The sequence below is a fragment of the Paramacrobiotus metropolitanus genome, unplaced genomic scaffold (assembly GCF_019649055.1).
Source record: "Paramacrobiotus metropolitanus isolate TYO unplaced genomic scaffold, Prichtersi_v1.0 Parri_scaffold0000014, whole genome shotgun sequence".
Classification (NCBI taxonomy): domain Eukaryota; kingdom Metazoa; phylum Tardigrada; class Eutardigrada; order Parachela; family Macrobiotidae; genus Paramacrobiotus; species Paramacrobiotus metropolitanus.
In genome coordinates this window covers 1,502,397-1,644,600 of record NW_026570234.1, presented here as the reverse complement: position 1 = coordinate 1,644,600, position 142,204 = coordinate 1,502,397, and the positions used below count along the sequence as shown (strand labels likewise).

At 43.9% G+C, this 142,204-nt stretch overlaps 11 protein-coding genes across 19 annotated transcripts; 4 read left to right on the top strand and 7 right to left on the bottom strand.

Annotated features, from left to right (window-relative positions):
• Window positions 1–9,467: 9,467 nt before the first annotated feature.
• LOC129584643 (uncharacterized) lies at window positions 9,468–15,204 on the bottom strand. Its single transcript, XM_055476891.1, has 7 exons — window positions 14,995–15,204; window positions 12,255–12,462; window positions 12,116–12,188; window positions 11,378–11,621; window positions 11,069–11,154; window positions 10,459–10,782; window positions 9,468–9,891 (listed from the first exon to the last, which is right to left on the bottom strand). Exons 1-7 carry the CDS (start codon window positions 15,044–15,046, stop codon window positions 9,763–9,765), a joined length of 1,116 nt encoding a protein of 371 aa, XP_055332866.1. The 5' UTR covers window positions 15,047–15,204; the 3' UTR covers window positions 9,468–9,762.
• Window positions 15,205–21,079: 5,875 nt separating this feature from the next.
• Window positions 21,080–51,744, bottom strand: LOC129584808 (intermembrane lipid transfer protein VPS13C-like). Of its 3 annotated transcripts, none has more exons than XM_055477128.1 (34): window positions 51,449–51,744; window positions 51,304–51,390; window positions 51,141–51,236; window positions 50,846–50,953; window positions 49,694–49,854; window positions 49,570–49,629; window positions 48,870–49,008; window positions 48,623–48,759; window positions 48,442–48,557; window positions 47,442–47,757; window positions 46,602–46,908; window positions 45,807–46,088; window positions 44,836–45,237; window positions 43,881–44,254; window positions 42,487–42,781; window positions 41,929–42,138; window positions 41,335–41,671; window positions 40,032–40,340; window positions 39,102–39,672; window positions 37,701–38,448; window positions 36,623–37,002; window positions 35,582–35,983; window positions 34,333–34,803; window positions 33,273–33,440; window positions 31,911–32,199; window positions 31,363–31,712; window positions 29,679–30,080; window positions 28,053–28,407; window positions 26,303–26,572; window positions 25,159–25,681; window positions 24,302–24,564; window positions 23,531–23,711; window positions 22,548–22,868; window positions 21,080–21,683 (listed from the first exon to the last, which is right to left on the bottom strand). In XM_055477128.1, exons 1-34 carry the CDS (start codon window positions 51,546–51,548, stop codon window positions 21,395–21,397), a joined length of 9,819 nt encoding a protein of 3,272 aa, XP_055333103.1. In that variant the 5' UTR covers window positions 51,549–51,744; the 3' UTR covers window positions 21,080–21,394. The 3 variants fall into 3 exon arrangements, with proteins under 3 accessions (XP_055333103.1, XP_055333100.1, XP_055333102.1); XM_055477125.1 differs by having other exon boundaries at window positions 37,701–38,476; window positions 39,106–39,672; XM_055477127.1 differs by having other exon boundaries at window positions 37,701–38,473; window positions 39,106–39,672.
• A 301-nt stretch (window positions 51,745–52,045) lies between these two features.
• Window positions 52,046–54,022, bottom strand: LOC129584626 (caspase-3-like). The gene is made up of 2 exons (XM_055476865.1): window positions 52,921–54,022; window positions 52,046–52,668 (listed from the first exon to the last, which is right to left on the bottom strand). Exons 1-2 carry the CDS (start codon window positions 53,476–53,478, stop codon window positions 52,279–52,281), a joined length of 948 nt encoding a protein of 315 aa, XP_055332840.1. The 5' UTR covers window positions 53,479–54,022; the 3' UTR covers window positions 52,046–52,278.
• Window positions 54,023–54,438: 416 nt separating this feature from the next.
• On the top strand, window positions 54,439–56,263 carry LOC129584627 (uncharacterized). Of its 2 annotated transcripts, XM_055476867.1 has the most exons (3): window positions 54,439–55,235; window positions 55,308–55,808; window positions 55,954–56,263. In XM_055476867.1, the coding sequence occupies exons 1-2, from the start codon at window positions 55,058–55,060 to the stop codon at window positions 55,769–55,771; spliced, it is 642 nt and encodes a 213-aa protein (XP_055332842.1). In that variant the 5' UTR covers window positions 54,439–55,057; the 3' UTR covers window positions 55,772–55,808; window positions 55,954–56,263. The 2 variants fall into 2 exon arrangements, with proteins under 2 accessions (XP_055332842.1, XP_055332841.1); XM_055476866.1 differs by having other exon boundaries at window positions 55,308–56,263.
• A 1,468-nt stretch (window positions 56,264–57,731) lies between these two features.
• On the top strand, window positions 57,732–58,852 carry LOC129584806 (uncharacterized). Its single transcript, XM_055477123.1, has 2 exons — window positions 57,732–58,255; window positions 58,360–58,852. The coding sequence occupies exons 1-2, from the start codon at window positions 58,078–58,080 to the stop codon at window positions 58,803–58,805; spliced, it is 624 nt and encodes a 207-aa protein (XP_055333098.1). The 5' UTR covers window positions 57,732–58,077; the 3' UTR covers window positions 58,806–58,852.
• A 3,088-nt stretch (window positions 58,853–61,940) lies between these two features.
• LOC129584797 (uncharacterized) lies at window positions 61,941–63,703 on the top strand. Of its 4 annotated transcripts, none has more exons than XM_055477116.1 (3): window positions 61,941–62,071; window positions 62,143–62,327; window positions 63,138–63,703. In XM_055477116.1, the coding sequence occupies exons 2-3, from the start codon at window positions 62,162–62,164 to the stop codon at window positions 63,563–63,565; spliced, it is 594 nt and encodes a 197-aa protein (XP_055333091.1). In that variant the 5' UTR covers window positions 61,941–62,071; window positions 62,143–62,161; the 3' UTR covers window positions 63,566–63,703. The 4 variants fall into 4 exon arrangements, with proteins under 4 accessions (XP_055333091.1, XP_055333092.1, XP_055333089.1 ...); XM_055477117.1 differs by having other exon boundaries at window positions 61,964–62,071; window positions 62,161–62,327; XM_055477115.1 differs by having other exon boundaries at window positions 61,982–62,071; window positions 62,150–62,327.
• Window positions 63,704–76,349: 12,646 nt separating this feature from the next.
• LOC129584757 (uncharacterized) lies at window positions 76,350–78,053 on the top strand. The gene is made up of 3 exons (XM_055477068.1): window positions 76,350–76,779; window positions 77,063–77,884; window positions 77,986–78,053. Exons 1-3 carry the CDS (start codon window positions 76,437–76,439, stop codon window positions 78,051–78,053), a joined length of 1,233 nt encoding a protein of 410 aa, XP_055333043.1. The 5' UTR covers window positions 76,350–76,436.
• Window positions 78,054–81,919: 3,866 nt separating this feature from the next.
• Window positions 81,920–83,775, bottom strand: LOC129584730 (uncharacterized). 3 transcript variants are annotated; one of them, XM_055477031.1, is made up of 2 exons: window positions 83,517–83,775; window positions 81,920–82,962 (listed from the first exon to the last, which is right to left on the bottom strand). In XM_055477031.1, the coding sequence occupies exons 1-2, from the start codon at window positions 83,577–83,579 to the stop codon at window positions 82,102–82,104; spliced, it is 924 nt and encodes a 307-aa protein (XP_055333006.1). In that variant the 5' UTR covers window positions 83,580–83,775; the 3' UTR covers window positions 81,920–82,101. The 3 variants fall into 3 exon arrangements, with proteins under 3 accessions (XP_055333006.1, XP_055333008.1, XP_055333007.1); XM_055477033.1 differs by lacking the exon at window positions 83,517–83,775 and adding an exon at window positions 83,116–83,224; XM_055477032.1 differs by lacking the exon at window positions 83,517–83,775 and adding an exon at window positions 83,056–83,214.
• A 35,285-nt stretch (window positions 83,776–119,060) lies between these two features.
• Window positions 119,061–121,185, bottom strand: LOC129584756 (complement C3-like). The gene is made up of 5 exons (XM_055477067.1): window positions 121,177–121,185; window positions 120,642–121,000; window positions 120,354–120,468; window positions 119,819–120,281; window positions 119,061–119,750 (listed from the first exon to the last, which is right to left on the bottom strand). Exons 1-4 carry the CDS (start codon window positions 121,183–121,185, stop codon window positions 119,832–119,834), a joined length of 933 nt encoding a protein of 310 aa, XP_055333042.1. The 3' UTR covers window positions 119,061–119,750; window positions 119,819–119,831.
• A 1,831-nt stretch (window positions 121,186–123,016) lies between these two features.
• LOC129584755 (lymphocyte antigen 75-like) lies at window positions 123,017–130,543 on the bottom strand. The gene is made up of 19 exons (XM_055477066.1): window positions 130,335–130,543; window positions 130,004–130,212; window positions 129,684–129,805; window positions 129,445–129,596; window positions 129,260–129,368; window positions 128,023–128,247; window positions 127,523–127,692; window positions 127,337–127,466; window positions 127,204–127,241; window positions 126,970–126,981; window positions 126,773–126,907; window positions 126,603–126,707; window positions 126,101–126,386; window positions 125,741–125,976; window positions 125,427–125,627; window positions 124,377–124,520; window positions 124,148–124,282; window positions 123,442–123,810; window positions 123,017–123,353 (listed from the first exon to the last, which is right to left on the bottom strand). Exons 1-18 carry the CDS (start codon window positions 130,378–130,380, stop codon window positions 123,542–123,544), a joined length of 2,724 nt encoding a protein of 907 aa, XP_055333041.1. The 5' UTR covers window positions 130,381–130,543; the 3' UTR covers window positions 123,017–123,353; window positions 123,442–123,541.
• Window positions 130,544–138,017: 7,474 nt separating this feature from the next.
• On the bottom strand, window positions 138,018–140,494 carry LOC129584753 (uncharacterized). Its single transcript, XM_055477064.1, has 5 exons — window positions 140,071–140,494; window positions 139,717–139,959; window positions 139,344–139,425; window positions 138,484–139,194; window positions 138,018–138,132 (listed from the first exon to the last, which is right to left on the bottom strand). Exons 1-5 carry the CDS (start codon window positions 140,492–140,494, stop codon window positions 138,018–138,020), a joined length of 1,575 nt encoding a protein of 524 aa, XP_055333039.1.
• Window positions 140,495–142,204: the final 1,710 nt, after the last annotated feature.

Here is a 142,204-nt window from a genome sequence, read left to right as displayed (position 1 = left end):
ACACTATCTAAACTCACACGGCACCGTATTAGTAATTCATAGTTCGCCTTCCTGGATCCTTGGACCTCCGCCCTGCCAAACCCGTGGACTTCCGGATGCCTCTTCGCCAAGGGTTTCACACACTAACTCTCTGGAATCGCGGCGTACAGTCACATTGGGCATCGGATGGACGCGTGGATTGTGCGGTGGATCGGGATCAGGATGGGTGGAAGTGCACAATCGCACTGGGATGTTGCGGGATGGATTGTTTACTTTGGCGCGGCCAAGCATCGTTCGTGGGGGTGACGTATGGGAGTAGGATCATACGCCGGAGTACGTACGGATGCTGACTGTCCGCCTTCCACCTGCAACATAACGGATAATCTAGTCAATCAATGCTGTGATTTGCTGTTCTCTTTTACTAGCGATGTATATGATGTCATAACGCAAAGTCTATATAAGTTCTGGTGATGCCTAATATCGGTATCAGTAGTCTGAGATTTACTTCTGAGACTGCTTCCTAATTACAATTTCCTAGCGTTGTGAACTGTGATGTGTATTGGATAAAGAGACAGCAATACTTGTTCCTACTGAAGTGCATAGTTGTTCCCGGATTATCGCTTAGTATACAGGTTTGCTCGTGACACAATCGTCCTAGCTCTTGCCGATCCACACAGGACTTACGACCGGAAGTTGTGGTTAGCTCGTTCCTGAGGGATTCCTGATCTTCGGTGTTCCTGATTCGTTCGTCTTATTTCCACCATAGTTCTTCTGTTACAGTTTGAGAGTACGAGTGCCTACCGATTGAGCATTACAGGCGTGGAAGAGTAAAGATTGTTCATGGAGCCTTAATCGGCGTGAACGCTTATACACGACACTTGTAACGATGAGATTAGCAATTATGGGATTGCGGCAGCCCGCCGAAGTCCACTGTTCACTCCATTTCGCGAACTAAAATGCTCGTCCGAAACTTGCATTTTTCTAGCGGGATGTTTCCATACTTCGAAAAATTTTAAATTCCGACTCCCTGCAGACCCTGCTACAGTCCTACCGAATAGACATGGATAAACAGACTTTAACGCACACATTCCTGTATATTCCGTATCAAGCAGTTTTAATAAGCAACACAATGCAAGCGCAGATTGTTGCTTAATAAATGATTGCTGAAAATTCTATAAATGAAAGCATTTAAACGCTTAAAATTTGAGTTTGACAGAAAGGTGATCTCTGACCAAGCAACAAGAAGAGCATTATGAAAGAGAAGCGCTGCGCATGCCCAGAGAAGATTTGTATCTGCACAGGTGCGAGATCAGGCAGGAATGAGAACAACACGTACATTGGTAGAAAATATGTAATCCCCGATAACCTAAATGCCTGTCATTCAATATATAAAGGCAGACCAAAGTAATAATAGCGTTAAGCCAGGATGCTTCTTGTAATAGACGCTGTCATTCGTCATCAGGAGCCTTCGGTGCGAGTGTTATCCAGGCCCTAATAATCTTTCTGATCCGCGGTGAAGCACTTCCCTGGCTTCATACTCGAAACACTTCGTTGATTCCGTATATGGCCAGTTTGCTCCATGTGGCTATATCCACAATCCGCAGATCGACATCCGCCCACACTTTTTGGCTACCGTCACAATGAAACCCGCTGAACCTACCAAATACAATGTGGAAGGTATTCCGAGGAGATTGTACTCTTATACGTAAATAAAAACAGCCTCACTAGGGAGGCGGAACCGGTGCGAGATACCAACTGCCGAAAAAGGCAAGGCCATTCTGAATCAAACCGCTTGAAGGATACAGCATAGTCTGCATTACTTTGCTAAAGGCAAAGACTACTATACCACTTACAGTCGGAGGTAGTTCCGAATGCACTGCCAATCCTCGGGATAGGCCAGGGTGCGCAGCCAGCGCGCATGGACAGCCGTGACCTTTGCCAGCATGTGCTCCGTGACCGGCGGGAAGTTGTCGTTCAAGGCGCACATCAAGCGACAGGTCATACGCAGCCTGCCTTCGCTGCAGGGCAGAAGGAGCTTCGGAATGGTGATCTGCAGTTTGTCGATAGCCAGTTCGTGCGACTCCTTTGTGAGAGGCAACATCCATTTCTCCTCGTGCGCTGGCAGGTAACGAGAGCTCACCTCCCTGTCGGAACCACCCCTAACGATAAGTTTATCCACAAAGACGTCGTACATATGTTGACGGAAAATGTCGGCAGCCTTCCAGTTGCGCAGCAAGATAAAGTTGCATGTATGCTTCAAGTTCGCTATGACTCCCGCTGCGCGGTGCTTTAAACGCGACTGCTTTTTCCAAAAAAGTTGACTTGGTTTCTCGTTAGTGTGGTCTTTGAGCACCAGGAAAGGCACTCTAATTTTCATGGATTTTAACAGAAAAACAAAACTCATAAAGTAGTCGGGCGGGAAGACAGTCAAGACGGTGAGACTGCGTGTCGTTGAGTTTATGGAGCGGCTGAGCAGGGAAACAGCTTTGAAGCAGTTATCGGTACACGTTTTCAGGACGCGGTGGTCGCCGTTGGCTTGGAGCTGCCAGCAGCTCTCGAAAGAGATGCTAACATGATCCGCCATTCGAGAATTACGTAGCAGCAACTGCCACAAAGCACACACACTATGAAAAAACAAACCCCATTAACGTCACTAAAAACAATCATTTCAATCTTGCTACCCTGTAAATTCTGTCTTGTTATTCTGCTAGCACGTGTTCAATATTTTAAAAAAATCCTGACATCCATAATTTCTTCTATCTATAGTGCGCACATTTTTTTACTCCGCAACATTTTAAATCAACCGGTCAAAATTTTCAGAACTTCCTGTCAATAGCGTAACTTTTGCAGAAAAACGCATATACCGGGTAGCCCAACAGACTGGCGGTCTCTGAGTGTCCCTCGCCAAACACTTGCTTGTTTTTATACCCCTTTTTAGAAAACCGTTCATAAAAACGCCGAAATTTGTTTGGTTTTTTGAAGTACAGTATGTAGTGTGTACAGTGGACGACAAAAAGAAGTTGATGAGGCGCGACCGCATACTGGCCGGTCTATTTCAACTTCTTACGGTCGTAAATTGTATCTCAGTATCTGTAGTACTAATACAATAATATAGATTTCAATAATACAATAAAAATGATCTAAACTGCAGCTAATGATCTAGACTGGATGCATAATAATGACAGTAAGACAGCAAGACGTAAGATCACGAAGATGTAAAACAGCAGTTGCTGAGGACATCAACGTACACGACATATTGTATGAACTTCGATCTTTCCAAGAAACTGATGTAATAACAATCCAGGATTGGACGGCCCCAGGGCAAGCCAGTAAATGAAACAGCCAGTTTATTGGACCACCCGGTAGAATTATAGATACAAAAACCGTCGCGGCACGAACCAGAATTTAGAAAATGTATGACCTTTAGAACGGGTCGTGACCCAATACTGTCACTTTTTTAATGAAAAAAAAATTTGTAAAGAAGACAAACTTGTAAAGAACTTCCATACCGTTTAGCTTTCATCTGTGAATGCAAGTCCAAATGCGACAAGATGTCACTTAGTAGGTAAGGCGTCAAATCACGGATGCGGGCACCAGTTAACGTTGATTCATTGAAGTCAGTGCCTACAGCAAAAATGGAATTAAAAATGGTTCCGTTGTAATCGGCATCAGCCAGTAAACATACCGGTTTACACTGATTAAAAATATCAAATTTTAAACACTGAGAAAACAACTAGAATCAGCGTCTTTCGTGCTTTCCAGGACGTGTGCTAAATGTACCCAAAACAGCCGCCGCATGCCCTCTGACTACCGCTACACTTGAATGTTGTCTTAAAAAGCTCGTAGGCCGAGGTTTTCCGGTAGCTGCGCGTATCTTACGGCCGACGAAACTGGCCAACTTGGCAAAGGACGTTCCAAAGGTTCCCAGTGTCTCGACTGCTAAAAGGTAGAAAACAAACGAAAAAAATTACAAATTCGTTAATCGCTACCGTACAATGATGGCATTGGCATACACTGGTTGCTACATTGCTAACTACCAACTGGCAAATATTTTGCGGTAGCGCATTCACCAGTTATAGAAATCTGTAACAGTGAGCAAGATATTTGCATAAGGTTACCTGTGTGCAAGAAAACCGTGATGACCTGCGTGTTTTCTTTAACATGGACTACTGGACTACTGTTCGTTTAGAAGAGTTCTTCGCGACCTTATGCTCATATGCTGCAGTCCGTGTTTGACTCCTTTCCGGAGTAGTACCGTTTGTCAGCAGTGCCTCCGCTGTACTGTCTAACAAGAGCTGACCGTCATGCAGCAACTCGAGGTCGAGACTCGAAACTGAGTCTCTATCGACTATCCGGAACACAGGGAGGGACAGTTGAAGTGTTGAAGTGGCTGCCGATCTGTGCTGTTGTATCTGTACCGGTACCACTCTGCAGAAGTACCTGGACACATGCTAATGTAAAACCTGCCTTTACATTTACATACACCTGGTAAACAAATACACCTGAAAAGTAAATACGCGGAAACTGGCGCGCCCCGTCGACTATAACACAGGGGGGGATCCTGTACAGTGAATATACCTGCAGAATAGGTTTACATACACTTTTATTCTTAACCGGATGCGAAATATCCATGTAGAAGCCTGATATATGGCTAATGTTAATTAATAATATGGCGTATCGCAGGGCACATTTTACATCGTGTCTGTATTTTAACATTGTAAGTGGAGTATCAAAAGTAACGGTGAAAATCCCAGAATTATTTCTGAACTTCCGTCGCAAAGTATCCCCTGTTCAGCGGCGACAGGACCGACAATGTTCGACATTCAACGACTTTGACACAAAATAAAGTTGTCCGAATCTGATGCGCAGCGTCTTAAGTTTTTAGGATAAGCGCTGTATTTTCAAGTTTCAACGTTACGAAAATTCCTGCCGGCATTTACACCACACAAAAAAACTCCACCGGAACTTTGACATTGGCCAGATATTTACTGGTCAATTAACCTGGTCAATTTACGGACCTTACGGGGACGGAACTAAAAAACTAGTGGAAATGGTTGGAAACGGTATAGCGACTTCCACTGGCTAGAAGCGGGCGAAAGAGTTTTTTAAGCAGCGAATTTCTATAAATACAACGGGGAAACGCGATTTGTGTAATGGGTACGATCCCCGATCAGGATAGCATAGAGGAAGTGTTTCTTTTGTAAATGCTGTTTTGTTCTGGTGCATACATAGTTTGTACTCGTACCATGATACTTATTAAAGGTCACCTGCTAAGTACGTCCTCTACAACAGATCAACGCCCTGACGGTTGTACAACCTTCGCCTGGAAAAGAGGAATGTGTCTGGCCTGGGATGTGACGTGCGTTGACACAATGGCCTTTTCCCATCTCTTATCGACGTCGGTTACGGCTGGAGCTGCTGCTGTACAAGCCGAAGATAAGAAGTCCCGACGGTATGCGTATCTGCTAGGGCGTTATATCTTTTCTCCCATCGGCTTTGAAACGATGGGCCCCTGGGGTCCGTCGGCTATCGCCATCGTGAAGGAGTTGGGCAAAAGACTTCAAGAGCACCCAGGAGAGCGTCGATCGCATGAGTTTTTACGACAACGAATATCGCTGGAGATTCAGCGTGGAAATGCAGCATCTATCCTTGGCACAATGGACGGAGTGGATAGTTTAAATGAAGTTTTGCTGTTGTGAATAAGATAGCTGTGTTGTGATTTTTCTTTCTTTCTGACCTGAACTGTGCGATTATTATTAATAAAGTATTGTACCCCGCTAAGTACTAACCGGTTTCGTAAGGGAAATTTTGGCTTGCGCGTGGTGCTTCATTATCGATGTACGGTAGACGACCGAGGCTAGTCAGATGCGCTTCCAGGATATTCGCCAACAATTCCGGCATCCGGTGTATCCGTTGCGTGTCCGTTACGAGATTGACGAATACAAACACGCAACTATCCTGGTGGATGCGCAAATGGAACCGGCAGGACTCATGCAAATCTTCTTGTTGGATGCGAAAATGGAACTGATGCATAAGCTTCAGTTTATGTCCGATAGCGTTATAAACATGCTTAATGATGCGAAACGTATCGGAGGGATCGGACAAAACGTCTGGGGCGTGGCCAAAAGGGATGAGATACTTGGTATAGAGCAAACCGCTACGGCGATCCAGCAAGGACGGACCGCAGGGTGGCAACGCACTGGTCACCTGGCATGCATGGACCACCTCAAAACCGGCTTGGTGTGCTGGAACGCTCGTTTGGATGCAGCACATTTGATAACCGGATGTACTACCATACAGCATTATCACCTTCCCGACTGGCCGGAAACGAAACGGTCCGTTATACTCGTCACGCAGTGCCACAAACGCTGACACATAGTCACGCTCCCAGGCCTCCTCATTCTTCCGGTGCCATGGCAGAGGCCAGACATCGCCCCTGTGCATCCAGCGCGCCGCGACTGTTGTGGAGTCGAAGTGGATGAAGGCGTGGTCGCCGAGAATATCCTGAATGTATCCCAACAGCCAAGTGTTGTCTGGCTGGCGAACGGCCACCGTGTTGTGATAGTTTATTTGATTAGTATCCGCCAGCAGCGCTTGAAACGGTGGGACCGCTTCCATCGCCTCCAGGTTAACCTAAAAAGTTTTAATGTACCGACGCTGGAATGTGGTTACACGGTTTCTCTAAGTTCGTTCGCAAAGCGATGCCTTTTACGCTGTACAGGTCGAGACATCCATCATTCATGACAATTTTTGGCTCGGTTAAGGATTTTTTGTAGGCACTTGTCTTGCAGCTCTTTTAGAAAATTGTAATATTGTGCCAGCAGAACTTGATGTGGTCAAAAGGCCAGTTGTTGACTGGATGGTGTTTGAACGATTGGAGCATGTCTGAGCGTTTACTAGATGATTACCTAATCTTTGGTTTCCATTTTCCAAGAAGCATGACATGCTTCTCCTTGCAAAATATACGAAAAAACTTTGTTTTTTCATATATTAATGAGAAAAGGATGAACTTTTACAGATATAGGTGATTAGTGATTACACCTGCGTTCTGACCATGGCCGCTCCCGTTAAACTCGCGAGCAGTGTTTGTCATTTAAGTTTCTTCTTACTTATAAGTACTTCGAATACTGCCTTATATGGGCTCCCCTTATATTACTCTCCCTTATCTGGGCTCCCGGCTAGTTTGCAATCCCCGTCAAATTAAATTTATCGGATTTGTAGCAGAACCTTTTGTGCTTTTTTCAATCGGATTTACCAGTGAGCACACCAAAGAATTCCGAAATTTCACATCCGAATTATATTTAAATATATCATTTATATATATTTTTCATTAATTTCAACCGGATTTGCCAATGAACAAACTGAAAAATGCTACAAAAGTACTGGCAAAATAAGTATTTTTCAAAATTTTCAGTCAGTCATAACACTGATAAAAACTGCGAAGGTGTGAGTAATAACGTAACCGTCCATGTAGAGGGTTGCTCAAATTGCTCGGGAGCCCAGATAAGGGAGAGTAAGTGGAGCCCATATAATGCAGCATTCGAAGTATGCTTGAAGTGAACATGATACAAAATTCTGCCGGCGTTTTGCTCACACAACAATTCGCCAGCACACAGTTCTCCCGGTGTTGCAACATTGGCCAATTACAGAGTACCTAAGCCTGCGCTGGCGTTTTTTCCAAAAAGGAGAAGCCGCCTCCGGTGGCGTGGCAGACTCACCGTATGGCGGAAAAAAACACAAATCTAAAAGCCGTTTTGTTTCTTTCTTTTTCCTAGGCGAATTAAACCCGAGAACCCAAAAGGCGTTGAACTAATCTGTAAGGGTGAACTGATCTTTCAGCGAAATCTGAAGGGCATCACGCCAGGCTGTATCATGTATAGGGTTGGCAGTAATGGCAGATACGCGTAACAATGATAAACTTTCGCGCGAAGCTGACGCACGTTTTTACTGCGTGAGTACTGTACTTATTAACACATTGTACTTATTAACACATTGTGTATTGTTAACACATTGTACTTACAGATATTAACACATTGTGTATTGCAGAACATGATGAACTCTTTGCCTATTTCGAGCGGGGATTTAATATTCATATATGAAAGTACAATAAAAGGAACTTTCGCGCGGAGCCGTCGATTTTACTGGAAACATCGCTCGAAATTCAACGAACATAGTAATTTATTCAGTTTCATGCAAAATTGGTTACAACTTTGAAAAGCAAACCCTTTACGTTTTGAAGTTCCCACTTTTGAAAATTTCCGGGGGAGGGACCCCCTCCTTAAATTCGCCACTGGTGTCTTTTGTACCAAAGTCCCCACTCCCCGGATTATACAGTGCGTCTTCCTGGCGGTTTCGCAAGACAATACGGTAATTTTGTGTGACACATATAAATTTTAAGCACCTTACTTTATAAAAGATTTTTAGTGGCGGTTAGATAAAGGGATAAATGACAAAATGCAAGTAGTTCACAAACCACTCACTATCAACGACCACAGAATTTTTATTCGACACCAGTCAGCTTACAGATCAGATGGGCTAGATGACAAAATTAATGATGATTTGAATGCTTCCATAACCTGTAACGTATTAAATTATTATTACTAAAAAAATTTTCTGCTGGTGCAGCACTTTCGTTTTGATTCGCTAATTAGTAATTTGTGCTGCTTGATTTCCCGAATGCTAACTATCCTGTATTTTTCAATTCCTCCATGCTGTTTCCGTGAATTACGTCTCATGGCTCCGCGCTACAGCTTTAATACGAGTACTACACATAATAAACATAACTGTACGCATACTAAACATTACGCAGTTATTATTATAATCCATAAGAACTTACCGCAGTGCGGGACGTCGGGAACTGGACTGACAATTTCTAACGTACTATATTGAGCAAAATTTCATCCGTCAGTAGGATTCGTTATAATAATCAGTTAATGAACGCTAAGAACGGTGTCTGCACTTGTACACGCTGATTACGAATTTACGAGTACACTCTTATGTTTTCATGGTGCCGTTCAAAATTTAATTAGCCAAAATTTACGTTGCACTCAAAGTTTTTAAGTAAAGCCGTTCTCGTGTGGACAAATTCCCAACCAATAACGTACCCTGCTCGAGACAGCGCACTCCGTAATTTCGTCCATGGTAAAAACTGATAAAATGCGATAAAAAAGAGACGGAGAAAGAGAGAGAGCAAACGCAGTTTTGTCCAACATTAAAAGCAGTCAGAAGTGAATCGAACTCGTTGAACGGTGGCAACTGGCGTCTTGACGAGAGAGTTTTTTCAGATTTTATTAAAATGGTCGCTGTTAAGTTGTTGACCAAACTTATCAGCAAAACGCGCGGTGAAAAAATCATGTAATACAACGGCATAATTTACCCTAGACCCCAATGGCCAATGGGAAACATTTCACTACCCTTCGTTGCATTTCTTCGTATACAAGTAATTAATGGCCGTAATTGTGTAGCGCATCTTTGATCATTTCTTCACTCCAATCAGTTTTCATTCATACGTGCACTGGAACTATATAACGAGCACATAACAGTGCTGAGTGTAACAAGGGAACTGCAAAAAATGAATTTTCAATCAGCTTACAAAAATAGCATCAGAACCAAGCAGACATCCAACACCACGACCCACTAAAAAGGTGAAAATTTTTTAAAAAATTGGCTAACAACAAAGTACATAGAATATTAAGAAACAGGCAATTAAAAAAAAACTGTGAGCAACAATTGCACTTTGATGCGTTACAGCAGGATTAGGAAGAATGTAGAAAAACGGCAAGGTCAGGAAGCGGTCGGTTGACCTTTGTACTGGGCTGTCCGCGGGATCAGCTCGTTGTCCACCATGGAGTAGGCCATGTCGAGGAGCGTCTTCTCCGGTGGATACGGCTGGATTTCCAGCACGTTCTTCATCTAAACATTAAAACTGGAACTAAATGGACAGTTCTTTACCTGTTATACAGATTTAATTTTAAAGTATTCAGGTAGTTCGTTTCTGCATTATATAAAGTTTGGTTTCGAATCAATTACGCGAATTAATCAGTAGGATTATTCTGTCTGCAATAAGCGGATATTTTTCCATGCAGTGAAGTTTAAACAATTGCTTCGCATGCTAAAAATTTTAATGTACATTTACGACTAAGAATGTGAGCCTTTATGAGGGATATTGTTGTGATCCGTATTTAAAACGCAGGCATGAGTTATCAGTAATTTAATTTAAAAAGAACCTTTTACGCTTGAATCTGTAAAATGAATAGTAACAATTAAGTTGATTTTATTTATTCGGTATATTTAGCTATAATACTGGTTTATTTTATGAAGAATATTTCTGAAAGTAAATAGTTCTATAATGTGGGACATAACTGCCTATGATTAAAAATAAATTTTCAATAATGCGGAAAGGAATTTATCATGCGGAAGAGAGCAACATCTAATTATTTCGGGAATTAACTTCAGTATAATGAAAGAAGGGCGTCTGACCTTGGAATTGTCAAAGTGCAGTTGCTGGCCCCAGCGCGGCATGACCATCTGCAGGGCCTTGTCGAACCAGGCCACGATGCTGGCGAGGAATTTGGGCGCCGACAACGTGGGCACCCGGTAGCCCTGCGGCCGGAACTCCCGGTCCAGCAGCGTGGCCATCTCCTTGAACCACATCCCGCCCGAGTTGATGATAAAACGCTGACCGGCCGCCGCCGGCAGCGTCATGGCGCGAATGTGCGCCTGCGCCACGTTGCGCACGTCGCATAACTCCAGGGAAATGTGCGGCAGCGCCGGCACTTCGTGCCGCATCAGCCGGCCCACCACCTACGCGTTAAAGATGGCGTGTACATAAATAAATCAGCAAAAACTTTAAATTGTAATGATAACTGTACAGTCTGCAGCTCTGCCTAAAACAATAATAATTTATTTTTACCAAATACTTACATTAATTAACTGATTATCAATTCCAATATTAACAAATAAATAAATATTAAGAATTTTTTTGGCAGCTGTAATAGCCTGTAAATATTGAAATTAATAATTCATTTTAAAAAATAAGTTTAAGTAATAACGTATTAATTAATAACAAGTAAACGGCGGAAGTGCCCACCTCTTGGCTGGTGCCGGTGGACCCGTGGATTACCGGGCCCATGACGTATGACGGATTGATCGTGGTCAGTTCGAAGCGCTTGTCCTCTGTCAAAAAATTATCAACAAAAAATTCAGAAAACGTGTAGAGAAAGCGCTCGCACATTAACCGCTACAAAAATTAACAAGTACGTCATCGATGCGATTACACAGTGCACATTAATTTAACATATGTACTCCTACATATAATAAAAAATAAATTCTAATTTGCTGCGCTGTGAAAAATTAAAAAGAGCCTATTCTTCATAAATACATAGCTGGCGTTCAGTACCGGGCAGTTTGTTAACGTAATCCCAGGCGGCCTTCTCGGCGAGCGTCTTGCTCTTCTGGTAGGCACCGACATCCTGCTGCAGATCGGTCCAGTCGGCCTCCGAGTAGGTCTTGTTGAAGTCCGGCGCGGTCTGGCCGACGACGGCCGCCACCGAGCTGGTCAGCACCACCCGCTTGACGCCGCCCACTTCCGCGCAGGCCCGCAGGACGTTCAGAGTGCCCTCTACCGCCGGCTTGATCAACACCTGCACCGCACAATCACCCGATTATCCTCCATTAACTGCGTACACCATACTTAAATTTATTTCGGGCACCGGTTTGTCCGAAATAATTCACTTGCACAATAAGCATAATAACAGTTTTTTTTTATTTTTAATAATGCATTATCAAATTTATTGTTTCTGTTACCATTTGAATGGAATCAGTTATTCAAATAATTATTATTTATTATTTACCAATATGCAATGAAATTTATTGTCGATCACATTTTTCTCTATACAACGGTATTTTCGTTGTATTCACACGAATATGACGGAGGGGACACTTAGCATGTAGGATCAATAGCATCAGTAAACTGTAATTTACGTAATTCAAGGCGCGAAAAATTCCCATGATCCGCCCGCAGGCACAGCACGCGTTTAAAAAAGTAAATAAATATCAGTTGAAAAAAATTCAACGAATGAATAAATTTATAAAAATATTAACACAAAAATGCGGCAAAAATCGAAAATTACCGCACCTGCTCGTCGGTTGGGATTTCGTTGGGAAATGGCGAGGCCACGTGCAGGACGTAGGTGCAGCCGGACACCGCTCTGCAAATGCCACACTATTGTCAGTACGAAGGAGATGAATTGCGCATTAGCCGGGTGGTGACGGACTCTTTCCAGTTGTCCAGCTGGTCGTCGAGGAGGTCGGCCTCCACCAGCTCCAGCTTGTGGCGGGCGCCGGGGCACATCTGGTACAGCGGGACGACTTTCTTGGCGTTGGCCAGACTGCGCACCGTCCCCCGCACCGCGTAACCGGCCGCCTGCATCTGCTGCACGCAGTGCGAGGCGATAAAGCCCGACGCGCCGGTCACCAGCACCCCTGCAAACAAGTGCCGGCGTAATCAATTTTTAATTATGAAATTAACAAGAGAAAAGTTGAAATTTTGGGAAATAAATATGCAGAGTGACCACTAATCAGATTTTTTCAGCGCTGTTACAACAAAAGATATATTTGATCACAATATTTTAGACTGGTGATTACTTAATCATGACGAATAGATCAAGAACAAAGAAATACGCGTAAAATTCCTACAATAATAAAAATACTACTCAAATATTAAGTATGTATGATAAAATTCTTACCCATAGTCAACCCAAATTAAATTATCGAAAAAATTTCCATACGCCTTAAAAATAACTGCACTATGAAAAAATACCCAAAATTTCGGTCTCCCCGCGGGTTACAAACATAAGAAACTAAAACGGTCAGTAATAAATTTAATTAAAGGAGCAAGCCGTACAAAACGAATAGCTAACAGCAAAACAAATACTCCTGAAAATAAAAAAAACAATTTTGAAAGTTCATAAATGAAGACTATCGTACAATATCGTGTCGCCAAAACGCATTTAAAACTGAAAAATAATCGTATCGTATTATATGTAAAACGCCCAAAACCGTTTATAGAGAAATCCCAAACGTTCCCAACAATTCCCTGGAAATCTGTGCAATCCTGCCAAAAGCAAGGCTACACATTCCCATAAAAATCCGATAAAAATAGTGGCAAATGCATACTTCCAACCGGCGCCGTCTGCACGATTCGGACTCGTTTCACCGGCTTAATCTTCCCGGCGGCACTGTCCCCACCCGCCTTGACATGCTCCCCATCCAGCAGTAAATGACTGGCGATAATGGCAGGACCCAACGGGTAGGTAACGACATTTTTCCCCTTCTCATCAAAATCATACCGACCCCGCCTCAGCAGCTTCTCCACCAGACCCTGCATCGCTCCGCATTATATTTACAATTTTGAAAACACTCCAGTCGGCCGCGCGCAATTAATTTAAAATTTAAAAAAAATATCCAAAAATTTCCCTCAACGTCACTTCGTCAACTTGTCAATCAGGATTGATTTCTCCCGACAAATAAACAACTAACCAGAGCAGCGCCGCGCTGCTGCTTTATTTATTCATGTATATGTCCGGCGTAACCGGTTGTCTAACGCGGCGCTGGCAATTTCAATGGGGGAATTAAACATGTAAGCAATGTGAGTGTCTCATATGCACTTCCGCCGACCACCCGTTGTACTGCACAACGGCAGGATTATGAAGGTCAACAAACAGCTCAAGACGGAGCAGACTGACGTTGTACACTGCCACCGACCAGTTTCCTCCACATTATAAACCAGCACATGCCCAACAACAATGCCCGCAGTTTGGCAGAGACCTACTTAACTGCAACGCAATAACAACATGTGGAAAAATGTATTGTTAGGCAGCAAATGCGTAAACAGAGTAAATTATTCTTTTCCATTAACTTTTTCTTTTTTTTGATACATTATTATAACGAAAGTGTTATTTTGTTTTGCACGTTGTATTACTGACAAATAAAAGCATTTTATTAAACAAACTGGTAAAATAAAATTATTTCTAATAAATCATAAATGAATTTTTTTACACAAATTGAAAAAGCCTGATTAGTTAAAAACGGATATTAAAATGCGTCAAATCAATTGACGTATATTTTTTAAGAAACTATTATTACATTTTATTTCAGTATCATTTTAAAAATTTAGCAAGAACAACAATGTGGGGTACGATGTACATCAAAATTAAATTTAGAAAATATCAAAAACATCTGGACTGCATAAACCTTAATTTCATAACAGACGAATTCAGCATTCCCATTTAATTTTTAGAAAACTAAAGTACCAATACGGCAATACTTGAAAAATAATGACTCGGGTACACTTTATTTTGCAGTTTCTTTTTCTAACGGCATAAAATACTGCTACTTTGCATTAATTTTTCCGGTACTCTATATTCTACAACAATTTAAATTTTTCCATTTAATCAAAATAAATGTAGCTTAATTAATTTGACCGAGCAGACAACTGTCGCAATAAATTTCGCCAAATTAGAATAAATCAATTCTATTGCATTTCTAGCAAAATACAAAAGAAAAAAATTAACGTTTTAATTGACGAACTAAGCAGGTATTTGTTAATTCTGAAATAAATTGCAATGCGCCAACATTGTTAAGAAGAAGTCAAACTGTGTACTCGTATATATGAAATATAAAGTTCGCGCTAGCACTTAAAAACACCTGGACAAGCCAAACGTTGTCATTGCGGATTACAAAATAAATACGCGAAGAATCATCAACAAGTTACAAGTTAAAAAGACTGAAAGAGGCTCAAAAGTTCGCGAGTTCGCCACTTGTTAGTGCGTCGGCTCGCCCATTTTACCACTATTAAACACATATCCAACACCGATCGGCCGTAGACAATATCAATTTAATGATGGCAGAAAAACAGACAGGCAATCCAAACAACGACGTGAAAGGGAAAACGACTTGTGCAGAACTGCATCCAGCTAATTACTAATACTCGTACTTAACGAGCTCATCACCTACGCTGATCATTTGAAGCATTTCCTGTAGACGGTGTGCTGCTGGCTTCCTCCATACTCGTCTTCGGTAACGACCAACTTGGATACAGAACTAATCAGCCCACCGGGAGACGGGAAAAGGGTAAAAACACGACCACTTGTAGTTGTAGGAAACGGTTAAAAACGACTGGTACTGTACACATCTGTGGTTTGCAGTTTGTGTTTGCATCAACAGCTGACAGACAGACATCGGTGGCGTTACTGGCGTAGAAGTACTGATGATCTGTGCCGCCATGCCGCCCCGTGGGCGGTTGAAAGCACAGTAATGTAATGGTAGAGAGATGCCTAGTTGCCTATTACGATATGCCACTGCATTAAATCAAAACTTTTTTAATTCACTACTGATAACAAAATCACAGCAAAGCTGCCAAGAAAAGCAACACCGGGCACTAATTATTTCCGACCAGCCAATCTAAATGCTAGAAAAACATCTTCGTTGTCTCTCATGTCATTAAAAGTTCCGATGACAGACACTGCACTTCCTCGTTGTATCTCAGTACTGATTCTCTAGCGCAAAAACTCCCGCTACATTCGCAAATCTTCCTCGATAACTCCTTAAAAACTTTATTTGTTAGCGGTCCAAAAGTTCCCGTAGCTTCAAAAGCCAGAGGTTGTACTACGTAGCGATCCGCGAGTCCATCGTACTTCCGTAGCTTATGATTTTCTCTTACTTGCGCTGCACTTCCTGGAACACTTGCCGTATGCTCTATGTGGTTTGGGCGAAGGTATCGGCAACTGCACTTGTTTTCGCATCTCTGCTGGGACCGCCGTGGTGCGTTTTACCCTACGTAAAGAATAGCGCGCAACTCCTGTGTTTTATGACAGTATTCGATTTCATCCAATCCGCTTATGTTGTAACTTAAAAAATGCAGAAAAAATACCTAAGAATGAAAATAATAAGTTTATAAGTACAAAGGTTTTAGGGAAAAAAGATATAACGATTACGATATCCAACCGGAACCGGGAACATGGCACGTAAGGATACATCTTGCTGAAATTTCAAGTCAGCGGATCACCTACTTCGGGAATGTCCAAAGCGTGTCGAGAACGCGAAGATGACCAGACATTGCAGACTTACAGTCCCCTGGCGCCCTTGGCGCCGCTCCCGCGCATTACCCGGTATCCCGCCCTGGGTGCAGACTGCACCCAGGGCGGGATTCAAGATGATGCGGGGGAGCGCATCGGATCACGCAGGGCGGGTAGACCCGTGGCGACAACGATGACCTCTATGTCCGGATGCTGGTTGCGGGGAGTCCGGCACAACGGCGTGAGGGTTGGTGTACCTGGTGTTAGAGGCGGTCACCTGGAAGGGGGGAAGTGCAGTCGCACCTTGCGTCGGCTACCTGACAAGTCGTCGCGAGACAGTTCGAGTCGCGGGAAATTTCTTCAGGGACACTTCGATAAGAGGACTTTTGGTCGGAAGGCAACTGGTTATAGGACATTTCGTGCTACAGAGTCACCGTACAGACATTTTGTTTTTATGACGTTTCGCTGGCGTGACAATTGGTAGCGAAACTGCTCGTTGCCGCACCGGGACATTTAGAATGGCCTTATCGGCGCGTGGATATCTCGGTGCGACCAGTTTTTTGGGGTTTTTTAATCGCAGTTACTGCAATGAGAATCAGGTTTACAAAAAAAGAAACTCTTTATAAAATTTGGCAGTTGATAAGTCCAACCAGCCGTGAAAAATTCGCGAAAAAACACAAATGGCTTTCTTAAAACTAAACATAAGCATAACACATAAGCATTCAGGTTTATCTGAACTGTCTAAAGTAGGTCAAATTATTCAAAACTGGGGTCAGTTGGACATCCTTCCGGAAGTAAACATCGTGTGATAATCGTGAATTGATAACTTCCCACATTCGGATAGTACTTAACCATGCTCCTCACACGGCTAAAAGTATATCGTACTAATGCCGAATTTATTATTATTGAAGATGAACAAAAGGCCACCAGTACTTATTAGGACGGTTAATTATATTTTGCAAAACGTCATTGGCTTGCAGGGATTAACGGCACCATGACGAGAGTCCCAACATACATTTTGTTCTTCTAATAGAAATATTCTGCGTTACTTAGGTAATTACATAAAATACTGACAGCTTGGAATACGCTTGACTTGTGGAAGAACTCAGTAGTTCAGTCTCTTTGCGCGTTAAGGGAAGCCCGCCGGGAAGCGACTAGGTACATTGCCACTGATAAAACCCTGCAGCACTACGTCTACCTCGTACAACATACACCACAGGGAAAAAGCTTAACTTTTATTTCATGACAGCTGCACTCCCGACAACTGTGCCGTCTCCACACAGTTGCATCAACTTATATACCACATCAATATGCATGCTCGCACAACACGCTCATATCGCATACAGCCACAAAGCTATAAAAACACACGCACCAATCTGACCACTGCACATCCGCTCCTGCAGGCCAGATTAGTCCTGCCTTCCTCTCATTCACACTTGACCATCGGTCACAAACACTCATGCATATAAATGCATAACACCATAAAGACATAAATGTCCCGCACAAATATGATCATAAATGATACAGCTCAGACTCGGCACAAACAAACCATAAAGATACATACAGCCATGCAATCCACGCTATCCAGTGTCCATGGTGGTAAACCTCCACGATCGTAACACCACTAAAGTAATTCGTGTACATTCATGGGAACTTCCGCCTTTTGCGCACTTCCAAACACTTTTTGGGATTTCTTTGTGAGATTGTGAAGCAGAATGGTTTGTATCCATTGTCGAGAACTCATTTTTTGCGCACAACATCCGGTTGGGGAGTTATTAGGGTAGCAAAATTCCAGAAACTTCCCTTAACCGCTTTGCTAACGGTATTGCAGTACAGTATTCTAGATCCTTGGACACCCTACCACAATATCGTTAGCAAAACGGCTTAGTGTATCAGGCCAGATGCGCCATTACGTACTTTTTTGATCCACCGACCGCAGATTGTACCGAATTATTGGAAATTTATATAAAAACCCATTTTTTCCTGTCCATCACAGTTTTTAAACGAAAGTTAACAAACGAAGTAAAACCTTTTCAGATAATTTTTTTCTGGAACCCGAAAAGCTGCTGGATGTACATATCGGCTAAGCGTTGCACTGCACCAGATTATGTGTAGAATAAAATCGATACACGATTCTGCGAACAGCAATAATTCTCATGTTTTCCGTCAGAGACAGGTGGCCAAAGCCGAAATACACAAGAATCTCACGTAGCTCACGACAACGAGCTGATACCGTGTCACTACTGATCGGGGGATATTTCAAGTACGAGCGAATATGTGAATGTGAACAACTGAAGCGTTCCGCGTGCTGCTTGTCTATCTGTGTGCTCACCTGGTGCCACCAGAAGAACTGCTGAAATGGAAGGAAATGGTGAAGTCTGGAGTTTTTGAAACAGAACATCTCTTTAGCAATTCAACGTGGTAATGCTGCTTCAGTAATGGGGACCGTCGAGAATGTTGTTTCGTTTAACCGTAATTAGATCTTGATATTGTTATCACGCTATTGAAATAAAGTACGGTAACACCTAATGGTGAAAGTATCAGCCACTTCATAACGCATAAACTGGGCTTTAATCCCTCACAAAACACACAGCAAAATATAGTTTCGCATTCTGTCTATAATACGCTTATTTTACCGTACAAGTGGAGTGCATAGCAGATCTGTACAGATTCAAAAAAGTCTCTGCTGGGTGTTTGAGGGAGAACATTATGACCGCACCAGTTTTATCTTGCATTACTAACTAAGTACAGTAAACCGGAATAACTAGATCTGGGTAGTATGCTGTGGAATGTCGTCTGAGCTTTAATGAGGCTGTTACGGTGCTCCTTTGCTTGAGTATTATATAAAGGTCATCGTGAACAGAACGCCTAGTTAGTGTCCTGTCAGTGGTAGTTAGTTTGTTAAAGGTCGTCTGTCACCAAAACCCAGCGGTAGCATTATGCTTCTGACAGTTCTTTCCGGTTCACCTTCAACAGAACGGCGCAGCATCGAATCACGTGACAGATACTTCGTGCTCGCCAGGGACAACATAATACTGTAGGGACCACTGTGTTCTTCTACTTCTAATTTTTATCTCCTTCTTATGGCATTGAGACACCGGCGGAAGTATGAAATGAAACGTACATGCAAAAATATAAAGTAGAAAAGTGAAATGAAAGAGAGATAATGCCATGTAAAGTAGAAAGTTAAATGCAACGTACATTTTTATTTGGCGGTATACAAAACTCACACTATTTTTCTATCATAATAAAGATGTACTTACTCCAGCCTCAACCGACAACAGAAACAGACGGTCTAATTGTACAGAACATCTCATCTAAATTAGCCGATGCTGGTGCTGTTCCCATGACGGAGGCCGCATTCCCGCGTTGAATTTCAACGCTGAACCGCTGGCGCAGATACTCAATCGCCCGTATCTCGCCCGTTTCTTCGCGTATCATCTGCCCGAGCTCGGTGACCATGCGAGAGGCGTCTGGTCCCAAAGGTCCGAGTGCTTCGACGCCTACTGCACGGAACAGGTACTTCTACTTCTTGTCCTGAAAATGCTACTGCGGTGGCGGCTCCAGCGCACTTGGCAGTCGCAACTCGCCAGGATGCGGAATCGCACATCATTCTCTGCTACGATTAAGGCAGTGCTACTTGCTTTTCCACCGGGATTCCGGTGCACTGCTGAATGTCATTCCACTCCAAAATTGGCGTACGTTTCTGCGGGAATAAGAGGCCAGAGTTGGCTTGACGACCGGGTAAAATGTGTGAAAGGTCAGCCACCGAATTCTCTACGAAGAACGTTTTTACACCGATCCACTGTTCTAGCATGTTTTGCAAATTTTAAAGTGATTTTCAAAAATTTTAAAATTCATTTTAAAATTTGAAACAAATCATGGAAGTCTGGATCGGTGTAAAAACGGTCTTCATGGCCATGTGCATTTACGTGCAAAATTTGAGGGAGATTCGTCCATAATGAGACTTTTGGTACACCTGAATGCATATGAACTTTTTGGAATTTGCTAACAGCCATAACTCCCGAAGCGGATGTTGCGCGCACAAACGGTTTTCACACCAGTGTAAACAACTCTTCTGGCTACAGAATCTCATAAAACAAGAGAAAAAGGGGAGTGCGCGAAAGTGAAACATTTCCTGCATCATGCATGTACACGACTTTGGTACATGGTCCCATGTACCAAAGTCGTGTATGTACATGATGTACATACTTCCCTTAAGCAGCGATGGCACACGCCCCACGGTATATAGCAGAACATCTCACATGCCTCGGTTGACGCCCAGATATTTCTTATGAGAAGCTGGTGAATACAAGTTGGGACAAGGTGTGTCGCCCTCTCTCCGACGGGAAGGAATACACGGGAACTCGGGAAGCAGTGAGACGTGCATTCTCTGATTATCCGTCTACATTTTGGCACACCGGGCGTCACACACCACTACCAACGCTGCACTAGAACCGAAGCGGTAGGCCGATTTTTCCAACTTTCAGGTCGCTTTATGGCCGATAATTAGCTGATTTACACTACGCGCTGACCGGCATATAATTGATCGAACGTTAGGAAAGTGACCCGGCACCACATTCGGGTCCTTGCACTGGACCTTGTCGCTCAAGCGTACCTACAGTGTAAACACCTATTTGTATCGTTTTATGACATTCTGAACCCAAATGATTTGTTTACAGTTTTACGCGAAAACCATAGTGCGCGCAACATCCATTTGGAAGTTCCGACTGTGAGAAATTCCAAACAGTTTAAATGAACGGAATCCGAATGCCGAGGTGTTTTTTTTAATCAAATTTCAAAGTATATTTCCAATATTGAGCATTAATTTAGACATCCATAAGAAAATTCGAAGAAAAAGCCTGGAATGTGAACGGCGTGCAACGTTTTCCTTGGTAAACTGCATTTTGTACAGTTGTACAACTTGTATTTGATGTTATTTTTTTATATATTTTATTTTGAGGTACTGCAATTTTGTTCCTGAAATTCGGGTCATCATGTTTTATCCGACATAAAGTCAATACATATAATATTTTAATCCATTTCCCGCTTTTCAGCGTCGCTCCGCTCGATCCTTCACAGACAACAAACAACACGATGCATAATAATATAAACCGACAATAAAAATTCCCCAATTAAAAATAATCATCCAGAAAACACCAACCGAGTATTTCCCACATATTCCTGTCAGCCGCAACAACAGATACAAAGCAAGGCCGTCAACAAATCTAACTTAATCTAATTACTGTCCCATTTATCCAACACCAATTGTTCTGACCAGACTCATCCCGAAAAAAATCCGGAAAAATTCCTCCGAATTTTTTCAATGTATTTGTATGTTATTTTCCGTGGCAGTCCTTCCAGAGACGTTGGACCTTGGTGCAGAACCACGCGCCCGAATCGCGGTCCTCAATGAAGACGCGTTTGCTCTTCTTGACCTTGGAGAAGAGGCCCCCCAGGGGCTTGCCCTCCGCCGAGTCGGTGACGTAGACACACAGACCTTTATCGTCCAGATTGGCCGGCTCGGGCATCTGCTCCAGCGTGAAGGCCCACTCCACGTTCCAGTCGTGGATCACGTCGCCGCGCTCCAGACAGATGACGCGCTTGGACGTCAGCATCAGAATGTACCTGCGCGACACACACGCCACCCGATTACTCGCCAGTCGCCACAGAATTTTCAACACATTTTCCTTGGCGAGATTTTATTGTATTTTTCACATGCAGTTTATTTTCTATTTTATGCAGTTCATTTATTCCCGTGACTCGTCACAAACTTCGTGCAAGTTCCTTTTTTTCTCCAGCTATTTTCTAACATTGCGAAATTTAATTTTGAATTATTTTGCTAAAAAAAATATAAATAAAATTATATAAAATTATATAATGATTGTACTAAATTTATATAATAATTGTACGATTAGAATAAATCGTTAGTGATTTTAGCAGGTTATTAAAAAAATGTATGTAATATCAAACGAAACAAATTAATTTTCCGCATAGGCGCACGGTCGGATTAGGGAAAACACGTGACCTGATATCTATCCTTCACACTACGATCTTCACATCGGCCAGTGTGCTGACAAACCAAACGGTTACAAATAATACCGACCACATTCCAGTATTATTAAATCATAATACGTTAATACAAAACTAAATGCTACTGCACATTGTTGCACACTATTCCATTATCGAGATGAAAATGCAATACTTTATAGAATAAATAAAATATTAAAATTACTTCAATACTTTATAGAATAAATAAAAATGATAGAAACGCGACGGTCAAGTACAAAATCGTCAAAAATTTATTAGAAAAATACCAGATATTTTTGGGCAATGTAATCTACAGTTAATCAAGTACCACCATGGAATAATCATTTAAATGTCCCCCACAAATTCCTAATCAATAAGAAATTCGTCGGAAACCCATTATAAAAATATATCAGCGGTTCCTGGAAAGTTATGTAAAATTTAATGACGAAAGTATTCACTGACCGGCGTTCGCGCGACGTGACGAGGTGCGTGATGTACTCGTCGGTCTTGGCGTAGTCGCCGTTCTTGATGTTCTTGAAGATGAGGCCGCCCTCGGCCTGGTGGAGGTTGTAGGGCCGGACGATGCCGTCGGAGGCGATGAAGCGCGGATTGCGCAGCCACTCCACCGTGTTGTCGCCTTTGACGGCGCGCCCGATGGTGTTCAAGGAGCCCGAGGCGAAGTCGATTAACCCGGTGGTGGGCCGGGCGATCAGCCCTAAAAAGCCCTTACCCAGACCCTTCACGAAACCCTCCACGCCCTCCTCCTTCGCGCCTTCCCACGGTCTACACGAAAAACATTTAATAACGGTCAAAAAAAATTATTAAAAATAAATCGAATTAAAATCAATCATATATCACTATTAAATTCTATCGACGGTTTTTATCACTACAAATATTCCTTAATACATAACTAACGTAGCACGCTGCATACCCTCCTCTTTCGTGACACACAATACACTGGACAATGGTAAGAAAAAAATTAACCTAAATAAATCCAATATTAAATCGCTATTAAATTCTGTTAATGTTTTCAAACAATAAAAATATTTCTCTACAGAGCTATGGAAAAAAATAACCGACACTGCCTTTATAAAAATTTTAGACAGCTTCAAATCGTCATTTAACTGCAGACAATAATTGGAAGAAAACCTCAGAACCACACTAATTTCAAACAACGATAAAAATAATCATAAAAAATTCATTTTCGCCACGATTCCATTAACACCGTAAATATGTAATTATTTTCCATTACTCTACCATGGAAGGAAGAAAACCCCGCCACTTATTCAGAGAAAATCACGACTTAATTTGACAGACAATAATTAAGAAGAATTCTGAATTAATTCCGTAATCCGCTGAAATTACCCCCAAAAAAATCTGTTTGCGCTATAAATTACATTAAGACGTTACTAAATAACTGTTGACCAATAATCCACGTGACCTACCGACGCACCACCCCCGTGACGCCCTCGACCACCCCGGACACCAGATGCCGGCCGCTGGAGGCCATTCCGCCGGCGAAATCGCCGCCGCTGCGATTCAGTTCCGCTTGTCGGCGCTCCTGGAACTCCTGATCGAAGCTCAACGCCGCCACGGCCCGTCCCAGTGTCCCGGTGACCCGGCCCACTACAAACACACCCGGTGCGGTTAATTAACCATTTTCACTATTATCCTTTTCACTCTTATTAACAGATATTATTTATTATTACTGTTATTCATGTTTTCCATCGTTAATACCGTTATCTTCAATGTTATTAGTTAATTTTATTTATTATTTTTATTTTCGTTCTTATTAGGCAGTATTCGGTCCAAGTAACCCAGCTGGTACGTGCAACAAACGTAGTGCATGGGCGCATGAGCCATTTAATATTAGAAGGTCACGCTGTGAGTAAACCGCAAAAAAACAAAATTCTTTCATGCACAAGATTCGTTCAAGGGAATTTTTATTGTGTAGATGTTTATTCAGATATTTTTGACATAATATTCATTATTTTAGTTTTCAGCATTTCACTATTATAACTGTCTTTGACTACTTCGACCGCTTAAGTCACAAGTTAACTGCAGGACAGCAACCGAGAATAATCAGAATAAATCACGTAAAAATAAAATTTATAAAACATGAAACAGCTAAAAATTAATCAATAGAAATGGAAAAAAATAACCATAAAATTAAAAACAGAAAATACTGGCACGACAAGACGGTGGCGATGACTCACCGGCGCCCATGGTACTGCCGACGGTGCTGCCGACGAAATTGCGCACGCCCGAGGTCAGTCCGACCATGAACTCCTCCGGACCCTCCACCGCACCGAGATACGGCTCGTAAAACAGATCCTTCACGCCGTCGCCGATGCCGCGTACCAGCCCGAAGGGATTGCCCAGGATGTCCAGTCCGAAGACCAGCATGTAGATCTGCTTGACCACCTGCGCGATGTAGTGCGACTGCACCTCGCCCACCAACTGCTTCTGACTGATGAATCTGTAGGGCAACAGTAGTTACAATTTCTCACACAACCATGCCATTCATCAGCAATCGCCCATAATATTCACATGTATTTATTGGCTCAGTTTATCCGCACAGACAATCATGCTACGGTTCCTGTCATATACCGGTTAGTGCAGAAAACGTAGTGTATGGGCACAAAATAGGCCAAAAAACGAGCCGTAATCGAGCGCAGCCACGCTAATAAATTCTTGCAAAAATCGAGTAAAACAACTCCAACGTGTTTTTTTTAATCATTCATATTCAATGCATTTTACGAATTAATTTTTAACCATTTGCACTTCGTTCCGTTTTTTTTTACATTTTAAAAATCAACCCAATTTTCGCCGTCCTGTAAATGTACTGACAATTTTGCAACGCTTTATAAAAACACGTTATTTCTGATAAAACCGATCGGCGCGGAAATTGCGTACAATTTCGAAATAATTTCTGATTTGTGATTTTCAATTCACAGTATTCAATCAATCTTCCAAATATTCTCAACTAATCTCTCAACAAAAAATAAATACACATAGATATAAAGAATGAGTAAAAAATCAATAAATCTCTCCAGTAATATTTTTCACGTACCGGAAATCGCGCTCAAACGTGCCCAGCTTCAGCACGACATCATTGGCCTCCGTGACCGTCACCCCGATGCTCTTAATAAACAGCGTGATAAACTCGGCCGGCATAGCCAATCCACTTCTTTTCTCCACATGTCCGCCGCTCAATGAAAAACTCAAATGAATTTTAATCGGCTGCAGCATTAATTTCTCGTAATACGCCTGCCGCTCCTCCCCGAAGCCCTTCGCCACCGTCTCCTGCAGGGAGCGCGGGATCTCCGCTAAATCGTATTTTCTAAAGCTGTCCAGCATTTTGGTGCGTTCGGCGAAGGCGTTGGTGGATTCGCCGCTGAACATGCCGACCAGGGCGTTAATGAACGCCTGGTCGATGCGCAATTCGAATTCCTGGATGAGTAGCGTTAATAATTTGTACTGTGTGACGGCGGATTTTTCCGCGTTGCGCAGGACCACGCTGATCTCCGTGAAGGGCTTGTAATCGGCGGTGGCCGGCAATGGCACCGGATACAGGACTACTTGATAGCGGGTACCTATGAAATTATTTATTTTCACAATTTTCCCTCATTAAAAATATTTATGTACAAATTTCTACGAACGCACAGACAGCTAAAAATATTTACAGTAAATATTGCCATTTATTTCGTATCGATCACGTTGTAACGGACAATTTTCTACAAGTCGCTAATAGAGCAATAGAGCCACTTTACTACGATTATCCACCAAAATGCACTGTACGACAAACCAGTTGTAATTTCAGTGTTTGTTTACTCTTTACAATAACGAAAAATTCCGTAATTCACACGGAATTTTTATTCAGTTTAATAACACGATTATTTGAGTATCTTCAATATTAATGGTTATTTTTCTGCTTGACAATTTCTAATTTACTTTTAATAATAAGCGAAAGACTATGATTCACTTGCAACTGTTATCCAATTTATTAATGCGATTTTTTGAGCATTTTCAACATTAATCATTGAATTTTTCTGCTCAAGTTTCTGATTTTTCTTTTAATAAGTAGAAATCTGAAAATCACATAGAATTGTTTTAATCCATTAATTCCTGTGATTATTCAACCGGTTTCAATATTAATCATTAATATATCGGCATTATTATTAGAATTCTGAGCGAATTAATCAGGTGTCGCGTACCGGCGATGATGGGGTTGTCCAGTTGGATTTTGTGCAGTTTGAGATGGAACTGCGTGTGATGGTCGCTGCTGCGCACGCGGCACCACATGCCGGGTTGGTAGGTGCGCTGGATCTCGCGCTTCTTCGGCTTGGTCATCAGCGCCGGGCCCTGCGCGTCGAACGTGATCTCCGTGTCGTCCACGGTGATGATGTTGGAGCGCGTCCGGGATTTGTCGCGCTCCCGCAGCATCTGCCACTGGTTGTACGCCACCTCCAACGGCTTCGTTTCCCCTACAATAAACAAACCCTCAATGTTCTGTTACAGTTTAGCGGGTTCCTTTCTCTTCAAATTTGTGTACTTAAGTGGCATTGATTTGACCAATAAAGTCCGTAATCCGTCAATTTGCGATTAATGACGACTTCGCGTGATTTTCCAAAAAAAAATTTTAAAGGAAGAAAAGTCTTTTTCTTAAAAATTTGTACCGATGAAGGGTCAATTTGTACCCTTAATAAACAGCGGTCATTTCCTGATTTGCGACTACTCCGTGTACTTTTTGAAAGAAAAATAAAATTTTGAAAAAATTTTAATAAAAATTTGTACCGACGAAACATAAAGCGTTCGTTTTCTGACTGCGAGTATTTTGCATGTTCTAAAAAAAAATTAAAAGGTTTTATTAAAAATTTGTACTCAACAAACACAAAGCGTTATCCGCAATTTGCAGGCAATTTCGGCGCTATTTTCTAAACGGGCACCTTTATCATCAACCTCTGCACCTGTGTGAGCCACATTTCTACGATTATCCCACGCGACAACACTCGTTTCCCGGGTGCTACAGCATATTTTCCACTGGCAATTTAAAATCAAGGGATTTACATTAATTAATTTAATTTACAATAACAATTCATCGAGGAAAAAACAACATTTTCTATAATTCACAGGAAAAACAAAAACAAGTATTATCACAATTTTGTAATTATTCATTTCAACACTTCAACGCTGTGACAACAGACAAGCTTTCTCTATGACGTTTTATTATTATAACAATAATCCAATGTTAAACACAACGTTACTAATAATTCTCACCACCACAGTATATTTTTAAAAATAATTTACCACAAAAGAAATTCAACCGGAATATGTCGCTCATCAAAAAATAATATTTTTACAACTTTGTAACCGATTTCTACACTACTGTATTTCTTTTTAAAACGGCCGGATTTTATTAATCGCGTTCTGACTGGGTTTGCAAGCCACGTTTCCACCATTATTCGCTGAGAGAACATAATGACAATCTTCGCCTGACAAGTGTAGCATATTTCCAATATTCAATTTCTTAAGTCGGGTTCATCAAAAATTGTAATTTTTATGAAAGTCAATTCGTACTTTAATAATGTACCTGGGAAAAAAACATTTTCAAAAATTCATAATTTACCACGTTGCTACATTTCGAGCGGGCAAATTCGGTTTTGTTCATTGTGATTCGAAGCCACAACACTACGATTATTCGACATAATCTTCTATGTATGCTGCCGGTTCTTAATGACAGAAAAATTTAATTTATTAATTTTAAAAACAAAAAAAAACGGATATCCAGCTAAGATTTTCCATACAAAATTCCTCGTAATAATGTTCTACTTAAATTCACGGGGTACAGGAAAATTACAAAAAAAACTACATAGAAAAAACATTTAGAAAATTCAAAATAACAGCAACGTTGTGTAACTACTAACTACCGCATATTTTCCAGCAAACCTTGTTAGTAAATCTCACCTAAATTCATGGGTTTGAATTTCTTGGCGCCGATCTTCCGGCCCATCCACACGGCGCCCGGACTGACGATCCCCAGATAGATAATCTCCCGTTTGGCGTTATTATCCACGAGGGACACGCCGATCCCGTCCAGCGCCACGTTCAACTCCACATTGCTCACTTCGTTGTCCAGCGAGCGACTGCACTGCTGCGCCACTTCCTTGCGGTCCGTGAACAGCAACACGCGCTGCACACCGTCCAGGAAGCTGACCCACACCAGACTGCTGCCGTCCGCCGCGTAATTCACGCCCACATCGTCGCGGTTCAGATCCACGGCGCGGTTGGCTTCGGATTCACCGCCCTCCTCCGTCCACACCTGCCGCACACAGATTCAGTACATTCTTAACTGGAAATTTAGAAAAACAGCCAAGTTCCGACGAAATACGTTTCAATGCATACCGGCATTTTTAAATGGCATAAAATTAATCACCTTTTGTGATTTAATAATACTTTTTATTTCAGTAAAAGGACAGCAAGCAGTCCTTCACACAATCTTTTCAGTACGAACTTCAGCAATATTTTCCGCCATATATTTGTAATAAACTCTCCTAATAAAAAAAACTTAAACCAACAGAAGAGTTATTATTCTTTTTATCCAGATAAATAGCTCAGATTATCGGCCTGCTTATGCATACCATTGCATAAAAGCCATCACACTACACCTGGCTACCAAAACTCCGAGCATTCTACTGCATCCGGTAAAGGTAAACAAAACTGCGCCGGTTTTATGCCAAAATATAACTATTTTCGTTCATCTAGTAAATTAATTTCAGTACAAAAAATGGGTACACAAGTCACTTACTTCGTAGTCGTATTAATAGTCGTACAGGATATCGAATTGCTACGGCACAGACAACATCGTTCTGCGATCTATTTGCCATCGTACTACAATTTGCCACCAGCACATCAAGTCCTTAACTATTATGCAGAGCAGAAAAAAGTTCGTCTATTACTGTGGTGCCAAGTGAATTCCGCACTTTTTCGTACAGCATGCTAGACAAGCGCTGTATGGACGGCTCTAGCGTTCAGTGGGTTCACTGTCTACAGGCTTATGAACTGCCTGAACTAGCAATTTGAAAAAATTCACATTCAGTAGTACGTGCGGGTACGACGAAGCATTTCGAGCCAGCAGCTAGACAATACGTAATACAGCTCGCATGTTTTGTAAACATAAATTTGTAAAAATATTTTTTTGATTAAATTCAAGTCTATAGGTCTTAAAGAGAGCCGTTTTGAAGCAGGAGCGATTTTTCAAGGGTGAGCAACGCTCAGCCCTTTACTACTGGCAGCCTGACGCTGTTCAGCGCGTTCGGCGAACGCTGAACCCCATATACAGCTCTAGCGTATCACGCTTTACGAAATGGTGCGGAATTCACTTGGCACCACAGTATTAAAACACTGATACATCAAACTATCTCAAAGACAATTAACCGGGCAAAAAACTACGGAAAAAACTTTCGAATACAAGTTTTAAATACTGGCATAAGTAAAATCTCCAGAAGACCACCAAATAAACGAGCAAAAATATTTACAAGAATAAATATATATATGTACGTTTAAACAACCGCTATTTTATCATAAACTTACCAACGCCTTGGCTTCACTGGGCAGCACCCACGTGAACAGCTGCTGACAATTCGCCGGCAACACGGCGTAATCCGGGTACGTCTCCTGTTTGAAGAGGATGGTCTTGTTGGTGTCGTTGATGAGCAGCGCGGCGGCCGTGCCCGGGGAATAAAGCGATAAGGAGCAGGTGACGTTGGATTCCGACACCTGCGTCTGCACGTAGATCCCCCCGTACGGATTCTTCAGCGCCAGTAAAACGCTCTGCAGGACGCCGTAACGGAAGGCCGACGTCAGTTCCTGCGTGCCTTCGATGCGCAGACACACCAGCGGCGAGAGATACTGCGGCCAGAAGGGCCGGCAGCTGTTCTTCGGCACCACGATCCACGCCGCGTCCGGGTTTTCCTCTCGCACGGCAATGTTCACCTACCCGTGATGAATGAACTCGGTAATTTTTATGAATTTTTTCTCGATTTTTCTTGATAATTTTTCTAGATTTTTCCTTATTTGTTTTCCTTGATTTCATTTCGTTTTCTGTAATTTAAGATTCAATCCTACTCTCGTTTTTTTCGGCTTCTTCCCGCACGGCAAAGTTCACCGACCGAAGAAATTGATTCCCTAGTTTTTCCAGAATATTTTTACAAACTGTTTATAAAGCATTTCGTTCATGTTCGCACTTGCTGTCGTGTCATATACCGGTATCCATAAAAAAACTTCCTAAACAAATTATTTCTTATTTTTAGAAATTCTTATTAATCTAAGCCAGCGCTGGTTTGTCTTACTTTTGTTTAATTCGGCAACACTGAATTCATATTACAATTCACAAGAGAATATTTCACAATTTAAGCTGCCTATAAATTGCTGAAATTTCTTGACGCGGAACAGCAGCAGCAGCACAGGCCGAACAGGGCAAGATCGAGAAATATCGCGATATCGGCCAAGAGTACTGGTTCCGTCCTCTGGGTTTTGAAACGCTCGGGCCGCCCGGACCGGAAGCTGCCCGCACGATAACGGAATTTGGACAGCTCATACAACAAGAAACTGGCGAAAAACGTGCCACGGAATACCTTCGCCAACGGATCAGCATTGAAATTCAACGAGGAAATGCGGCATCGATCATGGGGACAGCGCCATTGGGAGCAAATTTAGATCAAATTTTCAATTAGGCCGCCCTCTCGATTGATGCTTAATAAGAGGGATTGCCTTCTAAGTTACTGTAAATGCTTTGGTGAGGAAAAATAATAAACTATAACGTATGGTGAAAAAAAAACGCGGAACAAAGCCGTAACAAACACCATACAAGCGTAGAGCAGTGGTTTCTGAAACAGGCGCAATACAAAATTAGATGCAGCAGATAAAATAGATATTATTGACCTCTCAGTTCATCCGGTTGCTAGTTGGAAAAATAATATTTTTACTTTTACGACTCGTACAGTCATACCACCAGTTCACTGGAAATAAAATTAGAAACTGGAAAAGAAATTTTTTTTATTATTGCTAGTTAAATTTCAGTTGAATGCTGCAGCATTTAAAACAACCACGTATTTATCCTCTATCCACGAGGAAAAATTAGCCGATTTAAAAGAAGAAACATCAAACAAAATTGCACTTGCACCCAAAAAAATCGGAATAATTTTTTTTCACAGTTTTAATCACTTTACTTCGCAATTTAAATGATTACGTCACACAAAATCAACAGGCAACTTACGTCGGAATTATTCTGGAACATGTAGTAGGGCATAATGACCACCAAGCGCGTCAGCACCGCCGAGCTGGGCTTAATCGAAATCCCGAACTCGTACGCCAACGAGCCATCGGCCCGTTTACACGATAACACTCCACTGCTCCCGATGGTATCCAGACTGAACTTCTCCGACCACTCCGAATCGGCCGCCTTCAGCGCCACCCGCTTCTTCGAGTTCAGCGTTTTCGTGGTAAACAATATCGGCACCTCCCCCGAATCCGCTCGGTGCAGGATCAACGGCTCGCGGTAACTCAGTTCCAGCCCGGTCTTGTTCATAATCCACACCGGACAGTAGACGGACAGGAAATTCGTCCCTTTAATAAGGTTCAATGGTTTAACGTCCGAGGCAACAGACACTCACAACAATAACAATTCTCCAGAATACACGGTATTTCAGATCAAGCTTTAAACCAGAATACAGCAGTGTATTTAAACACCACAACTCAGTACTTTTTTCTGACCAAATCTCAGGTTCCAGAATTTTTTTTCCAGTTCCATGTCTTTAAACGTACCTTGTTCTTTGACGTTGCGGATGCCAAAGTTCATGATCTCCTCGCCGGATTTCATGGGGAGCAGGACCATCTCGTCGACTAATGCGATGAGGGGGAGACTGCCGGACCAGGTCTTGCCGGCGAAATCGTCTAAAGTGAAGATTAACTGGTTCTCCCCCACGCGGGCGTTGCAGATGGAGGTGGAGCCCCCGGGGGGCAGGGTCACGCCGGGTTCTAATGCGTTCTGGACGTGGACGCTTAAGGGGATGGGGAGGATGTTGGCCACAGAGTAGATCGGTTTCAGGACAAGCTAATAAAGAAAGTAAAAACATAATTATACTATATTCAGTCACGATCAGCACTGTGCAGAAATGCATATCCTAAAATACAAGAAATTAAAAGCATAATATTCGACCACGGAAAAATTCGGTTTCGTGCAGCACGAGCTAACGAATAGAATAAAAAAGAAATACAAATTTTAAAAAAGTTTATCCGGCCACGCAATACACCGGTTTAAAGCTAGCGATATGTAAAAAAAATATACCCTATTTTGACCTAAAATACAAGAAATTAAAAAATTATATATGGCCACGGAAATATTTCGGTCTCGTTCAGCACCAGCTAATGAATAAAAAATGAAAAGAGATTCAGTTAAAAAAGTTACGTTCGCTCATGAAATAAATCGGATTACAGCTTAATAAATAATAACATTTATCTTCACATAAAAGGAGCATCATAACCATATTTTTGACACGGAGTAAATCGGCTACGGGTTAAACGAATAAAAAAATACATGATAAAATAAAACAAATTTAAGAATTATAGCTGGTCAGGGAACAAATTAGCTTGAAGGCTGAAGCTAATAAAATGAAAAATTTATATCAAGCAAATTGAATTCAAAAATTATGTTATTTTGATAACGAAAAAAAAACGATTTAACCGCTTAGCACGAGGAAATGATTTGAAGAAGCTTTACACAAGCAGGGTAAATTTGCACGTCGTGTGATGCTGGCGTAGTAAAGTGGCATCTGCAAAAACCTGTCAGTCTTGTCAGTCTACAATTATCCCATTTGGATAGCAAAAACACCTTATTGAAAATTATTTCGATATATTCATTTAATAACAATTATTTTTGTTTTAATAAATTGTTATTTAAATAAAATATAATCACTGCCATACCCAACGGCTTCCTGTATTTTATTTTAGGGACATCTAACCAATGCAGTTTTATTTTCTAGAAATCCAAAAATAATTTTAATAATACCGTGTGCCAGCGAGAAACCGTGCAGTAATTGCCATTTGTGAGCATAACAAGATCAAACTGCCCAGAAATTTAACATGATTTTTTTCTAAATTTCCGGGTATTTTGCCTGTGGCTTTTACCTGATAGAAGCGGCTGTTGGGCGTGGTCGTGTGGGTATTGCCGTAGCGGACGATGACCAGCCGGGAGAAGGCGTTGAAGTAGAAATTGTCAATCTTATCCGCGGCGCTGGACTTCTGCGCGTTACACTGCATCAGCTTTTCCTCGCCCTTGTTGGCCATGTCGATCACCTGCCAACATACAACCCAGCGGTGTGAAAAAAAAGATTAACAACATCCTAACGACTCGTACAAGTAGGTGAAAAGATGTTCAAATCAAACTGGCACCATACGAGATATGAAGGCGACCGTTGAACTGCCACTACTCTACGAAATACTGTACCAGCTGCATTATGAAAAAAATGGTCTTATTACAGTGAGCGGAAAATCGGTTAACTAAACGCCGAGTAATGAATGAGCAATCACAAAAAGAGAAAAATTTAGGAAATAGCAAAAAACCAGTAAAAAACTGAATTTGTAACTTATATTACCGTTAACCGAAATGCAATTGTCAAATTAGTACGAAGCACAGCTGAGAAGTTCATGTTCTACCACCGAACGAAATAGCCAGCGTACTACGAAATCTTCACCCATGAAATAACGATTTACGAAGATCTTAAAATAAGAAAAAAACCCAAACAAAAATTGCAAGCATCTCTGTGGTGTAGGTTTCCTTAACAATACGACGTCCGAATGACGTTTATGACGACCGAATAAAATAATAAATGCATAAAATAAAATGCGATTAAAAAATAATAAATCACTAAACATGCAAAAAACATAATCGTATTTAAAAAACAAATCAGCAAAAAATAAATAGAAATAATCAAAATAATTTATAAATCGGCGAACAGCACTACTTTGAAATAACTGCACTAAATCAGTATAATTCAATTTCAAGCACTACTTTGAAATAACTGCACTAAATCAGTATAATTCCGTAAACATTAAACAGAAGTAATTAAAATAAACAAGCCAGAAAATATTAAATTTCTACATGTGTTTTTACAAATACATTATTACAAAAAATTAATGTTATTACATACAAATACGAAAAACTCCTCCACGGGCACCACACCCTCACCTTATCGAGTCCCAGCGCGGCACTCTGCTGCAGATAACTGTACTCCGTCGGCCGGCACGCCAGCCCCACCACCTCGTAATTCTGCACCGCCGGCACCGGCAAATTGCACTTCTCGCCGCCCGGCACCGTGCCCAGGCGCTCCATCTTCCCGCTGGTCCCGCAGAAGATCTCCACAGCGGTCGGGAGGAGATTCTCCACCTGCACCGTGGAGCGCAGCGTCACCTCCTTGTGCCCCATGTCCGAGCGGATCTCGGCCACCAGGCGCACCGGCTTCGACTGGTCCGCCACGTTCTCGATGAAATAAAAGCGGGTCTCGGCGCGCGAGACTAAGATGTCGGCGCTCTTCTCGCCGATCTTGACGCGGATGGTCGGCGGTTTCAGCCGGATGCTCTCCTGCATTTTTAGCACCGACGCCGTCAACTGCATCTCCGCGTCTTTCAGATAAAACTCCACTTTGTCGCCGTTGCGCACCTGACACCAAGAGGCACGTTTATTTACTTGCCGCTAAATCAGTGCATTTTATCTTGGTTTACTTCAGTTAAATAAATTGTTTTCTAAATGTCATGTGGAGTAATTAAACTAATCCAAGAAATCAGCCGCAAAAAAGGAAAACTGAAAGGAGAAATCAGAAAATAATTATGTGCTAGGCAGTGATAAAAAACAAACAAAAAAGGCGGCCAATTTTTCAGACTTTAGAGCGAATATTTTAACATTAAGAAAAGAAATCACTGCGAACAGTTCAATCAACTTCGACTACACTCAACGAATGCCCATTTAAATACATCCCACAAAAAAAACTACAATAAACGAAAAACTGAACAAAACAATTTCAAACTGACATTTTTTATTACGATTATGAAAGTAGCAATGACAGCAAAGGAAACCTAAAGCTTACGTTAATGCCACCGTACTACGAACTTTATACCCAAGCACAACAGCAACATCCACAAAATCAAAATGTGATAAAATTTCCAAACCCCTTTAGCTCAGTAGTCTATGGAGTCTACTAAACTGTTGAAATATTTCCGAATTTACACCATACAAATAATTCCGCCAGTAGAAATAACAAATTAGAAAATACCACTTTTTACGGATAAATTTACTCTTAAAAATAGCAAAATTTTAACTCAGACTTATAGAACAATTCAAAATAAATTATCCATAAAAATATTTCCAAAACCATGAAAATCTCAGTATTATTTCAATGCAAAGTTACTCAAGAGAAAACCGGCAAAAAATGCCCACGTACCAGCATCTCCGTCCGCACCGCTTCCCCGAAGACCAGCGTCCCGGTGGTGCCGATGACGACATCCAGGCCGGTATCGTTAATGACAATATACGGCGCGGTCTTCGAATAGACCATGATGGGTTCCTGGTTGGAGATGGCGGCCGTGAAGGATTCGGCCATCTTGGAGATGACGTCCAACGTCCGCCGACTGAGCGTCAACTGCAGCGGATCCATGGAGCTGACGGAGACGGTCATGGCGGCGGTGCGGCGCAGCGCTTCCGAGGCGTCGGACACGGAGGCCACGGAGGAGGAGATGGACATGGTGCTGTCCGAGTGCGGGATGGCCATCGGGAGCGGTTGGGCGGCGACGCGGGCCAGGGCCTGGATGTTCTCGTCCGCCGTGATGTTCTTCTTCACCTCCACCTGCGCAGTTAATTACGGGTAATTACAATTGGCTTTTACTGAATTTTATTTGTAATACTCCACAAGTTTATTAGAGTATTTTCCTTTACGGAATTTTCTACGCACCTATTCATTAAGTATGGTAATAAATTTAATCCGCTAGAACCACGGAATTATTTTAAAACGCGTATTTTCGCCAAATTTATTTGGCTTAATTATTAAAAATTCCAAGCCGGCGCAATTTCAAAATTCAGGTCTTCGTTGAAAATTTATTTTAATTTTTTTATTTAGAAACGGAAATTTATGCTTTTCAATTTAAAATTAAATTTACAGCTTCTTTCCCTACAAACTAAAAACAAAGTAACCGCAAAAATGAGCAGGAAGTTTATCCGAAAAACCCTGTAAAAATTACGTGGGTGTATAATTTAAAAGAAAATCATTTACAAATTTTCAGGAACCGCGAGAGAGCGCCTCTCAAGGAATCAAAAAAAAATACGGCCAATTCCGGAAAAGAAAATACGCCGAAAAAGGCTACTCATGCAGCTAAAATGATGCGGAAAAATAACTATGCAACCGAAAACAAATTTAGAGATACGATAAAAATAGCCACATAGAAAAACAAATGTGTCAATTAATTCTGTCGACCATTGCCGTCCGTACCTGCATCTGCCAGGGCCGGTAGTTCTTGGAGTCCTCCACCGGCTCCAGCAGCGGCTCCCACACATCGTACAGATCGTTGTAATACGCCACCTCCAACTGCAGCGTCCCGGTGCAGTGCATCTTTTTCGTAAAATCCTCGACGGCGCAGTTGAACTTGGCCTCCAGCAGCAGCATGGGGATGGTGCGCGGCCCGTAGCTGGTCTCCAGGACGATGACGACGGCCTCCGTGTTCAGCGTCAGCTGATCCCCCGCCGTGAACACGTCCTCCACGATGCCGTCGATGGCGCGGTCCACCTCCATGTCCACCCATTCCTCCTCGTTCTCAATGTCCGATAAAAACCACATCGACTCCCGTTCCACCGGTTTGGCCAGCCATAAACCTGGATTCAATAATTTTACTGCTTTCTGTGAGTATCTTATTTTGTTGAATATTTTATGCATCTATTTAACGCGCATTTAACGAATTAAGACAAATCCATTAACTAATTAATTTTTAGAAAAATCAGTTTTTTTAAATTTAATCTAATAATTAATGAACATGGCAGGAAAACGCACGAATTTTCCGAACAGAAAAAAACAATAAAAATATATACACAATCTTCAAGACATGCTGCATTTATTGTCCAATTATAACTTCAGTCTATCAGACACATGGGCTGCGCTGCCTAAACCATTCGAGCCACCACACTACCAAAATTCTCAATTCTTACCTAAGTCACCTCCATGCCGATATTAAACAAAATCGCTTAATTACTCGTACATTAATTTTGCTTAATTACATTAATTTAGCAAAATCAAAAAATAAATTTCCAGAATCAACGGCAAACAAATTTGAAAATTTCTGCAGATAAATTTTACAAATTGTGATTTCTTCCGCCATTTTTCAAAATCACCTTTTGATTACACAGTTTACACTAAACGAAAATAGTTTACACAAAATAAACTACAGAATAACTGATTTAAAAAACATTGCCCATTCATCGCCAAACAAATTCTGCAATTTCGAAAATAATCTTTTTATAATTCACAGAATAAAAGAAAAAATACCTGAGGCAAGAACACACAACGAAGCATTTACCTTCGTGATTCTGCTTATTCTGCATGACAACCTCCGTCCCGGCGGTCTGCCCTAGCCCGGCCACGACGCCCATAATCGTCTGCACCGCCACGGGGGAGATGGTCAAATTGACGTACCCCGCGGTCACCGCCAGCTTCTGCCGGCCCCCAAACGGCGTACTAGCGTGCACGCCCACCTCCACCGGCAGCAACACCGGCTTCAACCTCTCACTCCGCTCCTCGAACGTCGCTAAAAACATCTGCAGCTGGATACAGCTCAAATCCATCGTCGACACCTCCGGCGTCACCAACATCGTGAATTTCACATCCGTCTTCAACACCAGGACCCGCGAATCAGCTAATAAGGGGTTCTCGATCAGCAGCACCTCCGGGCGGTCGACTTTCACGTTGATCCGCATGGTATTAAGCGGGCGCTGCGGCGGCGCAGGTTTGGGGGCCTCCTTGACCGTGGTCTTGGTGGTGGGGGGTTTCCCGGGGCTGGGCGGGGGACGGGAGGGGGTCCCGTGGTCGTGGGTGGGTAAGGAGGTCCCGGTCTCGGAGATTTCGATGATTTTCTCCTCCGGGCCGCTGCTGGCGATGAACTCCAGCATCCCGAGGTAGAAGCTCATGACCAGGTTGGCCTGGATGGCCGCGACGACCACGTCCAGGTCCTTGTCGCCGTTGGGACGTTGTTGAATTACAACGCTCAGCATGTTGCCCTCCGTGTCCGGTTTGCGTTCCAGCATGCGCCGGTGCAGCTGGTCTTTCCGCTCCCTTAAAAACCCATCGGCTTGTCTACTAATTTTGAACCATTACACACCAGTATTCGGGAATAAATGGGTACACCTTTAACTTTAATTTGAAGTACGGTAAATTATTTCACAGAATTGGTTCCTGTCATATTTATAAGAAAACTTGTGAAAATTAAACTCAAATTAATCACCAACACGACGACTCTCATATTCACGAATCACGACCAAATTAATTTTCCACATGATTTTAGTGAGGTATATAAATTCGTGATTAAATACGCATAAATAAATCAGAAATAAATTCAGAATCACAAATTCGAAAATCATTTAAATTTAAAAAAAAACACTAACACAAAACTAAATTAACAATTAAATTCATGAGCAAAGTCTAAGTGCAAGAAAATGGTATAAGAAAATCCTGTACTATGTGTATAATCTCCCTTGTACTACACTTTTGTACATTAGCTCACGTTATAGTGCGCCCTACTTATCTTATACCGCAATAAATAACAATAAATTAAGCAAACTACGTATGAAGAAATTCACAAATAAGATTCAAAAGAAAAGATTCGAAATAAAAAAAATCAAAATAATTCAAAAATGTACAGCAATTCGAAAACAAAATTCAAAATTCATAGGAACAAAATTAATAAAAACAAAGATTTCGTGACTTGCCGTAAATCATCCAGAACAATATTCCCCAACGTCGCCGTGACGGTCATGGAATTATCACTGAACATCTCCACAAACGCCCGCATCTCGCTGATCGCCGCGCCGCACAACGCCTCCGTCACGCGCTCCTCCTTCACATCCGGCAGCTCCTTCAAATACAGCATGGCGGAGATATTCCCAATACTGAACGCCACCTTGATCTTCGTCAGTTTCGGCTGCGACGCTGATTGCCCCGTCGACGCCGGTTCGCGTTTGACCTGTGGGGATTTGGGCGGCGGGATGGACGACTCCGCCCCCGGGGCCAGCATCCCGGCGCGAATCGGCGGAGGGGGTGGAGGGGTGGGGCTGCCGGCTTCGGCAAAGTTCTCGGCCAGGATGGCCATGAGGACGGCGTAGTCGAATTTGCTTAAACGCAGCTCCAGGGATTTCAGCCCGCCCGTCACGGTGATGTCGGGGGCGCCGCTGAACCATAGACCGCTTAAATTGCGGACGATGGAGAGCTCCATGGGTTGTGGCTGGCTGAGTAAGCTGATTTCTTTTACTACGCGCTGCTGCTCACCGAACACCAAACTGCAATTTACAAAAATGTCTGGAAAAACTAATTTAAAATTTGTAAAAAATACCCTTAAAAATTAAAGATACTGGTTCGGAAAAATTCGGTATAAACTATACGCTGCTGCTCGCCACACTGCAATTTACAAAAAGGACTGCATATATGTAGTACAGGCTACAGAAGATGAACAAATGCAATTCAACTATTCAATGACAAATTAGGCAATTCTGCATAAAGTGTATTTTGCGGAGCGGATTACGTAACATGCAAAGCCACTACACTACGTCAGCAATACATTAATACCATTTAGAAAATGTGTAATTTGAACTACTCTAGTATTTAAAAACTGCAAAGACGATACAACATGCGCCCGTACCGGCTGAGTTTGACGGCGGAGAAGTCGATCTTCATATGGTCCATGATGGCCTTTTCCGGGGTCAGCTGGAAGGAGTTGGAGAGGAGCAGCGTGCCCAGATCGACGAGGATGGCGTTGCCGCTGCGCGAGTGCTGCGGCATGACGATGATGGGCGCTTTGATTTTAATATCCATTTTAATGCGGATGGCGTCCGTGTAGGCGGTCTGCACTGATTGCACCGCGGATTGCGTCGCCGCCGACGTCACTTCCACCAGCCTGGCTTGGGCCGTCTGGAAGCTGGACAGGAAGTCCAGGATTTCCGCCACAAACCTACATTAATATATCATATTTGATAAGTATCTAATTAATTATATTTTAACAATGAATATACACATTTGATCGAATTTCACATCGGCCGAAATTCACGATAATTTCGGTTTCGCAGAAAATCAGAGCAAATCTGGCTGATTCTGGTGTCGTGCAAAGTATTGAATAATCGTAGTAATGTGGCTTTCACAAAACATTCTGCTGGTGAAGCGTCCCGTTAAAAAGACGAAATTGTGAATTTGTGAAAAGATTTTTTTCGTCCCGCCGGTTAGTGAAATTCTTTTTATGGAATCATTTCTCGTAGAATGTTAGGATGTTATAAATTTATATCAAATCCCTGAACTGTTTTCCATAAAAAACGATTTTCCTAAATTAATAAACTGATTTTCCTAAATCAAAATTTACAAATTAATCGGGGAAGATAATCGGGACGCAAGTTAGCAGAAGTCGATTTTTGTAACTATTTTGTAGAGGAAAAAGCTGGAATAAATCGGAAAAGAAAAGCGACGCGAACCTGAGAACCGCTAGAACTAAAAACTACGAACCATACGTAAAATCAGTAAAAAACATCTATTAAATCAAAACTTAAACTATATAAATCTAATAGTAAATCTACGATAAGAACAAAAATCAGCAGGAAAATTAAAACAAAATACAGAAATTAAAAGAGTCAAAATCGCAAACCTTTCGGCAGGTCAACAATAAATCACCGATTAAATCCTGAAAAAAAAGTTGAGGAAGCAAAACACAAAAATACCCTAACAAAAATAAAGAAACTTGACATAAAAAAATAATTGAAACAGAAAAAATCACATACTATAAAAGAAAACAAATTTCAAAAAAATAACTTTACCGGTAAAAATTGCATTAACCTCGATGTAAAATGGAACTTGTCCCTTTAAAACAGAAATAAATATACCATTATTCCCCCTGCTGCGTAATTATAATTCACAAAGCAGAATGGGCAGTGCGGCTGTTTTTCTGTGATGTCACTTACTTATTGAGGAAAATAATCTGGATAGCGCCCAAACTGAGGTTGACGGCCATATCGTGGGAGTTGACGTCGGTCTTGATGGCGGGATTGCTGTAGCCGACGTAGTGCACGGACAGGACCTCGTCGGACAGGGTGTGGACCACGTGGGGGTACATGCCGCCCGGGAGGGGGTAGTCGATCTTGATGCGCTTCAGTTGCGCGTCCACCGTCATCTTCTCCTTGTCCTGCAGCACGTGCGCCGAGATCTCCTCCAGGGCGCAGTACGCCAGCTCCCGCCGACCGGTCAGCAGCGTCACGCTCAGCGTGTGCAGCCGGGCGTGGATGTCCATCATAATAATATCTGCATTTATTAAATATCAACAGATAAATGACAATTATTCTTTCTTTCCAGCACTTCCCACAATATTTTTTCCATTTTTTTCATGGGAAATGTTTTTTTTTTAAATTAGAAAATTTATAGTTCAGCAGTTTTCCTTTTCTAATATTTTATTGTACGCCTTCTTTCAATAAAAAGAAATTATTTTACAGTAAGAAAGTAAATCCTGTTAATTACAGAATTTCTAAAATCTCTTTAGAGATGCATGAGAAAATATTTACCGGAAGTTTTTGTGGAAATCATAATGGTATGATCCTCTTTCTGATCGGGCTGGTCGACGGCGGAGACCACTGGGCCTTCTTTGGCCGGCATCAGCGCCGCCAATTCCTCCTGCATCTCATTGGCAAACTGCTTAATCTCAATTAATCCCTCGCGGTCCATTATCACATCCAATCCCACAAAATCCGCGCCCAAACGCGTCAGCGTCTTTCCTGTAACGGAAAAAACAGCCATCAATGAGATTTGTTAGTTCTAAATAATTTTAAACCTTTTCTAAAAATAACCCCAATTCATTCCATTTTCTGGATAATTTTATTTCAGTTTTTTAAATTCCTTTAATTCCCAATAATTTCATTTCCTTCAAAAATAATCCTCAATTAATCCATTTTTTAGATAATTTTATCCAGTTTTTTAACTTTGAATAATTTCAATCCTTTTCTAAAATAATCCCACATTCATTCCATTTTTTTGATAATTTTATCCAGTTAATATTTGTACAAAATGTATGTTTCTAACCTTTTGCTAAATTTCATTAATAAATTATTGAGCTGCGAACGCACCGTATGTTTCTTCGAAATTCGGTGCATTGGATTTGGCACTGCGGTAGTCGAGGCGGAGCAGGACGCCCTTGGCGTTCTCGTCATCACCCTGATGCCGGCGCAGCATCTTGATGATCTCGCCGGTGGACTGCCGACAATAGTCGACGCTGACGTTGGCCAGCGCCAGCCCCAGCTCCATGTCGAAGGTGCGCACGAACACCTCGGTGATGATGGTGGACAACACGCACTTCAGCATCGGCACTTCGCTCTTCCCGCGGTGAATACTCAACGAAATCTCGTTCAACTCAAACCGAATCTACGGATAAAAATTAACATGACTTTAACTTTTAATAATTTAATTTTTAATTTAATAAATTCATCATTTCCAGTCTACCATCAACCTGAACTGCAGACAGTCAAATATTTTTATCTGTTATTTAATACCCAGTTAAAGGTCAAGTGCTAATTTCTTCAAGTTTCCTTATTACGCAGTTCTGATTTTCTTCAATCAGATTTAGCATTAATTGCAGTTCAGCTGAGAATTTCTTCGGTTTTTCTTACAAATTCTGATTTTATTCGATTGACTTCTTAACACCATAATCTTGTAATGAATAAGTGACTTATCATTAAATTTCAGTTCAGCTATTCTTTTCTTTAATTCTGCCAATTAATTCTGATTTTATTCGATTAAAAATAATGATAATAATTACAAAATCGTCAATTCCAATTTAACTTTTCATTTCTTCGACTGTCCTTACGAACTCTGATTGTATTCGATTAAAATTATAATACTACTATTAAAATTATATTACTAATAAATTATATTACTAGGAAAGTGCACGGCTGCTGGCTAGCACCGAAAGACCGAAGCGAAGCGGGAAATTAAATTAAATAAAAGTTTAGGAGCTGTATTTCTTTGCATTTTCTATTAAAAATTGGCTCAGAATTTCTCTGTTGCGGACGTTCTAACCAATTTCGCACCTATTTTCTTCGTGTTTTTATGTTCTATTCGAAAAATTATTTTCAAAAAAGTATCATAAAAATCAGATTAACAAACATGACCAAACGTATAATACATTATACAGCCATGGTATAGGGGAGGGAAACGGTCATACAAAGCCACAACACTACGTAACCGCACATCAGTCAATCAAAACTTAACCCACTGCGCAATGAGGCAAAACAATTTCCCACAATGCAAATTTTTTATATTTTACTGTTCGCATTCTGGCAGGTCTGTCCTTATCTCAGTTTAAAGAAAAAAAAACTTTCCAACTCAGCATAAATTCCCTGACGATTTTCCCATTTATTTAACTGCGAATACTTCTTTATCCTGATTACTACAATTCATTTCTTAATTTTCTACCGTTTTTCCCAGCTGCAGCCACCAAATTTCCGCTTAACGCGGAATTTACCTGCGTGGACGTGAAGTTGGCGTCGACGGCTTTAAAGCGCGTGCTGGTCTTGGTGGACCGCCGGCGTTTCCGCGGCGTCTCACTGTCCACCGCGTCGAAGAAGACCTCCTGGCTCTCCTCGTCCTCATCGGAGGCCGACGCGATGCCCTCATCGGGACTGTCATCATCGAACAGCTTCTGCGCCGCTTGTAAATCCTTATTGGAACGAGCCATACTGCGCGCTTCCCGCTGCAACTCTTTTTTAAATACTTCCTTATTGGTCACCGTCTCCTGCTCCACCGGCGCCGATTCCGGCAGGGGGATACTCAAGCCCAGCCGGCATAATTGCAGCAGCCGCTCGTCGGTTAAACTCACCGCGATGCTCGGCAATTCACCTAGAATATCGTAGAAAAAACTAAAACTCTGCTGCGTTAAATCAGCAATGTAGATTAAGATTTTTGTAGGATTTTCGTGTGCAGTTTAAAGCTGGAAGCGATTTCGTGGCAGCAAAAAAAGCATTCTGTAGTAGCTGTGTAGTACAACGGCATTGCCGAGTCCATTGTGGTTTAAGGAGCCTGTATTCAATTTCAATCAGCGCGTAGCGAATTAAAAGCAAAATTTTTTATACTGCAGTAAAAGAAGACCATAGAATGTTTTTACTGCAACACCACAATACACTGAAGTTCGATGCCGGAAGTAATTAAATGAAAATTCTGTGGAATTTCGCTCATTTAAAATTATTGTTTGCAAAAAATCAGTTATTACAGATTCCCGAGATTTACAGGTTATTACCGAGATTCTAACTGCAACTGCAGGTTTTCTGTACAATACAAAATTCAATATTAATTACGTTAATTTAGTATATTACTATTTTATTTATTTATGACGCTATTTTATGTTACTTCACGAACTATATGAAAATTTGTTTAACCTGTGTAAAACACGAATTTCTCGCATAAAATGGTTTTAATCGTACCGATGACGCGGAGCATGGGCCGGTTGGGATCGTTCTGCAGGATACACTGATGTAATTCCAATCCGCAGCTCAACGGCTGCAGTAAATGCATGGGCGTCTGCCTATCGGCCCGGCGCGCCGCCTGCCAGTTCTCGGCGCCCTGGGCGAAGATGATCTGGATGTTCTGCAGCGCCAGCGAGTACTTGTCGTACAGCGACTCCTCCAGCTTCATTAGATCCTCTTCTCCGCGCTTCAACACCCGATCCGGCACGTCGATGTTGCGCATGTGCATGTCACCAAAATCCACGATCAATTTGCACCCGTTCTCACTGTACACGCCCGTCTCCGGGACGATCAGGTACGACGCATTCAGGTGGATGTCCACGTCAATTTCTTTGTGCGTCTCCAGTGCGAAACGCAATCCTAAACACGCAAAAAATACTGTTTTTATTCGGCTTCGGCCAGCATACATAATAAATCGCCTGCGCAGGTTTACACTAATTAAAAGCATCAAATTTTTAAACATTAAAAAAACATCCAAAATCGCAAAAAATTGAAAGCAAAACTTTAAAATAAACCAAAATCGATTTCAATTTCGTCTAGACATTTTTTTTTATTTGTTCATCTGTTTTTTTACCGCTTAAGCCTGTAATTAGTTATTTCTGCCCAACGTATGAAATATAAATCATTAAAAATAAAACTAAATAAACAGAAAAATAATAAAATAAAGAAATCATTTATAACGATAAAGTAAAGAACATGTTTTTACGTCATTTCCTAAATGAAATACAACAACATAAACTTAAATAAAATAAGTAACTGTACAAAAAAATGTCCCCATTATTTCTACGATCCAATTTGCTTTGCAATTTATTTTGAGGTAAATTTAAAAAAAGCGACAATTACAACTACAGTACAACAACAAATTTTTAGAACCTTTTTGGTTGTTATTTTGTGTGTTGCAACTTGCAACAGGTTTTTCATATTCTGACCTGCGGTGGATGATTCACGCAGCTCCTGGAATTTGGCCGCCGCGGCCACCTGCAGCTGTTTCAGCTGCAGCGATTTGGGCGGTTTGAAGAAGTTGGCGACATGGTTGATGGTTTCCGCGTCGTAGATAACCCGTACGGGCGCCGCGGCCAGTTTGACGCGGTATTCCCGCTGCGAATCCTCCGGCTTGGTTTCGAATAGCACATCCAGCAGGTGCTCCTTGCCGCCTTCGTCCCGCCCAGCGGGTACCATGATCTCCGGCCGGGTACCGTCGCGCGGCACTCCTGAAAAGCGCAGTCATTTCATGAAAAAATATAAATAAAAACATCGCATTAATTTGTATGTTTCTATGACGAGTTTTGAAAATTTTTTAAAAATATCTTTCAACCGATTAATGTTTTTTAAACTTTCACACGTTAATTAAAACCTTTCACCACACTAATTCCTCCAAAATAAACGGCTATTTATTATCATAAATACCGCTAATGAATGGAATTCTGTAATTCTGATTATCTTGTTTACTCTGTTCATCTATTTTTTAATAAACGTTTAATTTTCTATTTATCTGTGAGTTAGTTAATTTATTCAGTAACTTTCACAGCACAAGTACCCGTTCATTCGCGTATAGGACAGATACTTGTGAATGCCACGCATTTAATCAACACATTTTATTTAACTAAGCACTATCTGTACAGATTTTTATTTCGTAAACATTTTCACTACATGCGGTGTCATATTTTTTTATGATTTTTATTTTTCCGCTGATGGTCGAAAAAGAAAGTACGAATTTCGCTTACCGAGCGCCGCCAGGTCCTGTATAACCGCTTTGACCTTTAATCCGCCGGCGGAGGGGCGCTGCTCGATGCGGCTGGCGACATTATTCAGCGCCAGCACCAGCAGCGAGTCCTTGGCGGGCCCCTTGCTGTCCTCGACGATGGAGACGGCCAGCGTGGCCAGTTTGACGTCGAAGCGGTTCTCCACGAAGGAGGCCGGGTACATCATGATGGGCGCGCCCTCCTTGTAGTCAATGGCCTCGTACAGCTTCTTCTTCTCCTCCGGCGTCATGATGTCCGCCAACTTCTTCTCCAGCTCCGTGTCGCTCAGCTGCAGTTCAAAAGGTATTTTTCAACACGGATAGTATTGTCCCACATCGATGCGATTTTAAGAGAAAACACACACGGTCACCTGCAGACTGCAGTGACGAAAACTGTGGCGAAAGCCAACCAGTGCAATGGCAACTCCAACGCAGAAAACAGCGGATTATCGAAAAAGAAAAATTTTTATACGGCAAATGACAAATCGATAGGATTATCACTCGGTTATCTAAAAAATTTGTTGATTATACGATAATATAAACTCGTAATATAAACTTATTGACATTATGTGAAATTTAATGGGATACATGGCTAAACTGGCTGTATGAGAACGCTTCCGGGGACTCACAATTGCCACTGCACTACGCAAACGCTCCGCTAACATATGACACTACTTCACAGTTCAAACATTCCATCAGTAATAGATCGTCTACGAGTGACAGGATGTAGTAACACGATTAATTAGCACTTACTACTTACAATACTATACTAGTAATAATAAAAGAAGAACAATTACGTTTTCCCCGCCTTCAAAGGACGTACCTGGGGTTGTTTGCCCTTGCCGGTCATCCAGCCCCACCAGCCGGTGTTCTGCTCCTGCTGCGCCGGCTTGAGCTTCTTGGCGTCCAGCTCGGCCTGCTGGCGCATGAGGACAATGTTGAAGATGGTCAGGTCGCGCTCCATGGCCTCGATGTCGCTCAGCAGCGCCGCCGCCGGTTTGGCCGTGATCAGTTTCTGCGTGTACAGTCGGCGGTACTTGCGCAGTTTGTCGCGGTGGTTCTTGATGTGCGCCCACACCCAGCCCTCCAGCCGCGGCTTCACGTCCGCCTCCAGTACGCACCGCTGCGCGTAATTCCACCTACACGCCGCCAAAAACAACGCCACAACGTTTAAAACACTTTTGATCAGCGAATAATATATAATTAATAAAAATACAAACAGAAATTTAAAATGTAAAAAAAACCACAAAACCTCGAATTTACTCGTCTTAATATAAAATAAGTTTCACTGACACTACGAAGAAAACTGATACAAAGCAAAAAATAGATAAAAATCGTTCAAATAATTATTGCTGTTACTGTAATTATTCATGAAAATTATTATTTTTCACAATTACATATAACATATTTAAGATGAAAGGAAATATGAATTTCCGGTTTTCTGATCGAGTATCAAAATTTTCTTGTAGACTCTACATAGAAAATTGTTACAAAGCGAAAATTTTTCAAACCCGCTTAAACAGTCAATGATAATTGTTATTTATTAAAAATTATCATTAAAAATCTGAAAATAAAATACAGCTATTTAAAATACTGTAAAATAAAAACAAAATTCGAAATTTTCCCACTCGAGATATAAACGCATTCGCATCAAAATTTCAAAATAAAATACGACAAAACTTAACGAAAATACAAACTGCTAAAATAAGCAATAAGGTGTTTTCGGAAAAAATTATTTTAAAGTAAAGCGATAAAATAAAATCACAAAAAAACCCAGTATGGTCGGAAAAAATCACGAAAAAAAAATAATCGAATCGACGCACCATTCACGAGCGTTCCGTTTGTAGACAATCGGATGCTCCGGCGGATCGTACTTCCGGTATTTGGATTTCAATGTCACGGTGTCCAGGGCATCCGCAAACAACACAATCCCCTCATACTGTACAAAACCGGTTTATAAAATTCAAAAAATCGCATAACAAATTTCCCGTTGTCCCACTCAACCTGTTTGCGCGTGAGCGTCAGCGCCAGCGATTCCAGCATGAGCTTCAAATCAATCTTGGGGATCTGGTAGTTGGTGCCGTCGTGTTCCGGTTTGGGGTTCAGTCGGAGGTTGCACGTCAGATGAATCGGCTCCAAAACTATGTCAACATGACGCTTTTTATCACATTTTACCAGGCAGTACCGATAATGCGTTGAAAAAGATAATTTTGGTATTTAAATTTCGTGGAAATAAGGAAAGCGGTGCTACCGTAAGCGAGGTTGGGCCGGTTGTCTTTGCCGGCGATGTTGGCGGTGAAGGCCGCTTCCCGGTTGGCGTCGTCCATGTCGTTGAGGGATTCGCGCATTTCCGGGCTCCAGTAAACTGACAGCGCTTCCAGATTAATAATCTACAAATTAATAATCTCCAAATTAATTAATAATACAATGTTGATTTACATATAATTAATAATCCACAAATAAATAGTAAACAATTAATCAATAATTTGCAAATTAATTAACAATTAACAAATAATAATTTGTAAAATTATTAATCTACAAATTAGAATTTGCCCTTGTGCAAAAAGGTACGTGACAGAAAAATGTTTAACTGGTTTTACTGCAATATTAATTAAACTACCATCCGTCAGACCACCGTAAATTCTGGCTTAGAGCCTTTGAGTAAAGCGGGACTGAAATGCCATCGTACTACGTAATCACTCATCATACTTTGCCAGCAGACAGCACATCATTACACGAAATTTAAAAAAAACGGTAACTGCTAAAACAACAAATATAATATTAAAAATTAATTTCAATGTAACACGTTAAATAAAAAAATGACAGAAAATTTGTTTACAAAAGAAAACCGGTTTTTATCTGTTTTCTCATTGGTTGTAAATCAGTCTAAAATCAAAACCAAACAGAACAAATTTCCGACAATTTGACATGATAAACGAACATGTCCTCACCTTGTAGACGAATTTGCTGGCATCAGCCACGGCTTCATCCAGCCAGTTTTCGTTCGTTGTCTGCATAATAAAGCGTTAAACAGTGGTGTCCAGAATTTCTGCCAATACTGGGATAAATTCTCACCAAAAAGCTGAGCTTTTTCAGCGTAATGCCAGCCGCAAACGGCGTGGACGGACTGGAGACTTTATCCTCAAAACGGATATGAATATCACTAATATCCACCTGCAAATTCTTAATAACCACCGTGGCCATCTTCTCCACGAAGGAGTCCTGCTGCGCCGGCGCTACACCAAAAAAATGAATATTAAATTCTAATAAGTTGGCGATTATTGTATGTGGTTTTATTTAATTTACAATTAATTTCCCAATAAATTCTTGCCAATGAATTTTCTAATTAGTTCCATTCGTATAAACTATTCTATAAATTCCCACCGCAATTATTATTATTCATTTTTTTTCACTGATTTATGAAAAATTTGCTATAATTTATTTTATAAATTACCAGCGCGATTATTATTATTATTATTTTTGACTATTGGTGTATGATTTATTATTTAGTTTTTGTTGTTATTTGTTTTATTGTTTTTACAAATTACCGCGGTAATTTTTTACTGCCTCCATAAGCGAAATGTAATTCAGGGTTGCGCCAATAATGCACTGCGCAAAAAAAGTAGACAGACAAAAAAATAAATAAATAATATTCCGATGATTCATGTCTCCACAACCGGGATGATTAATCAGTCGGAAAATTCAGCACAATGAGCAAATGCATAAATATCAGTCTGGCAGGTACAGGTGGGCCAGCTTATCAAATTACATTCTGACAGCTGCTTTTGTCCTCTGGCAAAATCGCCACTTAAAGCAGAAAAACACCCTGATGCTGAATTCCATTTGGCTATCGCAGCGGCATGTGCGGAATTTAGACTAATAATCAGCAATTTCCCTATCGCAACACTGTGCCCACCGGTAGGCGTATTATCTCATTAAATTAAGATACGCACGTATAAATTAATTTAACTTTTCCCTAAAAAACTAAAAACCAATATTGATAAATACCAATTAAAGTGCAATTCTAAAATCGTTTTATTTTAATTACATATTTTAAATATTAAACTGCAAAGTGCAAACAAATCCTAAAAACCCATCAAAACCGCACATTCGACGCGGAATCTTTTTATTCCCGTAGGAAAAATTCGTAAAACAATTTTATCGAACGCACTGAATTTTAAAAAATAAATACGAGAAATTAAAATAATAACTAAAATATTCGCTTACTTTCGCCCGCATTTTTGTGGAGTTTCTTCGCATCTTCCAACCGTCTCAATTCGCGTTGCTTCGCTTCAACGGCTTCCTTTTCCTCCTTCTCTTTATTGTACTTTAGTCCTACAAAAAAACAAATTTTCAATAAGGACCACGCAACTAGCGCACACTAAAGAAACCATCAACAACATCAAAAATAAAAATATGAATAAAAACATTAGTGCGATGCTCAGAGCTCCCAGTATCGCTTATGCGCACCGTGCTGCGGACATACAGACACCTGCGCACTCTGCGCATAGTTTTTTCTTACCAATATTGGGAATCGCCACCAAATGCAGCCCGCTGACAGTCACGACAACAGGCTGCTTGTACAAATTCTTCCAGGGGATTTTCAGCACCAGACTCCCTGAAAATAATCAGCCCATCAATTCCCATCCCAGCGCAAATGTCAAAAGAAAGACAGTGCGCCGTACGGAGGCGTCCGTGGGTGATTTTGAACGGCAGATCCAGATCATCGAGTGCGCCGGGTTTGATCTGCAGATTGTGGAGCTTGACATCCCCTGTAAGGCAAGATTATAATTCCCGGCTCACCGTCCCCCTTCCCGGATTATCCCTTACCGCCCCAAATGCCCAGGTTGAGCTGCTTCGGGTCGAGATTCTCCACATAATCCCCGATGTAGCGGTTGAGCAGTTCCGCTAACAGTCCCTCCAACACCATGATGCTGACGGGGGAGTACCGTGCATAACACGGTTGAGCAACAGGGAAGACACGCTGTGGATCAAGGGGAAAAAATTCCTGGATTAGCTGTGCGCACAGAACATCATTCAAAGTAGAAAAAATTCAAACACAACATTGACAACAAAACGATGCAGAAAAATGTGCGGGTTTGGAAAAATTGGTGGGCGCAGCAGACAGCAGCTGGTAATTGGATTACAACGATGGGCGGATAGGGAAACTGGATTTTGTGAGGCGTGCATCGTTGTAGATTATTGTATGACTTACGTCCGGCGGTGGTTGCCCATTTCACAGATCTGATTAATTTTCATGTCGAAATATGATTTTTATCAAATTCATGTCAAGTTTATTTTGGATGGAATACTGTATGAGCAGAAGTCACAGAATTGACACAAAATTGAGTACTTATCATAGAATTTCCATCTCTGATTGAATTTTAAATTACGAGCGAAAGAAACACAATTGTATGGCGATGGACGGCATCTGATTTCTGTATTGCATTCGCTGTGGACAGTGGGCAAATTATAAATCCACGCCCGGTGGTGGTTGCCCACAACGCAGTTTTTGAATTGTCACGTCGAAACATGATTGGTGTTAACCCTTTCATGGCTACAATAAGCGCAGTATGAGAAAAAATTAAATTAGTAAAGCAAAAAAAAACTGAATATTTATCACAGAATTTTTATCTTTCTTTGATGTCGAAATGTCGAAATCATGAGCGAAAGAAACACAAATCTTTGGTGAGCATGGACACCACACTGGGCATCTGTTTCTTGGCGTGCATCCGCGGATCATCGGGCGCATTGGACTGGTACTGGTAGGCCACGTCGTAGTTGACTCGGGTCAGCAGCTTCAGCAGGTCCATCTCCGCGTTGCGCTTGTGCGTTTGGATATTCTTCACAATGGCCTGGATGAACCAGGAGCCGTTCATGGCGTTGCGCCACGCGTAGTACCCCGGGACCGTGGAGTATGCGTAGAGAAAGTCGGCTTCCAGCGGGATACGCTGCACATGTTCGCCGTCGTCCGATTGGGTCAAGTCGCGGCCGTCATCGAACGTCTCACCGCGACATGCTTGAACAAGGAAGACTTTAGGCTTTCCCACCTAAATACATAAACTATCCGTTTGAAAAGCTAATTTTTTTATTGGGTTAAATTAAAATTATCAAATTTATGTTTATTTTGATTTGACTACATTTATTTTTACTAAATGCTAGTTTAGATATTATCGTTAATTGATGGCCAAATTAATTGAATTAAAGTAAAGTAAAGTAAAGTAAAGTAAAGTAAAGTAAAGTAAAGTAAAGTAAAGTAAAGTAAAGTAAAGTAAAGTAAAGTAAAGTAAAGTAAAACGTACCAGACTAGCGTGCATTTTCTTCTTAAACGGCTCCATCAGAGAATCAATGGAGATCTTCCCATCATACCCATACACAATCCCTCCATCCTTCCCATGGCTCAATATCGCACAAACAAAACAATCCATATCGGTGAAATCCGTCGTCGCGTAATGCTGCATCAGCTTCAACATATTCCGACACGACACGTCCGTGTAACAATGTATATTGGTGCTGATAAAACGCAGCGTCCGGAAGGCATCCTCCAGCGCCACCGCATCCACACTGGACCCCACCCGTTTCGATAAGTTCAACGATTTATCAAATGACTGATTGTTGATGATGACGGCGATCCCGCGGTTATCGTGATCCATGAAGTAGCGACGGGCGGCGTCGGGAGCGTTGTTAAGGAGGAGAGAGTCCCGCGGGAGGGGCCGCGGAGGCGGTTTAGGGGAGGAAGGGGGTGGGAGGATGCTGCTGCTGGAAGAGGTGCGGGAGCGGATCTCCCCGGAGAGACGGGCCATGGAGGAGAAGGTGGACGATAGTCCGGTACCAATGGCGTCGGCCGATTCGCTGGACATGGTACTGTCCGTGTATACACGGTTTCAACGAAAACCAGGAAGTAGTTAAGAGACTGAGGGTCCGGAACTTCAAATTAGAGCGTTGGTACAGTGTCTGTGTTTTAGGCTGCCGTGTACCGTTGTACAGTTGGCCTACTGAGTAGTTTTCACTGTTCAGACTTTAACAGTAATCACACTGATGCAGATAAGCGTTATCGCATGAATCGTGCGCGGTCCTGATTAAAGTGTCAACATTATTGGGAAAGTCGTTGACTTCTGTCGCAGGTTAGCATGTTCGTTTCTTATCACGTTTGTCCGTGAGTAACAGCCTGGGATTATCATATAAGTTATGCAGCACCGGCGAATTATTAGCTCATCGCACACAAATACTACTTATACTTGTAACACTGGATAGTGGATACTTTGCATTTTGCGCACCTCACAAAGGTTAGAATGTGCCGCACGTGCAGCACATTGCAATTCCTGGTTTTCAACACAGCGCTCTTTCCTGTCTTACCATAATAATTATTGTAATCTCCTTTACTAAACTTTCTAATCCGCCAATCGTTCGTTGTATTCGCCATAGACGTAAAACAGGGAAGCTCGTTGTTTTTGTATTTTCTGGACTCGGCGAAGGTCAGCTGTACGGTAGGGTGTGACGGGTATAACGGGATCTGTATGATGCACGGTGAGACTGCAACTTATGGTTGGATTTGGATAAGCAGACCGGCTACAAAATGACCCCGTCAGTTTTTACGAATTAGAAGAACAGTAGTGCGTAAAAAGAACATCCCAATTAACGTTGGAAATAAATGTTATAACTACACACTTCTGGTTGCACAGCAACGCGCTGTTCGTAGCCACCCATCACTGATCGAATCACGACTTGGTTTGAATTGGGAAGGCATTGCCTGATGCATATATAAGCATCGGCACTAAGAGCGGTGGCACTAAGAAACTTGCGGACAAGGTTGGAAGCTGCCTAATATCTGCCACTGGCCAGAAACGCGCCAAAGAGTTTTTTCGGCAGCGTTTGTCTATACAGATACAGCGCGGGAATGCGATATGCGTTATGGGCACGATTCCCGAGCAGGACAGTATAGAAGAGTTTTTCTTGTTGTGATTGGGGTGTATCTGCCGCGGATGATTGTTTCATGCTTGTTGATTTTTGAGGGTTACGGTGTTACCTTTGAATAGTAGAAATGAAGTAAGCTTGTATATAAGCATTCTGCTTCCAGGAAAAAAGGTCGTTCATCTCGCCGATACTATTCGACGAGTTATTAATATTACAGTAACTGTTAATATGAGGCGGAGTGGCGGTTTATCAGTATTACCAGTATGTCTTTCGCCAGCATTAGGCTGCAAGAAATTCCCATGGCCAGTACCTAATTATATCTAATTATTCCGCTCTTTTCGTATTCACTTCTTCAGCAGCGCATTAATTTTTACCACACAGGCTTACCATGGTTGCCAAAATGGCACGATGAGTTATCACGAATCCAGTACAGTAAGCAATCCAGCGGAGTGCCGTTCTATGATCTATCCCTGCGGGAACTGACACACGTTACTAGCTGTTCCTACTTCCTACTGGATTGTACAGATGTTGGTTAGAAACTTCCTGCAACTGCGATTTGCGGTGTTAATCGTCCGTATGCTCTTTGCGCATTCTTACTGGGTCGCTGCTTGTTCCATGCAATCCCCTGATCTGTACCCGTCCTGTGAGAATTCAGACCAGGAAGATGATCGATGGAACTGCGGGATAGAGCACGAGGCGGACGGTACGTACAGCAATACTTTATACTTATCGTATTTTCTCGTTTTTGGACAACAAATTCACCGGTATCATGCAGAAATTCCACATGAGGTGATATTGGAGCACGAGTCTATCACCCGCGCCTGTAAACCGCTGGAGACCCTCCAGGACCACGATAACGAATGGCCGTGGTATGTGCAGCCGGTGCTGGACAGTTCGCAGCGGTGGATTTACAAGCGTGCCCGCGGATATTACTGGACGAAGAACGGGCGTCATTTGCGCCGGCAATGCGAGCAAACTGACCTGTGCCGCATCGAGGCCGACGCGGTCCTCTTGATCAAAGACGCCAAGTCCGGGGACAACGGCTTGTATGCCTGCATTGCCACGGAAGACTGCCGCAACGCCTCGGAACATGGATCGTGCCGAATCCGATTAGGACCGGCGTTCCAGCTGGATGTCATGCCGGCATCAACCGCGACAAGGACTGCTTGGCGACTATCAATCGACAATTTAATTTTACCTTGTTTGGCCAGTTATGTATTTTCCCCTACAATGGATTAGTCGCTTTGTGTAGACTACCCACTTCATCACTTAACTAGTACGAATAATACAAACTCAGATGGCTAAAGTTGTCAAAGCTCCAGTGACAACTGGAGCTGTTTCGAAGAATCCGCTAGCTCCCGACCCATTCAGCATAATTAAGTTAGCACAGCTGCGCTTATTAAAACCGGGTTTATTTATAGAAGCACTTACCCTGATCAACCGGGTAATTCATATTACTATTCAATGCTTCTACAAAAGATGAGGTTTACGTCCAAAAACGGGTTTGCGTCCAATTTCGTCGGCGTAACGGTACGTACAATCATTAGTCGGTTACATAGGAATGCATTATATGTTTGGTCACCAAAGCTAATATTATGTTTCTTCGTCACCCCGGAAACCGCAAACAAAAAGCTGGAAATTTGCCTTGCCAGTTGGTAATTTTTCCACGACGTGGCTGCTAGAATCATCCGAACTAACATCGTGTCTGACTGTGTCAGTGTGACACACGTGCGTCACACGGTGATTATGTTACGTAAATGAAGTGAGCTAAAGCTCTGATGACATTTAACGGTACAGTACGTTTAGAATGTACATATATTGATTTGGAAGTGGAGGCCAGCTTGATTAAGGCAAACGTCAATTAACGGGTTCAGACGGGTTCAACATCATTAACGAACGAAACGAAAATCTGTGCAACAGGAAGGCCTGTTGCACAGATTTTCGTTTCGTTCGTTAATGATGTTGAACCCGTCTGAACCCGTTAATTGACGTTTGAACAAATTGAATGTTGAACCAATTGGTTTTTGCATTACGCCACACAGTATCCTTTCCCACTGGGACGGTCTAACGGGCCCCGATGCATCTCCACAACGGTCATTGACCGTTGCAAAAGTCCATCGGTACCCGTCGTGACCCTCGCTGGCAGCGCTGCGCCTTACTCTGGACCGCGAAACTCTCCTACATCATTCCGGCTTCCTGGATGCATGAATCCGGCATTGTCACTTCTGCCATGAAATCCCGACAACTGCTTTTCTATCAATACTATCCATATTCCATTCTACGTATTATATTCAGTCTTACGCAGATGGGCTCCCCGGTGTCCCGTGCCCACACAATTAGGTTATCGCGTAACTTGACGTTTTGGGACCACTGGACACCCGTTAGCCAGGCTTGTCCTGTCGTTATTATCGGTTGCGAGACATAAGTGTGTCACAAGGGTGGTGCTCCGCAGAGTCTCCGCGCTGTTTGTAATGAGCAGAAAGCGCGCAGAAATTGCGCGGCACATTCGGGTGATATCCGACGGATTCTGAGGTTGCGAGGCTAAAGGGACAATCTGACAGCGGAGCGCATAAAACAGTCCGATAAACGTAGTGAAGTTACCATCTTTTTAAACACGGCGATTCACCGATGAGATGGAGCGTAAAAATAATGTGCTACGTGAGAAATCAGGGCCAGGAATGGTGAACCGAGAGCAATGCTACTGCGAGCTGCCAGGCTGCGGAGAATAGCTCTAACTACCTAGCTCTTTGCGTCCATTGCAGTTGGCGCAGATTGCAGACTGTGAAAACTGCGTGTGCTTCCCAAATTTTTAATCGAGAAATGTGTGTAGCAGGACGGATGTTGAACGTCCAGATGGGTGCAATGCGTCGAAAAATATCCTTTCCCGCTGGGTCCGTTGATTAACGGCCGTAAGAGTGCATCGAAGCACTTGTGCACAAGTGCGGTGCACTTCCACAGCCGTTAATCAACAAGCCAAACTTCAATGTTCCGCCTCACTTCGCACCGTGAAACTCCTATAGTTCCATACACTTTGCATGAACCGGCATCCACGTGGCTGTCAATTTTTCGTAATAGTGAAATCGCTCACTTATTATGATAGCAGTTACGGAAAGAAATGGTTAACCGAGCGCAGTGCCAAGTTGCCCACTCCTAACTGCTAAAAATAGCGCTACGGACAACCATGGTATTATGTGTCACATTCGAACGTCGTCTTTGCTGGAATGCAGCCACAGTGCATTCCTAAAGCGGAGAACACTGCCAAGCAGCGGGGGCATTGTTCTTCGCTTGCATAGCAAAGCATAGCTGATGCAATGCTTTTTCGAAATGCCTGTTTATACCATGCTCTTCCATTTTCGACGGTCAGCAATACTTACGACAGTGCCACCGTGCACGATTCGAAATCGGTTTAATACGATTTGATGAGGTGATTACTGCTGCACATTACAGGATACTCTAGTTTTTGGATTGCATTCTGCATCTGCAGTCTCGGAAAACTCTTTGTATTTCCCATACTTTTCCCTTAGTTGTTGTTCTTATTCTGGCGAATGAACAAAACCATGAACTCGGACCGATCAACTGTGTACCAGCGTATAAGGGCGGTTTGGTGTGTGGCGGCTATTGCCGCCATCTTCTCTAACCCGTACACGAATGCATGTGCGCCCACATGCCCTGAAGACGCCAGTTTGACAAGTGGAAAATGCTTCAGTGAGAATGTCTCTTCCAGTGAGTAATGAGTGTATTGTATCTGTACTGCTTGACAACGTTTAGGGTAATTAATTCAGCGTTGGATGTTACTCGTATTACCGAAATGTATACAAATTCTGCAGAAATTTCGCAACTGATGGTATCGGAACACGAGTCAATCACCCGCACGTGCCAGCCTCTGGTGAGCCTCCATGAGTACGATAACGAATGGCCTTTGTACGTGCAGCCGGTGCTGGATAGTTTCCAGCGGTGGATGTACCAGCGCAACCACGGATATTACTGGACGAAGGACGGGAGCCGTCTGCGCCGGCAATGTGAGCGTGCCAGTTCCTGTCGCGTGGAGGTTGACGCGATCTTGTCCATCAAGGACGCCAGTTCCGCTGATGCCGGCTTGTACGTTTGCATCGCTACGGAGGACTGCCGTGATGAGTCTTACCAGGGCTCGTGCCGGATCCGACTCGGACCGCCGTTCCAGCTGCATGTCACGGCGACATCCACCGCGACAAGAATTGTTTGGAGAGCGCCAGTTGTTCATGTTTTGCTCAGTTACTTCTGTGTTCTTTGTTAGTTGCCTTTCTGCTTAGTTGGTAGTTGCTGGGTTAACCAGTGAAGAAGTCAAAAACCCTTGTTGCTGAATTGGCTTTTAAAAGAAGACTATGAAATCTAAAGCGTCCAGCACTGCGAAGATTCGTAGTCGCGGTCCGCGTGATTTTATTTTCTTACAAAATTTCGAATCATTACGAACTGCGAGCCAAGAAACGGAAAAGAAGTTTTCAATCGCTACATCAGATTAAAAGTAAAGCCGCACAAAAATATACCAACGGCTGATGAAGCTATCATATTCCGGTCACCAGCCACTCGACAGCGCTGAAATAATGCTCCACAAATGCCAGTCACACTAACGGCAAGACAGCGTTTTCACTAAACTGCAGCGCCGAGAAGAACACCGAAAATCGTTGATCAGTTTCATCATCGGAGCTGAGCTCGTCCACGTAGTCGAAAAGATACAGTAAATCAACGGTAGAGAGGCATAGCGGAAGATACGCTGCGACGGTTTGCGCACCGTTTCGTTGGTGGTTTCGATCAAATCAGCGGCACTCTGCCGGCCCGTTTCGAAGCCATAATGCAACAATCCCGTAACGACGATGTGCAGCGCGCCGAACTGCGGCGCGATCGCTAGCGACCAGCTAAAGGTCAACGGCAGTGTTGCACTCCGCGCGGTCAGTACGCACAGTCGCCCGGTGTAATACAGGAGACGCAATAGTGTTCCCTGAACTGCCGAGGAATAGTTGGCGGCGCAGGGTCCGGAAGAGGTAGATCTGGAGTAGCAGCGGCGGCATATGTAATGCGATTCATAATGTATCTGTAACTCTTGCCTTTAGCGATTCTGCTGAGCTAATTGTCCAGCTCTTCTACCTACATGCTAGTCGGTTGATATTCTATGTCTTGCTATATATGTCACAGTCTGTTACTGTGATTAACAGTCATCTGACCATGCATGAGTCATCCTAGTCATCTAACTAGTCGATCGACTAAACAATGTATCAGCACGGTCAGCCTTCTTAATAAAACCCTTCGTTACACATAGGCTAAGCTACTCGGAAGCACAAACAAAACTGCTAATACTCACCTGATTTCCGAGGTTGGACCTTCACTCGAGTAGGGTGGCCGAAATTAACAAGAACTGACCGCTTCGATGCGGCACTCGTCGTGCCTCCATCATGCGTGCAGAAATACACTCCGGAATCGGTACGTTTAACCGAACTGATCTGGAGCCGATCGTTTCGGGTCTGCACACGCGGGTCGTTGCGCTGTATGTCGTCCAGCACTTTGCTGTTTCGGGTCCAAATGTACGGATGGCCGTATTTGCGCCAGATACTGCTTAACAGTGCAACGGGCGAAGTATTCTTGTCAACGGCATTGTACCGGTACGTGGAGCTGCGGCGAAAGGGCACGCAGGGAAGGTCCAGGTTGCAGCCTTCGGATACTTCCAGTTCGCGCGTAATATCCCAAGAGAAGACTGCAACAATAGATTGATTAGAGTCATTGGACTACAGACTTTGTATTATTAAGAACTGCGTTTAATTACAGTTGTTTCTGAATGTTATGTTTACAATTCAGCTAATAACCAACTCATTGAACTCAATAAAAAATGACGACTTACAGATGTGGTTACACTAGTGTAACTGCTGTAAGCCTGTAACATAAGTACTCCGCTTTTCCTCATATTCCGGTCACTTTGAGTGTATGGTTTCATATTCCGGTCACCGATCATTGGTGCGACCACCACATGAATAGCTGCTCATCGCACTGCCTTTAGCCAGCCGTCAAATGTGCAGTTCGCTGAGCAAGCCCACCCCACCCCCACACTTTTCAAGGGTCCGTTAAATTTCATTTTAGAAGTTTATAGACGGAAAGGCCCGGTGTTTCTAAGGACACATGCAAACCAAGTGTACAATTTATTCTGTTGTCGGTACATGTAAGTCATATATTACATAACATGTGTAGTGCTAAAAGTTTTTTTGAGTTCACAAATATCGCAAGAATACGGAATCTTTGGCGGATGCACAACAACTACTCTAATGTACTCGACATGTACTTTTTCTCATATTCCGGTCACTCTGCGTGTATGGTTTCATATTCCTGTCACCAGATTGTTAAAGTTCCTGACAAAACAAAGTTCACAGAGATCATTAATTTTTATAAAAAACGACTTCTCTCATTAAATTTGAACGTAAACATCAGTAAATTTTTATGGAAAATAAAACAAACAACGGAAACTCTGAATCGGGTGAAACGCAAAATACTACCCGCCGCCTGTTCTCCCTTTTCAGCACTCCTAATTGCTCGCGATCGAATAAAGTGACCACAACCAGAGCGGAAATAATTAAGTAAATATTGTAAAAATTATTTTGTGTAATGAATTATATACCCCAGTGTGTACACAGAGGTTCAAAATTACACATATTTACGTGCAGCTATGTGCATGCACATGATCACATCTTACCGACATAAACCAGTTTAACAGTGATCGTAAAAATTACCTCCAGAATATTCTAGCAGATTGTTAATGCTGCATAAGATTTCAATCATTTTTCTGTAACACAGTGCACTTGTACTTACTGAAGGCAAAATTCTCTATGACGCATTTTCCACTTGTCAAGCTCGCCTCGCTAGGGCAAGCAGGGGTACACGCCTCCGTGTTCGGGACAGGAAAGATGGTCGCCAACGCCACCACGCACCAGAATGCCGCTGCATACACCCAATCCATCTTTTACGACCGGACCATGCACGCATTAACAGAAATAATTAGTGTAAACTATACGGAAACTGTAAACTACTTGTTCGTATTACGATCGCGAGCATAGGAGTGTTAAAAAGGGAGAGCAGACGGTGGGGTGGTGTTTCATAGGACACATACAAATCTACACATGTACTTGTACAATTTATTCTGTTTTCAACGCCTCAGTCAGATGAATTAAGTGCAAAAACGATAAAGTATTCGGTTAGTCGCGCGGGTCAGAAGTTTATCATCGTCAAAACCGTTAAATCGAATCCGCGCTGTCGTACTACTGCGTTACTTGACCGGTGAGTAAAGTGTCGAATGATCAACGAAGATGTCATGATTTGTCATCAGGCAGTTCGAAAAGATGGTTTCGTTAGCCAAGCAGTGCCAAGCTGCTGGGCATTGTTCACAGCGTCAGGAATGCATGGCATGCAGTCCAGGGAATACAACGTTCGAACTTGGCAACTAACGCTCCAGTAGCATTCTGTTCTCTGGTAAAGCGTTACTGTCCGTTATTTTCTACGCTTCATTGACGTTTAAATTTCCTTGTAAGTAAAACCGTGAATGTATGCAAATCTTCTCCATTTGACATGTTGCTTTACTGGTGTGTAATAATCAGCGTGCAGATTGTCGTCAGGATGCCGTGGAGCACTGCGTGCCCCGCAACGACAACATTTCCCGCTTGCAACTGGAATTTTTACGGAGGGATAATGACAAAGTGCCAAATAGTCAGCCGCGATGACAGTGCTGCCAACACCGTTGCGGGGCAGTTTACCAACTGCATGATCACGGAATTGACGAAAGGTGCGTAAATGCCATCGGGTGCACGTTAATTCCACAGACTATACATACACGGCAGTTGTGGTGCCATATTTTGTTGTGCTTCCTAAGGTTATGAATTACGGATAACAGGTTCTAAACAAACATGCGTCTTATCACTCTTGTGGTTCATGTATTGAGAAATTCTTTGTCTTGGCAGTTTCTTGCAATATTTTGTGCCGTACAGATAAGTAACCCGTGTATACATTTACTGATTTACTGTTTACAGACAATGTATGACAATAAAGTAGATGGTTCGTTTTTATGATAAATGCGCGGACAAGCGCTTTGGGGTTCAGAATCTTCAAATACTGGCGCATGGCGATCGTAGGGCACTAGATTTTTTCTTTTATAACACACTGTTTGTTGATTTATGCATTAAGGTTATTAACCGCAGAGCGAACGGCCTATTTCCCCTTTTTTTCCTACCTGCCTAGCCGTGGTTTAGAAGTGAATTAAAGTACATTTTCCAGTGAAAGTATGGTCTATGGTTGACCGTCTACCACAATGCGTAAATGCGCTCCGCAGTTAGATTGTCCCTTACTGCACCGACTGTTTTTCTAGCCACCTTCCTCCAGGCAATTACGATTATACTCATTAAATATATGGCGTGCACCAAGCCACCAGTGTAGTGGGCTAGTGGCCATCGTGCTTAGCGCAAACATCGCGCTTATTATGCGTTAGCTGTTCTCTATCGTGCTCTAACTCCGGACCGGCTTGTACGCGCTGGTTCCATGCAGTACTACCTTACTACGGTAATTCTACGTAATTAAATTATTGTTTTGGCATCCGCAGATCGTTTGGCGGTTCCGAAGCACCTAACCGTCGTCGAAGGTGACACCCTTCACCTGAGCTGTCGACCTTTCGAAGTGGTCCCACGCAGCATCGCCATGGAGACCAGCCCAGACGAGCCACGCCTGCTGCTAGTCTACTACTGGACGAAGGACGGACAACGCGTCTTCCAGCGTTCGGCCGACATCCCCGCCTTCACCGGCCACTGCAACAACAACGTGTTGGGTCTGCGCCACCTCCCCGACGACGAACTGTGGATTCATAGTGTGCAGCTGGCCGACGCTGGGACGTACGCCTGCTCGCATCTGGAGGAATGTGAAGGTCCTGCGGAGGGTGGCGCCACCTGGTGCCGGCTGTATGTCGGAGCGACGACGCATGTTAGTGTGGTACCTGAACGAATCGGGCAGCAAGCATGTCAACGCTGCACCTGAGAATATCGGACAGCGATTATAATTAATGACCTTATGCGTTTGTCCATATTTGTGCTAGTGAAATAAACGATTCAACCGTGTTCCGAATTGATCTATTCTGATAACAGTTGTTTTATGGAAGCTATGATTAAACGATCAATCTGACCAGTTGTGTAGCAAAAACTGAATAAATTATAAGCACTGACGGAACTGGAAATAAGTACCGGTATTCAACAGTCCAGTATAGAAAAATAGTACTGCAAACAAAACCACACATCTCCAAATCCGTCAAAATACGGCTTCGGGCGGATCATATGCACATTCTGCGGATAGCGCAGTGCCACCGCATTCATCACATTCGGGTCCTTGCCCGCGTTCAGCCCCCGCTCCAAATACCATGCCTGCATCGCATAGATATGCTCGATCCACCTCTCCCAGGGCGGTAAAATGTTCTCCTGTAGAGCTCACTGGACGAAGCGCCATTTCTGGTTTCAGATGAGGTACAGCTCGGACGTGGGGTAGGTCTCCGGATCGGCCTGCTTCACCCGTGTCGCAGTATAGAGTTCTCCTGTAAGTGCACCTGTGCTACATCTGTGCAGGTCGACGATGACTTTTATGTGTTACCTATGTGTCCCTATAACGATTAGACAACGCACCCGTAAGACAGTGACCTTTATTCAATATAACACTATGCCCACAATAGCAATACTAATGCTAGGTAAGCCATGTGTAGGTTGAGAGTCGACTGAGAGTCTGCTGGTAGACTACTGCAGCACTACTGACTGGTACGGTGTGGAGGGGTGCTTTATATACTGTAGAGTAACCCTGCACTTGACAGCTTTTTTTATAGCTCAGAGAGACGTACGCTGTACGAGCACATTCACCATTCATGTGTGCTGCCTGTGACTAGGCAGACAGCACATGTGAGTGCAGTGCAGTCGGCTCTGAGCCAACTGAACGTTTGCCAGTACTACGGTGCAGTATAGCTCCTGTCGTACAAAAAGGCTGTCAAGTATAGGGTTACTCTACAGTATAATGGTCCTGGTCCGGATGGGCTCCGCTGCCATGGGTGGGGCTAGTGACGGCGACAAACCAATGACAGAGTGCATGACGGCATGATGATGTAATATGCGGTCAGCGTGATGTCATATGACCGCACAGGAATGTGCAGGGCATATCGTCACACCCGCCGGCACCGGTCCAACTTGGCGTACTCGTGGGGTTCCTGCAGCGGCTGAATCACCAGCCGGGTGCGGTTGGGTTGGCGTGGGGCGTAAAGCCCGCAGTTCCGCGGCGGATGCGGCGTCGGTGAAGATGTTACAAGAAGCCCGGGATATGCGGGAGGAAGTTGCGCGTGAAGTGCAGGTACGCGGTCTTGTCCATTTTCGAGGGGATGTGATAGCAGGTCGTGACGACTGTGACCGGGGATGTCAGTGTGATGGCTGTGACATCGGGGTTGTTGGTGCTGCTTCCACTGATCGGGCCACTGACCAGCGTTTTGATGTGATGGTGTGGAAGTTGACCCAGTACAGCCACAGCACAGCCATCACAAGAAGCAGCAATCCAGCGAGCTTTTGTCCATGGAACCTGCGCGGTCTGTAGGAGCTGCTCCTGACGAAGTGTACTATGTGTTTGTTTTCAGGTTATTGAGTTGTACGGAATTATTTCTTTATCAAGGGCCGCAAAACTGCCCAAGATTTTTTGAACCCGTTTGAATCGATTTACTGCGGCGGGATGCCATCGTCAGGCTGATCGGCTGTTGTAAGAGGCGTGACGTAGAATGCGGATCAACATTTGTCCAGGTTCACCGGTTAATTATATAGTGGAAGCTAATCATTAACCACCTCTAATCTCTATTTCGTTACTTTCGGCTAGGGACAACGTTCTCGCGCAACAAACTACAACAGACCATAAAATTAAAAGACTACTTTATTTGATTATCCGATGCATTCAGTCCAGCAAGAAACCACGTCCACTACGGTGGATACAAACCAGCAAATGGCAAGCGTTGTCTGTAAACTGTTTACAGTATCGTGAGCTCGCTCGACAAGCAAAACAACAAGCGACGGTGACGCACTAGTTAATTAGCACACAATGTAGAGCTATCATATCAGCAATCTAAATGCGGTCTTATGGCAACCGGACAGCTAATATCGCCAGCAGAGGACCACTTGTTGGTTACCGAGCGGCACGCGACGTGGTTGGTCAGCAGCAGGAGCGACATGCCAGGGGAGGCGCGGGAGTCGGTGCAGGCGCCCCAAAGCTACACCCTGGGCACGTGTTGCAGATGGACAACCCCTTACACGGACCAGATCCAGGGGTACACACTGTCGCACACAGGTCCTGACCGGCCACCGGGCCAGAGGAGGCGGCCAGCAGCAGAATAGTCACGGTGAGAAGAACAAACATGATGAGCAGTGGGCGGAGAAATAAGCTACCGGAAGCGGTGCTGCTGTAGTTTCGAAGACAGAAGAGAGAAAACTGCAGATTTTAGTGCCCTCTACCCTTTCGGTTCTCGGCTTATATCTGTATAGTGGGTTTATTAAGGGCTAAAAGTTCACGCTGGCAGTTGCTGTTTACGTTCGGAAATCTCCCGATTTCCAGTTACTGTTTTTCTTGCAAAGTAATGATTTTTCTTATCATTTCAACAATCGCGGCGAACAAACCACTTAGCGCTCATTAGTATGCAAACGTTAATGCTTTGGTATGGAAAAGTTGCATCGCAACATGCATTAACGCCAATCAAGCTACCGTCAACGGCATTGGTAATTTGGCATCGCCGACCACGAGCGCCACTAAGGCTAATTCTGATTCCACTTTCGGACTGTGAACAAGTAACGAAACTGGTTTCCAATGGTTTCTCCATTTTTGGAAATATGTCACGACCAATCACAAGTCGCTTACTTCGTGAGTCATATCCACTAAATTTGTTTGTTTTGGCGCTAATTTACCGCGGGGTGGAGAAAGTTTAATGCATTACTATGCAGAGCCGTTAACCGCTCATGGAAAACGAGTTATTTTTACAGATGGAACGGAAACCAGCAGAAACCAGACATACCGTTCTTCCATAATAGTGATAACACACTCGCGGCATGTTGTTTTACTACTTAGTATCTGAAGCATTTGGGGCATGTTGCTGTGTATCGATGGAAATTAGGTTGTAACCGTCAACAGGAGTGTGAACTGTGTATAGTGTATAGCGTATAGTCAATAGGAGTGTAAACCCTCAAGAGGAGTGTGAACTTCTCTTCTGTGTATAGTAGCGAATTTACTGTAGTTAAATTTGTTAAACTCGTAGTTGCGCTACAGTAATTTTCATAGCTAAATATATAATACGCGTGCCATACGCGGCACCGCGACATTTCGCCGCGGACAACTAGTCGCAAGGCTTTGGTCTCAGACATTTCACCGCAAGGCCAACTAGCCTCGCTACGCTTCGCAGGACATTTCGTCGGTAGGACTTTACGCCGCGAGAGTTTCCGTTCGTGCCACGACTTAGTAGTTTACTGCAGCTCGACCCAACACACACTGATGGTCTCACACTGATGACCATACGCTAGCAACACGGTTGCTATACTACGCCACATCTCCCCCCAGTGGGGAACCCACTCACAAAAAATAGAAAACAATTACAGCATCAATAATATAATAGTAATAATAAAAATTTTTACGAATATTAAGCGTTTTCGGTTCCTCCACTGGCAGTCGAAAGTAGTGCTTATTTCCGTTTCTTGCGTTTCACTTTCTTACGCTTTCCAGTCACATCCGAAGTGATATCCGGTTCGGCCTCGGCGTCCGCAACAGACGCTGTCGCTTCGCACTGGCTCTGACTTGGTCGTGCACCACAGCTGACTGCGTCTCTGTACGCCGTATCGCTATTTCTCCGTTCATCGGTTCCGTCCGTCATGCGCCCGTAGGCGGTTGTTTCACCCACAAACAATACTTCTGCATGATTCATCTGTGAACGTTCGTTCGCGGAATCTTTGCCATCCCGCTGCTCCAGCGCACGGCATCGTTCCGCTAGTTCGTTCAGCTGCCTGCTTAAGGTATCTAACATACACCACACTGTATCCAACGAGTCGTCTGTGTTCTCCGGGGCGATGTTGATGCCCATGACATCAAACTCATCCTCTATGAGCATTGTTCGCCTCCCGCCTTGGTGCTGTTCCCGCTCTTTGGGCTCCGAGCGGCACATCCTGCCAATGTGGCCTCGTTTGCCACAGTTGCCACACCGGACATCTTTCGCCCAGCAGTCCGCCTTTCTGTGGTCCACATCGCCACAGGAATAACACCCTGCGCCTCCCCCGCGCAGTCGACCATTGTCAGCAGAATTGCTGCCGCGTTCGTCCGGGCTGCTCCCTTCATCTCGCCCACCGTCCCTCCTGCGGCTTCCGCCTGTGCCGTACCTTCTTCCTCCAGCTCGGCCTAGTTGACATTGACTGCGACCTTGGCCACGCCTTTCTGCTTTGGTGCGCACGATGGCTACGTCAGCCACTTCCGTGGACGCTTGGCCACGCTTGGTGGTCTTGGCCAGCTCGTATTGCTGCGCCTTCTCCAGGGCCTTTTCGAGCATCGTGAAATCTTTGGTCATGAGATGCTGACGCGTGGCATCGCTGGCCACACCGTTCAGGAACGTGGACGACATGTTCTTTTCCAACACGTCTCCGGGGAAGTTGCAGTTAATTGCTTTCCTCCGCAGCTTGTTGGAAAACTCCAACAACGTTTCCCCGGCCTCCTGACGCAGCTGGAAATACATTGCCCACTCTACAGTCGCGTTGGTCTTCCGGACGTATGCCTGCTCGAGTTTATCCACAATCTGAGCATTGGTGTAATCGTCCGGGTCACGCGGCAGACACATGGAGGTTGTATCACACGGCGCAGACAGACTGCTGCGTTCTTGCAGCATTTCCATCGCGTCCACGCCCAAGGCGTCCAGCAGGATAGCCTTCTGTTCATCTGTGTCCGTGACCTTCCTCAACTTGATATAGTTGCGGTATCGAAACTGCCATGACCTCCACGTCATGACCGCAGGTTCGAACCGCAGAAGGCCAGATCCACCATTCTCCTCAAGGGGCGCTGCGGGAGCCGTCACATTAGAAGCAGTCACATTACCCGTACTGGGCATTTCTGCTCGCGGAGTATCACACTAGCCGTACCTTCACGCCACTGTCACGACTTAGTAGTTTACTGCAGCTCGACCCAACACACACTGATGGTCTCACACTGATGACCATACGCTAGCAACATGGTTGCTATACTACGCCACAGTTCGCATAGCCGTTTCGAAGCAGGACAATTTCGCCGCAAGGATATCTCGACGAAGCGACATTTTGCCTATCAGATAAATTATTTGCTAAGCTAACTAAAAGAGTCAGAAAAGGGGAGAACTAAAAAAAAACAAACCCAAACGAACAACCTAAGAAACCTAAGAAGCCTAAGAAATTTAAGAATCCTAAGAAACATAAATAAAACCTAAGAAACCTGACAAATCCAAGCAACCTAAGAAAACCTAAGAAAACCAAACAAACCTGAGAAACCTAGTAGACCTAAAAAATCTAAAAAAGCATAAGAAGACCTAAGAAGGTCTAAGAAGGACCAAGAAAACCTAAGAAAAACTTAGAACAAAGCCTAAAAAATCTGAACAACTAGTGCGAATTAAGCGCGGCGAAATATATTGCGTCCATTAGTCGCATCGTTCGAAAAGTCCCAAGACGAATTGTCCGCGACCAGACGTCTTGCGTCGAATGTCGCAAAAGTAAAATGTCTCAAAGCACAAAATGTCCCAAACCGAAGTGTCCCAGCGTCTGAAAGTGCGGCGGCAAAATGTCTTCGCGGCGAAAAGTCGCGCGTCGAGTTTGAGTGCGGCGAAATGTCACTCACAATTGTTCGGGTGCGATAATGGGCAAAGAAATTCTGCCAGAAAATCCAACCTCATATCAGATAGGAAACTAATCAACACCTGCATGACCGGCACCGTCGTCGGACCCTAAGACTCCTCCGTCCTCTTCTGGATTAGCGCCACCGCCACACGACCGCGCCTCGTGGAAGCGTGTGCGGAAGCTATATATGTAGAAGTACACGGTACAGTATGTGCAAATCTGCGACAGTGTTTAAGCCTTAGCGTTCACCTGGTAGGTATGCGCGCCTGTCCTGAATTGCAGCTGCGAACCAGCACAACTCCGCCCGTGGCGACACCCTCAAGCGCTGCTTCCACCACTTCCACCACCGCTTCTACAACATCCACTACCGCTCCCACTACAACGTCCACCGCTGCTTCTATGCCTTCAACTGGTAAAGAGAAACATAAATAAACAGGCATAAATAATACCAGACAGCTACAGTATAATTTATCTCGAAACTACGTATAATCTTATAATTATGACGAATTTTGCGAATGAATTTTTATTTTTTTATGCGTTTATTTAGAATCAAACGGAATACTGACTAAGGCCGCATCGGCTGTCTTTGGACTGCCTAGTCCAATCCGCGCCACGAAATCCGAGTATGTCAATATTGACGAGCTCCGCGGGACCGGTGGAAATGTTACTCGGCTATCTATGGAGCGACGTCTGCCGCTTCTCAGCCCCGATACAATCAGCGGCAGGCACCGAGAAGATTATGTTTACGCGTTTGTTGAGAAAGCGGAGAAGACGTGGGAGGATCAGTTAGCGGAATGGGATAAGATCCGTAAAGCAAAGTATCCCGATGAATGCCCGGCGTGTGCACCGGCACGTGCCCGTGTCCCATCTTTAATTTAAGCGCAAACACAACAGTGTAGCGTAATCTGGACGTTCTGCAATAATTGGTACAAGCACAGCGCGCGGCGCATACGCGCCGCGCTGCAGTGCAAAGGCTGTTTCTGTCAGCCGCGTCTTTTAGCTAAATAATTCGAATTAAACAGGTTTTCTAAAATTTAGAGAAACCGGCAGGATGGTAGCCGGGGCCAGGTGTACACAGAAAGGCTTCAACTGCGTAAATAAAAAAGTAGATTCCGCAGATGTACCTTTAAGTTGCAAAGGCCTGAAAGGTTTCATCCGGCAGTGTCACCTTTCAGTTACAAAGCCTAAAAGGTTACATGCGGCACACCCACCTTTCAGTTACAAAGCGTAAAAGGTTTCATCCGGCACACTCAACTTTCAGTTACACAGTTTAGAGGGTTTCATCCGGCACACTCACCTTTCAGTTACAGTTTAGAGGGTTTCAACCGGCACACGCACCTTTCAGTTACAAAGCCTAAAAGGTTACATGCGGCACACCCACCTTTCAGTTACAAAGCGTAAAAGGTTTCATCCGGCACACTCAACTTTCAGTTACACAGTTTAGAGGGTTTCATCCGGCACACTCACCTTTCAGTTACAGTTTAGAGGGTTTCAACCGGCACACGCACCTTTCAGTTACAAAGCCTGAAAGGTTTCATCCGGCACACGCACCTTTCAGTTACAAAGTCAAAAAGGTTACATGCGGCAAACCCACCTTTCAGTCACAAAGCAAAAAAGGTTACCATGCGGCACACCCACCCTTCAGTCATAAAGCAAAAAAAGGTTATATGCGTCATACCTACCTTTCAGTTACAAAGCCTAAAAGGTTTCATCCGGCACACGCACCTTTTAGTTACAAAGCCACAAAGCCGAAAAGGTTTCACATATAGACTTAGTGTAAGCTTAGGCATACGAAGCTTCTGAAAGCTTAGTTTAATAGGCGTTCAGTGCTTACAGGGTCAGTAAACTTTCCAAAGCTCTGTAGTTTTAGAAATAACCATTCAGCTTGGTTTCGGACGCTTTGGTGATCTGGCAGTTGTAGCTTATTAACGTGGGTACCGCACGCGTCACCTTCCGTTACAAAAGGCCTGAATTGCCTTCGGCAACCAAAGGCAAATTAAGGCAGGTACCGCACGCGTGGTCTTCGGTGACCAAAAGATTAAAAGACTTTCAATGACCAATGACACTAAGGTACTAATGTTCAAAAGCTAAGTAAGGACCCAAGCCAAAAGGAGTATCTGGTTCATTGGTTGACGTCAAAAAGTCTAAATGGCTTTACAGCGCGCGGTAGTTCTTGCTGATTTGGCAGTTCTGGTTCATCTGGTTGTTCTGGTTGATCTGGTAGTTTCTGGCTGATACTGTAGTTTTGGCTTTTCTGGTAGTTCTGGTTGATCTGGTAGTTCTAGTTTAGCTGGCAGATCTGGTGGCTAATCAAGCTAAAGTTTGTACAGGCACTAAAGTTTCGACACCTTAGTAAGGCGAAGGCTGAAGGTAGGACAAGGACAGGTTGTTCTGGCTGATCAGGTAAATGTTCATACAGGCACTAAGGTTTCGAAAGCTTAGTAAGAGTTAAACGCTTGAAAGCCAAAAGGTTAGTTCTGGCCAATCGGAAACGTAAGGCTGGTTCTGGCCAATCAGATTTGGAGGCGGGATAACTTTCGCACAGAGAATTTGCTTTAATATACTGGACAAGCAGGACGCGCGGCGCTGACGCGGCTCACGGTTTCAAACGGCCTAAAAGTGTGGGTACCGCCCGCGCGGCTTTCGGTGACCAAAAGGTTAATAAGGCGGGTACCGCACGCCCGGCCTTCGGTGACCAAAGGCCTAAAAGGCCATCGGTGGCCAAAGGCCTAAAAGGCCTTCGGTGACTTAAAGGTTCAAAAAGGCCCTCGGTGACCAAAATGTCAATAAGGCGGTTACCGCACGCGTGGCATTCGGTGTCCAAAGGCCTAAAACGCCTTCGGTGACCAGACGCTTGGAAGGTCTTCGGAGGCTAAATGCGTAAAAGGCGTTCGGTTACCCAAAGGCTCGAAAGGGTTCATCCGGCACACGCACCTTCCGGTGCAAAAGGCTAAAAGAGTTCATTCGGCACACGCACCTTCCGTTTGCAAAAGGCTAAAACGGTTCATCCGGCACACGTACCTTCTGGTTGCAAAAGACTAAAAGGTTCATCCCGCACACGCACCTTCCGGTTGCAAAAGGTTAAAAGGGTGGATAACGCACACGCACCTTTGGTAGTTCTGACTGATCTGGTAGTTCAGGCTGATCCGGCAGATTTGGTAGTTCTGTTTGGGCTAATACAAAGAACATTCCAAAAGTTTCTTTCCCTATTTTGCCTTCGTGCCATTTCAAGTGATATGCAAACGATATGTTTTTTATTACGTAACATGTTCTCTTAGTAATCGAAGAAAACAAAACTTTTAACTGTCGATGAAGAAATGCCCAGGTGAAAAATCATTTAGCCGGTGGTACTTCTGGTAGCCTAACCACTGTCTTTCCAAAAATTCAGCTGTAATGGTGTCACTTCTCTCCTTCTCGATGGTTTTGAATCAAATTTATAATAGTGAAGGCTTACCATGTCCTTGTTATTATCACGACCATGAATCGCTTCCAAACTTTCACAAATTAAAATAATAAATTTGTTTCTACAGACATCCGTTTTTTTTGGTTTTCCGCTTTTCTGCTATTCCGACCTTCCAATTCTTTTCCACAATAAAAACTGTATCCTTTACCCACCCCAGCACATACTGGTTATGATTCAATTTATCGCTAGCCTGTTTGCAACAAATTGTTTTCCGGATTTTTTAATATTTTTGCCGTATGGAAACTGGCAAGCTTCGTGTTTTGACAACTGGTTCATTAACACTTCCAATTTTCTTCTAAAAGCAAAAAGGGCCGAATCTTTTCGATCTTGATTTACACTGCAAGAGGGAAGACTTAAAACATAAAAACGTTTTGTGCTTCTTGACGTTCGCACGGAGAGAATGTTAAAAATGTTACAATTTTGCGAGGAACCCAGAAGATAGGCTGCCAGACACGGCTGAAAGTCTTTTTGGCGAATTTTCCCCATCCTCTTTGAACAGGACCTAGTTTAAATTTTTTAATAATTAGCTAGTAAGTAGCATTAGTAAAAATATGGGTGAAAAGGGCTAAGTGAGTTTGTGGGGGAAGATAAAAAATAGCGAAAGAAACTTTTGGAATCGCCTTTGTAGTTCTGGCTGATGTGGTAATTCTGGCTGATCCTGTATTTCTGGCTGATCTGGTAGTTCTGGCTGATTTGGTAGTTTTGGGTGAATAAGTGAACGTTTGATACGGTACTAAGGTTCGAAGGGCTTAGTTGAAACGGAAGGCAAAGATAAAATCTAGCTGACCTGGCTAACCAGTCCGTAACCTTCGTACAGTACCTGAGGTACTGTAATAGTACCTGAGGTACTGAAATACATGTGTTTGGAAAGCTAAGCTTGGTAAAGACTTAGCTTTCCAAACAGGAGGTTTACAGGCAGGAGGCAGGTGTACTCAGAAAAGCTTCAACTGCGTAAGAACAAAAAAGTGGATTCCGCAAATGTTCCTTTAAGTTGCAAAAGCCGGAAAGGTTTCATCCGGTACACACAACTTTCAGCTACAAAGCCTCAAAAGGTTTCATCCGGCACGCGCATTCAGTTACAAAGCCTCTAAAGGTTACATCAGGGACACTCACCTTTCAGTTACAAAGCCAAAAAGTTTCATCCGGCAAATGCACCTTTCAATTACAAAGCCTGAACGACTACATCCGGCACACTCACCTTTCAGTTACAAAGCCAAAAAAGTTTCATCCAGCACACGCACATTTCAGTTACACAGTTTAGAGGGTGTCACCCGGCACACGCACTTTTCAGCTACAAAGCCTAAAAGGCTTCAGTCCCTACTCGTACCTTTCAGCTACACAGCTTTAAAGTATTAACAACATCCACCTTTCAGGTACAAAGCTGAAAAGGTTTCATCCGGCACACGCACCTTTCAGTTACACAGCCTGAAGCTATGAATCACACTCACCTTTCCGTTACAAAGCCGAAAAGGTTTCAACCTTCACATGCACCTCTAAGCTACAAAGTCTAAAAGGTTTCATCTGGCAGACGCACCTTTCAGTTACAAAGCCTAAAAGTATGAATCACATCCACCTTTCATTAACAAAGCCGAAAAGGTTTCATCAGGCTCACGCACTTTCAGTTACAATGCCAAAAGGGCTTCACCCTGCACACGCACCTTTCAGTTGCACAGCCTAAAAGTGTGGATCCCAAACACTAACCTTTCAGCTACAAAGCCGAAAAGGTTTTATCAGGCTCACGCACTTTCAGTTACAATGCCAAAAGGGCTTCACCCTGCACACGCACCTTTCAGTTGCACAGCCTAAAAGTGTGGATCCCAAACACTAACCTTTCAGCTACAAAGCCGAAAAGGTTTTATCAGGCTCACGCACTTTCAGTTACAATGCCAAAAAGGCTTCACCCTGCACACGCACCTTTCAGTTACACAGCCTAAAAGTGTGGATCCCCAACACTAACCTTTCAGCTACAAAACATTCACTGAGCAATGGCTTAAAAAGTCTTCGGTGACCACAGGCCTAAAAGGCCTTCGGCAACCAAAGGAGAATCAAGGCGGGCACCGCAGGCGTAACCTTCGGTGAACGAAGGCTCAATAAGGCGGCTACCGCACGCTTGGCCTTCAGTGACCAAAAGCTTAAAAGGCTTTCGGTCACTAAAGGCTTATTAATGCGGGTATCGCACGCGTGGCTTCCGGTGACCAAAGGCTTAAAATGCCTTCGGTTACCAAAGGTTAATTTAGGCGGGAACCGCACGCGTTGCCTTCGGTTACCAAAGACTTATTAGGGCGGGTACCGCACGCGTGTCCTTCCGGTTACAAAAGCCTAGTTGTACTAAGCTTTCCAAAGCTTAGCTTTACTGAGCATTGAAAGCTTTTTGTGTTTGGAAGCGTAACTTTTGTAAGAACTGGTAGTGCAGGCTGATCTGGCAGATTTGGCAGTTCTGTCTGATCTGGTAGTTCTGGTTTATCTGGCTGCTCTATTAGTTCTGGCTGATCTGATTGTTCTGTCTGAGCCGGTACTTCTGGCTGATCTGGTTGTTCTGGCTGATCCGGTAGCTCTGGCTGCTCTGGTAGCTCCGGCTACAGGCACTAAGGTTTCGAAACCTTAGTACGGTCGAAAGCAGAAGGTAGAACCGGTTGTTATGGCTTATCAGGTAAAAGTTCCTAGTAGGAACTTCCTACAGGCACTAAAGTTTAGAAAGCTTAGTTACGTTAAAAGCATGACTGTCGTAAGGCTGGTTTTGGCCAATCGGAAACCTAAGTCTTGTTCTGGCAATCAAAAAGGTAAGGCTGGTTCTGGCCAATCAGATTTGAAGGCGGGATCGGTTACGCACAGAGAGTCCTGCTTTAATATAATGGATACATATAATAACAGTCTATACTTCTGCTAATCGAATGCTAAGTAGGCTGATCGAATTTAAGTTTTTGTTGAGCGATTTCTTGATGATCTAACAGCATTGTGTGCCAGATTCGCTATACCCGCACCGTTTATGCCTTTAGAGCAAGTTTCGGTACTCTAAACTGTACGTAATTGCTTATCAATTTGACGGTCTGCATGCTCCTGGTCTTGCAAGGTTTCGGTTATATAACGCATTTATTATTGTACCAGGTTTTTCTGAGTTTGGCTAATCATGTCAAATATCGGAAGAATTTCGTTTATCACCTATGCACCTAATTTCGACTCTCGTCTGTAATGATTGTATTGGCAGAAATTATACATCCAGAGGTTAAGCAGTTGGTGTAAGCTTGTTTGATGATATACCAGTTGTCATAATTTCCAGCGGAGCCGCTTCGAGCAATTGCCTAAAACAATATATTATATCAAGACACAACAATAATTCTTGCTCTTGTATCCCCTGAAGGCAGACAGCCGAACAAACATCGAAGCAACCGGTATTTCAACTTTCGTTATCAATGTAAACCACTATGAGGAACTGACTTAAATTTTGACAAGCAATATCTGGAAACATGTCACTGCAAGGTGGAAGCCATAGGAATCCGATAAAGCGTGCGCAAACCGTTTTTTACATATATATACACTTACAGAGTATCACATGGATTTGGGGATTATTCATAGAGAAAATTTTGGCAGCAGTTGTGCGTACGATTATAAGAGCAATGTTGATTTTATTGCTAGAGGAGCGTTTGGGGTTATTTACCGAGCGACAATTACGGATCGCGGTAATTTTAAGGGAGAGCAGATTGTGGCAGTTAAAACTGTCCATTTAGATAAAGATGCGGAAATCTGGACCTGCTCGACAAAATGGGAGAAATGCCTGACTCGATTGAAGATGCTTTTAGCTATTGGCCACGAGAATCTAGTGGCTTACCATAAAATTACCATCACTAAAAATTTGGGAAGGTCTTCCGTTGAGCTGATGATGGACTATTATCCCGGTAACTGGAAAATTTTTTCAACCAGAGATGTTTTTGCTCTGATATGTGCATCAGTCATCATGCATCGTTTCCGCTCAAAAAAATAATTAGCAATTTCCTGAAATGATAAAATTATTTTTAAAATTTGGGCAAATTTCAGTAAGTCTGGGTTTCGTTCAGTTACGAACTTACGACCGTATATTTAAATTTCTTTTAAAGCGAACTTTAAACTTTAAAGCAAATCGGAATAAAATAGATCAGTTAATAATTATGTAACCCTGAATTTCTAATATATGTGTTTCAGATGGTGATCTTGCGGATCATCTAAAAAAATATTATGACAACAAGGAATTATCAAAATGGAGTGTAGCAGTTAGTTTTGCGACGGATATAGCGCATGGACTGCATTTCCTCCATAGCCACAACGTTATACACGGCGACCTCAAACCGGCCAACGTACTCGTCAAGGCTGGATCGGCATTTGGCATAAGTTATTCTCAGCATAGGTTATTAATTGGTGACCTGGACGATCTCGTGCAGATGAAGCGCAGTGTCACGTGCACGGATGACATCACACATCTGCGTGGCACAATACGCTTCATGTCGCCCGAGATGCTACGAAAATTCTCCCAGACATCACTCCCAGCGGAAAACCCCGGACGAAAAACCGACATGTGGAGTCTGGGTTGTATTATGCTGGAACTGGCTGGCTGCATCATCGGCACGGAGAGGAAATGGCTGCGGAAGAATAAATTCCAGAAACTCGAAGCCGGTGATAAGCTAACCGATCCGGCGTTTGCTAAACTGATCATCGACGGATACGTTCCGTTTGTTCCTAATTGTGAGGAGATATCAGGGCCGTTCGCAACATGTATCGAACGATGCTTGTGCATATCAAGTGAAAAACGGATACCTGCGGATGAATTACTGCAGAAACTGTTGGAGGAAAGTCCGTCTTACGTTGGCCCTACAGAAACAGTTTTCAAAAAACAAATGAGGGAGAATTTGAAGATCCCCGTCAAAGGTGGTCAGAAGACTCGAGATTATCGTCATCCCATTTCCAGTGTGGTGCCACAGCAGATCCTAGCGTCGTATGAGCTGCCGCATTCGTCTGTCTCTGTCACAAGTAAAATATTCGTACAATTTAAAACTAAACGGTCGCATACTCCCATACCTACTCCCCCGACCGTTTAGTTTTAAATTGTACGAATATTTTACTTGTGACAGAGACAGACGAATGCGGCAGCTCATACGACGCTAGGATCTGCTGTGGCACCACACTGGAAATGGGATGACGATAATCTCGAGTCTTCTGACCACCTTTGACGGGGATCTTCAAACAAGTTACAAATATTCAATTTATTGTATTTATTGTATTGTTGGTACTTGCAAATAAAGCTCGATCTGCTGCGACGATTAATTTTCACTTACGGTTAGTGATACCGTTAGTTTAAGGTTGTGTTCGCTCCGTTTTGTTTTGAAGCAAGTGACCGGTAGTCCTTCACTTTTTAATCAAAGACTGGGAGTGTAAAGAATTTGGCTGATTTATTCATTGTCAACGGATCTGGGGCCGGACCCGTGCTCCCCTTTTGGACAACCATGCCTGACAATGCCAGCGAGGATGATGGCTACGAGCCTTTCTCCATTGAGAAACTTGCCAAGCTATTCCCTGATGGAACGGCCAAGGATCAGTGGTCTTTTACCAAGCTTATCCCTTTGATACGACAGATGATCCCAGCCATAGCCAGCGATCTGGAATGCGTACAAAAGTACCCTGTATACCACGAGGATTTGAACGGCTTGATTACCAAGTGCTTCCAGGCCCAAGTCTCCCCGCTTATCACCCCGATCGTGGAAGAAAACAAGCGCCTTAATGCAGAGCTAACTACGGTGAAGGCCCAGATACGCGAACTACAAGAACGACAGAAAAGGTACGATGAGGCCTCTGCAACACTGCAGGCACTCCGGGACGAAGTTACAGCCTTGAAAGCAACCACTGTCAAATTACCTACGAATACCGTCGCAACTGGTGGATTAGTTCCTCAACCCTCCGGGTTTCGATCCACCACAACGACACCTGTCGACACACCAGTGAAAGGTTCCCCGTCCAATGAAGTTTCACAAGCGTCAACCCCTGACTGCAAGGTTTCCCCTCCTTGCTTCGATGAAACCCCTCTCAGTGGGCCCGCTACCAAAGAATCCTGGACAACCATCGTTAAAAAGGGAAAAGTGGTTCGCGGTACTCGCGAGAAGGCTTCTAACGCTTCAAATGACATCATCATGTCGACCCTACAGCTTAAGCGTGTCTCTAAAACCGACAAGGAAAGAGAGAAAAAGGATTTCTGTCTACACGGCATCCCCCCGCTGGAGCAGACTGAGCACCAGACCCCTGACGACTACAGTAGGGATTTGAAGGCAACCATCGAATCCATCGGGATCTCTGTCAGATTTGTCTCACTTTATTCTGCTAAAAAGGGTCGTAAGAATAGTTTGTTCGCACGTGTTGGTTCTTACGCCAGTGAGTCTGAAAAAATGTTCACGGCAGACAACTGGCCCCCTAACATCGGGGTGCGTGAATGGCAGTTCACCCCTAAGGAGCAGTAGTTGCCGCTGTCTCGTTTGCATACTTAATCAAACTTCTCTTTTCTAGTACTTAGTTCGTACTTTCACGTGATACTTATTAAAGGTCCAGTAAACCATACCCAGCATTCTGTACGCATTCTGTCGCGGTGCACTAGTACGACAACCGGATGCACCGCGCCGCATGCGTACTTCAGTACTGAATGTGAACGTATGAGTATGCGACCATTTCGTCTTACAAATCCTATTAGCATCTAAGAAACCCACTAAGAAAGCCTAAAAACCTAAAAAATCTAAACAAACCCAAGAAACGTAAGAACCGTAAACCGTTTCGAAACCGAAGAAAAACACTGTAAAAGTTAAGGAACCCAAAAGAACTCTAAGGACCTAAGATAATACCAAGCTAAGAAACCTAGGAAATGGGACCATTGCGACACGAAAGCTGATGATTAAGGAAATAGCTTTTGCAAGAAGTCGGGCAGCGAAATTGTAGGTCAGTAATCTGTATGTCAGCGAATTGTCGGTCAGTAATTTGTCGGTTGTAGCGGCAATATCTCAGTCAGCAAACTGCCGGGAAGCTAAGCAGAGGTCAGGCAACTGAAGCATGCATGCTACCACGGAATGGCAATGGAATACCTCCGGCTGCCATACTTTAAACTTATACGATTCCACAGGGATCTCTTATATGTTACCTATGCAATTTTGCAGAAGATGCCTGCCTCGGTACGGGACAGTACGGCTACGTGTACGAAGGATGGTTACAACCATCGCAGTCGCACACGGATCAACAGCGCCGGCGGGTGGCGGTAAAAATGTTAATAGACGAATCGCCGGACCAACAAGCGGCAAACGCTTTTTTGGTTGGAATGGCTTTATTAATTAAACTGGAAAGGAATGCAAATATAGTTAACCTGGAGGGCGTTGTTCTGCAACGTATGTACACCACGCTTATCTCTCACAGCACGTCACAATAATATTCTTAAGAAACTTCTCAAAGAACAGTTTTAGTTTAAACTGCATTCAACTGCATTTACTTGCTTGCAATTCTAATATGGCTGTAGCTGTAGCGTACTTGTTTGTCACCGTGTCGGAGACCCGGGGTCCCGGAGCCTTGGACAAATACGAAAAACGGGCCTCTGAATAAGCCGAAATACCAGTGTACGCGGTGACGAAGAGTTGAAGCTATAGGAAAGCCAAAGCTCATTAATGTCAATTTTCCCGGAGTCCCAGCCGAAACACAAGATCGGCACAAGTTGCTGTTCAGTCCGCCATGTCGTGGATGCCTACCGGCGGAGAACGCCCAGGAGAGACCGTGGTGCCCGTTTCTATCGACATGCTTCTGGCATCAGCTGTATCAGCAATTCCGCATCCTGCCGCTGTTTGACCGTTGGAAATAGTCGGAAGCAGTCTGGCTGTAGCAGAATTCGGAAAAGGACAGCTTGCCCAGCACAATCGAAGAGCTCTACCACATCCACGAACCATCCTACACTGGCGATAAAATCACAGCCTTACGCATCAGTTCAGAAAAATGCAATACAACCAATACACTTTAATTCCTTTCTTCGATCCAAGCAGTTACTCACTACTTTCAGCCATGAACGTCTTACGCTGGTCGATCGAGTTCTGCTCGTCCTCTTCTCCGTCTTCGTAAGTGGCGTTTGACCTTTACGCCCTATATGATCTGCTAATATTAATTTTTATATACAGCAAATATTTATTGACCGATATTTTACTGCATGCTTTGCTTTGGCGTGTTAATGTTTACGATAATTAAACAATTCATGTAAATTTTACAGTAACGAGTTTGTGGTTGTCGTAGGTTGCCTATACCAACGCCACCGACAAGGGCAAGGGAAAGGCCAAGGAAAAGGACTACATTGACAAGGAAGGCGAAGAATGCGATCCCGATGGGAAGAAGCATAAGAAGTCCTATGCCAAAGACGAGAACGACATCCAACTCCGGTGCACTAAGGAGCTAAACATAGTAATAATAAGCAGCAAGTACAGACTGTACAGTCAACGCATCCATCTGCGTGGGGAAGTTACAGCGATGGTACACCATACTGTAGCCGCCTGGGTTTGGCAGCCTTTTTGTGATGGTTAACCTTGATCGTGCCGGTGGTCGGGTAGTGTCGGCATTTTAAACGCACTATAATATAGTGCGTTACGTTTGGTACGGTATCCCGCTGATGGCTCACACGCTGCAATATTTACGGAGAGACTACAACTGGGCATCATGTGCTTGTGCAGTGTAACGGATTTATGAAAATGGACGCATATTATGATCGAAAATCGACGTAATGTACGCATGTGTGTAAAGCATTTTCAAAGGGAAGCGATAGGGTTAAAGTATACCAACATGCTTACAAAGTGTACGAGTAAGTACAGATACATCAGGTGCTTGCAGTTTTATTAGACAACAGTCGACACTTTTACCTAACGTAAAAATTATCTGTATAAGCAATCGAAATTTGCAAAACCATTTCGAAAAATTACCATTTTTACCATACTTTACTCGTTGCCGTAGGCAAATTATACCAACAGCAATGCAGATTTCGTCCGCGAAAGGTTGCAATAATCATCAGTTAATACTTTTTATAAGAGGAACCCATGTAAAATTACCCGGCCTGTTCATCAGTCAAGACAGTGTTCTCGATGCTAAAAACACGTGGCCAAGACAATAAGCAAACACACAGCGAGCCTGAGGCAGGAGAGTCGAGTCCACTAAATAAAATTAACGGATTTTGAAAGTGCACAGCGTTACTAGAGAGTGCACGTCGTCCCGCTAGATGTCACCGGATCCACTACCACCGTGGCCAGCGTTGGAACACCGTTCTCCATAGTGCCGACCCCTATCCCGTAGGAGGTTACTTGCACGTCCAGGGTGCAGGTGTCCTTCTGCGTCACGGTGGGTGTCACGGTGATGCTGTAGCAGGGATTGCCGTCGGACGACAGCGTCACCCCGCTGCCCAGTGCCGGCGTCTGGATGGTGATGATGTCGCACGGTGACGTTGCCACTGAACAATCCACTAGTGTCTCTACGTCCACCTTTCTGCGACGCCGGACAAGAGCATTCCTATCCCCAATCAGCCCTGGCTCGGAAAAAACCCCGCCTGGGACAGCGAATCCAGTCGGGGCATCTGTTGGGGGTGGCGTAGACACAGGTTGCTCGAGTAGTTCTGTTGTGTAGGTCGTCTGTATTGTACGGACACACATAGCCTCCACGATGGTCTGCGGTAACGCCGTGGCCAGGCTCAGGCAGGTGGGTGCGCAAACCTGGTCGGAGCATGTCGTCAGCGTTTCGGTGATCTTGCGCCAGAAGGTTCGGGCGTGACAAGTAGATGACGCTACGGTCGTGGAGCTGCTGGTGGGCGTGGGCTGGATGCATTGGCTGCAGTTGCTTTTCGGGGTGTAAACGTGCTGGCCTCGCCATGGTGCTGGTCCGTCACCCGATCCGGGAGCGACGTGGTAGGGCGCGGTTGCCGGAGTCCATTGGGGAACTTTGAGTGGGGTTTTTGCTGACTGATACGCGTACCGCGGGCGATGGTTCAGCGAGATTCCCGGCTGGATGGCATAATCTACTGCTGTGTCGCTGTAGCCGGCCATCCGACGTCCTTGTACGTTCTGCAATCAAGAAAATTCTTGCTACATACAAGCAAATATCTCTACAAGCAAGCAAGTAGTACAAGTGTCAAGTATCAAGCAAGTAATTTATACCAGTATTGTAGAGTACACGAAGCTTTTAATTTTCCACAAGTCAATCATTTTAGAAGCTACCGGTAAGTTTCCCTTTCGGAAATGCGATTATCTGTAAAAATACAGCAAGGCTGATATTCTTAACCTATAAACTTCAGCCTGTAATTTAAGGTACTTGCACTCGTTTCTTTCATAAACAAGTAAACCACGAATGCTGCTTCGCCGTGATGCGATTGTAATCGCTGCTGTGTTTATACAATTTATATTTTACGCGCAAGCCGCACGTGCACGCGGCGTGAATTGAACGTCGGCATATTGCTAATTTTTAGTCTATCAGATGATTCAGATCAGTTACATCATTCTTGTAGTCGTTGTGTAAACAAAATTCACACAAGCAACCCTAATGACAGTTAATACAGAGAAATAAATTTTTCACGGTGAACAGTTAAAAAATTAATAAGTATAGAGTGGGGAAACCTTACCGCCGAGGTTGTGGTAATAATATAGGCAAGGATAATATTAAATCCACGTGAAGTCGGCAACATTGTACCAGGTTGTTTGAAAGCGACAACAACATACAAAGAAACAGGATACAAATAACGACACGCAATAGCTGCGATTCCGGTGATTAGCGATATGCCGCTATTTTATGTCTAGTAACTTCGTTCAAGTTCGATAACTTCGTTTAGCCGACATTTCTAGCGTGGGTGCAGGTTCCAGTTTTTTTCTGGACACACAATGAAGAGTGGTACAATCGGCGCAAGAATCTTCCCAAGAATGGCTACGTGCAGGCGTTTCGTACTGCGGTGTTATATGTACATCGTTTCGTGGTAATCTTCAGACTGCCAGTACGGTATTTTCACAGGTTTCCGCCAGGGTCCGTGTGCGCTGACCACGCCCCAACCGTGTTTCTACCGGGTGGCGGAACAAAATGGCGGGCTCCGTTTTTAATTTGTCTCTCGCAAACCGCTTGTCCCACCGTAAACTTCTTGGACTCGTTAGATAGACAATTTTATTGGCTACTTAAAACAGCAAAACGTTTACAAAAAAATTTAGGGGTACTCGTTTCAAATGGGCCAACTAAAGTCATGTCGAATTATATTTTGGCCAGCTCCCAAAACTTAGAATCTCACGGCATTTCTTTCCCACAAGGACTATTCGAATATTTTCAACCATTTCGTCTAGAAAGATTTGTCTTCTTTCAGTAGTAAAAAGTTGTGGACAGGCTGCATGCGCTCGACGAGTTATTTCGCAGCGCACTTTTTGACATTTCTAAAAAATGCCGATTTTTAATTTGATTTGTATGGGCATTTCTTGTTACAATTTTTGGCGCACGAGAGGTTGCAGCAAAAAATGCCAGTTTAAATTTTATATGCAGCTAGCACATTGCCCTTGCAGGAATAGGACCGAACTAGATAAGCTCTTTAAACAGTGGCCAGCAATTAGCTTTCAAAAATCCTGCTTGCGAATTTCATGAGAGTTACTCGTGCGGACGCTCGGTTTTTCCTTGTATTGGCCAAACGCGGTTGCTGAAATTTTGCAGATCCCTACAGTAAAAAAACTACAAACAACCCCTCTATCCGAAATAGTAACGTGAGGTACGTGAATGTCCTTAACTGAACAGCAGCAATTTTTTGTTTGAAAATGGGTAAATTCGAATTTTCGTTTCCTGGCCAACCGCCAATCCTGCCTACTTTTTCGAAACAATTCATAAAAAAGTCAAACGTTCATATATTGCCAGTTTAATTTAACTTACATATGCTGAAAACATTGCTCTATTGAATGCAATAAAAACGATGTCAGTTAAGCATCCGACAGGCCCTGCGCGCTCTCGTAAAACAGACCGCCATTTTGTTCAGCCACCCGGTACAATGCAGGCAGGTACTACTGCATCATGACATTTTGGCATTGGATAATATTGTGATGCAGTCTCTTACACAACGCAAAGCAGGATCCGTTGACCGTAAAAACCGTACAGTGAAACCATGGAAGTTAGTAAACTTTATTTGCCAACTATCAAGCAACATCCATCGACCGTCAGTGTAAAAAAATGCAAACGAGATAACACTATTTCATAAAAAAAATGCACAAAGTATCAAATATCAAGCACAAAATGTAATAAGCACATTTACTCAGCAAGGTGAATTCTATTTTCATTTTACACACGCAGTCGGATAAAAGTGAACATTTTATAGTTACACTCCGGTATATTACAGTAATACGCGAAAAGTAATATTGCAATAACAATACGATGCTGAATTCTTCTCACACTTAAGTTTAACATACAGTGAAATACGTACGTATGTTAGCCAACGTAAAAATGTACACAAATACATACACTTTAACGATACAGTAGGTATCCATTATTGTGCGTGTCACGCTTGATTATACCATACAACCTGGGGGTACAGCGCATTCAGAGCCAGCAGCGCCAGTTTGGTTATCTTGGAAACATCTCCAGCTGCCGCAGATCCGCATTGTCCCAGTCTGCCGCCGATCCATCCGTCCGAAATTCAGTGTACCTACCGCGGAAGCAGACTGTTTTATAAAAACAAAAGTAACCCTTTCTAATTGTAATCCGAATAAATGTCCACATACAATTGTAAAATAATCTGGACAACATCCCAGTCTTTGTTAGCGGGGTACGCCAACTTCTGCAGCACCCGTGTATGATGAGCTTGAACCCGACGGATAAGCATCGGATCAGCAGCCGGCAATCCATCGTCCATTGCCAACAAAATAGCTCGGCTTAATTCCGCTGCGGAAGCGCAGTGCGGTACCATCACACAACGCGCTGCCGCTTTCAAAGTGCATCCGCGAGATACCGCACACAGCCGGCCTGGATATGAATTGTGGGCTATGTGATCCTGCAGCCGACATTCAAACTGGCACTCCAGAATAACCAGCTGCCGATACACGGGGCGGAGCGCTGCTAGACAGGGACAGGTGCAATCGTAGCGGGAATTCTTGGCGATGGTGAACGAAGTGTACACCAGCACTGTGGGACCGTCTTTAATGAGGAGCGCATCCAGTATGATTCCCTTAACGTTGAGCGTACGTACAATGATGCCTACCGTTGTAGTGTATGTAAGTGTCGTGGCATGCACGTTCTGGACCACTCTGTTAATACAGCTGAGGGTGCGTGTGTGGATCGTGATGGATTTGTCCAGTAACACGGCGAATTTATACGCATAACACTGCTCTTCTTGAGTTGGGATCGAATGTACGTTGACTTGGACGCATGGTGCATCCACGATGACATGTCGGTTGGCAGATGGATGGTTCAAAATCGAGTACCAGAACGAACAAACGCAATAATAAAAAAAGCATCACGGTTACTCAACAAACAGTTCGTTACTCATCGGTTGAGTAACATTTAATTTATAAGAGCAATCAAATCGCCGCAACAGCCATTAAAATTAATTACCAAAAGTGCAAGCGCATGCACACAAAGTGACCTTGTACCATCGTATCTGTACATGCTAAGTGCACAAAACAGTCTACTAATCTACCAATGAAACAGATCATACAACAAAGCTCCATGATATATTTTGGAAAATTCTTATTGATTTGACAAAGAATGAAATTTGGGGAAGGCCAAAATTCTAGTCTGCGCTAAACGATCCTTCGTTTCTTAGTATATTATGTAAATATACTGCTTCCATGTCGTATTAAACACTGCATGAGTAATATTCTGTAAAGCCATTTACTGTTTAACGCACAACTTGGCCGTAAATCGGGATATTAGGTCCAAAAGCCCGAGAATATCTTCTATAAGGGGGACTGGAAGCTCGTACATGGAACCTTTAGAAACACAAACGGTGTTAAGCTAGCGGTTCCATTTACCAGTGAAAACGATAACCAGTAGGAATGAAAATACTCGTACTAGCAGTAATATTCGTCTAGGCTAACTTTTACCTGTCTTGTACGGGACAGGTTCCTGGCTGACAGCCGGCATGCGTACAACGGTCTTCTGCCGGAGATGATTTCTGCCGAATCGATCCAGACCGTAACGCAGCCATGCCTCGCCTCGTCGGTTCTGGTGAATGCGCTCCTCACAAAAGATAAAGGTAACCGTGTCACCATCGGCCCGTATATACATCCCTTCGACTGAGCGTCGGTTCGGCAAATAACCGGGACACCCGACGGCAGCGCGCTCCGCACACGATTGCACTTTTTCAAGATCAGCTGTTTGAATCCACCCCGCTCGACTGAAGGGAACGACACGTTTGGTCCAGACGAGTTCAGTGTGCTCATCGTGGAACGACAGCTCGTGCGGCGATGGAAGATGGACGATCTGATGCCGGTAGACCACTTTGGGCAGGGTGTAAAACGTGGCAGTGGCACCTGCCAGTGGCGCTGCCAGTGGCATGGCAAGCGATAAAACCTGGAGACTCTGGCAGCTGGCAAGCTATAAAACTTGGCAGATGCCACATAAAATGTGGCACCTCGTAGAAGAAGCTGGTCCGAAATGGTTTGTCAACTCTACAGTTTTTGAAATGTTGCCAGAAAACAACTTATCATGTACAGCGTTTACAGCACTGGCCATTGCTCGAAGTGCGTAAGTCAGAACCGATATACAAATTTCAAAAGGTCACACTCTATTTCGACGTCGGCGCACAGCACCGCAATAAAAGGATTGCAAGGGATGTTAAAAAGACTTTCGGAACGTTTGCTACGAAAACCAATACGAAAGCGTTTGTAACTGGATTGACTATGAATAAATTCGAAAACAATTGTGAAATTTTTTTACTGTACCGCTTATTGTTCTAAACGTCCTGATAAAAAGGGGGTCTAACAAAAAATCTGCGACTAAATTGGCAGGATAAGACTAATCTTTAGTGCTCTTTACTCTCCATTTTTTCACCGTTAGCAAATAGACAGACGCCAACGTTCAGATCAGGCAAAATCATTCTAACCTTTGGTATTTGTACGTTACAACTTGGACTTATGCGGCGCGCCACGGCACACTATTTACGCTCTACAGGCATTTGGCATGAAATATCGATCTACATAAAGTAGAAACTGTCTATATACATTATAAATCTTTTACCTTCATCCTTTAGGTCTATGACTACTTTATATATTGAGAAGAGCAACTGCCATTGTCGACGCTGTGTAGTGTGCAGTGACAAAAATCAAAGGCCAACTTTCGCATTTAATGCAGAGTACGTGCTATCTGAACCTTTACGATGGAAATTACAGGACAACATTGTAGTACATCAAAGCGCTATTTAAAAGTAACTAACATACAGTAATACAATCCATAACATGAATTAGATTGACCGCGTGTTAACTTAAATAAAAACCAATCATTTAAATCGATATCAATAGAGTCGACTGATCCAGTATTGCCTATTGAATAGACAATACCGGATCAGTCTGGATGCATGTTTTCAAGTGCCAATCGAAAACTAACAACAAACTAACGCTAGCGATACTGCTGCAACAGTCATCTTGTCGACTTACTCATAATAATAATTAAGCGATGTAATAAAGCAATTAAGCTAACTAAACAGTCATACCTTGCAGCACTTCCTTCCATGCCGTATTATTGCCCATGCCAACAAACAGTTTCGGACCGGAAGGGAAACTAGTGCCACAATAATTTGTAAAAAACATTACGAGATCGATTTCTCCTGAAAAAAGGGCAGTTATTGAGTGAAAGCACGCTTTGAAGCACGATCTATTTTGACTACAGACAACAGCCCAGGTCCATCAGGGTGGCCAACGGTGTCATGTTTTAAATATTATTCTGCAGTGGTGCCGACGCCATTGTTCGCTATACATGTATGTGAACTTTGCTGTTATTTAGAAAAACCGGCGCCTTGTATGTGCACACCACTGCACAACACATTCACATTTACAGGGTAGCTTGATAAACGGCCAGCCTTATCTTCTTGTTTTGGTTTTGGTAGTTGTAGTTCTTGGGCACGTTATACTAGTATATTATATAACGGCAAAACGAGCCATGCGACACAAGCAGATGTATTGTAGTGGCGAGGAACTTAGTAGTTTTCTATTGGGCGGTGCGCGGTGCACGCTAAAATCAGCTACTTTGAAAAATTTTAATTTCTGGCTCTAAGTATGGAATTATATTTACAATACCAAACAATTCCGGCTCCTGCCGTTACCGTTGACGAAATATGGATCAATCAAGTTTGATAGGGCCATAGTAGGACTGCCTAGTGCCTTCATCAGGCTACATGGAGATGAATTCGTATTAGTCTGTGTATGCATTCTCAGTATTCGACTATTATGCCGATATACGTAAGTAATAATTAGCAGAATTTGTGTATGCACGTTTTCTGTCTTAATTATTATTAACACTTCATAATTTTCACCTTGGAGTTTTCGATATCTCTGTAACTACTTTGTGTATTTTTACTATACATATGACAGCATAAGTATAATAAATTTTTGTTGAATAACAGGTTACTTAACAGATTTTATAATCAATAAATTTTGAACAGAAACTTGGGAATTATATTTAGACAGTCAGCGTGATACGACTCGTATTTGCTTGTACTCGTACATTAACAGCGGGTCAGCGGCACATGCACTCACCAGAAAATTGACGTCATTATTACGTATTTTTAATTTTAATTTGGCTATGGTGTTTATGATTTTAGTCGCACCGCTTCAACTTTAAAGTCCCTAATTGAAGTACGAGTAACAACAATATAGAATTTAGGCAGACTGTAGGCAACTTCACTGTTTTACTGTGATCGCATTAATAAACCCGATGCTGCAATAAGCAGCGATATCTACATGCAGTTGCTTATTGCCGCATGTGCAGTACATGCTATGCGGCAATATGTCCGTCCAACTGAAAAGTGTATCAAAATTTAATAGCGAATTTGGGCAAGCGCCAAGCATTGGCAGTAGCATTAGCAATAGCAGTCTCTACGGCTATGGCCAAACGCACTGCAGCCCGGTTACTTGGCTGCCCAACTCCGGCGTTGGACAAAGCAATAGCAATACTCGTATCAATACTGTGCAGCAGCAGACTTGGCCCAATTTCGTATTTTCCACTTTCACCCTACCCCCACCTTCACAGTTTAATTCCCAGCCCACCTCCAGCTACTCAAATTTTCAGCCCATATCACCTTTTTCATCTCATCTTCATCCTTATTTTTTACAGTCTCAATGCCGCTAATTTTGCAAGGTTGCAAATGCAGACCCGTAGCGAGACCCCCGTTAAATTTTCAAAGAATTCCTGCCACGCTTTCCATCGGAAATTTTTTTTGAATACACCGTTGGGCGTTGGGTTCGCCGTAAAATTCTGAACAAAATGGTTGAAACAGATTTTGAGATTCAGTTTCCCCTTAAAATCAACTGCAACGGGCGGTCGCCCATACGATACCTGAGATTGTGGGGATTTCTCTCAAGTCACTCCAATTCCCCAGTGCTCAGGGGGCGATACCCCAAAATCTAGGGTGTCCTAGGTGCGACCGCCCGCGCAGATGATCTTGAAGGAAAGCGAATTTCATCTGTCTCAACCATTTTGTTTAGAATTTTATGGTAAATTCAACGGTGTATTCAGAAAAACCTTCTGATGGAAATTGTGGGAGGAGGTTTTTATAAAAATTTAATAGCTGATGTTGTGCACTCGCAGCCGTACTGCAAAGGAGGAAACTGCCCAGCGTCTATTTTGGAAGAAAGTCAACTAAAACAAAAAAAAAATCACAGCTTCAAAACTCTCTGGTCAAAAAATTGTGGAATTTGATTTTAGTTTTGGTGAATCTTTACTATTCATATTAGTCTGGAATTACAGTATTTTGTTTCTCTGTCCAACTTGATAAGGCATTCATCACAGCATTGTTCTGCAATTTTGCACCATGCCAACTGCCAAATTGGAGACCCGCGCAACTTCTACGTCAGACTGTCAGACAGGGTCTTTTATTGCTGGATAGTTAACAATAAAAACCCTTTCTTTGTGGAGAATAAAGGTGTAGTACGGACTGTAATCTTGCAGATCTGTGTTTAAGACCTGAAGTTTCTCAAATCACATAAAAACGGGTATTTTGAATTTTGAAATTCGTGCCAGATCGGAAGCGAGGCACGATGCGATTTTCACAGGGTGTTGGGTTGATGCGCTACAAATGAAAATTCCATGATCTTCTGGTGGTTCGTTTTAAAGTCATTTTAAAAATAGGAAACGATCATTGTTTATATTCTTGAACATTGCAGAAAAATCTGCATACTTTTCTAAACATTTCTGATTTTGGCTCCCCGTAGGTAGCTGCCCTCAGCTGCGAAGGCAGAGGGAGAAAGAGGATGACCGTAGTTTGTCTTTTCTACGGTCAATGCCAGCTGAGCACTGACCGTGCCGTAGCTTTGAAACCGTAGCAGATGACGATTCGGACCGACATTCGGTCCAAGACCAAAGGATACGGCTACTGCCAATGCTACGGTCGAAGCGTGCCCAAATTGTCTAATAGCTTTGATTTATCAAAAACATTCTTGTCTGCCTGCTTTTACTCTTCTTCGGGCTTATACAATTCTGGAAATGTAGCAGTTATAAGCGGAAACGGGGAAGCTGAAAAACAGGCAAATTCTAAAACCGTGGCCTTTTGCCCTATCCCCCATGACCCTCACGTTGACTTTTTGATTCTCAGTTGCAAAAAATTTTTCCCCTAGTGTTTCTGAAGGAAACTAATATGCGTCTTCTGCAACAATGCGTCTTTTCTGACTGCTCTTTGGTTTTATAGTTTTAGCCTAAAGCGGGGCACTTCCCTAGTAATAACGGGATAGCGACAGTTGGACGATTTGCTCGTGCATATACAGTAAGTAATTTAAAGCTGTGCTACGTGAATACCAAACAGCATCGGAAAATCCGTCTATAGCACTTTACGTATTTTTTAATTCAAGTCGTGTTATATTGCTGCTTTAACTTCCTAGCAATAAAACAACTCAATTTTTTTCAATTTAAGTCACAGCGTTATCGGCGTATTTCTAAACCTATACTCTATAGATCTTTGTAAGTGTACAACAGCGATAAAGCACCTCCGCAGCAGAATTACTACGTGACAAAAGTCAAGCCAACAACTCAAACAGCAAAATCTCACCAACCAAGGAATCTACTAGATTCTCAAGTCTGTTGCATCGTCTACGGTGAAAGTGCTGTACTCAACACTGCACCGCACTAATTAAAAAATTAAAGCACCATATTCAAAAACATATTCCAACGGTGCGCCTTTTGGAAGTGCGGCGAGCGTATTACGTTACGAGCCTTGTCATCCTTTTTTGCGGCGCTGTGCGCCGACGTCGAAATAGAGTGTGACCTTTTGAAATTTGTATATCGGCTCTTACTTACGCACTTCGAGCAATGGCCAGTGCTGTAAACGCAGTACATGATAAGTTGTTTTCTTGCAACATTTCAAAAACTGTAGAGTTGACAAACCATTTCGGACCAGCTTCTTCTACGAGGTGCCATATTTTATGTGGCATCTGCCAAGTTTTATAGCTTGCCAGCTGCCAGAGTCTCCAGGTTTTATCGCTTGCCATGCCACTGGCAGCGCCACTGGCAGGTGCCACTGCCACGTTTTACACCCTGCCGACCACTTTGCCGCATACTGTGCGAGTACAAGCTTGCCCGTTAATTTTAATCGTACAGTTACAAATAGCACCTATTTCGCCTCCGATCACTTCGGCCGCGTTACATTTCGGCCGCATGCGTTCATTTCGGCCGACGATCATTTCGGCCGAGGCTCACTTCGGCCAGCACTCATTTCGGCCGCCGCTCATTTCGGCAACAGGACAATTGGCCATCTTCAGTTTCCCAAATTTTCCTAATTTTCGCTATCTTGCTTCGATTTTCTCAGGTTTCTTAAGTTTTCCAGGTTACTATTTTAGGTTTCTTTGGTTTCTCAGGTTTCTCAGGTTTTCTTAGGTTTTCTTAGGTTTCTTAGGTTTCTTTGATTTCTTAGGTTTCTTAGGTTTCTTAGGTTATTCTTTGATTTCTTAGAATTCTTAGAATTCTTAGGTTTCTTAGGTTTCTTAGGTTTCTTAGGTTTTCTTCGGTTATTCTTCATTTATTCTTAAGTAGTAGTTAGGCTATTTTTAGGTTATTCGAAAAACTGTGGTACCATTTAATCGTAGACTCGTAGTTATATCAAAAGTAATGTTTCTTGCCCAAATTGGACCAAAATATGCGTCGGCCGAAATGAGCTGCGGCCGAAGTGAGCCTCGGCCGAAATGAACGGCGGCCGAAAACGTGTGGCCGAAATGAGAACGGCCGAAGTGATCGGTAGCCCACGTATTTAGCCGAAAGTTTGCAGTATGACAAAACTAAATATCCTCTCAAGCTATGACATCATCTCAAGATTTAAGCCTTTTTAAGGTTACTAGAAAGAAGAAACTTCAATACTTTATATTCATATCGATAGGTTATAATTTAGATCGATATTTGGCATGCATTAGCCATGCCAAATACCTGTAGAACATAATTAATTTTGCGTGGCGCGCCGTAGTATGAATTTCGGCGTAACTCGTGATTCGTACAGTGACTTACGCGCGCGATTAATACGACAGAAATTACGGGACGAGCTCGTACCAGAGGTATCGTGATTGTCCAGTGGAAAATAACAGTAATCGCAATGCGGTGACCACACCAGTTGGCCAGGACGGATCACGAAAGGTCCGTGTTCCCCCTGGCGCGTGGCAACCTGTGCCGGGGCAGAGTAGACGTCCGCAGCCCAGTTCGGCTTCGTTGAGGAACAAACGCTGTAAGGCCAAATAGAGCGGGAATGTATCCATTCCGCGGCCATCGTTGTTGACATGAAATCGATGAAGTATTCCTCGCCGTCAATGTCCTTACCGCCCTAACCACCAGTCGCCATTCGGCCGCTGACTAGAATCACCAAATTCATAAAACCCATTTCTCTAACCGGCGGAGTATATTGCGATGCGTGGGCGCCCATTTTGTTGACTGACGCAGAAAGCATTCAACGATAATGGTGTTGTTGGTTTGCAACGGTCAGCAACTAAACAATCAGCATAAAGTGTTTTGCGTTTAGGGTTTAATTTATAACTGTTATCTTGCAGTGAGAGAAGTTCGAAGCGCAGCCATAATCGAGCTGATGTTGAGGGAGACTGCACCTCTCTCTCGCCAAGCAAATATGTGGAATCCACCGCGAAACAGAAGCCTGTGCTCAGCATTTCTGCTTGGAAGCTGTTCCACTTTCTGCATAATACCGGTAAGAGTTTTACTCTGGCAGCCCTGCCTGAGGCCCGTCGTTTTCAACCGGCATGTCTTAGTTTCGTTGTTTGCATTTTGCGAAGATTCTAAGAGGGGGGTTCATGTGTGTTCGAAAAGATTTTCTCTGCTCATTGTGCCATTAGCAACTTAGCACCCGGAATCTGAACTCGGCGTCTCCTTGTTATTTTTCTAACGGCACTGGAACATAGGTAATTATGGGTCTTCCAGTCTGGTGGAATAAAAACCATGTACGCTTCCATTTCTTTGATCAATTTGAGAATGACCCCTTCACGCTTCAAGTATTCGATTTCCAATTACCGAAAGAATGCAATAAACCGATTTTTTTCGAGACCATGAAAAACTTGGATTTCGCAATTTTGATGTGCATATTTTGGCGCAGGACGGTTTCTTGCCCAGCGTTGTCTTGGCGAAAACGCTGGTTTGGAACAAACACTGTGGATCTTATAAAAAAACCGTGTAAAACTGTATAAAACCAGTATGCTTACGGTGTTCTAATAATTCGTCCACCATTTATTTTGTCCACCAATCACTTTGTCCACTAATTATTTACGCATTTAAACTACAGAGAACCGTTTAAACCGAAGAACACCATTAAAACAGAAGAGAATTACTACATAAGAAAGCTAGAATTACCTAAGAAGTCTAAGAAATGCCGGAATCCAGCAGAATCGTTTATTGCTGGATCCGGTAAATTTTCTGCCGGCCGCATCCATTGATCGTACAATGGGACGTGTACACCGCGATATTGATGCAGTACATACCTCTAAAACAAAGTGAATCAGAATCCGTTCACTCTAAATACCATAACCTTACAGCAAAACTATTAACTAAAATATTGATTTCATGTTTTTTTTCATCCGGTAACATCCGTTGATTTTCAGCATAGCAATACATACGATACATCAAAAGTCAAACAGTTTGGTACGGTTAATTAGTTTGCATAGGCAATCGGTTCAGTTTGCACACAGAAAAATAATTATTGCCGCCTCAGGCTCAAGGCGAACGGCCACGATCATCTGTTTGGCGAACGGCCATACTGATCTGGATCAACCTGATCTCATTTTACCAGTAAGGCACTGGTTTTTCCTCATCTGAAGCAAGGCGCACTCATCGGATTATCAACTCTAAAGGCAGCACTGACTAGAGAGTCTCCTGTAGGAGAACTCGTCGTGCACATCGATTCAGACGGCAGAAGGCTGCGGGCAAGAGCTCTCCTGTCGGAGAACTTGTACTGTTTCCTCTGCTAGGCAGCGAGTACCTCTTGTTGGGGTCAAGGCTGTCGGGCACAAGAGCCGAGAAGCCACGAGTTGGCAGCACCGAAGGAGGTGCCAAGAGTCAGTTTACGCGCTCCATCAAACTGGTTGTAGAGCGACCTGCTGGTAGGCCTGACAAGCCCAGCAGGAGGCAGATTAGGTCGGACAGGAAGGCGCCACAACCGTGCGGAATACGGCTGCGCGGGATCGGAGTTGGAGAAGATCATCTGGATCATCTCCATCATCTGGATCATCTTTTTGCGGGATCGTAACGGTAGACAGGTAAAATACGTTATTAATTATCGGATTGGTTAAAGCGTAAAAAGCGCAATTCTTATTGGCCGATACTGAGCTGAGCTAAACGTAGGCGTAGTTTTTGCACGCGGCGCGCAAGTCTGGCCGTTGATCTGTGACGTCAGGCAGGTCAGAAAATCTTAACGGGTACACGTGATTGGTCAGTTTAACGAATTCCGATTGGTCAAAATTTTTAACGGTAAAATCGATCTAAAACGATCTCATAACGATCTCTCATCAGCTAAAACGATCTCTTCTCATCGTAAACGATCTAATTTCAATCAAAGGAAGCTGATTTCAATCGAATTGAGTTGACCAAAAAGTGACCATCTCGGAGATCGATCATCTCGAGATCATCAGTGACCCTTGAGATCAGATCAGATCAGATAGTGACCTTTACAACTGAGCTGAGATCATCCATTTCAATCGGATACGAACTCTAAACGATCTTTCTAGCAGTTTTATCGATACTAACAGCTGAAGGAGATCATTTTTGAGGCAAACCTCTCGATCTTTTTGTCAAAAAGTGACCTTTTCAAACGAACTTGATCGAAGTAGATCAGCTAAGAAGCGATCTCAGGGACCTAAAACGATCTCTTAATACGTGTGTGTGAGCAAAACCAACAGGTGCGTCTCAGTTATCCGATCACCATGGACAAAGAAACCATCGAACCGACATCTAACAGCAGCCAAGGGAGCCGAGGCTCTCGAGGCTCAAAGCAAGGCGCACCCAATCCTTATGAGAAGGATTTTAACTCGTACACACGCCCAGTCGCACATGAACGGGCCACTCGAGCACCTAAAGCCTTTGAGAGGAAAGACTCTCGAGGCTCCGACATGACATATCAGAAGGCACTCGAAGCAGTGTCGGGTCATGAGAGCTCCAGCGACGATCTCAAACGATCTCCCGCGCCTGCGGCGGGAAATAGCGAGGTGAACCAGGAGGTCACCAAAGAAGGAATGAATTCGGAACGAGCTGCGGAGATGGATCTTACATCGCAAAGGGACATAACTGACCAGGATAAGAAGGAGAACCTGGTTAAAATTGATCTCACCGAGTAGCCTAAGATCACATCAGATGATCTCAATGAACTTAGGCTAGATGATCTCACACTTGGAGATGAAACAACAACCGAGGACATCTTCGAGAGCCCAATGGCATCTGATGAGATGATGTCTAACCGCGGAAATGAAGAATCATACTTCACTGAAGACGAGATGACATTGAATATGTCATTTAAAACCGCGATGAAGGAAGCGGATCGAGCTCAGGGATTGACACCTTTTGAGGAGATCCCCGAGAGTCTGATCGAAAGGAATCAGACGGGAAAGATCGTCAATGTACGATCTCCATCTCCGAACAGCCCAACTTCCAGCCTGAAACGACGAGTCAGAGAACTTGAGACTTCATTGGAAGAAAAGGAAGCTCAAGTCATTAAGAAGAAACAAGAATATCAGAATAAAGTGGGATCGCTACAGACGCGTATATACGAACTGGAACAGCAACAGGCTGTCCTTGAGAATACGGCGGAAGAGTGGAAAGTTCGATATCAACGCCAAGTACAGATCGCGGAAGAGTCGGTGAAGATAGCCGATGATAGGGAGATGGAAGGCTATATAGCCGTAAATGAACTTAACGAGAGCATGTCTGAAGAGACAGCTGAAAGGTCACGGCATATAGCCGAATTGAAGGATCAGTGTGATGAACTTCGCAAAAAGGCAGATGAAGCTAAAGCGAAGCGAGATGAGTATGTAAACAAATTAGCGGAAGCGACTAGACGATTGACAGCGGTGAACAAAGATATATTCAAGCTCAGGGATGACCTGAAGCTTAAAGATGAGAATATCGAAACACTCCAAAAAGAATCGGCAGATCATCAGAAACGAGCTGATGACGCCGTTAAAGTGGCACATGATCTGCGCGATCTCTTAGCTACCGAAGGGGAACGACTTAAAGATGAGATCAAGCACGTTACTGAGGAGAACGCACAGCTCAAAGAAGCTGGCGAGAAGGCGGCCGAATGGGGCCAAAGATGGGAAGATGAAGCACGACGACTAGACACGAAGGTGACAAAAGTCGAAGTGGAGAGCAAAGAACATCAGAAAAAGATCCGTGAGCTGACAGATGAGAACATAAAGCTCAATATGGAGCTGGTCGATATGACGCAGACGGTGATGACTCACCAAGATGAAGTCACCCAATCGAGAACTCAACTGAAATCGGCAGCTGATGCGTATACTCAACTGGAACAGCAAATGAATCAGCTAATTGACCAGATTAAAGCGAGAGAGACGGACGAAAAGGAGTTAAACGCGGAGACGATTCAGCGGCAGAATTTCGCCCATATGCTCAAGCAGGAGCGAGATCAGCTGCAAACGGAAAACGAGCAGCTTAACATCAGAATTAAACGTCTCGAAGATGAGAACAAGGGCCTAAAAGTGAAAAATAAACACAGGGAAGAGCTAATCCTGCAAGCAGGAAGTGCAAAGAGAGATGCTGCCGACACACCCCCGCCCAGCTATAGTAAGGCACAAGAAGCGGGCGGGAGCTTCCATTTCGAGATGCCACTGCGAACGGGCGGTGGCACAGGGGGACTGAAAACAGAAGGAGATGAAGAAACCAAGGATAACAGGAAGCCATCAAGTAGTCACCAGCCACATATGAACTTCGGTGACCCTTCACAATTCCAACAGCCTATCGAAACAGCCGCCAGAGATGATGCCAACCGAGATGCGCGTTCCCCTCAACATGAACATGATGGAAGATACTTCCACCAATATCAGAATGAACGTAACCAACGAGATGATCGGAATGAAAATCGAGGACAACGGGAATTCAACAGATCCATCAGAAACATGGGCCGCAAAACTGATCTTGCGACTTTCGATGGCAACCGCGATGCGGTAAGCGGATGGATCCGATTGGTAAGGGAAACACAACGGACATATGACATGACTGATGATCAAGTACTGATCGACATCGCCAGCGCCGTTAGAGGACCAGCTAAGATCTGGTTCGACGGCGAAAGGGATATAGAGGAAGCCGAAGAGGAAGTTTATACAGTAACGGAATGGTTAAACAAATTCAGAGACGAATTCGGAGATCGAAACGAGGAAGTCCTTGGCTTACGTGAAGCCATGAACAGGAAATTTAGACCAGGAAAAGAGACGCTTGAGCAGTTTTACCAAGCGATCATGAAATTCAAGGCCAAGAAAGCCATCACCGAATTGCAAGCAGTTGCATTCCTCATCGACGGATGCAGAGTCGATAACGATCTATATAAGGCGCTGAAAACGAAGGGGTTCAGAACGCCAACGGAGATCAAGGACTTCTTCCGATCATGGGCAGCTGGCGAAGACAAGTACAAGGTGGTCGAAGGTCAACGTAATCAACCGGATTACGTGACCATCCGCTCGGGACAGGTCGAGATGGCACAGAGGCAATATGCAGCCAAACCGTCTCCAGTGGACTATCAGACGAGATCGCCATCCCCAACTCGCAAGGAGATGACTTTCATCGATAGCCAAACAGGACAACCGATCGCCTATGCCATGGTCGCCGCGATACAAGCGCAGGCGCAGACAAGGCCAATGGCCCCGGCAAATATGATGCCGAGTCCCCTGAAGGGAGGGGTGCCCCAACAGCAAGGAAGGCCCAACTACGGAAATGAAAACGGAAATGGAAACTGGAATGGTGGCCAACGAAATGGCAACTTCAATCGAAATCAGGGGCAGGGCAACTATCAGCCCAATAACCGACAAGGAAACTATCAGCAGAACCGCGGCAACTATCAGCAGCCGCAAGGTTCCCGAACAGAATGGAAATTTGGTCAAATCGACGGATGGATCGCCCAGGGCGTGCAGCTGTGCCAAAATTGTGGCTTTGGAAACCACGATGCACAGAACTGCATGTTCGCTGGCATGCCACCAAACCGGAACCCGAACTTGTTCGCCACCCGAGAATGGGAACGGCTGCGAGCACAGGGCGGCTGGCGACAAGCAGTAGCGAACGGCTACGACCTGGTTGCGCGATGGGCCGCGTTCAAACAAGGGAACGGCGGCGGCGCCGGCCAGGGCAACGGAAATGGTGGCGGTGGCGGCTATAACGGCGGAGGAAGAGGTGGCTTCCGCGGAAAAGGTCGCGGCAATGGACGCGGCGGATATGGCAACCGGAACGGCGGCGGCAACGGACGCGCCGATAATAACGGCGGTGGCGGCGCGAACGGCGCTGACCAGAGGAACGAACAAGTCCAGCAACAGCAGGTGTTGGACCAGGGAAACGGCCAAGATCAGTAGGCGCCGGTGAGCCTGCTGATCTCCCCGAACCGAAACCACCGGATAAAGGAGGAACGCAGAATAGTACTGCGCGATCTCCGCAGAATGGTACTGCGAGAGACATGGCTTATAAGATGCCATTAAAACAGTCAAAGGACATGGCTTATAAGATGCCATTACAACAGTTGAAGGAGATGGCTCAAAAGATGCCACCACATCAACGAAACGACCTGGTTATCGGGAAACCAGCTCAAGTGGACAAAAGGCCACTTCCGCAGAATGGTACTGCGAAGTCACCACAGAATGGTACTGTGAGTGAGATGGCTCAAAAGATGCCATCACAGGTGAAGAAAGGACCACCTGCGCAGAATGGAACTGCGAAACCTCAGCAGAATGGTACTGCTGATGATGAGTTGACAAATAAAGGAAAATGTAGCGCCGAAAAGCTAAAAGAACGGCGCGCTCAACGTAACGAGATCATTCGAAAGCCGAACTTGAAGAAGAAACTGGAAGAAAAAGAGACGAATGATCAACATTCCAGATTCCGAGAATTCCTACTTAAGCAGAATGCGGAGATGAAAACGAAGTTTGGGAATTGTTCGGAGGATGAAGATGACACAGTACTAAAACAAAGGTGGTTAGAACAGAACGCCACGGTGGGCAGCAAAGATGAAAAACCACTTCCTACAAGGAAAGCACCAGTGAGAGATCGTGGAGCAAGTGCTAACGCTAAAAACGTTGCAACAGGTCAGGCAAAGGAACTGACGCTGCGAAAAGTGCAGCTTACAGAGAGCGAACGAGCACAACAGATCTCCGAGGACTCACTGTACGATGCAGTTACGCTACAGCGGAAGCAGATCTGGGAAAACCCTGTCCCAGTGTTCAACGATAGGGAGTATAAGAAGACACTTGCTGATCAGAACCGAAATGCTCCACCAGCCGATAAACCGCCGAATTACGGAGAAAAAGTTCCCTTACAAAAGTTGCCAAGTGACGGATTTGTTATTAAACCGACTGAAAGGTCACGGGACTTAACCGAAGCACTGCCAAAAGATCCCAATGACAAATCACCAGTTCGAACAGATGGGATGTCTTCACAGATTGATCCGACGAAAACGAATAATGAGGTATCTGCGAAGGTGATCGACTGGATGACCCAAAACGGATATGAGATGGTCACATATGAGAGATCACCAGATCAGCTGAAAGACAGCGAAGCAGATGAGCTAAAACGAGCCGACCAGATCACAGATGAGCTCATTGAGCATCTGCGCGACAAACCAGATGATGTGACATTACATCAGACCATCTCCGAGGTGATCAAAGATCGTATTGAAGTTGCGAAGGGGCAACTAAACGAAGTTCAAAAGATCAGTAACGATGTTAAAACTGCAAAGGAAAAGGGGTGTGAGATGATAAAAAGCTCAAAAGATGGAAAGAAGAGACAATTTTACGATATCCGAACTGATGTCCCACACAGGATCGATCATCTGAGTTCGATACTGAAGAGGAATAGCACCTTAGCGAACGGGCAGGTGTCTTCTTCAGCAGTTGATATGGATCCGGGACCTGTATCGCTTATTCCAGTTAAATGTACCGTTCGTACGCTCAAAGTACAAAATGGATCGAAGCATAACTTGCCGAAAAGGATCGAAGCGTACACACATGAGGAGAAAATCGGCGACATAAAGGTCTTGGCGATGTTGGATACCGGTGCGGAAACATCGCTGATCAGCCGACCGTTTTGCGAAAAGAACGGACTTCATGTCTTACCGCTGCCACCAGATCGATTGGTGCGAATTAACGGAATCAGCGGGACATCAGGCTTCAACGTGACGCATTATTGCGTGGCACCAGTGACATTGCGGAAACGGACCAGTCAACACTCCTTCTACGTAAAACCAAAAACAGATGATGTACAAGTATTATTGGGACATGATTTTCTGGCGACAAAGTTCGTCCTGATCGATAATCATGGGGAGGAGGAAGTTGAAGATGAGCCGAAATCAGCTGTCAATGTTCAAGTCGGAAAGGTCACCGGACTTGTAAAAGCAGCTAAAACAGATCAAGAGGCTATCCCAGTACCAGAGGCACTGGGAAAGCAGACGATGAACCAACGAAGGGGAGGTTCACCTGCTCAGCTGTCGATAATTGAACAGATGGCAGCCATCCAAAAGGAGATCTCGACCCGACTGGAGAGATCATCAGTGAAACCGAAGGAACGGGTAAACGTCGTTCTCCCAGTACCAGAGGCACAGGGAACGACGAAAGATGATCAAAAGGCAACTGATAAAGATGTTATCCCAGTACCAGAGGCACTGGGAACAAAAGATGGAACTCCGTTAACAAGGGAACAGATAGCAAAGTCTATCCCAGTACCAGAGGCACTGGGAATAAAAGTTGCCAAAGTATGGGACGATAAGAAGTTCGAAAAGGAACTAGACGCTCCGAAAAAGATGACGGAAGATGAACAGATCCTCCTAAGCGAGATACGAGATGGAGCGATCGAACGGTTGAGAGATCAACGAAATTAAAAACAACCGGAGATCTTCGAAATCTCATCTGACAAGGATAAAGGGACACCGAATCACGGTTTTTGAAATACGGAAATTGACGACAGCAACAACCCGTTCGCTTGCCTCGATAAAATGACACTGGAAGAACGTATTAGCAGTTGTCATCACGGTTATGATGAGAATCCGTGTCGAGTGCAACCTCAATGGAAATGTGAGGAATGCTGTCGAGATGCTGAACAAGATGATTGGTCCACCTGGCCAAGATGCAACGCAGCGATCGATGACATGAAAAATCATGTTCAGAAAGAAGTTAAAAGCATATGCCGGACGAACTCGATGTGGAATCAGCACATTGAACGCTACCATTGGCAGCAATATAAGGAATGGCTATCCTGCGTTCGGAACTTCATCATAACAAGGGGGAGATCATTACTCCATTGGGATAACAGCGTCGACAGCTTGATTGCGAACTTAGGGAGATCAGACCCGAAAGTCAAGCATCTCCGATCGAAACTCGATCGAGAAATAAATGAAGTATTTGATGAGGGAATCATGTGGGAAAACGCTAGAACCGATCTCTTCTGGGACTTTCGTGTTAATCACCTCTATAAGGGAGAAAGAACAACGATCATCTTCCCAACCGGACTCGGTAAACCAGTATATGAGCTGTTCGAAATGTTCTATAAGGCGCTGGAGAGAGAAAATGAAAAATCCTTTGAAAAGTATTGGACAAAGTTGGAAGCGGAATTCCCTCCACTGCCAGATACCGATATACTTGAACTGAAAGTATATCGGAAACGAAGATAAGTTGGATCAGCTGGTTACCCGGTCAAGAAAAAGGTGACCTTCGCATCAGTTCCAGATGGAGCTGAATACCCTCAACGAGGAGATGATAAATGGTGCATGTACGAGATGACTCCTAACAACGAACTCCTCGCCGAAGATCTATATGCAAACTGTGTCTTTATTGGGACTAAAAGGCCCATCGGATATGAGGAAGTTGGAGATGAGGAGATGATCGAAGTAGATGACGAAAGGTCACCAAGAGCTCATGAGATAGCACAGATGCTAACGAATCGAGGTGAAATATGGGAGAAGTTCAAAGAGGAGCTCGAGAAGATCTCGGCAGGGCAACAGAACCCAGTAACAGAAGCAAAAGAAGATGGAGACACACTCGATACTGGTGAGGAAGGTCCACCGGTCGAGAATAACAGATTGATGAGCTTGGAAGAGATCGATCAGCTCGAAGGAACAGTTCCAGATGATCGGAGATCGAACTCCGATGAACAAAGGTCATCACCGAAAGTGCGAGTAACGCGCAGTCATCCGAGAATCGCAGTGAAATATGGAATCAAAGCAAAAAAAACGGGCAAACCTCTGCTCAAAAATCCGAAAACGAAAAAACTTAGCGATTCTCAGGGCGACGAAGGTGACCTTTTATCTGAGGGAGATTAAGTTGATGAGCGGCCACTCGATAAAAGCGCTGCAGCTAACGATGAGAGCAGTGACTCAGATTCAGATTGGACAAGCTCGAGTGACAGCTCAACAACTTCCGAAGACTCAGGTGTAAACGATCTCTCAGAACAAGAGGATCTCCTCGATCTCGACGAAGATGACGAAGTTGATGAAGAAAAGGAACAGGACATTAAAGTGAGAAGAACGAAGGTGCAAAGGATGAAACTGAACAGAGAGACGATAAGAGTCTACAGTGATCAACGGATTCTTTTAAAACCATCTGTTTGTACCCGTGTAAAAGTTAGAATGGGGAAATTCGTACCAGCTAAAGAAAAGCTGATGTTCACACCCGTCTTCCAAGTGGAAACTGATGTTCAACCGTTAGCGGGAGTGACCGATCATAGAGGAAGGCACTTTGATCTGGTCATCGCTAACCACAGCACTAAACGGCAAGTTGTTAAGAAGGGTCAGTTCCTCGGTTATGTTGAGCCATACGATCATATGGAGAACTTCCAGATCAATAGTGGCACAGTAAAGAACGTGCTTTTTGATCCCGAAGTGGATGACACAACGAAAGCCGAGCTGACAAAGATCATCGGAAACTTGAAACTCGGACCTGATCTCACACAAGCTCAGAAAAACGATGTGTATAATGCATTCTGGGAGTTCTGGAAGGTGCTTCCCACATCGAAAAAACCGTATGGCGATGTAAAAGGGATCACCCATGTAATTGACACGGGAGATGCGAAACCAGTAAAATGCAATCCCGCCAGAACGAGCTGGACAGGTCGCGAGTTCATAACAAAGCACATCGAAGAGATGCTGGCGCAGGACGTCATCGAGCCATCAGATGCCGATTGGAGTTTCCCAGTCGTGCTGGCTGCAAAAAGAACGGTGACGGAACTATGGGCACAAGATTCTGCGTCAACTATATCATGCTGAACAAGTTAACAAAGAAAAATAACTATCCGTTACCGAACCCAGATGAGTTGCTAGATGCATGCGCAGGCAACAAGTACTACGGAAAGATGGATCTGCAAAGTGGATTCTGGCAGATATCGATGGATCCAGAATCAATTAATAAAACGACTTTCGTAACGCAAGATGGCATGTATAGATTTAAAAGGATGCCATTCGGAATATGTAATGGACCCGCGACATTTCAACTGTGCATGGACAAAGTCCTATCCAAGGCAAAGCGAAAGGGCTGCGTCTTTGGATACATCGATGATGTCATTTTTGCTGGAAAGACTTGGGAGATTTTCCTGCAGAACATGAGGAATGTCCTTCGAAGTTTAGTTGAAGCAGGCTTCACCATTAAACCGACAAAATGCGAGTTCGGAATGCGGGAGATGGGATTCCTGGGTCATATACTCAGCGAAGATGGAGTTCGCATGGATCCCGAAAAGATCACCGCAGTATCCGAGTTCAAACGACCTCAGACTGAACGGCAGTTGAGATCGTTTCTGGGACTTGCGAACTATTATCGAAAATTCATAGCTGGATATGCACAGCAGACCTGTCACTTATATGAGCTGCTGAGAAACGATAAACACGTGCGAAAAGATTGGACAGAAGTTCATACGAAGGAGTTCGACAATCTGAAAAAGCTGCTATGCGAAGGTCCAGTCTTAGCGAAGTTCGATCCCGCTAAGCCAACGGTAATCGAATGTGACGCGAGCAAAGAAGGAATTGGAGCAGTACTATCACAAGAAGGTCATCCAATTGCCTATGCGAGCCTTGTCCTACATGGAGCTGAACGGAACTACGGTGTAACCGAATGGGAGTGTCTGGCGGTCGTGTTCGCCGTCAGGAAGTTCAAATCATACATCGATTACTCCGAGTTCACCGTACGAACAGATCATCAAGCATTGACAAATTTGCTGAGATCGGAAACGAACAAAGTTGGCATGAATCCGCGACTTACGAGATGGGCGATGGCATTACAAGGTCATCAGTTCAAGATTGAGTACAAACCGGGAAAGTACTGCGATAACGCGGATGCATTATCGAGGGCACCAATCGAAGGCCCGACATGCCACGATGAAGAATTTGATGAGATTCCGAACTTTGAAGATATAAAGAAAGGGTATGACATAAAAGAACTGGCAGTTGAAGTGTGGCAGCTGTTCGTACAGATGGTCGACGAACGAGAGAAGCGGATAAAAGATGATCCGGCTACGGCGAATGAGCCGGCTGAATCAACGTTAACCGTGTACGAGCTCTAACTGAATGCCCGATCAAACTGCTGAGATTTCCTAAAAAGAAGGATAATCGATATAAAACGTTACCTAGATGCAAAGTTATCACGGACTGGAACGATCTCTGCACCGCAACGGTTCGCATCGTCAACTTGCAAGGAGATGAGGAAGAAGAAGATGACTCGAACTTGCAGCTCCGAAATAAGCAGCTAAAAGATCCTCACCTTGCAATGATTATCGATGAACTCGAACATTTAGCAGATGCCCAAACGAGATCGAAGTTCGAAGTACATTATCAGCTGTGGAACGGAATCTTGTACCGAATAAAAGACAACAAAGGGAGATTAGAAAGGTCATTCGTCGTACCACTGTCAATGAGACGAGCGATCATCCATGCGATGCATGATGAGAAAGCAGCAGGTCATCTTGGATATGAAAAGACGCTAGCAGCAATAAGACTGCGCTATTATTGGGACAGAATGAGTACGGACGTTAAGAATTATATACTCGCATGTCAGGGATGTCAGTTCTCTAAGACACCGAGGAAATGTCCACCAGGAAAGTTGCAAGAAATTAAAGTGGGACATCCTTTCTTTCGAGTATACGCCGATCTGAAAGGACCTTTATTACCGACAAAGAAACGAGGATACAAGTACATAGCGGTGTTCATCGACCAGCTGACGAAGTATGTGATAGCAGTACCGATGAAGACGGCAACAGCGAAGGAATTTGCCAAAGTCTTCGTAAAACATGTGATATTGGTACATGGAGCACCGCATATTTTACATACGGATCGTGGAAGACACTTCACAGCGGAAGTTCTATCGAAAGTCACCAACGTGTTTAAGATTAAACACACGTTCGGAACGGCATATCACCCTGAAGGCCAGGGCCAAGTCGAACGGCAGATGCAGATCATCGGAGATGGACTGGCACAGTATATGAAAGCGGGAAATGAGCGGAAATTCAACAAGTATCTCCCGTACGTGATCTCAGGGATGAATAGAGTGATACATGCCAAAACCGGTTATTCGGCATACTATATGTTACATGGAAGAGAGATGACTATGCCAGAGGATGTGGTGACGAAAACGAATTTACCAGATGATTATGGTACTCCAGACGAATGGGTGGAGACCATGAAAAAGAATCTGATATTCGCTGAGGAAGTTGCCAGATGCAATATAAAGGATGCATACGAGAAAAATGCTGAAATTTATAATAAGAAGAAATCGGAGCCGAACTTAAAAATCGGTGACTTCGTACTCATCCGACTTCCAAAAGATACAAAGCAAGGAAAAAAGGAAGTTCAATCTGGCTTTAAGAAAAAGTACGATAAAGTATGGAAAATCCTCAGCTTCCCACGACCGAACGAAGTTGAAGTCATCGAAATGAACCCGATAAAAGAAGCCGACCTGAAAGTCGTCTCTATCGATCGACTAAAACCGTGGCATCCACCGTTAACAGAAGAACGAGAAGATGTCATCGAAATCGAACAGAAGGATCAGGACGCAACGGTATTAGAGCGCGCTTCTCCCAAACCACCTCTGAGACATGGAGAAGATGATGAGGTAGCAGACCATCATCTGGAACAGAGTTCCAAACCACGCTCAATGCTACCTGAATCATCGGAAAACATAACGGAGACGAAGAAAAAGAGACGAGGAAGATCGAAGAAACAGGATAAGGATTTTGAAACAGCAGTGACCATCAAGTTGAATGAGCAAGCCGGAAACTTGGCAAAAATGAATGAATTGCGTTCTGGTGTAGCAGAGCATAATTTAAAAAACTCTTTTAAATCACGCACTGCTACCGATCAGCAGAAGGGTGCTGACACAACAGTTGATAGCGATAACGCTAGAGTAGCAGACCGCAATTTGAAAAGCTCTTTCAAACCACGCACTGCTACCGATCAGCAGAAGGGTGCTGACATGGCAGTTGATAACGATGAGGTAGCAGATCGCTTCAAACCACGCTCTGCTGCTGCTGATAGGCAACAGCAACTCGAAGCAGTGAGAGCAACAGCCGCACAGTTGGCAAGCGATATCGCCGCTGCTATCGAGCAAAGGAAGGTCAAAAAGACAAAGTCGAAACCCACTCCTACGGAATTCCTAACGCGACAAGGAGCTGATGAAGATGCCGCTGATACGGGACTCCTTGATCGGATAACTAAAGGGCGCAAAAACACAAAATAATACTAAAAAAGGGGCGTTATGATGCATGCACAGGAGTTGGGGAGGTGTAAAAGTTAACCGTTGTAAACTGGCTAACAGATATCGTTTCATGTTATAGCAGGTAATAAAAAGTTAATGGAAAGGCTGAAACGGCAAAATTCAGAGAATTCCGACTCGGAAAGTATTGGAAACCCATTAAAAGCATCGACGCCGATAAGAATGGAAGGCGATCGTAGTCAAAGCACTTTCTATGGAAATGAGTCCACATCGTCTGCAGGAATGACGCAGAACGAACCGGGACCGAGCGATCAACCACCTTATGCGGCCGGCGTCCAGGCATACTATCCGTACCAGGACCCTACGAATTATCAGAGTACACAGAATTGGTTGACCTACGACCATCCGGCCGGACCAACTCAATATCCGGTACAAAACGATCCATTTCAATTGTTTCCTGGAACACAGACTCCACCGATGTATGGATCTGTGCAAATGCCGATGGGACCACCGCCAGTACCCAGTTTTCCGACGGGACATGGTGGATTTGGCCGGATGTCATCCAAACCTGTCCGACATAGGGGACTTGGCGGAATGTCAGCGTCGCCCATTCGACATCACGGATTCGGAGGCGCAATGTCAGCACCAGTTCGACATAGCGGGGCAATTGGCGGATCGCCGCCAGGATCGGTGCGCGGCGGAAGGGCGCCAGCACCATCTTTCCCATCATTGTTTCCCGAACGGAGTGAGACACCGCCTATGAGGGCACACTATCCGTTTAACAGATTTGACAGACGATCCCCGAACAAAAGAGGCGGAAGATCGCGACATGGAAATCGCAGCTCACCTCGACCACGAGGAATGTTACCCCCATTAGGCCCACAGATGGAAACGATCACAATAAGTCTCCAGGTTCACCTTCCAGATATGTACCAAGATTGGCGGTGAACGTCAGTGAAGAAGACGATCGGCTCAACATGATTATAGGAGCGGAGGAAGAGCTCACTGCAGATGATCGGAGGGCTATTCACAACTTCAACCGTTTATGTCGGGATTTCTACCGGATGCACGAAAGAGTGAACGATGAGCAGCTCCTCTATGGATATATGATAGAGCAGATGGCCGTAACCGATTCGGGACACATAGTGCTTAAGGAACGGAAAGAGAAGGTTCAGGAAGCACGAAAAGACCTCGGAATTAGAGTTGCCACAATGAAGACATATCATCAGGCGTTAACAAACAGGCCGTGGCCAGAAATGATCGAACGCATTCTAAGATGGATTGACAAGTTTCCCGAAGAAGTTGCACAACCCGAAGCCATTGTAGCTGGCCCATCACAGATGCAACCACCGGTGAGCGGCACACCAAAATCTGACTCAACGATTGCAAAGCCAGTTGAAGAGATGACAGATGCCGACCTAAAAGAACAGAAGAGACGAATCGACAAAGCTATTGAGCAACGAGCGAGATCACGAGGAAGTTCAACGGCAGATTCATCTCGTGGTAGCGTTAAACGGAACAGATCGCTGACGACGAGTCCTAAATCCACGGAAAAGGGTCAGAAAGATGATCTTACCAGGGAGGAAGCGAACTTCGCTTATCTATATGATGTTCCTCCATGACTTAACCGGATCTCATTATAAAGTCGTACAATTGATACGCACCTATTCCAGAGCTGAAGCAGTATTCCTAAGACGTACATTCGATACGCACCTTATTCCTAAAAGCTGATGTGATGAAAGTCGCACGAGGATGCGCAAGAGATGCTCAAGCGGAGTGGAGTTGCTCAAGATGGAGCGGAATGGGCCAAAGAGATGCGGAAAAGCGGTGGACAGGATACCTGTGACCTATGCAAGTCGAGTGGAGGATCCTAGTCTACATGTTCATTTAACCACTTTTGTTGATCTGTTTTAACTGTTGATCTGTTTAAATGGAATAGTATTTTTATACAGATCTCTTTATTCACATTGTGCATTTGGAATCATGTGATAAGAAGGAATAAGAGAATTTGATGTTTTTTTTACGAGAGCGCGCACAGACCACCGATCGGAGCGGAATGGAATGGATCGAGCTTCGACGGAGCTCAGCCTCCCACCCAAAGGCATGTGAAACGATGGCTCCCTTGCGTCCACCTGCGTGACGCTACTGGCGCTACGGGAGTGCTTCGTTGCACTACTCCGTGGGGAATTGCCGTCTGTGACGCAGCGCTTCTCTGATTGGTCGGCTACTGCCGTTCACTGTGTTCACTGCTGCGCAGTGCATTAGAGTTGTCGAGAGCAGGTGGAATCTGGCTCTCTGAGTAGTCTGAACGTCAGTGTGTTTTGGTTCTCGATCGGAGACATTGATAAATTGTACAACGTAGTCTGGATATCGTGCGTTGCGCATTTCATCCCTTGTACGACACGTTCTACATTCTACGGAGTCCTGTCAGTCTGGGCTTCCGTCCTGGACTCTTTCACAGTCCACGGTGATACACATTAATGCTATACAGGATCTTCCTCACATTGAATACCCATACGTCAGGAAACTCGACTTTTTAATGTGCACACCTACGTCCAGTATTTCTTACGGCGATCGAATGTTAACGATGCAATTCATGTACATAATCAGTACATTGGTATTTTACGAATCTGAGTGGGACTCCATACATGGCAGCCAAAGCATACAGCGCCAGTTTCGTTAGTTTGGAGATATCCAGCAGCCGCAGTTCCACAGCCTCCCATTGTGCCGCTGACCCATGCGTCCGAAATTCGTTATACCTGCAATGCACACCGTTTTATACGCGCACGCTTCCAGGCATTTTGCCAGACTTGTTGCACATACACTTGTAAAATAATTTGCACCACCTCCCCGTCTTCCTCTTTGTTATCGGAGTACGCCAACTTCCGCAGCATGCATGTCTTAACAGCTTCCATCTGACTAGTGTCCATCGGATCAGCAGCAGGCAATCCAGCGTCCATTGCCGACAAAATAGCTCGGGTGAATTCCGCTTCGGAAGCGTCCTGCGGTACAGTCAAACAACGCACTGCCGTTGTCAAACCCAAGTCGAGAGCTCCCTCACGCAGCCTGCCGGTATACTGATTGCAGCCTTTTTTATCCTGCAGACGATACTCAAACGGGCGCTCCAGAACGACCAGCTGCCGGCACAGTGGGCGGAGCGCTGCTAGACTGGGACAGCTGCAGTTGTAACGGGAATTGTTGCCGATGACGAACGACGTGTACACCAGCACTGCAGGACCGCCTTTGATTAGAAGCGTATCGAGTATGATTCCCTTAACGCTGAGCAGACGTGCAATGAGGCCTGTTGTTGTAGTGAGTGGATATCTCGTAGCATTCACGTTCTTGCCTACTCTATTAATACAGGCGAGGGTGCGCGTGTGGATCGTAAAGGATTTCTCTAGCAACACCGCGAATTTGTACGCGTAACACTGCTCTTTCTGAGTTGGAACGGTGTGTACGTTGACTTCGACACATGGTGCATCCACGATGACATATCGATTGGCAGATGGATGGTTCAAAATCGAGTACCAGAAGGAACAAACGCTGCAAAGAAAAAAATGAAATTTACTCATCAAATAACCTCTCATTCACCGGCTGAATAAAATTTCTTTTCGTACAATCAGGTCGCCGCAATAGCCATTAAATTAGTAGTTACCAAAAGTGCAAGCGCAGGCACACTACAGTGCCCTAGTGCATCGTACACCATCGTCCATGTCTAATCAGAAAATGCACGGACCAACCTATCTAATTGCAAAGCACTAAAGCCGGCCAAACATCAAAACAACAAAGTACCACCGCAACAGGAACGTTTTGTAAAGCCCACTATAGTTAACGCACAACTTCGCCGTGAGTCGGGATAGTATATCCAGAAGCCCGAGAATATCTTCTATCATGGGGACTGGAAGATGGTAAATGGCACCTGTAGAAATACAAGTCGTGTTACGACAGCGGTTCATTTAGCAGCGAAAAAGGTAACCAGGACTGATGTCATATGAATAAAAACACTAGCAGTAAAAATCGTCAAGGCTAAATCTAACCTGTCTCGAACGGAAGAGGTTCCGGGCTGATAGCCGGCATGCGTATTACCGTAATCTGACTGAGATGATCCCTGCAGAATCGATCGAGGCCGTAACGCAGCCATGCCTCGCCTCGTTGGTCCTGGTGAATGCGCTCCTCACAAAAGATAAACGTAACCGTATCGCTGTCGGCCCGTATATACATCCCCTCGACTGAGCGTCGGCCAGGCAGATAACCGATACACCCGAGGGCCGCTCGCTCAGCACACGATTTTAGTTTGTGGAAATCAGCGGTTTGGATGCAGCCCGCTCTGCTGAAGGCAACGACACGTTTGGTCCAGACGAGCTTAGAGCGCTCATGATAGAACGACAGCTCGCTAGGCACCGGAAGACAGACGATCTGATGCCGGTGGACCACTGTCCAGGGAACTGTACCCGATGTATCGCTGTTGTCCGGAGGAAAGCTATAATAATAGCAGTGGGGTGACCACTCCAATTGGCCAGGACGGATCAGGAAAGGTCCGTATTCCCCCTGGCGCGTGGCAACCTGTGCCGGGGCAGAGGAGACATCCCCAGCTCCTTTCGGCATCGTTGAGGAACAGACGTTGTAAGGCCAAATATAGCGGGAATCTATCCAGCACGCCGCCACCGTAGTTGACAGGAAATCGATGAAGTATTTTTCGCCCTCAATGTCCTTGATCCGCCCTAACCACCAGTCGCCATTCGGCCGTTGAAGAATCACGAAATTCATAAAACCCATTTCTCGGACCGGCGGCGTATACTGTGAAACGTGGGCGTACATTTTGACGATAATGCAATAAAAATAAAAGATAATGGTAATGGTGCTGTCTGTTTTAAACGGTCAGCGACTCAGCAATCCGCATAAAGGATTCAAGTGATTCGCGTTAGGCGTTTAATTTTGAACCCTTATTTTGCAGCTTACGTAAATGGAACTGCGAAGCGCAGCTATAATCGAACTGATGTTCAGAGTTGAGACTCCGACTACACTACTCTCATTGACTTCTTTCTCTCTCGCCTTGCAAATATATGAAATCCTCCGCGAAACGGCTGCCCAGGCTGACAATCAGCATTTCTCCTTTGAAGCTGTTCCACTTTCTGCATAATACCAGTACGGGTAAAGTCTGGCGTGCAACATTCTCTAAAGCTGTGTAGAGATTTTGAATGGCGTGCCACACTCTCTGGCAACCCTTCCTGATGTCTATCGTCTTGAGCCAGCATGGCCTAGTTTCGCTGTCTGTATTTTGCAAAGAGTCTGATGCTACGTCCACACTTCAAGTGCGAAGACGAAAAGTTCTGTTAAGTGTGAGCGCAAAATGTTCTAAAGGAGCCCTCGCATCGAACAAAAAGTGCGACCGGCTTTCGCACTTTTCTTAAAATGTGTGCGAAGAGCGTCGTTTACAGCATTTTTGCTGGGAAGGGACATTTTTTTTCTCCTTCGCACTTTGCAGTGCGAAGGATTGACCAATACCATGCAACCGGATGTGATTGCAGGCACGGGCTAAAGGGATGAAATTGCAAGTAAATGATATCTTTTACCAAATTACTAAGAAAAATTCTCCGTTTGTGATCAATGCAGTATGAATATGCCGCATGTAAATTTTTGGCAAAAAGTTTTATCCTGGGAGTTGGAAATGTTCTAGCGGAGCTTATTTAAATTTTCATTAGAACGTTTAATCAGATTTGGGTCGCCTTTGATAATTTAGAGAGAAAGGTTGGTGTTCTTTCAAGAAAGGTTGATGACCTTCGAACAATCGCGTTGCTGAGGATAATTTATTTAATAACAAGCAAGAAAACCCACAATATCAGCCGACTGCATCAACTATCCAGCGTATACGAGATGCCAAACACGTAAAACTCATTAAAGTTTATTTTATCCATAATCGAATTAAGCGGTGCAGATATACACAGCGAATTACGATTACTAACTGCTGTCACAAATCAACGCATAACGCTTAGTACAAAACAGTTATACGGACGTGCAAGAAGTTGATCTATCAGTGGAAAGTTTAGTAATATTCATTTAACCATGGCCTTGATTGTGAAGGATCAATGGTAATTTAACCATGCAGTCTGCTAATCATTGTTTGTCCTGTACGAGCCAATTTCTTTATAAAGAAGAGCCAGAACGCGGATGGCCTGTTTGGCTAGTTGGGACACATCTAGCTGCCCAAAATCCACATTGTCCCACTTTATCATTGATCCCTCCGCGCGAAATTCATTGTACCTACAAAACGCATGGTCTTATGGTGATGAGATTTTTCTCACAATATTCTGGCGCTGCTTACACTTGTAAAATAATCTGGAGAAAACCCCAGTCCGTGCGGGGATGCGCCAAGGTCCGCAGGATCCGTGGATGCGTAGCGCGGACTGAACTGGTAAATGCGGGGTCCAGTGATGGAGATGCATTCTCCATAGCACGTAAAATCGTTCCGATTAACTGCGCTTCGGAAACGTTACCCGGTACCGCTAAACAGCGTACTGCCGTCCTCATAAACCATTTGAGGACTGTGCTATTCCAAGCCAGTTTACGACACAGAGCGTCCCGCTTATATTCCTCAAAGCATTTTTGATCATGCATTTCACACCCAAACTTTCGCTTCAGCACGACCAGCTGACGACACACTGGCAGAAGCGCCGCTAGACTGGGACATGTGCAGCTGTACGTGGAGTTGACTCCGACGTCGAACGAAATGTGAACCACCACGTTAGGACCACCTTTAATCAGCAATATGTCCAGTACGATTCCCTTCAGGTTGAGCACTTGTGCGACAATTTCGGCCACGGTACTGTGTGTGAGTGTCGACACTGTCATGATACTCCCGTTATTGTCCTCTTCATTGATGCAGCTGATGGTGCGCGTGAAGATCGTGATGGATTTCTCCAGCAGCACTGCGAATTTATAGGAGTTACGCTGATTTGCCTGTTCCGTTACCAGATCCGGCGGTGAGGTTGCACGCGGTACATCCACTGGGACATTTGACGCTTCCACAATAACGTGCCGGTTAACAACTGGACGATCAAAGATCGAGTGCCAGAATGAGCACACACTGAAAATTAACCCAAAAGGTCACTAGGGCAAATTGGTTTGCAGATGCTGGTTTTAAACAGCTGTATATGTTTGCATTTTGTCATTTTATCCCCATCATTAAATAAAGACTGGGAAAAACTAAACCGGCAACACGGCTTCCTGTAATTATGATGTCAGCCAGCTGAAGTGTGATATTGCGGCAATACATATGGTTAAATCTGGCGCCGTACATAAACGCCATGTTGAGTTACAACCTTACACTCCAGCTGGCAGCAGCAGTACTGTACAGGGGAACCGTTTTACCGATTTGGTTCTCCTTCTTCTGTCCTGAGCAATGACAGCCTGTCGCAGCCACATGAAAAGATGGCCAATAACTAAATAATTCTTTTCTGTGGTCAATCTCCGAATGACATACGCATGAACTAACTCAAGTACAGTAACTTTACCTATTTTGTGTTAAAGGAAAGCATAATCAACTAGCCTGTTTGAAAAACTTTTATTTCAGAACCATTTCCCTGGTAGCTTATGTTACCACTACTTACGCCCAAGAACAATACGAAATCGAGTATCGGAAACTAGTGTACGTTTGACCTTTGCATTCAGGAAGTAAGCAAATGACGCTTTACAAAACAAACAGGTTACTTTAACGTACCTTTTTGCAGCAAATCGGGAAATTATGTCCAGACTTTCGAGAATAACTTGTAGAAGGGGCACTGGAAGATCGTTTATGGATCCTTCAAAACATACATTATCCGTTTTGCTTAGTATAAACTAATTCATCAATATCATTAATAAAATTTTCTATCGAGAAGCTTTGTCGCAAACAGGGATAAAGGTGTATGCACTACTTCTGGGTCTATCGCATTCCGGACATTTCACAATATGTTTTAGTGTATCGAACACCAGAGGCACAGCATCCTCCGCGTTCTTCCAGATGGCAAAATCTTCCGTGATAATTGTTGTTTTTAAACAAGTTGGTACACGAGATTTACAAAAATTATCAAATTTCTAATGTAAGAGCAGTCCTATCTCAGGTGTCCGGTACGGGAATCCGTGTCGTAAAAGTGTCCGGAATGTAATCATTCCGACCAAGGCGGAATGGCAAAAACCTTCGTCGGACGTTTTGGAGCTTAGACCAACCACAACGTCCAGGTGCCATCAAGACGTTCGCCGTTAATTTTATCCTCTCAGCTTTACATGCATTTTCGGAAAAAAGTGCATGTCAGAGTGCGCTTTCCTGTCGCGGCATAAATTTATGACCGCAATTCTGCCGAATTTCAAGCTGTTCAAGGCTGCTCAGAATGGCTCAGAATGTTTCTACCGGAGTACAAATTCGTATGCGGACGCTTCTTTCGGAAGTGATAAATGCGTAACCTGATATTTAAGTCCGAGTGCAAAATCTTGGTTGCTAATTTAGTAACTTAATCATCTGGTTACGGATCCGACCAAAACGCCCGTGTAGTAATTTAGGCGCCGGCGTCAGATCGAAAACATAGAATGCTGCCTGGACAAAACTGACGACGGACGTTTTAGCTGACCCCGGATGTTTTGGACATTTTACAGGCAAAACGTCCGACGATAAACTTATGCTGTAAACTCACACAAAGTTGCATCTATGATCTTACTTGTCTCGAATAGAACGGGCGGTGGGCTCGCAGCTTGCAAGCGTACTATGGTAGGCTGATCGAGATGAGTTTTAGCGAACCGTTCAAGGCCGTCGTGCAACCATGCATCGCTTAGTAACTTCCCATGATTGTACCGCTCGCAAAAGATGAAAGTCACCGTGTTGGTATCGGCTCGTATAAAAATCCGCTGGATTGCAGTTGTGTCCGCAAAGCTGCCAAAACCCTGAAAACAGTACTTAACGCTGTACTCCATACAAGTCTTCAGTTTGGGCAGGTCGGCTGTCTGAACCCAGCCCGCTCTATTAAAAGGAACGACATGTTTGGTCCAGACAAATCCATTGCCTTTCTCGTAGAAGGACAGTTCGCTCTGCGATGGAGGATGGATTAGCTGACAGTCAAGCACCACTTTGCCCTGAGCCGCACCGGATGTGTCGAGGTGATCATCCAGTGGGAAATAATAATAGCAACCGGGTACACGAATCAGTTGACCGGAACGGATCACGTACGGACCATGCTCGGTGTCGCGCATGGCGACGTTAAATACTGGTGGGGCATCATGCACACCCGATCCCGTTTTCTGTTGCCGGGTTGTGAAGGAGGCATTACGGTACGGCCAAATATGGCGGGAATGTATCCAGCACGCGGCAGCCGTGGTTGACATGAAATCGATGTAATATTCCTCGCCGTCAATGTCCTTGATGCGGCCCAGCCACCAATCACCATTTTCCCGCTGGACGATTACAAAATTCAGAAAACCCATTTCTCGGCTCGGCAGAGTGCAGTGTGATGTTTGGGCACCCATTTTCACACGATAATTAAATAAAAGACCTAATTCTAGACTTCAACAATTTTGCGACAATCACTAAACTGATTGTCAATTTCAAATTGTCTAAAGTTGTGTGTTAATGGCAGCGATGAGGGTGAGCGCTTTTCGCTAACGTGTTATTGCAGGCAGAATTCAGTGAGAGAAACTCTGGAATGCCGCCGTATTGGAGTTGAATTGATGCTCAACTCGATTGAGGTTCAACTCTATACGGCTGAGCTCTAATTAATGCAGGTCACTGAACAATAGCATGCTCTCTGACCTTTTGCTCCTCTCTATATCGCAATTTAACGCGGAATCCACCGCAAATCGCCTGCCTCTTCTCAGCATATTGAGCTTGAGAGTGAGACTGTTCCATTTCTAGCTTACAGACAGATGTTGGCCTGCCGTACTTTCTCACAGTCGTTTCAGGTATATGTGCCACTGCCTTCACGCCTGTCTGATTCAGCGCAGAGCCAGCCTAGTTTTGTTTGATTATGCGATAGAACAACGAGACTGAGATGTTTGTGCAATGCGGAATCTGTAGTTTTGTGCACTACAACGGTGCGTAATAATTGCTCGCTTGAAGTCGCTTCCAATAGAAGTACGAGTGAGTCGTACACATTTTGACAATTTTTTATAACAAATTATTCACTCACCCCATGCAGTTAGCAGCAGCTCCCTGTGTAACTGACAACTTGGATACTGCTGTTCCCCATGTATTTTAGGCCCTCTGTGTGCTTGACCCAAGTGACATGATCCCCGGGAAGATAAAGATTTTGGTTGTTTTTTAATGTTTAAATTTTAATTGCGACGTAGTGTGCCCGACGTAGTGTGCTATAGTAGTATAGTACCCTTAATAAGCTAATGGATTATCATTCCTTAATTAACTAATCCACGAATTCAGTGTTAAGCGAAACAGTCTATTTTAAAGTGCTAGTAGTACAGTAATTTCTTCTTATATTTTCTTTTTTTTGTCGGACTGTTACTATTGATTACAATTACAAATTACAACAAAGTACGACTAATTATTTAGTTCACTTTACACGTCTCGTTCAAGTTAACGAGGCTTGGCAAGTATTGTAGCAAGGTTAATGTATTTATTTATTTTATTGTATGCTAAGTCTATATTTCGTTAGGTCGCAGTTAACAAAAAAAAAACGACAAAGCGGCGCTGCGCACAGGGTAACAAGAAGCAACCATGGGGATTACCAGAAAAATGGGCTTTTACGACGGACGGCAGAACAGATCATTTAAAGAATTCACGGTCAAAACGAGAAAACTTGAAAAACGGCACATACAGAATATGTCCTAAGCAGAACCGTGTGCTGACGAATTTATACTAAATTGTCGGCCCATAGAATATGGTTGTATGCTCTTCAGGATTGCGGTAGTGGTAGACGGAAACGGTTTGTTGCTTCGGATTGTCCACTGTATAGATGCGGTACATAGTTACAGCGAAACAGTTGGCATTCGGTGCAGTCTATAAAATAAACCAGGAACAATAATCGCAGATTCGCAAAAGCAATGGCAAGGACTACTGTGTAATTACAACGTCTCCCGGAATGGTGGATTCAGTAAAGCGTAGCGAAATAATTGCTTTGCTTTATCATCTAACAAGATGTTTTTTGTGCAACAGTTACTAGTAAAAAAACGGATTATTAAGTAATCATTGAAAACCAGGTTGACACTGCTGTTCTTGTTGTCCAAGTAGCCCTTCAGCAGTGAAGCCACCGTGCGCGGAAGGAGACGAGTTTCTTCCGGATTAAACTGGTAACCAGACAGCCGCATTGATCTCCATAACAGCCATTTTACTTGCACCTTTTTCCAGATAACTGCAATATTTGAAAAATACCCGTCAAGATTATTTTACAATGCTACACGGTAACGGACATCCAGTCACCTTGTGCAGACGCTTAGGCGGGTTTCTTTAGCAGAAACAATGCTGCAGGAAACATTAACATCAAACGCCGCAGTCTGTGTTGGGACATACTCGCATCATCCGATGACTGTGATCCGGGAATGTCGTTAGTTTTACTCGGATAAATGAATTCCGATTTTACCGGCAACACTTTCTCAGTTCTGTGCAATGCCAATTCGCACTCAGCTGTGACTTCCAAGCTTAGGTCACCGGTTTGTTCCGACAGGACGGCAAAAACTGTTGCGGAAGGTTGGTTCGGTGTGCAGAACACTGTTCGAATGTCCGTTTCCGTTGTGTTATCAGGATGACAAAGTTTCAGCGTAACCGTAACGTTCTGTTGTTGGGACATGTAATTGAAGACGATGACTTTGACGGTGAGGATCTCGTTGCAAATAATGCCAAATGGCAGGTTTGCGGCGACGAAGAACTGGCTGGATGCTTTCAGCTACAGGGAGAGACTTTTGTAGGACAATTACAACAATACTTTTTAGATTTTTTAGCAAACCAACTGATGTACCTTAACCAGCTTAGAAGCCGCTAAACCGCTGGTGTTGCTCAGGCTAAAAGCTTGGATGAACCATGTTGTAGCCGTATCGGGTAATTTGCGGTGCAACACGACATTTCCGTCGGCGCTGTAAAATTTTACTGTTGATCTATCACAGAACCTAATCGATCGATATGCACATTTAGAAAAGCGAAATGTTCTTTCCGTAACAAAAAGTTTTGGGTTTCACCGATATTAGAGGAGTTTTGATAAATTTGGGTAGCTCATGCTTTAGCAGAACGAATGTCCAGCTCCACTTACTCCGCAAAAGCGGTTTCGATCAAGAAACTCCGCTGGACGTTGCCGCTCCAATGACCAGTTTGCTGTTTTTCCACATCACGGTTTCCACTTTTGGCAGCAGTATTATAGTGCCACGATGCGAATGTAGACGTCCCATAAGCCCTACCGACATCGCCATCATCCTCATCGTACAAGCGCGGGAAGGAGGGATAATAAGTCAAATAAGTGGAACAGTCCGTTGTATGCTCAGCATAGCGGCTGGAGCACAAACGCCTTTCGGACGCTCGAGCGTATGACTTGTAGGCATTGGTCACAAAGGAAGAAGAATCGTTGACATTCGTCGTGATAAAATGCTGCACCGGGCCGGCGCTAACTAATGCCTACAAGTAGCCGGGTTAATACTATCACTTTACGCGAAGGACCGATCATTTAGCCCTTTTAACCAGGTAGATTAAGGCTCTGTTTGTTAAGATTGTAAAGTTTTTCCCCATCGGCGCATAATATAAGGATTTTGGAAGAAGGGTTCATATTTTTCCTGCAACCGTATGCAAGTGACAATAGTCATTGTTCACAGCCAATGAAATTCGGTAATAAACATACATCATCCGAAGATATTTTGTCGCTGGGTAAAGATCGCGCATCCACTGCGACGAATGCTACCATAGCTGAAGGACTGGTGTGGGTCTGTATAATGATTTCTTCGCCTGGCCCATGCAACACGCTACTTTTGATGGATGCCGGTCGACTAATCTGTTCCGCAAAGATTTCTATGACAATACTAATGCGCAATAAATCTGTAACTGCAGTACTGGCAGTACTGTAATTGCAGTACTGGCCGTAGTGGAATGACTGACTGCTATGTCGCTGAGAAAAACAATAAAGTATACAGCTTTAAAATCTGTAACTAGCTTACAATCAATGGGATTGTGGAGTCCATCTCCACCAAAAGCGAAATGGAATTTCCGACAAGTGCACCATCATCATTCTCGTAAATAATACGCATTGAGACGTCCGGTCAACCCCATCGCTTTTCCAATGGGAACGTTGACCTTTAAGTACTGGCCTTTACCCGTGATGGTATCGCTCCATAAGAAGCTCGCATTCCAGCTGGATAGAACCTGAAGTATTTCAGTACACGATTTGGGAAATAGCTGCATTTGTGTATAACGTACCACAATATGAACAGATTCGTTGGTTCTTGACGTGGTACTGAAGCCAAACTCAGCCACTGTACCCTTATGCAATTCTGCGGAAATTCGGCTGATATCAAGAAAACTGCCGCTGGGTGATGCTTCGGCGTAGACAGGGAAATATTTTGTCCACCACGGATTGTTTTTATACAAAACTCTAACACTCATCACGTAGGCGCTCTTCGGAGGTGTCACGTCGAGTTGCATTCTCCCGTCGGATTCCACATTAACTGGCGCTCTGCTGCTGACACGCTGACACAATCACGATTGGTTAGTTGTTCCCTCCGAGACGGGCCGTAACCTCCTTGTCGCTTATATCTGCGCAGGAAACGACTGGGATGACCGCAGCTTTCAATATCGAAAGAGTATAGCCATTTCCGTAACTGCATTCGTCGTCGCAGAAGACGCCCCCTGGGCAAATTACAGTAGCGTTTGGAGGAGAATCTCCCGCGAATGATCTCCCTCCTTGTAGTGGCTATAGTAGCATACCACGACATCAGCGTTCCTGCTGCTGGATGGTGGTGGACGACCGTATGCGTCAAGGACACGAGCGGCGTGCAATGTGTACGGCTATCCCGGCTTGAACGTCCTGCCGCTGCCTTTGAATCCCATTTTCAGCCGTTCAGCCAAACATGGAAAATAGGGAAGAGAATTGCCAGAGCCGGTTCCGAAGTCAACCATTTCATGTACGATGTGCGGCTTTGTAATCAATCTTTTGCACTCCGTATGATTGCTGTTTGTGCTGTTTCACACACCAAGATTGGAGTTGGCAAAGCGTTGAATTTAAACGATTCCCTGCTGTACGTACGCTGTACGTGAACGTGTGATGCACGTGTAAAATCGAGCGTTTACTTCAAATCTATCATTAGAGTATAGTATGTAACCCCGGAAAAGCCGCATCGTAAAAGTTCAAGTTTATCGGTAGCGGAAGCTCCGAATCTTAACACTCGTACAGTATGTGTAGCTAATAACTGCTACCTAACTACCTTTATTTATACTCAACAGTACTGTAGCTTAATCATACATTCACACGCACCATCAACCCTACCGGTATAGATACCTCAGAATTAATAATTATAGAGCAGGACAATAATACAACGTCGAAGTCCATACATCTACAGACTTGTAGAAGAAGCGAGAACTGCAACTCTGGCGATAAGCTTTATTCTAATACTTTAATCTTAACAAAAACTAGAATTAATGCAGCCACAAAAGTGTATGATCTATACCTGTATAGCGCATATGGCGCGCAACAACTGAAATCAAACTTAGGAAGAAATAAGGTACGCAACTGCGGGTGCAGTGTGCACCAGTACAGTTCAACGATTCGCGTGCTGTCGGCGTTTAAAAGAATATTTTGAATTCCACCCGCGCTTGTACTTTGCTGTTACAAATGAATAAATTGTGAAAGACAACATTCGTCACACTAATCAGACCATAAAACGTGTTAAACACTCGCCACAAGGTCGATAAGGCTTGTAAACTATAACGGACGTTCGCAGATGTAGGATCTCTTTTCGTGACAAGAATATGCCGCGAAACCCTACGAAATTTCAATTAATTTTTTGGATATCTATCTATTACTATTGGAAATTTGAGATCGCGGAAAGCGCAGAATTGTGTTATTTTACCGTTGAGGTGAGCGCGACGCAGTTGGCGTCGTTGATTGCACCTCCGATAACTCCTCCGGATACTGGTGTGGAATCCCAAGGCGTATAAGTGACGGGCTTTTCACTGCTCCAAACGAAAACCCGGGGCCCAATCCCATTCCGAGCTTGACGTCTGTGGGCCAGGATCAGCTATGGCATTCAGGCCAGTCCATGCACCGACTCCCAAGTGGCTGGTGAAAACCAGTTCCATATGGTTACGGACAGTGACCAGGTGACCTCCACTAACACGACAATCTTCTTTCGCAGCCAGCCAATCTCGCGGACCAGGTACAAAACGGACGCAGCGACCGTTGTAGTCCAGCCAGCCTGATGGGCAGCTTTGGCCTTGACCTTTAGAGACACAATTAGCGTTGCGGTAATTTTCGATGTTTTTGAATTATTTAAAATACAATCATGATCAGTAGTGGAAATCTGAGCAGTGGCACTGACTGGCGTTGCCGAATAAACCGGCGCAAGTTATGGTTACTCTTGTCAAAAAATAAGTACAAATTTTACAAAGCACTAGTGGAAGTAAAAAAGTGGTCACTGGTCATTCGATCCGTCGTTCAAAAATAAAAATAAAAACCCACAAGCAGTTTACAACATGGACAATCAGTGCGCGTAAATCGCCAGCAGCGAGAGCGTTAAGGATGGCGACTAAGCGTGGAAAGTACTGTACTGTACGTACCGTTTTGGAGCGTCTTTTTGCAGACGAACCGAAGACGTTCGTCGTTGCACGCCGTTGCGTACCATCCGCTGTACCTCCATGCCTCCATGTACGTGCATCTGGGACCTTCCCCGTGAGCGATTTCCCTTGGTTCACCTGTCAAGACCGATTGAAGAAACCTTCACACGCTAACCTGTGCGAGTATCGATGAGATCATGAGAGCCAAAAATAAGGGACTACCAGTAAATACCGTAAGCGAAGTTCGTCACTGCCAGTGGAATATGTCTGGTGTTATTAGAATCTCTGGGCGGCCAGTGCCACTGATTCGCTTCGTCAGCGTACAGTCCAAGCCAGTACTTGTGACCCGAGAACGGCCATCGATTTGCCAGAAAATCTGTGAATCCCGAAACTTTTCTCAATCAGAAGATTACGGACAGTAGGTTTACAGTAACCATGATGCAGTATGCCCGCGCGTGCAATAACTTATACTATTCCATATTCTATAACTGTATAACAGTCAGGCTATTTTATAACAGTATTACAATTCATGATCACTTAGTGAACGTCCCGTAATTTCTTAATGTAAAGGTGCAGAGAGCACATATTTCGCGCAAAGTTTGCGCGGCGAACGATTGACACTTCACCACGCCTATCGCATCCTATCAGTAGTTAAGGTAGTTGTAGAGGACAAAAGTTATTCATCATAATTTATCATTTATCGATATTTATATATTATTAATACTATATAATATTCTGTATATATTAATATATACTATGTTCGTATAATATTCTTTAAAATTATGCGCCCAATGCAGATAGAGCTTAAACAGCGTGGCGAGGCGCGGCGTAGTATGTAGTTTGGCGTAACCTGTGAACTGTGTTTGCCACTGTGTTTGAAATTACGGTACAAGCTGGTACATACTGCCAAGTGACAACATACGCCTACGTGGAAAGGATGGGTTATCTGTTTTTCCCCCTGGCAGTCGAAACCTTTGGCACATTTGGTTCGGATTTCATGGAGCTCATCCGTTTCGCTGGCAGAAAGATTCGCGACGTGACAGGAGAATCTCGTTCTACTGCATTTTTGAAGCAGAGATTTAGTCTGGCTGTAGTGAAAGGAAACGCTGCTGCTGTTTTGGGCACCTTGAATATGCGTCCTGGAAGTTTTGACGGCGATAACGATTTTGGTTGTTTTTTTAACGTTTAAATTTCTATCATTTTAAGTAGTATTACGCGAATGCACTTTTTGTTACATTGATGGCCTTTGCCCAATAAAACATCGGCAGTGACAACTGCTAACCGGAAATAAACTGTAGTTCTGCTTTAGTGGTGATGTGCAGCAGGTCAGCGTTGAAAGCCAGGTTCTGACACGTCTGCTTGGCCAGGTGCCATCGTTGGTTATTGAGGTTAATATGATAGCAGTTATCGCCCTCACGCACCCATCCAGCCCCACAAAAAGGGTCCGAATGGTCCGTCTCGAGGTCGGGATTTTCAATGGGCGCTGTTGGAAATAAGAAGGACTTCTTAACGTTTGCGAAAGAACTATTCACTATTCAGTGTTATACAGTACAGTGACTGCAGTAGTTACTAGCGAGAAGATTTAGTCAGACTTACTTCCGCGATGATAGCACATGAATTGCCGCTGTTCGGTGCATGCAGCATAATACCATTCTCCTAGAAAAGGAACACCAGACCCGGGATGCGGGGAAACCTGGTGATTTTCACCAGCCATGACGATACACGGCTTCTTGTCGTCGCGGGAAGATGCATAGTAAAAGTTTTCAAAATCCCCTGGTCGCATCTGAAAAAGATCAGCCAGCAGGAGATACCACAAAAAGTTTGCAAGCGATCACTTAAAAAAACGATGTGCTACGAGCAATCTGAAGCAGTTTTACTATCGAATTTATAACTTCTAGCATAAATAATTGACAAGCAAACTTTATTATTAGCATTTTCCTACATATTCTCCATCACTGTAGCGATGTTCCTGGTAGCTTCCCGTAGAACCTTCTCACCGAATTCCCAGCCAAATATCCTCGATAATTTGTTCTAAAGTTTTCATTAATTTTATAGCTTAGCATGTGCTTTTGCGATGCTTTACTTTTCATCCACACGTTCTCGCTAAAAGTATTTGGGTAAGCCAACACTGACGAGTGCTCTAGACAGTGGCGCTGCGCATCATCACGGTTCTTCTGCTCCTTGACCAGCAAATAACAGCCGTCTTGGTAGCGGAAGAACGGTGCCTCGCAAGTGGTCGCAGCTGAAAATATGACCCGCGTCCATCGCATCCACAGTTTAAACAATAACAAAGAATAAGCGTTGCGATATAAAAGACTACGTAATCATGTATTATGAATTACTTCCTTTATTATATGTTGTAACGTATTACATAATAAAAAGAGGTCGTATTTATTTTATTTATTATAAGCAACACGATATTTATCAGAGGAAATGTGGAACAATAAAAAAAGCGTACGGTGGACGACCGGCTCATCCGGGATGCTGGCGGATGTCGGCGTTTTGCAGATGTAACCTTTCAGTTGCGAGCACGCCGCAACTGCCCACTTTCCTGTCTCACTAGCTAAAAATGATAGCCAAACTTTATGAGGCTGTCAAAATACAAAACAGCAACTGTAGGTTTTGTACAAACAAATCCAGCGCGTTGCGCATAGCCACAGACAAAGCCGGTGATAAAGCTGAGCTCCGACGGTATCAACGTCTCATTCCAAGCGTGGTAATTCAAACTGGATTCATCAATCCAGCTGTAGCGTCCATTTACACCTGTAAACAAATAATTTTTAATTATGTTTCAAAGAACCTTTTTGTTTTTTAGAATTCATCACATTCTGCGCCTTCTTTTGCCGAGACTCTGAGCTATTGCTGTCAGGCCCGTCGCGGGACCCCCGTGAGTTTTTCAAAATGCTACTCCTCCCGCGGTTTTCATCGCGCATTCTTTTCTGAATGTACCGCTAGAATCGCCGTGAAATTCTGAACTGTAAAGCATTTTGTCTGTAAAGGAAGTCGTGACTAGTACTAGCCTCGTAACCCAATCCACAAGTCCTCTTGGATATTTTTACTTCCGATCACAGCTTGAATAAAGTCTTGCACGACGCCACTAACACAACAGTGATGAATTACAGTATGTACTCAACTAAGCATCATTAGGAGAAAATCTTCCCCATTGAACTTTTTTATTAAGCTTCGGCCAACCTTTTGATCGTTACCAAGTCACCCTTCAGCTTGTGGCAGTTTTCTCGCGCCTTTTGGAAGCTTTCGGGTGTGTCTTGGACAAACTTGTAGCAGTCATCCTCAAATTCATACCAACCATATGGACATGGACCTGAAAACCTGAAGATGTCAAGTCGTTAATATTTCAATCCAAATCATGACACTTACCGCGTGGTGCTTCACAGATAAACGGCAGCTGCTGATCACAGTCAGAAGAAAACGACCACTGATGGATTTCGGGTTCGCTGGGGTCCTCGCCCGAGTTATAATAATAATCGTTCCACACGCTGTCTTTCGTATGAAGTAAACCGCAGTATGGTTTTCCATTCGGTAAAGATCTAAAACGCGTAAATAAACCTGCTTCGACATTGTTCAACGAACAAAACAGTTTCGCTGTACGAACTGAGGCGCAAGTCAGCTCGCTCATTGCATGTAAGGTACAGAGTAGATGCAGCCAGGGGATTCATATACGTAAATCATTCGGTTCGTTGAAAACGTCGAAATATTAAAATTTCTTTAATATTATGACTGAATTTGATACCATACTGAAACACATTGGTACAGCTTTCCATTTACTCTCACTTTTCTGTATACGCACTACGTACATAAAAACATTTCTTACGTTTGGCTTTGCATGAACTTGAACACTGACTACCCATACTGCTTACTCGATAATATGGGTAAGGTTGGATTCCACCCAGTGATTAACCGGAGTGTCCATAATGGGTGTTCCATCCAGCCATCGCACATCGCTAACGGTGGTGTTGGCCGTCTTGGACGGTATGGTGATGCCAATCCAGCTTCTTTCTTCTTCCACATAATCTCGTAACCAGTCTTGCATGCGCCGATCGTCCGAATCGCTCCGTACGACGGCTATATTTCCGTTCTCAGTCCTGCAATTTCTTGCTGCTCACACGATATATCTTATATTTCGATTTTTCTCATATTTCGGTCACTTTAATATACGGTTTCCTATTTTGGCCACCGGTCAATTACCTACGTGGTGTAAGTGACCGGTGGCGTGCCCCAAGTGACGCGCGACCTGAATAGCTGCTGGTCGCACAACGTGCTGTTTGATTCGTTTTTCACTGGTCTTGTGTCACCACTAGTGACATAATTGGGATTATGTTGTATGACTTTACTGTGCGTTTGTACGTGTGTTCCCTGTTGTACTAGCGATGACGTAGTATATCCCTGTACTTATCGGAAGCCTCCGATCGGAAGCTGCGCTTCGTCGTCGGCTAGCATCTGCCAGTTGGAGTTGAGTCAGTGTGTGACTTGTGTTGAGTGAACATCAATAAGATTAAAGTGAGTAACATCATTGTGATCCTGTTGGTGTTTGTGTTGTGAGTGACCTTCGTTTAGGGAAAGCAGTAGTGTGTACCTAGGCGGAAGTTACTGTGTTGGTATTCCTGTAGTGTGGTACTGAGTGTGGTGAGAGTGTGTTTTTGGCACTGTTATCTACGGCAGTAGGCAACAGGAACAACACCAATCTCCAGAGTTCCTTCTCTGCTGACTGCGGTCAGGTTGGTAGTATAGTACACGCGGTGCGTGTATTATGTCACTAGTCATCAAAACAAGCTTAAAAATGCTAGAATGTAAAAATTTAAAGTTTGCAAACTTGAAAGAGCGGCTCTGGCACCCGGTCCAATTCCCGCTCTTGGTTTAGGTTTTATGGGAGTTTTTTTAGTTTATGCTTCAATTCATGATTGATGTAAAAGTACTATGAAAAGTGCTTTTAAGTACCAAGTACTATGAAAACTATGTTTTACTGTGAAAACCTCATTTCTGATATTTTTGTTCCTGATAAAATTTTAACACCGGGTGACCAAAATATGAAAACGTAGAAGCACTTGAGGTGACCGAAATATGCGATTTTGACCAGATGCTCGACTTCAACCTTACTCGCACGTTTCGGTAGCAGTGGCAAAGCTTGCACCGTGGGGATAAAATTTAAGGCATTTCCCACCGTAGTACACCCAACCGTTGTCCAATCTGCACCACGGTCGGGAACCTGCCAGGAGCGGGCACAGTGTACCTGAAGTTGCTACATGCTCCAATTTACTTTTGATATTATTATGAAGTCTTACTATAGGTCCCTTTGCAAATATAGCAGTTAGTCCACTCTCCCGCTCGTGAGCGGAATACGATTTCTTTGGAGGAGGCGTCGTACGTAAGAGCCCCACGATACTGTTTTCTCCGCTCTACATCCTCGACATCTGGATCCGTTGGGCGAGGCATTCTGCAATTCGTCACACGCGAGTGCTTTATAAACTTTTTGAATATACATTGATTTGCAATGCAGATGCGATGATCATGTACGGCTTACAGTCCGATATCGTCGTATGGCTTTGTAATGTTGCCATTGGTCCAGCTCCATGTTAACGTTTCAAAGGTCAGTCCGATCCAGAAATTCGCGTTTTTAGTGGTAATTTTGGATTCGATCCATTCCTGTAAAAGATTAAATTAACGTGACAAAGCTTGCGTATTGGCTCGGAAATTCGGTATGCAGTTAACATAGAAATTATTAAACTAAATGGAAAAGTTTAAATCGTAGAAGCCGAAAATCATATTATTGCTTCAAGTTGAACTGCAAAATGCCGCTCAAAATGACACTGCCGACTGCGCGGATGGAGTCCTTTTCTGTACCAGTTCATCATGCGTGTTGAAGGTTGCAATTTGGCCTCCTCGCATCTGACATTCCTGCACCGTCTCGTGAAATTTCAGTGTGCCGACACGAGGCCCAGTAAACGCTTCCTGTCCTGTTGTTTTGGGGTTAAAAATATAATAACAGTCTCTGGTGCCTTTGCGATAGTGCCAGTCCTGTCCTGGACACTGTGGTCCCAGTACAGAAGATCCTGTTGAGTTAAAAATAGTGCAGTTTAGGAGAACGTATCCGCAAACTGACCGAAATATGAGAAACTTCGAAACACAACGGTATGCCAACCACCTGAACTGCTGAACACAAACATGGAGTTACCGGTAAGTAAAACAAAGGCCGACAGCAATACGAAGAGTGTCGGCATGATGATTGAAAGACTACTGAATTGTCTATTTGAAAGTCGTTAATACGCCATGCTTGATGATTATAAAATGGAGTTCCTACAAAAACAATACGTGGTTTCGCACTTTCGCGCATTCAGCTGAGTTTTATGACCGTATGAAACTTAGAATAGCGTGAAACGGAGGTCTAGACGTGCGAATGAGGGGGCTGCAATTCGGAATTTTTGACGAGTTCAGTTTGCTATGATATGAGTGCAATGCTGTGCATTATAAAGAAAACAAAGAAATGTAATCTAAGGAAAGTGCTATGAGACATATGGCTGTCATGAAAACCCAGCCACTGTTCCCGATTGTCTTCTCGTCTTAACAGCAGTGCAAACGCTGTGATACCATTTGATTTGCTATCTGCACTAATTCACGAAAATAATGGCTGTTGTAAGGCATGCATACTGAAGTTCATTTCGAGTTTAGACAATGCCAAGCATTATAGAATGGAAACGCTGACTAAGCGGTGCTGTTAAAAACCGTATGGCAGCTTGACTTAGATAAGCGTGTTAGCGTCAAAATAATAATTTGCCTTTCTCTTCGCTTTATTTTCATATTTTTACACCCACCGCTTGCGAATGTAGCTAAAAATAAGCTGTTAGTAAAATTACTTTTGCAACGGCTCTGCGATTCTGCGATTCAGATTCTGCGATTTTGCGATTCAAAATCCGGATAACCTGTATCGCTGTCAAATACAGAATTTTACTACATACTGTCACCCGACTCACATGTATACAACTATAAAACTTTCTGCCCGAATAAATGTCTCGATATTACGTGGAATTTCGATTCAAGTTGTGGCAAGTTTAATTTAAAAGTACCGTAATACGAGTAGATTATCCGCGCTCATGTATCTGTTATTCGATAAACAGGCTCACAAACTGATCATAAAGGTTTGTGCTGGCTAAAAATATAGTGTACTTCATTTATCCGTAGCGCCGAAGAATTGTGCCTGCACATGCCCGAGAATTTTCGCCCATTTTGAAAAACGTTTTTACAAACGCACCGGTGTACGTAATCACGAGGTGGATGCGCACGGTTAAGTGTTTAGGAGGTACAGATACGTGTACGCATCGCAGAGGTTATGCCATATAGAGCCCCCTTGTACTTTCGTCTACGGAGCGCTTCGGTGCAAATTTTTTCGTAATTAATTCAGAGGTGTAGGTAACGTAGAAGTGTACGTAACAGAAGGTTTTACTATATTCAAAAACGTGAATGGGAGCGCGCAGAAGCGAGAGTCCCCGTGAATGTAACAGGAGTTTTGTGCTATGCACCGGCAAATTTTCCTTATCGCTATTGTTCCAACGTTTTTATTACTGCTCTTGTTACAAAACTCCTCCTGCTTGTTCGTACTTCGTACCGTATTTTTTTATTTATCCGGCATTGTTTTCAAGTACAGGTTATCAACCCAGCATTAGCTGCACAGCCTTGTAGCAGCTGTTTCGAACATGTATGTGGCGGTTGCTATGGAGATGTTCCCGCGGTGTCGAATCACGCGTCTAACTCAAGAATCCCAGATAATGCATTTATGTCAGCACCCAGAGTACTGTGATCATTTTTGTATAGTAATACCATTCTTGCTGTATTAGTTTTTATTGGATGCATATCTTTTATTAATACGCCAGAGGCCTCACGTATACTGAGGCATAAAATTCATGGCAGTGTGTAAGACTGGACACGTTATCGCATTGACAGTCTTAGATGCGAGTAACAGTCTTCAATCTTCCGTTAAAATATTGATCGCAAGATTCGTAACTACCATCGATTATAAGCGGGAGCTTTGGAGGAGTCCCGTTATCCTTCGATCCGATGTGGCTGTGCAGTTGGAGAACTGGATGGAACCGGTGGCAGTAGTTCCCGACAGCAAGCTTATATATAATAATTATATGTGCCAACTTTCAAAGTACCTGGATTTCCATTGATGCTGTATATACTTTATAACCAGCAAAAAAGTTTAACGGATTTCCTGCGCTCAGTTCTTTAGTGGTTTCGAAAGCTCCAGGCAAGGTTGACGGCTGCTATCAAACTGACGCCTTGAGTTGGGTTCACTTCACAAAGCGCGATCTCAAAAAAGATGAATACAGCGTGCTGGAATTATTTAAGCGTTGTGTGGTTTCCAGAATTCGCCTTAGTATAGCACGCGCACTCAGTGACGGTCTAAGTCTTGAGGTTCTGCATTTTGCAATTTCAACGGACACGATGCGGTGGTTTCAACGGCCGAATCTGTTGAAGACAAGGAAAGCTACTGGGATGGAATTTTTAGATAGTTAACTGACCGTTCAAAAATCATAGTGGGCATGTACATCCATCCTCTTCGTTCAAATAGTTCATTTAGCGTCGATGCTTCGTGCACAGGAAATTGCAACCGGTTTTCTCTGTGCGCTCGCCTAAATTTTTTCATGCGCTTAAAAGTTTTTAAACAACATTTCGAAAGCCGATTTTTGGGGCGGGATATGACGACGGAAACAAATTTATTATAACAGAATAATTTAATGTTATTTACTCCCTGTTTTCAGCTAATAATAATTATAACTTCATTCAGATAGCAGGATAGTACAATAATGTCGTGGATTGAACTAAGCACATTACTCTTTCCAGCCGACAACAGGACGACTCGGCAAATCAGCCAACCGAGAGCAAGATAGTACCGCGTTTCCTCTTGCACGTCAGCCAGCTCATTCACTGGCTTCCTTTCAGGCCGTTTAGTGCACCGAGTGGTTTTATCAGTTTGTAAGACTTCTGCCAATCAACCCCTTTGAGCCGCGGCTGTTTGAATACGGTGTTCACGGGCGATACTCCACAGATCGGTTCTGCAGTTTTCAGGGCTAAATGACCTACCTCCTAAACGAAAGATTTGTCTCTTGTCTGGCTTAAACGATTCAATAAGCAAAACACACTGGTCGTCGTTCCGTAAACTTTGCTGGTTTTCGGCTATCATTGTCGCCCTCTGGCCAGTCTTTCGCTTTCTTTCCGTGGAGGTTTGTATGCAGTGCCAGCCAAGCCATCCTACGCTGGTATCCTGTCGGACCATTCACTTTCACACTTCCGACTGATCGCGGTTTTGTTCTTGTTTCTCGAAGCGTTGGGACGAACGTCGAAATATTTGATTGACTGGAGGAATGGTAAAAATTAGAACTGAATGGATGAAGGCTTGCTGGTTCAGATGAATTCAAACTGTATTCCATCCTTTAATCAGTTTATTGAGTACAAACTCTTTGAGAAAATAAGGCGATAAAACCGTGATCATTTTGCCGCATCCGGGCGGATCGTGAACGAATACTTGTTGAGATGTCATTTACGACTGGGTGAAAGCTGTTCGTTAAACGTTTTGTGTTGGCCCTTCTTCGCGATTGCACACAGTGAATCCGGACTTTCCGGTTTTGTCATAAGAGACTAGGCCGGCAAAAGTGACCAGCGACGTTGGCAATCCTGTGAAATCAGCGCTTTCGCTCTCAGGTGGGGGGGGGGTTGGAGATAGTGGTCCAACAAATTTCTGATGTCTTCCGTAACGTTTTTAGGTAACGTTTTGATGTTACGCCCTGCTTAGATGTGTTCTGAGTGATTGTTGTAATGGAGAAAATTGCTGGCTCCACGTAAAATCGCCCGGCAAATTTTTCACGCAAATAGCGGAGTGCACGACACATTTGGTGTGTCGTGCGCATTTTGATGGTTTGTACAAAACATTAGTCACACAAAGCTTTGGACCACATGAGCAAATCTTCGTTAAATGCGTCAACCAATCGCATGATCTACCAACAACCACACCAGGAGCCCAACCAGGCTGCCATACTCCCTAGCGGGGGCACCACCGTCAGCTGGAATCGGTTGTGATTCAGGCAAACCGTTTCACATGGCAACACAGGCACGACGCTCGGTAAGCATCCCACATAGGTTCGAGCAGGACAAGCGGTGGGGCAGCAATCGACACTTGTTGCTGTAAGTTGATGGGAAGGAGTGGTTGGGCTGGGCGTTCAGCGGGAAAGCGGAGTGGAAGCCCTACACGCATGCGCGCAACTCGAGCGGTACAGACATGTTGTTAAAATATTCGTACGCACCTTAGAAAAGCCAGAATTACGTATCCACAATTTCGTTAACCACTGTAAGATTTCAATTGCTTGAAAAAATGTCCATGGTGAATAACTGTGGAGTATGACGAGGTCAATACCGTTGCCATACAGGATTTCCAAACAGGTCCAGGTGCGTCAGATGCTGGAGTTTCATTAGCGGGGTTTCATCATGGATGCTGGAGTTTCATTTCATTTCATTTATTAGTGGAAAACACTCTCCTCTCCGAACCAGTGGTCCGCCAGCGAGAGTTTTTCCAGGTTTGGGCACATTTCGACAAACGGGATAGTCAGTCGTGCACTCGTGCATGTGAGGGTTGTTGTCATTAAGAGCCAGGGTGCGCAAATTCGGTAGTAAAGGTAGGGCGCTTAAGTTGTGTTGGTCACAGTTTCGCATGCTGAGGGCTTTCAACTTTGATAACCACGGCTGTGTGTCAATTTCTCGGTGCTTCGATACGTCGCCCTTCTAGGTTAATAGCTGTCGCGGTTAAGGGTACAGTACACAAGGGCTCGTATGCCTTCTCACATATTTTCATGCGACTACGCTTACTTTTCGGACTTGGCTGTCAAGAAAACCTAACAGGAAAATCGAAGGGAACGAAATTCTAGTTCGCTTTCTCACAGAAGAATTCAGCTTAAAATGCCGTCCTTCACTGCTCATGCTACGCGCTGAATCCATCGGGCACCGCAGCACTTCCTGACATATTCATAGGCGACATAATTCGTAACCGAACCCAACGAAGACAACGACTGCATGTTATACGACACCTTGGACACCTAGATTCTAGAAGCACTTGGCTGTGGTATTTCCGCTTCCACATGTCCCATTCCATACTTTCGGGATCAAACGGTATTAATTGTAGAAGCTACTGTCCGATGCCTGGGGCGACTATTGTCGCGGTGGTCCGCTGCTGCTGTGGCTGACGCTTCAGCGTGCGTTGCTGACATACTCCGACCAGTCGACTTGACGGAGAAGTATGACACCCAACTTAAAGGACGCCTCTTTGTGGATCTCGCTGTCGTACCGTTCGCGAGCCGTCACATACCTTGCGCAGCATCGTCGCGCTTGCGCTGAACCTCATCGATGAGTTCTGTTCTGACGTGTCCCACTCGTCGCAGCGGTGCCACGCTAATGCTCGTAATCTTCTGATCCGATCCGTAAATGGGGTCAGTCGACGGAGGCGGTAAGGTGCAGACGACGATTTTTCCGCTTACGACGATGGAATCCACAGATCCTGCGATGTCACAGGTAGTACTTAAAAGAAACTACTGTGATGATGGTATAATTTGTTGGCATCGAACGCTTTATTGAACGGTCTGATGGCGCCATACCCACGATCGCACTTCGACGACCTCTTTTGATGAGCAGTAAGTGTTAAGCACAATTACTATAATCTATAATTTTAGAATAATCTTTATAGTTACGGGTAAATAATTGCACAATAATCCGCGCAATTAAGGTTCCAGTCCATAACACGCCCAGATCTGTCGCGTAATGCTAATTTTTCGAAGTGCTGTAGTTTGGCATTAACTCCTGATCCTATAGTCTGTGCCCTTTGGATCGGCAGCCAAAATCGAAGCATGGGGAAGCAGGAGAGTTGTCACCGTAACGAATTTGGCAGATCCGTTCGAGAATTGTTGAGCTTAATATTTTCTTTATTTGAAACATAAGGAAACACGGATAAAATACGCCTGTGCTTCATCCAGAAAACCATGTCCTGTGCACGATAAGTTTCGTATCCAACGGCTTCCCATATTCTTCCGGTCTCCCCCGTTCGTCCTTCACATAACAACCGTTCAGAGTTTCTCAGTACTGTATCTGTACATCACGCCACTGTCGTGTGTCTAAACTCCAGCTTTCTTGTTTTCCTTTCATTTCACACATTACGTGTTAATAGGCTTGACAACTAAAGGTGTGTGTTGTTGTTGAAGTGAAAAGAAAAAATTGGTTCGAAAAATAGAAAAAACGTTTGCTGCAATACTGTAGGTATATGTTTACCTTTACTCGTCGACCTCACCGACTGACTAAATACAGGAAGGTTATTAGGATTTGCAATATTGCTTACAGCGGAAAATGTATTTACCGCATCTGACATGATATCGTACCTTACGATCGGAATTCCAATCTCCAGTCTAGCGTCAGTTATTTCATTGTAAATAAATGTATGTATCATACGCATCATATTTTCCTGGGCCAGTCCCGTTTCTGACCGCGGTGTTGACGATCAAAGTGTCGCCTTATCGACGGTCTTTAACGGGAAAGGTCAGTCTGTATGTTGCGTTTCAGTTATTTACTCTGCTATTCAACGAAGTGCAGGCAGTTAAAATGCTTATGATTTATGGGAATAGTAAAAATTAGCGAATGGTAATAGCATGTCGCTTTTTGTACAGCAGGCGCATAGAAAATGTGGGTAACGGTTGGTTTTAAAAAGCAAATTGCGATTTACACAGTGTTGAAAAGGCAAGATACACAAGCATTATTCAGCAGCTTTAGTGAATTTTGTTTGACTACAAACTGCGTCCTGTAGGGCCGTAGGCACAGCGACAAACTTCAGCAGGTATTCGTATTGCAATACAAAAGAGGATAAATTTACCGTAATAGATAGTTTAACAGTGTTACTTTGTCTACGCAGCAAGAGGGCGCACGGGGTGTAAACTGTAAATGTAGGCTTATGTCTTACGCACGATCGGAGTTAACTCCCCAAATTTTGGGGCGCCCTATCATTTTGGCCACCATTCATTTTGGCCACCATTCATTTCGGCCACCATTCATTTTGGCCACCACTGATTTTAATTACCGCGTTCGATTTTCAGCTTATACCGGGTACATGCATTCACTACGCTAATGCAAGTTTGCGAGCCTGTGATCCAGCAATGTTTCTTAATTAGTAAAACACACTAAAAATAAACATAAGAGAACATAAGAAAAAACAAGTAAATCTAATAACCTAGAACAGTAAACACATCAGAAAACCTAGGGTAAGAAAACCTAAGAAACCTAAGAAAACCTAAGAATAACCTAAGAATAACCTAAGAAAAGTATCACAAAGTAAGTAAATATTAGCTGAAAATCGAACGCGGTAACCAAATCAGTGGTGGCCGAAATGAATGGTGGCCAAAACGAATGGTGGCCAAAATGAATGGTGGCCAAAATGAATGGACACGAATTTTGGCAATGCCCCAGCTACGTCCAATATTAAACAGCTACACCACGATCCAATGGAACTTATACGTATTACCATTTAGCGGTGTAGCGTATTCGGTTTTTAACGACGACGCTTTATTCCTAAAGAAATTTATTTGAATTCGATAGCGAAACAAAAAAAAAACATCTGAACAGTACAGCCAGCCAGTACGGCCTACTTCCAAATTGCCCACTTCTGTGTTACCGTAGTAAATGATTTACCAGTGCATTACCTGCTTTCACGTAACAAATACTAGCATACATATAAAAATTATGTAATCATATACATATAAAAAGTGGTGCCTTTGTGAACGGTTGAATCTAAAAGTTATTAATCATGGAATTCGGAAACTGTAATTACTGCAGATCAATATGGAATGAGAGCATGAATTGTCAGTTTGGTGAAACTGGAAACCTTCAGTTCCCGCGGATCAACACCGCTCCACTTGTCAGCTGACCCATCCGGCTGAAATTCGTTGTACCTGCAGAATGGCACGGGGTTTTATGCACATATTATAGTAATTAATACTTTTTACGAACTAGTTAATTAAAGTACTTAACAAAACAAAATAATACAATACAAACACTTATGATTTATTCGCACAGGATATTATTTACTGATTTACTATTCAATTTTTAAATCGCAGACCGACTGGACGATTTCCGAATTTTTAACTCTGCATTACCCATCATATCAACGATAAGTAATTTTAGCAATTGCTACAACTTGGTGCAAAATTAGTAGTATTAATGTCCATTAGCGTTAAGTACTTTTATTGTTAAGTAGTTAATAAGTATTTGTTAAGTAGTTAATAATTACTATCTTCACGTACACTTGCAAAATGATCCGGACAAAATCCCAGTCTTTGGGATATTTCAAAACCCGCACCATTCGTGCATAAGTAGCTGTGAATTTGTCCACAACTGTCTGTTTAGCCGGCAAACAAGCATTCTCCATTGCTAGCAAAATAGTTTGAACCAGCTGTCCTCCCGAAACGCCACATGATACGGTCAAATTGTGCAATGGCCAACTCAGATGGCTTGTATGACGTGAATAATAGCGAATGCCCATTTTTTCATAGAGTGAATCGAGAAAACTCCGATTCGGTGATTGCTTGTCCTGTAGTATACATTCGAACTTCAGGTCGACCACGATCAGCTGCCGACACACCGGGAGGTACTTCGCTAAAATGGGACATGTACACTCGTAACTTGTCGGTGTTCCCGTGGTAAACGAAATGTACAGCGGCACCATATCGCCGCCTTTAATGACCAGCACGTCCACTACAATTTCCTTAAGGCGCAGCATGTGTACGATGATTCGTGCCAATGCCGAGGATGTCCATAGTGTGGAACAGCAGACGAGAGTCCGCGTTTGGATTGTGGTGGAGTTTTCCAACAGCACGGCGAATTTGTAGGCGCGTCGTTCATCCTCTACGGGGATCGTATCCAGGGGTATGTCGAACAGGATTCTTGGCGCTTCCACAATAACGTCTCGCTTAATAGCGGGAGCATCCAAAAGCGCGCGCCAGAATGAACAGACCCTGAAATTTGCAACAAAGCTTATTCGGCAAATTGTTTTTCTGTTCTTAATTTGTGTCCTTCAGTTTTTTAACTGTAGGAAACACCACTTTTTTTTATCAACTGTAGGAAACACCAATTTTCTTGGTAGAGCCGGTTATTGTTTACTCACTGTCTTGCCGCAAACTGGGAAAGCACGTCCAGAAGCCGGAAGATGTCTTCCACAAGATGGATTGGAAGATCGTGAATGCAGCCTACAAAATACGCGTTGCGTCCCACTTTAAAATAGTTACTATTACAAACTTTTATCTTAACAGCCGTGGCCGAATCACAGCTTTAACTTCTGCATGCAGGCAAGTAGAGCAAAGTTACTGGACACGATGGCCAACGCGTGGTGATTAATCAAGCCGTTGTGATGGCTCTGTATTCTGTAATCTACAGTTGGGTAATTTGTATTGTACCGTTTTACCCACCATCAAATCGTCAGATAGGTCATCAATTTACAACTGGTAAAAAATCGACAACGTTCTCTAATCCGCACTTACTTGTCTCAAGCGGAACAGGCAGTGTGCTATCGGTTGGTAAGTGTACTATGGTAATCCCGGTGAGATAAATATCCCGGAATCGATCAAGGCCGTCCTGCAGCAATACCTTGTCTTCTCGAACTAAGCTTCCGTGTGTGCGTGTGTACTGGTACCGCTCGTAATAGATAAAAGTTACGGTATCGTTATCGGCTCGTATATACACCAAATGGATTGGAGTCACTGGCGCCACGTGCGCCCAATGACCTACTAATTGGTTAAAGGAGTACTCAACGCAGGATTTAAGTTTGTGAAGGTCACCAGTCTGTATCCAGTCCGCTCTACGGAAGGGAAGAACATGCTTGGTCCAGACTATACCACAAGACTTCTCGTGGAAAGGTGGCTCATTGGGGTGCGGAAGATAGATGATCTGGTAGCGATGTACTACGTTGCATCGGACGGTACCGGCTTCGTCGACGCGATTGTGCAGTGGAAAAAAATAAAAGCAGTGGGGTACCCACAGCAGGTGGCCAGGACGAATCACGTAGGGACTGTGGGCGATGTCACGGGTGGCAACCTGTGCTACTGGTAAGGCAGCTGGGAAATCCGCAGTTTTTTGCGGCTGGCGGAATAAGTGTGAGACTTCCCTGTAGGGCCAAATATGGCGGGAATGTATCCATTCCGCGGCTACTGAGGCGGACATGAAATCGACGAGGAATTTCTTGCCTTCAATGTCCTTGATGCGGCCCAGCCACCAGTCATCATTCTCCCGCTTAACAATCACAAAATTCATAAAACCCATTTCTCGGCTCGGCGGAGTGTATGGTGACGACGTCTGGGCACCCATTTCATGGCAATGCGGAGACGTCCGTTCTACACTAAAGAAATTCGAGAAACTTTAATAATCTAAAATCGTTTCGATGGCAACGTCTGAAGCAAATTTGAACAGCGGTCAAATCAGTGGTATGATACTGATAAAAGAAAGAGCCACAGTATCCGATAAAAGCAAGCGGACAAATCCCACCTAAAGCCCATTTGCACTTAGAGTCATTGCAGAACCCTACAACGTACAAGAGAATACACATCCGTGTAAAAGACCTTCTTACTGAGAGGCGTTCAGCAAAAATCAGGCGTCATACATCTGGTCAGACAGAAAACTGTGATCTGGTATACGAGTACTCCAATTGTACCAATTGTCTCTAAGCATTACAGCTGACCTATAAGGCCAAATGACTGCTGTGGCATAAGGGTAACCAGGTCAGACAGCCAAATATTGCTATTTTCTGGTTACTAATCACTTCTACCACTGCACCGTGCAGTGGTAGCAGTGACAAGTGGCGTTGACCACACTGTCCTTCGCGCGATTTATTTGTGACTATTTACATCGCACTGCAGCTTCCAGCTACGGTCCCGCACAATGGTGGGTTTGGATTTCTTTAACGTTTTTTAAATTCTCGCTGTAGCGAGCTGGACAGCACGATGCGGTTTGTACTTTTTTACAAAACCCCTGTGAGGAGGAGTGGCCTCCCCGTACGCCCGCACAGGTGCGGGTGCTAAGTTGTTTTGCTGTTTTTGCTAGTGATTTTCTCCATCTACCAGCTCTTCGATCTGGTAGATTCTTCAGTTGCTAGCCATCGTCGTCTGAGTAACCTGCTGTTCTTTTAGCCCCGCAGCAATTCTGCTGCGGGAGCTTCTGTAGTGTCATGTGAATGGGATAAAGTGTGCAGTTGATTGTCGGGTGTCTTGCGTTTCCGCATAACTCGTAGTATACAACACTGCTCACTCTGCAGGATAGATTCCGTTTCTGTCTCTGTCCGTGGATTCTTCCTAGATCCACCATCATATGGTAGCAGAGCGTGTCGTTTATCCATTGGGACCATTTTTAATCGTTTAAGCGGTTATAAGGATACCGCAGTAGCAGCAGCAAAAGGGAACGGCTATACGGATGCCGTCATCGCGAAAAGAAGATGGATCGCGAAAAGAAGATGGAACAAGGGAACGGCTATACGGATGCCGTCATCGCGAAAAGAAGATGGAACGGTTATAAGGATACCGTCACAGCGATTTCCACCAGTAACGGACTGGTGTACCGTGGATATCGCACAACAAGAATGTCAGCAGCCAGCCAGCGACGACTACGCCAACTCCAGTCCACAGCAGCTCAAGGACTGCCATCCACTGAAGCCCACGTGAACCCTGCCACCAAAGACGATGCAGTGAGCTGCTCCGCAGGGTCACCAGTGTCATTTTGCCCCAACCCCCTGCCCGATTTTGCTGGGAAGACGACCTTTCCTGGACGGATGCAGCGGAATTTCCCCACTGAAGAAGCGTATTTTGGTGTTTGCAGGGTCACCAGTGTACCAGTGCCCCAAACCCCTGCCCGATTTTTCTCAGAACGTGACCTTTTCCGACTGAAGAAAATTGGAATTTGCCCAGTTCCGGGTTGGACGTCGTCGCAGTCGTAAATTTCGTCGCAGCCAGTGCGTCGACCCAGACAAGGTTAAAGAGGTCA

Bases quoted from the DNA above. Each gene is read 5' to 3' on its own strand.
- LOC129584806 (XM_055477123.1), top strand. From the start codon at position 58,078: ATGAACAAAACCATGAACTCGGACCGATCAACTGTGTACCAGCGTATA. The intron at 58,256-58,359 runs GTGAGTAATGAG...CAAATTCTGCAG, and splicing joins CAGTGAGAATGTCTCTTCCA to AAATTTCGCAACTGATGGTA.
- LOC129584808 (XM_055477125.1), bottom strand. From the start codon at position 51,548: ATGGTGTTGGAGGGACTGTTAGCGGAACTGCTCAACCGCTACATCGGG. The intron at 47,758-48,441 runs GTGCGTCGATTC...GGCGGCGTGTAG, and splicing joins AAACGGAACGCTCGTGAATG to GTGGAATTACGCGCAGCGGT. The intron at 39,673-40,031 runs GTACGGGCGCAT...TGTAAATTGCAG, and splicing joins TCCGCCGTCAAACTCAGCCG to TTTGGTGTTCGGTGAGCAGC.
- LOC129584626 (XM_055476865.1), bottom strand. From the start codon at position 53,478: ATGTCCAGCGAATCGGCCGACGCCATTGGTACCGGACTATCGTCCACC. The intron at 52,669-52,920 runs GTACGTTTTACT...TTATGTATTTAG, and splicing joins AGAAAATGCACGCTAGTCTG to GTGGGAAAGCCTAAAGTCTT.
- LOC129584730 (XM_055477031.1), bottom strand. From the start codon at position 83,579: ATGTTGCCGACTTCACGTGGATTTAATATTATCCTTGCCTATATTATT. The intron at 82,963-83,516 runs GTAAGGTTTCCC...TCTTGATTGCAG, and splicing joins TTATTACCACAACCTCGGCG to AACGTACAAGGACGTCGGAT.
- LOC129584643 (XM_055476891.1), bottom strand. From the start codon at position 15,046: ATGGAGGAAGCCAGCAGCACACCGTCTACAGGAAATGCTTCAAATGAT. The intron at 12,463-14,994 runs GTAGGTGATGAG...ACTTGTTTGCAG, and splicing joins AAATGCTTCAAATGATCAGC to GGGTGCTGGTGACCGGCGCG. The intron at 11,622-12,115 runs GTGCGGTAATTT...TGTGCGGTGCAG, and splicing joins AAATCCCAACCGACGAGCAG to GTGTTGATCAAGCCGGCGGT.
- LOC129584627 (XM_055476867.1), top strand. From the start codon at position 55,058: ATGTTGGTTAGAAACTTCCTGCAACTGCGATTTGCGGTGTTAATCGTC. The intron at 55,236-55,307 runs GTACGTACAGCA...GGTATCATGCAG, and splicing joins GATAGAGCACGAGGCGGACG to AAATTCCACATGAGGTGATA.
- LOC129584753 (XM_055477064.1), bottom strand. From the start codon at position 140,494: ATGGGTTTTATGAATTTTGTGATTGTTAAGCGGGAGAATGATGACTGG. The intron at 139,195-139,343 runs GTGAGTAAACAA...TGCAAATTTCAG, and splicing joins TCCCAGTTTGCGGCAAGACA to GGTCTGTTCATTCTGGCGCG. The intron at 138,133-138,483 runs GTACGTGAAGAT...GCCATTCTGCAG, and splicing joins GTCCGGATCATTTTGCAAGT to GTACAACGAATTTCAGCCGG.
- LOC129584757 (XM_055477068.1), top strand. From the start codon at position 76,437: ATGGATTTGGGGATTATTCATAGAGAAAATTTTGGCAGCAGTTGTGCG. The intron at 76,780-77,062 runs GTAACTGGAAAA...TATGTGTTTCAG, and splicing joins GATGATGGACTATTATCCCG to ATGGTGATCTTGCGGATCAT. The intron at 77,885-77,985 runs GTAAAATATTCG...TACTTGTGACAG, and splicing joins TTCGTCTGTCTCTGTCACAA to AGACAGACGAATGCGGCAGC.
- LOC129584797 (XM_055477114.1), top strand. From the start codon at position 62,114: ATGTTGCTTTACTGGTGTGTAATAATCAGCGTGCAGATTGTCGTCAGG. The intron at 62,328-63,137 runs GTGCGTAAATGC...TGGCATCCGCAG, and splicing joins GATCACGGAATTGACGAAAG to ATCGTTTGGCGGTTCCGAAG.
- LOC129584756 (XM_055477067.1), bottom strand. The intron at 120,469-120,641 runs GTAAGTGGAGCT...AAAATTTTACAG, and splicing joins ATCGAAACCGCTTTTGCGGA to CGCCGACGGAAATGTCGTGT. The intron at 120,282-120,353 runs GTACATCAGTTG...CTCTCCCTGTAG, and splicing joins CGGCTTCTAAGCTGGTTAAG to CTGAAAGCATCCAGCCAGTT.
- LOC129584755 (XM_055477066.1), bottom strand. From the start codon at position 130,380: ATGCCGACACTCTTCGTATTGCTGTCGGCCTTTGTTTTACTTACCG. The intron at 130,213-130,334 runs GTAACTCCATGT...TTAACTCAACAG, and splicing joins GGCCTTTGTTTTACTTACCG to GATCTTCTGTACTGGGACCA. The intron at 123,811-124,147 runs GTACGTACAGTA...GTGTCTCTAAAG, and splicing joins CAAAAAGACGCTCCAAAACG to GTCAAGGCCAAAGCTGCCCA.